This window comes from Panthera tigris, chromosome C1, assembly GCF_018350195.1.
Source record: "Panthera tigris isolate Pti1 chromosome C1, P.tigris_Pti1_mat1.1, whole genome shotgun sequence".
Lineage (NCBI taxonomy): Eukaryota > Metazoa > Chordata > Mammalia > Carnivora > Felidae > Panthera > Panthera tigris.
Genome location: NC_056667.1, coordinates 129,927,998 through 130,072,176, shown reverse-complemented (window position 1 = coordinate 130,072,176; position 144,179 = coordinate 129,927,998). Strand labels below are relative to the sequence as shown.

General features: G+C 35.5%; 1 protein-coding gene and 1 long non-coding RNA gene across 4 annotated transcripts; both read right to left on the bottom strand.

Moving 5' to 3' along the window:
• Positions 1–33,789: 33,789 nt before the first annotated feature.
• LOC102953804 (small integral membrane protein 15) lies at positions 33,790–34,232 on the bottom strand. Its single transcript, XM_007086401.2, has one exon. The coding sequence runs from the start codon at positions 34,068–34,070 to the stop codon at positions 33,846–33,848; it is 225 nt and encodes a 74-aa protein (XP_007086463.1). The 5' UTR covers positions 34,071–34,232; the 3' UTR covers positions 33,790–33,845.
• A 3,323-nt stretch (positions 34,233–37,555) lies between these two features.
• LOC122241322 lies at positions 37,556–107,615 on the bottom strand. Of its 3 annotated transcripts, none has more exons than XR_006221391.1 (4): positions 107,534–107,615; positions 101,956–102,018; positions 94,198–94,259; positions 37,556–37,779 (listed from the first exon to the last, which is right to left on the bottom strand). It is a non-coding gene; the product is annotated as an uncharacterized LOC122241322 (long non-coding RNA). The 3 variants fall into 3 exon arrangements; XR_006221392.1 differs by lacking the exon at positions 37,556–37,779 and adding an exon at positions 77,877–78,010; XR_006221393.1 differs by lacking the exon at positions 37,556–37,779 and adding an exon at positions 91,379–91,426.
• Between the last annotated feature and the right edge of the window lie 36,564 nt (positions 107,616–144,179).

Below are 144,179 nucleotides of genomic sequence, written 5' to 3'. Positions count from 1 at the left end.
AAATGGAGGGAAGGGATTCAGTCATTCAAGGAGTGCCATCAATTTATTAAATAACATTGTTGCCTTGATATACAGGCATTTTAAGTTTTTTAAAAACAGACTGTTTAACAAATTTTGTCAGAAGTTTGACATTCCTAAGACATTAATATTATACTTCTGTTTTTAGCTACTCTTCTTAGAACATTATTTTTGTGATTTTTCTGCAATTTTTAACTTGAAATTAATTTAGAAACCTAATTGTTGACTTTTATCAGATTAAGCAGATTAACTATTTTGGTTTGGTGTTTTTTTGTTTTTGTTTTTGTTTTTATTTATTCTCATTATTAGAGTGGGAACAACATTCTTTTGTGGTTTTCTGTGTCCTAAGGAGAAACAGAAGGCTTTCTGTGGTTGGCTGGGTGTACCTTGTACTTAGTGTGGTTCCTGGGAGGACAGAGGACTTTCCTCATGGTCCGTGCTCTACTGTTAGCTCTCAGAAGACCCTGCAGGCTTGTTCTTCAGATGGGGCTGCTTTGCACACACTTACCCCATCTCCAGAGGCAACCTACGGTTGCTGGTTCCCAGTTGTTCGGCTTGTGTGGGGTGGAGGGATTCTTGATTCTCCTTGTTCAGCCTGATTTTTAATACATTTATTTTAAGGTAATAGTAATTATTATTTATATATTTCTTTCTTATTGGAAAAGAATCCCACGTGTCTATGAATAAGAATACATGAACAGAAAAGCTTTTAGATTTCATACATGTATAAAATTTAAAAAGAAAATGATAAGTAAAAATCTTCCCCAAAAGTTAACTAAGCATGGAAAAGACACAAGAATATCTAATGAGAAGTCAAAATATAATTGGCGATATACATAGAAAGCTTAAAAATCTATCTGTGAAATAGAAAACTGTCAATTTTTAAAGATCATTTATTTTATGAGTTTAATTTTAAGAACTTTTGAAAATATATTTTCCATCAAAAACACATTTTATACTCAATTCAGTTAGAAATTAATTTGGGAATAAACCCATTTCAGATAAAATTTCAACAAGAAGGGTTGATGATTAATCATTCATCCTTTAATGTGAGTGAGTTAAACTATTTAATGAGATTAATTTATTCTGTTCTGGGTAGCTCCAATTCCATCATGAGAATGGGACCCTTGGTAGAGGTAGGTAGAAATGAGGACAGAATAAGCAGGGTGATTCTGATGCATAGCAATCTATGGGCCAGAACATCATTTTGCCTAGAGGGGGCCTGTGGGCTTTCTGCGGCTCAAGAGCAGAATGTGGGCATTTGGGTTTGGGGGTGTAGGGCCGCAGGCAGCAGAGAAAGTACAAAATATGGGACATGAAAGATAACTAGGATATGATCCACTAATTGAATACTTACACTGAGGCTGACCATGCCATGACATATTTCTCACACAATGGTTTACATATGTCTGTCTATAAAAGGAAAAACATTTAAATTGTGGTCTCCTCAGGTTGAAAAATATATGAGATGGAGGGAAGTGACTTAAAGAGAACTCAAAAATTTTTTGAAATACTGAAAACCAGAATTTGGGGTAAAAGTCAAATCAAATGCATTATTTAGCAAAGCAAAGTGCTCTTCATGGCTGCAAGTCTAGACAGTACAAAAATATCTTAATAAAACTTGATAAATCTGTCAACAAGTCAATATTTTTTTCAGTTTTATGTGACTTAAAAAAATCAAAATTACTCTTTTTTCCTTCTGAATGTAGCTTTAGATCCAAAGTCCTCAGAAGGCAAGGCTCAGATTTGTTAAAATACCTTGGGATACATTGTTCATGATTCTTCATTTAGGTTAAGTCTTGAGACTAACTTTTCTTGCTATTCTGATTATAATGCTTATATGGGTCTCAAAAAGACATGATTTCCAACTTCAAGAAAATCTATTATTTTAAAATGTTTGCCGTCATGACAGGAAGTTGCAGAAAAAAAGGCCTGTCTGCCTTTGGACAAATGCTATTCTGTTGATTTGTTAGGATTTGGACAAATGCTTTTCTACTGAGTTGTTAGAACAAAGCAAGTACCTGATACCTAGTTGTCTCTCAGTCATTTCTTTTTAAGCAAGAGAAATTCAGTTACCTGAATGCAAGGATAATGACGGGAACTTACTTGCTGTTTAGTAGTCGATAAAAATTCCCTTTCATACTTTTCTTTCCAGCTAAAAATGCATATAATGGAATTATACCATTTCCCAAAACAAAATTAGACGCATATTTATTTTTAGAATCTTTAAGAAACAACTCCATCTTTCTTCTCTGCAAGAGATCAAGTAAATCATAAAGCAAGCCTTAAAAACAGTTTTATCCAATGTGAACATGCACAATCAATATTTTTAATGTTCACTTAACTTTTATGCAAAGCGCCAGAGCAAACATCTGGTTGCTTTGTAAGGGATCCACATGTCTCCCTCCCCTTCATTCTTCCCCCTTCCTAACCCCAAACACACACAAAAAGTTTTCAGATTTCTTGAGGGCCACAGCTGGATACAAAATTATGCTGAATATTAAAATGATAAACCACATCTTTCCTTTTCATGATGGGTGCTTATGCTGAGTGGTAAATATTTTGTCATGATTAAGTATGTCATAAATGGATTCCCTTTGCAATGTGTTGACCAGCTTAACTTTTTCACCCCAGCTAAGTTCATCGAAGTTTTGTTTAATATCTGAATTTTCTTCATTGTCTTTTCTGATGTTAAAGCAGCAACATATGGTGCTTTGCAAGAAAAGATAATTAGAATTTTGCCTTGCCTGCCTTTAATGCTCTAGTTTGTAAAAAAAAAATAAATAAGAAAAAAGTTAATGGAATTTACAAATAATAGGTGCAGTAAAAATAAGAAAAATTATTAAGTAGATCATCAATTTAACACCATCATTTGTACATTTCAAGTTAATGAGAATAAATATAAATGTTCTGAGTATTTTTTTAGCAAATTAAAAATAAATCCAGATCTTTTCCTCCTACATCCAAAAAAAAATTACAAAAAAATCCTTTTCATATAGGGTGATTGGAAGCCACTTGATAATGTCAATATATCTGTCTTTTGCAAAGACTTTAAGGAAATATGTTAATGAAATCAGGGCACTTGAAAATTCTTGCTAAGAGATCTGGAGTTTTATTAATAATGTCAGTACTTGGACATTTCTGGGCCTCATATTTCTCGTTGTTGTTCTGAAAGGCCAAATATGACAACCCATGTTGGCAAAATGATAGTTTCATCATGAAATGTAACCTCCAATGAAAAGTTTAGTGCTTCGCAAATAATACAAAGTCCATAGTAACTGTTCAATGAATTAATAAACTAGGGTTTTTTTTCATAATGTTTCCTTTATTAATGTAACAAATAATTAGGCTTGAGAGGAGACTGGGTCTTAATTCTAGGAAAAAAAAACATGCTGTACCTCAGTCCTTCTTTCCCATCAGTCTTGATTTTTCTTGACTGCTTTCCCTCTTTCACTGTTATTTCTAAATCTTCTTGGTCATTCCTGACAAATTTTTACACAAAGTCTGTGTTTTGTATCTTTTCCTGTTTTTTCCATTCTTTCTTTTTGCTATGGAAGTGTCCGATCTTGTCCGTGACCTAGCATCTTGGCTTCTGCTTTAAGAAAGCATGATTCTGAAATTATGCCTCTGTTGTTCTAGATTTTCATTTGACAGTACTTGATTTCAAGTTTGCAGTTCCATTCTTATGGCACATCTACACTGCCATACCAACAAAATTAACCTCTACCAGTCAGATTTGAAATCTCCCTCATGGTGGAAGAGATAATTATAATCATCATATTAGTTTCACTTCATTTTTAATTTTCTACTTAATTTGAAAATGGAGGAGAAAGCATTAGGCCCCATTTCCCTAACCCTGCTCCCCATTATGTAATTTCCATTACACAACATCATGAGCCGACGAGAACCACATAATTTTTATTTATCCATTCCTCATAAATACATGTTTCTATCAGGATTGGGACGAGGTATTCTGGAGAGGATGTACCAAGAAGCTAATTAGGCCTGAAATTTGTGGCTCCTCACTTACATAGGTCTGGTATTGGCATAGAAGGAACCCTAGCAATCTTGATCTTGTGTTTTTGGCAAATCTCAATCAATTAAGTCCATGGCCTCTTGCTATTCAGTATCTCTGTAGTCACTTTTCTCTTTGTGTGCATTGATATTAGAATACTTGTGGACATTGTCAAGGATTAGCAATGGGGAAGCTAAAGAAAGATGAAAGTATTTGGGGGATATTAACATATATCATGTTTGGTAGTCACTTTTGTATTTATTTAAGGTTATTGTTATCATCCCCAGCATACAAATAACTTGGGAATATCCTTTCTGACAACTGTGTTGATTTACCTGAATTTGTGAAATGAAGGTTTAGATCAAGTGGTCTTCTACAAAACTAACTTGTCCAGTGTTATTTGCCAATGGAATTTTGTGGATAATGGAAGAGGTAAAACATTTAGAACATACAGAGGCAGAAACTAGTCTGTGGAAAATTCTTCCAATCATCATATATACATATATAGCAAATAGTAGGAAATATATACATATATATGTATATATTGATTATTTAAAACATATAAATTTATTTGTATTTATATTTATAGTTATAAGAAGAGAAGAATTTGATTTTTATTTCTACCTGGTCAAAAGAGGTTTATCCATATCAATTATATAATTGATAATGTAAAGTTATCATTCCATACATTTTCCACTTTTTTGATGAAAATCACACAAAACAGTTTTTTCAAATTTTCTATGAACATAGCCCACAGCCTTGTAGTAGTAATAACAAAGACAAATTCTCTGGGTTAGGTTGTGTCTTATAGATAGTCTAACATTCAATATAAAAATTAGTTAAGTGTGCTAGAAGAAAGAATAGATGATCTTTTTTTAATGTTTATTTATTTTTGAAAGAGAGACAGACACAGAGCATGAGTGGGGGAGACGCAGAGAGAGGTGAGACACAGAATCTGAAGCAGGCTCCAGGCTCCGAGACATCAGCCCAGAGCTGGACTTGGGGCTCAAACTGATAAATCGTGAAATCATGACGTGAGCCGAAGTCGGGCGCTCAACCAACTGAGCCACCCAGGCACCCAATAGTTTATCTTTCTATTCTATGTATAGATAATAACAAAATCATCATATGAAGAGACAATCAAAGAGTATGAGACAAAAAATGTAGGAATGAAGTATTATAAAGTTATGCCTGCCTATCCATTTAAAAATGTCATTTTTCCAAAATTTGTTTTACTTGTGATAATTGTCATATTAAAAAAATTTGTTATGATTTATTTTACAACCTGTATGAACAAATATCCTTTTCATACTTAATTTTATGTTGATAACTTTTTATTCATTTTCTTAAAGAAGCCTCCCAAAGTGGCTGAATAAAATCTGGATATATATTAACTAGGGGTTATTTTCAGTGTCTTCTTATTCTTCTAGCACTATCATTTTAAACAATCTAATTGGAAAAATTTTCCATAATTATAAATAATGATAACTAAGGGACAAATTAATAAATGCTATTTAAGTGGTACAATCAGTAAGTACATGTAGTTACAGAAGAGGGATTTACATTAACATACTAATGATCAAAAAAGAGGAAGCAATGTTCCACTGAAGAGAATCATTGGATATGTAGATAATTAATGGTAGATGTTAATAAAATTAGTAGTGTAGGTCAGTTTTCAAGTTTCTTCTCACTTGCATCCTCAGAATTGAAGCCTATATCCCCAGGTTCTAATCTACCACTATGTACATAATATTGAGACTAGAGCATTAAAGATAAATTAACAAATTCTCTTATGAACATTTTGGGATTGTCTGCACATACTCCCTTCCCCCACTTCCATTGTCTTACACCCATACTCATAAGAGAGTGGCCAACTCACAAAACACAACCCCAGGGTCAGGCTACAGTTAACTGATTTAAGGGTGAGTGAGTGTATGACTCAACAATGGCCAAGCTTAATGTCCCATCATTTGTAACTGCAACCGGAAAATTCCAGAATGATCTTGGCTAAACTAGGAATTTCAGAGGTATTGGTGAAATAAGTAGCAGAAAAACCTGAAGAGAGAGAGAAAAAAGTAACAAAAGGAAAGATGCCAAGATGACAGAAGAAAGTCTTCCTAGGTTCTCTCAATCTTTTCTTGCATCTTGGTTCCAACCTTTGCTAGGGTAAAGTAATACTATCATAGATTCCATGAATACATCTGTATTAATTAGTATCCTTCATGATAATCACCCTTTTATTATACATATCCATGGTCCTTACACCTGGTAGCACACTAGAATCACCTGGAGAATGTCTGGCCCTATCTGGGACAAATTAATTAAGGCTCTTAACTAATTTTCTCCTTACTATATAAAATCCCCAAGAATTACTTAAAAATAAAAGACAAACAATATTTGAGCTTCCACTTCTGAAATATCCCTCAGTGATAAGGCAAATAGAAGTCAGAATAATTTATATCACTTGACTAAGATTAACAAATGAATATGACCTATATTATAGATTACATTGTGTATGTGTGTGTATAAATAATATGTGTGTGTGTGTGTGTGTGTGTGTGTGTGTGTGTAATGGATGTTTAGAGATGTGATTATGGAGATTTATAGACATATAAATAGACATATATAGACATATATATGACCTATATTATAGATTACATTGTGTATGTGTGTGTATAAATAATATATATATGCGTGTGTCCGTGTGTGTGTGTGTGTGTATACACACACACACACACACACACACACACATATAATGGATGTTTAGAGATGTGATTATAGAGATTTGATTTTAAAACTAGTAAAACAGGGGCACCTGGGTGACTCAGTCAGTTGAGCATCCAACTTTGGTTCAGGTCATGATCTCATTGTTCGTGGGTTCAAGCCCCCTGCTGGCTCTGTGCTGACAGCTCAGAGCCTGGAGTCTGCTTCAGAATCTGTCTCCCTCCCTCTCTGCCCCTCTCCTGCTTGTGCTGTTTCTCAAAAACAAATAAACATTAAACAAATTAAAAAAAAAAACTATTAAAACACATAATGACATCAGCAAATGACAATTTTAAATGGTGATTATTGAATTTTAACCTATTTGTTAGGTTTTGAAATTTTAAGTGTGTGTTGCCAACAAGTATCACAAAATAGAGTACTACTGTGATGAAGTGGCTTGCAGTATAGTTTGAGGGACTTGACAAGCATGGAGAATTCATAGACAGCATGCTATTCTCAATGAGTTTAAATACATTTATGCCAAGATATTTTGGGGAAGCTTATTCACACAGAGGATACTTTCTGCTTCAGTAATATGTTCCCTAGTGCAAAAGCTCCCAATTCTGTTTGAATTCTCTGTGATATTCTGGCATGCACAGTAGTTTGGAGTGTGTGTGTGTGTGTGTGTATGTGTGTGTGTGTGTGTGTTTTCTTTCATTCTTTCCCTTTTTTGACAAAAACCACATAAATGGCAGTGCACAAATCCCAATTACCTTGAACTTGCTAAAAACTGTCCATGGTGTTAAGAAAACAAAACAAAACAAAACAGAAACCTCCCTATTCCCTAATCATCCAAATGAAGAGATTTGAATATCTCCTGTGTATTGCTGAGCCTTCCCATTCTTCAAGTTTTAACTGACTTTATTGTGTTTCTAGCAGGCAGAAATAAAAGGAAAGAAAGGGGAAAAGTAAGTACTAAAAATATGTGAGAATCCATTCTCAATTTTTTTTTCTTTTTTTACTATATTTTTGTAAAGGCATGAAAATTGAGCTCAGTTTGATTTTCAGTCCGTTGAAGCAAATTATTTTTCAAGGTGTTTGTTTGTTTGTTTGTTTGTTTCGGTTTCCACAAGTTATGTGCACATCTTTTTGGTCACAAAAGGGCATTAGGCAAAAACTCGATATATGATCGTGGACTAGACTCTGCTAGCATATGGGATTGTTGCTTGTTACCAGTGTGCAGGACTTGATATGTTAACTAGATGTAATGCACCTGAGGACGGTACTCAGTTTACTCCAAGTCACTTAGCAGAATTGTGATCATCTAACAAATGATTAATAACATGCGCTTGGTTAGTCTTATTGAAAGAGTGTGATTTTGGAAAGTTGTTTGGTAAGTACCAGCTCCTTCATCTGTAAATGGAATAAAAATAATACCCAAAGCAAAGGACAGTTGTGATTATTTAATGAAGGTTTACCTGTAAAATCAGTGAACCCAGTGCCTGATACTATATACACACTAATCTCCCCCTTTCTTTATCTCTCTCACAAATATAGATATCACATATAAACATATGGTATAATTTATAAATTCTAAAACACATTTCTTTGTATTTTTTTAAATTTCTGAAATATCAGTGTGTCTTGTAGAGTGCATCTTAGCACTGTGGCATGGCTATATTGGTATTATCCCTTTTTTCACTGTTATTATGTAAAATACTGGTGTATCTTACCAGAAATAGTGCCTTGCATTCAATTAAATGAATAAATTTTTTGATCTTGTAGATGAAGTCTCCAATGTGTTATAACTGTATATCTTTTTATACCCTATATATAGAAATAGTATTTATCTTATTTGTATAGCTATCAACAGAACTTTTTGCCTTTAGCTATTTTGTTTTTTGCCTTTTCAATGTATTATATTGTAGAAGATGAATCCAACCCAGGAATTTCAACTGCTGTGTTCCAAATGAACTGTGTCATGGATAAATAATATTTGCTAAATGAATCAGCAGAGTCAATAGAAATATAGAGTTATTTGCATTTTAATATATATTTTATTGCATTTGTTATGTATAAAACACCAACATACCTATTAAGAAACATGTGCTGAAGTAAAAAGAGCATGTGCTGGAAGATAGAAAGTCATGTTCTTAGCTCTGCTTGGAACTAAGGTTACTTGCATAAATCATTAACCTCTCTGAACAGTCATTTCCTCCATTTGTTAAATTAGAGTCTTAGACTGGTAATTGCTGATACTTATATGAGTCTATATTGTCCAAAATGGTGGATTGTCTCCCATGGACATCCTAGGTCAGACTATTCTAGTGGAGAAAATAGTTCAATGTCTTCATTGATGTGAAGATCTTGTTAAAAAAAAAAAAAAATCAGATAATAGACAGTTGTTTGGATGCTACCAAAATATTTAGAATTCTTTTAAAAAGTTGTACTCAGAGAAGTCAGTAGTCATAATATTATGTACTAGGATTATTCAAAGACTTAGTAGAGCTTCCATAACTTCTCACACCGTGGAAATACAAGTTGCCCTCTGGAATTAGAAATAGGGCAAGGCAATTTGTATTCATTTCTGTTCAATCAAGAAGGGTTCAGTAGAGGAGGCTCTATTTCACAAACCTTGTTATGAAAGAAGAAAGAATGTTAGTTTAATGCTCACTCCCATTAAGTGTTCAGTAAACCATACTGTCTAGTTCACAGATAAGTGAAGCTATTTTTGCTCTAGTGACAGCAAGAGCAATGATATAGTATTAAGAGAGGTGACATTAAATAAGTCTGCCACTAACTTACTGTGTGACATTGGGCAAGTCAGGTCTCCTCTGGAGATAATGGTGATCTGCATTTCTTTTTAATTTATCTTCTGGCTCCCAAGGAACATATTGTAGATACATATTGGACAATTTGATAATTGAGATTTACTTTACACATGGTCCAGTGAGAGTGAAAAATGATTACTAAAACTAATAGGATAGAGAAATGAGAAGACCCAGGTCAACTGTGGTCATAACTTATCAAGAAAGGCCTTTGGAAATAGATAATATTTGAAGTGATGAAACCAAATTGGTGATACAAACTCTTCTCTGTAAACATTTGTAGACAATGTCAAAATGATCAGATATATGGTGAATATTCCTAGTATTTTGGCAAAGAGCAATTTTTTCACTTTTTTCACATAAAATTTTCCATGAGAAATAATGAACATTGCCTCAATTTAATTTCTTGATTTAGCCGAAGCACCAAACTTAACTTAGTTGATGTATCAATTTCCAGTCTCTTCCCTTCATCCTTCTTCTCACCTACCATTTATTATCTCTAAAAGTTGGCAATATTAAAGAGAACATGTTTGTAAGAAGATTAAATTGACAGAAACTGATCATATAGAAAGGAAGCAGCTGCAAAACCAATAAATATTAGAGTAGGAATTAATAATGTTTGTTAATGCAGTCTTTACTATCTTACTTCTAACAGGAATCTATGCTACAAGTTATTTGTAACATTTAAATAGAAATTCAGGTTAATAGAACTAAAAACTTGGAGAGTATATAGTGTTACCACAGTTTAGATTTCTACTGTACTATTTATTGGTTCTGTGATTCTGGGACATTATTACCTGGTTCAAATATCTGAAATAATGATAATATTACCTTTTTCACAGAGTTGTAAAAACTGATGTTGTGAATAAGCCCTATGAAGTACCACGTAAATAGTGTGTGCTAATAAACAGTCGCTAAGAATTCAAACTTTGAGATAATTACAACTCATAAGCTGTGGATCTGAAGAGATTAAAAATAATCAAACCTTGCCTCCATGAAATGGCTATATGCATTTCTTAAGACTTTTAAACAGTTGAGCATATGGAACACAAACTCCCTAAACCTCCATAGGTTCCTTATCCAAAGGGAGTGATGTGTGCTATTGCAGACTGTGAACGGACATGTGCAAGGGTAGAGAAACCTCACTGACCATGCTCAGGGCACTGTGGCAGAACAGCAGCAGACAGCTGTTGTTTATTGCATTGAGTGACAGTGGGGTTTGAAGGGCATACCCACGAATCTGTTCCACTTGGACAATCCTTTAAGGAATACAAATGAAGCTACTTAGCAGAGACAAGTAGTGGACTCTCCCTGTGGTTGACTCTTCTGGCCACTCCACAGCATGAGGGATTGATATTTTAGGTAGCACTCCTATCATCTCTTGATGGCATAACAGTGCATCATACCTCATCAATTAGGAGTTCCTGGAAAAGATACTATATATAAAAGTATCTTTTACAGGGCCTAGCAGGTCTACTGTTTTTGAGTATTAATATTACATTAGTAGAACCACATACATATGAGTCTTTGAAAAGTTGTAGATAACGAACTTGGTCACTTGCTTAGAGAATAGCTATAACCTTCGTGCTCTTGAGCATTCATTTCCTAACATGTTACAGCTGTCAGCACTCAAGAAATATTTATGTAGTCTCCAACATTCATATTTGGGGCTTTTAAAGTACATCATGAAATTATGCACAAATGCTTTAAAGAATAAATAATTCATGTTTTTATAATTAAAAAGTTGTTGCCAATATCAATTGCCTTTTAATTACAGTCTACTTTTTTTTATATAATTGTGTAAATCAAAAGGACTTCCATACATGTTAGTGAAAATTTAAAATTAAGAAGACAAGTTAATTCATCAACAAGAAGACAATAATGAAGATTAAAGAGTGACAGTTGAGAGGCTACAAAATGACATGATTCCTTCTAATGGTATTTTTCTAGTTAGAAAAAAGACGTAGATTGCTAAAGGGATGTTTTAAAGTACTTATAGAAAATTGATACATATATGCTCGTCTAGACTTTACTCTTCATATAAAAATAGGGAATTTAAGATGTTTTTTATTTTGTGTTAGTAAGGCCCGTATTTCCATGGCTAACTATATTATTTTAAATCGTTAAAGATATAAAACTAGAAAAATAAATTCTTCCAAAACTATTTTTAACATTACATGTAAATACTTTTACACATTAGTCTATATTTACACAGAAAACCGGCCAATGTTGGCCAATTTTTCTCTAGATTTTCTTTGTATAAATAGCATTCTACCATGTTGATTCTACCTTTTGTTGAAGAGACAACAGTCCGAGCCTACTCAGTCACAGTAGTAACCAATCTTAGGCCTTGACAATGAATCCTTAAAGTCTGTCTATCCTGTAAGAAGAACAAGCATATGTTTATTTCAAGCTTATTATATGCCCAACATTTTGTTAGGTGCCTTGGAGAATACAAATTTTTGGATTCTGTATATTTTCAAGTAGTTTAAAGCTTAATTGAAGATGTAAGTGGTGTAGGTAAATCACATATGAAATATACATGAATATGCTTGATTGCATATAATTTAAAAAAATCATTTATAAAAGTTAGAGAGGGATGAGATAACTGGAGAAGATTGATTTTTATATAGTCAGTGACTAAAACAACCAGAAAAAATTCAAAGGTAATTTTTATTTTAAGAAATTATTTTTAAGTTTATATTACATAAAATTTTGTTAAAAACCGATACATTTAAAAACCAACTGTATGGTGCAATCTTTATAAAAGGTAAACTTGGCTTTATTCTGCTATTGAAAATGTTTAGACACCAGGGGCACCTGGGTGACTCAGTCGGTTAAGCATCTGACTTAGGCTCAGGTCATGATGTCACGGTTTGTGAGTTCAAGCCCCATGTAGGGTTCTGTGCTGTCAGTTCAGAGCCTGGAGCCTGCTTAGGATTCTGTGTCTCCCTCTCTCTCTGTCATTCCCCCACTCACACTCTGTCTCTCAAAAAATGAACAAATGTTTAAAAAAAAACAAAAGAAAATGTTAAGAAACCAATAATGGTTTGATATATTAAAATAACATTGTGAATTAATTTTGGAGGGAAATTCATTTCAATGACCATCTCATTCATTCTTCCTGACATAGGCAGGATCTGAAAATCTCATGGAATCTGTTTTTTCATTCGTTTTTAAATCTCAGTCGTTGGGTTTTGTTTTTTTCATGTGTACTTTGCTCCAAGTCCCTTGCTTTTCGATTTGTTCTTTGACAGTTGTAATTTAAAGGTAAGACTATAGGAAGAAATTTAAAGCAAATAAAAAGTGGAAAAATAAATCTCTTATTTTTAAAAATTAAAAAATGAAGAAACCACGTATCAGAATAAGAGCCACTGATAGTGTTTGAGATCTGGCTAATAAATATTTAAAATTATTTTGCTAAATACATTCAACTCAACACAGCATATTACATGCTGCTGAATCTTTCTAATCTTTCTAGAGTCATACTTGTCTTGATTTCCTTAACTGTTGTAAAAGATATTTTCTTAATGCATATATATATATATATATATATATATATATATATATATATATATATATCTGCTTCATACAACAATCTAGGGACCTGGACTCCTTCTAGCCTGTAGCTTTGTTCTCTTTTATATCCTTAAAGTTCTCTCTCCTCAGCTGATAGATAGGAAAAGAGAGAGTGAGCATGGAGAAAGGCCACCTGCTCTTATCCACCTCAGCCAGGAAATGCATGTGTCACTTCCACCCACATTCTACTGGGGAGAAGTGGTGTTATGACACAACTTGGATACACAGGGCAACAAGTGTAGTCCAGCTGCCAATCATATACATGAAAAATACACATTGGATGCCAGCAGTCTTTCTGCAGATCTAATCAAGATTCACTTGTTCAAATCCAGGAAACACTTTACGTACTTAAAATAATGTCAGTAAATTGAAAAGAAAACCTACTCCTCCAGGCAGGCAATGCATAGCTAAAGAGAGTTCGGTGGGAGAATCAGAAGAAATCATGCAGCAAAAAGGCTATCATTGACCCTAAATCAAAAGATTTGTTTTCTGGCACATAATTTAACATGTTAAAAGAAACATTAAAACAAATAAATTAGAGAGAAACCAATTTCCTTTATAGAAGAAAATTCTATATTTAACTCATAAAACAATCTTTCTTTCAATATCTGTGATCAAAAATGGGGAGGGGAGGTATAATCACATAACATCTGGGTACTACTCGGCAGCTTTCCTCAATCTTTGAAATTTTTACTCTCATTTATGAAAGAAAAATGATTCAAAAATTTATGAAAGAAAAATGATTCAAAAATAAGTATAAAGCAAACATCCTTAATTATATTCTAAAAATTCTTAATTAGCTTCTTCAAACTTCCTTCATCAACTGTAATTCTTAGAAGGATCCTTTAAAGCAAACTTAGTTGACTTCCAAGAGGGAAAACGAGGGAAAGGGGGATCAACTCTAAGTGACTGAAAGATTGAGCCTAAGTTCCCCTTTGTGTTAAGTATCGGTTTAAATAGTTTACGAGGGAAGAAAGAGCCATTGCTGCCGCCTGCCTAATGTTTCCACATCCATGTAAATGCAGGGAGTGTTTGTGTGTGAGCGCATGTGTACCTCTTCTAGGAGAACAGGGGAAATAGAAGGGAGAGAAGAACTAGGGAAAGAATATCGAAAGTGGCAACTTACCTTTAACTGAATTTAATATGTCATCCTCTATAGGTTTAAGCATTTCCACCTAAAAATTGATGCTTTAAAACTAATATATTTAAGAAATGAATAAAAATATTTTTTTCTAAACAACTATAATACTATTAAAAAGCGTAATATAACACTATTACTTTTAAATACACATAGTAATTTGAGTAACATTTCATATTGTTATCCAAGCCCGTGTGAGTGGAATAATAAATCTCATTTGTAATTAGTAGCATTGAGTTAATTTTCTAAAAAGTCACTTAGAAAAATCTTATAATTATGGTTAAACCTTTTCCTTACAATATTTTTTAAACTAATGATTTGACTTATACTTACTTTCTTTGTAAATTATGTAAAGCTAAAATATAACCTATCCAGGATTGATGTACCACAAACAAAGTTGCAGGTGCTTCAATACCCTGTATCTCCTCACTTCTGTACACTGTTTTCACCACCCCCTCCACATGGAAAGGCTGTGTCCGCTAAGGTCTAGTTAGTTGTGTTCCATGGCCTAAACCCAACAAGAAGAGCTTGGGTAAAAGGAATCTGGTGCACCAGCTTCTCCTTAGTGAAATCCTCACTGTTGACTTCCAGTTTCTGTTTGATGTAATTCAGTCTCAGAATAGCAATCACATCATGTCCATTGTAAAAACACATCCAAACCCTAATACATGTATTTGAATAGCTGCTCTTTTGTATTATCTACTGTTGTGAATTAATTATGCTATCCCTTTCTCTTTGTGATGATAGTTGAAAGAAGATATTAGTGTTATATTTAGTTGAATTTGTAATTGCATTACACTGAAGAAAGCATTACAATAAATTACTCTGTTTACTCTTTGTCTGATAGTTTTAATAGAACACTCAACTGCAGGGGAAAAACTTCATTTAAATTATCTGTACTGTTTAAATTCACTTGTTTCTGCTTTAAATTCATGAAATATCTTTAGTATAATGCTACTTAAATTATTTAAATAGTTTCCGTGCTTTAGTCCTGGATTTGTTTAAATCCGTAACTCAATATATTCAAAACAAAACACATCATCTTCTATCCCAAGCACCTTTCCCCATACTTCTCTATTTCTGTTTGTTAGGTAGCATGGTGCCCCATGTCAACTCTGACCAAAAATTCAAAGTTATGTTTAACTGTTTATCTTGACTTATTCTTTCAATCAATTGGCAAGACCTCTTGTTTTTTTCTGCTACAATGCCTTCCACCCTTATTTATTTTTTCTTCCCTAGTTCATTTCCTCAATACCTCTCAGTTACAATAGTGTCCTAGCCTTTTGTATTCTCTCTCATCTCTTCCTTCTTCTCATAAGATAATGTTCTCAGATTGGTCCTATAGGTATGTGATGTGGATCATGACACTGTTCAAAACTAGAAAAATAGACTCTTCAGCAAATTTAAAGCCTGTGCATTAACCTCACTGAATGCCTACATTGTCTTATATCATCTAACAAAATTGAGCAACATATCTTTAACTGATCTATTTCTAAATATTATTTTGTACCAGTATGACATTTATGAACTTCTTCCTATAAAATAACCCTTAACAACAAGCCTGACAATAGCATTAGGGAATTGTTCTAATAATGAAGACATTGACATACCTATATTAAGTTATGGAGAGGACATGCTAGCACAAACCTTTGTGATAAACTATTCCATTGCTTTTTATCTGACACAAAAATGTTGCTTTATTAGATTATTATATGTCATGTAATATGAGATTCGTAACTACTCATGTTTTTAAAAAAACATCATTATCATCATCATTTTTTTAATACTTGAGATGACTTTAATTTACATTGATTCTATGCAGACCAGTAATGACCAACATAACCTTCTTTCATGCTACCATAGCTCTAAGCTTTCCTCAATGTTGCACATTGTCTTATCCCAGAAGCAATCTCTGAGACAGTTTAACACTGGAGAAGTTTATTAGGGGGTTTGACTGAGATCCATACCTGTGGAGGAGAGAGGATGAAACCATGATTGAAAAGAAGGAGAAGTAAGTAGAGTTGTGATTTCGCCTGCAGAAAAACCTGCATTGATCTCCTGAGGAGTGCGGGAGCTAGATTGGCATTTCAAAGTTGGCCTGAGTTGAGCAAGGGGCCGAGCCTTTATTCCCCATGTTGATCAAGCATAAGATGTCACATGCCCCTTTAAGGACTTTGTACCTTGGGAGCAGTAGCTAGATGGTCATTGGGGAGGGCTTAGGGCAGTCTTCCTCCAGCTCTCCAGCAGTTGAGAACATAAATGCTTCATTTCCGGTAGGATATGTCGATGGCACACCACAGCATCCACCTCATGATAAACAGTAATGATTCTACATGTTAGGAGGCTTCTGCCATACCTAAGTTATAGTGCCCTATAAACACCATCTGGACTTGAGGGAGCCCTCTTCTGATGCCAACCATGAGACCATCCACCTGTGAAAATCACTGTCTTCTGAATCATTAACGTATGGGATGATGAAATCATGATCATTTAAATAAGAACTGCAAATAATCAGACTTTTGGAAATCACATCCTTAGCTTATTTTACCAAGATGCATGTATGGATTTATTAGATTAGCTTGTTGACATATTGAAAAGGCTGAGAGTTTGCTTTTAAAGGAAGAGAAAAAAATATAAATGTCAGTGGATGGTAGGTTATCATCAACATCATATTATGAAAGCAGCACGTTTGAACTAGAAAAGCAATGTTTTCTAAGCCAGTCCCATCATTTAAGGAAAAGGAAGCACCAGAATTCCACTGTCTGCCTGTGATAGTCAGGATAATAGCTCTCTAAAGATGTACAAGTCTTAACCCTCAGAATCTGTGACTATGTTACCATATGTAGCAAAAGGACTTTGCAGATAGGGTTAAGGTTACAGACCTTAGCTAGAGCATTCTAAATTATTTAGGTGAGCTCAATTTAATCATATAAACCCTTACACACAAAAAACAACCCCAGTTAGAGAGCTGTGAGCAAAGAAGAGGAAAGAGAGATTTAAAATGTCAGAGGGACTCTATCCTTTGTTGTTGATTTTGGAGATGAAGGAAGGGGGTGACAAGCCAAAGACTGCAGGTGCCTCTTGGAGCTGGGGCCAGCTGTGAGCTGATAGACAGCAAGGACGTGAGGACCTTAACTCTACAACTTCAAGGAATGGAATTCTGTCAACTATTCAAACAAGCAAGGAAATAGACAATAGACTCTTACCTGGAGCCTCCAGAAAGGACATGGCCCTGCTGGTGCCTTAGTTTTAGCCCAGTGAGACCCATATTAGACTTATGACCCACATTCTTACAACTGTAAAAAGGTAAGTTTGTTTCCTTTAGGCTGCTAAGTTTGCTGTAATTTGTTATGGCAGCAATAGAAGACTAATACAGATCCCCTGCGTTTCTTTAAAACTGGATCAGACAGCCCAGTGGGATGTGATAAATTAAAGGCAAGGGTGAAGAGGTGTGTTAAATGGATAAAAGCAAAGGAAGTGAGCACATAAAGGGAATGTTAAAATGAGAAGGTACTATTTAAATGTGTTGAATGGAGTCGCTAACAACAAATTGTGTATTCACTATTATTTTGCTTAGATATGTTTTTGTCTAGAAGCAATGATGCTAGTTACAGTTCCACTGTTTTACTTCTGGGGTGTTTTTGAGCAGGTATTTTAGATGAGTATTGCTTTTGAAACTGTAGAAAACCTGTAAATTTGTGAATAATACTAATAGTAACAGAACCAAAGAACTTCTGGAAGGCAGCTTATTGCTATGCTTAAAAGCTGTGTTGCCATTTCATTGTCTTCATTCAACAAGCAGGTATATAGGAAGGAAGGAAGCAATAATTTTCACATCATAGTTTTATCAGCATAACCAATCTGGGGTCTAAAGACATGCTAGAGTTTTTCTTTAAATAATATTAGAAACCTCAGGAAGCTAGAATTGTTACACTGACCTACCATGCAACTTACCAGTAACTGTCTAGTGACTCATTTATGGATTTGCCAAAGGATATAGTATATTCAGCTGAATAAATACAAAATGTACAGTTTTTGCTTTCTGTAACTCATCTAAACTTTCATCATCTGTCCCCACATCATATGGGAATTGGAAAACACTTATTTTATTCCAATTTGGTAAATTCAGTACTGTGCAGTTAAAAATAAACAGAAGCTCAACTTCTTTCTCTCTGCCTAAAAATGCTCCCTTAATGTTAGTTCTCTGCTGTGGCTGTTCCAACTCAGCATGTGACAGTGTGGCTGAGGCATCCGACGTGTGTCTCCTGCTAGAATCTCCTTTGGAAAAGGAGCACTGAATCTGGCTTCTTCTTCTGCCTCTCTAATAGAGTTCTCTATTCTAAGACATAATCCCACAGAAGAGAGGAAGAATATAGGAGTGTCACCACTTTTCTGCCTGCCTTCTCTATTCTTGCAAATCTTCCAGGATATATATATTTTTAATGTTTATTTATTTTTTGGAAGGGTGTGGGGGCAGAGACAGAGGGAGAGAGAGAATCCCAAGCAGGCTTTGCACAATCAGTGCAGAGCCCAATGTGGGACTCGATCTCACAAACCTTGAGATCGTGACCTGAGCCAAAATCAAGAAAGAGTCTGAGGCATAACGAGCTGAGCCAAGCAGGTGCCCCAAATCTTACATATTAGAGGCAAGCCATCCACTTTTTCTGTTTCTGTGTGGCTCAGATATCACAGGTCTTATTGTCCTTTCCCAAGGATGTTTCACTCATCTCCTTTCCTTCGTGACTGTAATTTCAGGAGAACAGACTGAGAACTGGATTTCTTAGGGACGACAGGAAAAACATACCAAGATGATATTTTCAAAATACTTTGACCATTACTCTTCCTCTGTAAGAAAACATTGTGTCCCAGCAAAGGGTGTTTATACTAGTTTGAGCTTCATCCACCTTTCTAAGATGACTGGATCCATCCTTCTAGCAGAATCTTTTTTTTTTTTTTTTCCCAATCAACTCGTCCTGCGGTATATATGGGCAAATACGGCTCCTGGGTGAAGTTTTGTCTTCTTATCACTGAGATGACTCTTTATGTTCCCAGGAAACTTACCTTCCTCCCAGTTCTGGTCTCTACCGCACCCATATTTACTCCTTTAAAAAAAAACAAAGTCAGGTGGATCTTGCACAAAAGTGGATAAGAAATTGCTCCTGTTTTAAGTTATTTGATGTGGCTGCTGCTCCCCACCTCTGATTTCCAAGCATCTTCTCTCCTCCCAGATTATTGCAACTGTCATTGACTATCTGGTTCAAGAGGGAAATGGGCCATAAACTTGTCTTGCTGTTCCCTTCTTCCCTTCTCTCACCAAACTGTATTTACCTTTCTCTCACAAGGTTGTAGCCCTGACCTTTCTTACTTAAATTGACAGTTGAGGGAAGAGTTAAAGTTACCATTTCCGGGATTTCTCACTGACTTAGTTTGGCGTGGTGTTATTTTGCTTTGGGCATGCGGTGTGGAAGGAACTGCATGCTGTGCAAGGTCTTTTCTATAACTTAAGGGAGAGCAACTTTAACAGCATTTATACACAATAGATTGAAGTAACCTGCTAACCCCCATAGAAACTGAGGCAGGGAATGGTAGAATTAGTCAAAATAGTAGAAATGACATCAATTTGTTTAATTCAGCGATTTAACTGATTTATGTAGTCTTCTGGAAAGTGGGAACCAGGATTCTAAAATTAAAGTCCTTAGCTATAAATTCTTGTTTGCCTCTTACTGATTTATGAACACGGACAGGATAGTTTCCTTCTATGTAAAACACCCTCTAAGAATATCCATGTGAAAGAGCTGTTGTGAAGGCTAAGGGAAGCATTACATGCAGAACGGTTGGCACTTGGCACATAATAGGTGATCATAATGCCAGCGTGTTGTTGCCTGTTGCATTGTTATTGAACCTTCCTGAGACTTTCTTCAATGATGTGGGTGGAGCACATTATTTCCAAAAGCAGCCTCATTTAATTTGAAGCCCTCCATTTTCTATAATGTTCTCATAACTATGTCATGTCCATTTATCTGTAGTTTCTAGGCCTGCCCTTGGGAAGCCCACAGACGAAACTGTCTCCTTTCCATGTACCTACTTTTCATATTGTTGAAGAGAACTGGGTAACTCCAGTAAGTGCCCTTTCCTCCAAGGGAAACATGCTCAGGTCTGTCAGTCCACACATGCTCGGTCTCTATGTGTGAGCTCTGTTTCTTTTGGTTTCTGTTATCCTTATGGTTATTCTTTATTGTAGTTGTTTGCTTTTGTGTTTATTTTTTTAACTGTTCCTCAAAATCTCTGGCTTACAGAATAGAATTCATATTTCAGACATTCCCTAAGAAGCACGGATGAGACTCTTGGGAGGTGCCATTGCTCGTCTGGTTCTATTTGTCCTGGTGAACCGCTGTTATTGCTTTTCTGTTATTATTGCTGTTGAATCACATTTCTGACTTGTACTGAATTGGCAGTCCTTTAAGATTATATATATTTTGTGCACATGTGATGCTTTTGATTAGCATCTCCCCGTTCTCTATCTCCATTTTGATTTAGTTGATCCAAAAAGCACTATCTACAGATATAATGAATGTAGTACATTCCATTTAAGAGTCTATGGCTTCACACTTGAAGAAAAATAAATGGCAGATGAGGGAAAAGAAGAATCATCCATTTGCATGTTGTTTTGTGGTTACTACTGTGCAGTTGGGTTCATTTTGCTGGATGGCCTCCCTTTCTGAGTGTCCTGGCTCCTTTCATCTCATAGCCAGTCAACATTGTGAGCATCTGCCTGTCTATTGGCCTGAGGACAATCCATCCCATGTTTAATCCAATGCTGTTGTTAATAAAGAGCAAACTTATTAGCTATCATGTGGTGCCATTCATTGTTTCACTCAAATGCATTCTTGAAATTTGATTTCCTTACATTTCTCAGAAGAGAGGCTCAGAAGTTGGCTAGTGTGACATTGGAGGGAGTGGAAATTTGGTTGGAACTAAATGCTTAGACCACGCTTGGTTTGATGTGGTATCCAGAAAAAGATTATAATTAAAGGGATCACTTATAAAGTGCACTGCAGAGAAATGTGGTAGAAAGTAGAGAAATGTGCTTAAAATTGCACTGACTTATAATTATTTCATTATAAGATCTTCTTGTCTTTTTCTGCTTAGAATTTATTAGAATACTATCCTCTGTGGTATCATTTAAATATTTGTTTGTATGATTCAGATTTTTCTAATAGTGCCAGAGGAAATTCAGGTGAAAAATTAATTCACTGTCCTTGGGAGACATTTAATCTGGTAATCTGCTTTTAGTACCTTTGCAAAGTTTAATAATCCCTGCTGTTGGAATTATAAGACTCTTACTCCAAATACTTTAGGAAATCTTTAAAAATTTGCTTACTCAAAACTCAAGTGTTCAACTTTAGAATTGCATTCTCCATTGCTATAATTTCAGATATTATTCCTTGAATATGTTTTGTTCACAAATTGTGATATGATATGTTATGTCAATACCATAACTTTTATTCTTTTTATGTAATTAAAAATTCTAGTAGGGTTGTGTTGATAGATTTTGGGTATATATCCTTCAACTTTCTTGCACATATATGCATGGTCCAATCCTATGCTACTTTGTGGTTATTATTAAGCTTTTTTCCCCCTGAATTATATTGAGGTGTATCATAGAATTTATTGTTCAAAGATGCTTTTCCAAGTAGACTGGGTCACTGTAAGTAATGATTCTGGGATAACCTGGAGCTCTTCTGGGGAATGTTGAATGTAAGATTGCCCTATTTATAACACATGTTCATTTCAGAAAAAAAAAAAAAAAGAAAATACAGAGAAATGTTTTAAAAATCAGTCACAGTCCCTTAACTTCTTTTTCCTTCTTTCTCTCTTCTGATAAGTATTCACATATATTGCTATGCATATATATGTATACATGCAGACATACATACTCATATACATATTTATACATACATATGCACATATTGTATGATTGGAATCATACCATTACAAGTTCAAAAATCATTTCAATGGCTCCATATTACTCTTGTTGTATGAATGTTTTCAAATCCTATTTAATTCCTCCATGTGGAATAGTTAGGTTGTTTTCAGCTTTTTATTATTCATACCACTGTGATGATATCCTTGCACATAGCTATTTGTTTCTGGCATTTCTTTTTTTATAACGGGGTACTAGAAGTAGAATCATTTAACCAAAGAGTGTTAATATTTTAATGTTTTTAAACACACCTTTTTACATCGATTTTATGAAATATGTATGAACTGGCACTATTGTCAGTCTATGAGAGCTATTTTACCACACTTTTACCATTACTAGGTCATATCATCATTTTTATCTTATCATTAGTGAAATTGTAATTACTTCTTGGAAAAGTGGCAAAAAAGTTTTAAATTCAGTTAAAACGTCAAACAGCACTTTTAAGGTTCTAATTTCCATGAAATTTGTTCCAGATGGCTCATAAGTTAGCTAGCGAAATGAAAAACAAACTATTTTAACCAACTTTAATCCACTCTTATGGTCCAATTGAATTCAATAGTTTACAACCAAGAACTTACAAACTGGAAAGAGAATCTGTTTTTCAGATATGACCTTTAAAGGAGCACAGTATCCCCATGTTTCTAAGGCAGACTACTCCCCCATTTCTGGTGTTTTCCTCCAAGATATGACAGATCAGAGATATATTGTTAATATTCCTTCTTGGAACATATTTTGATTGCCAGTTGCCACTATATCGGGTTTTGTTTGTTTGTTTGTTTGTTGAAGGCATTTCAGTTAAGAGACACTTATCTCAAAGAATCAAGTGAAAATGAAAGATACACATTGCAGCTTGTGTCTGTTCCCAAAGTCCCTTCACCATCTTGCAAGGAAGCAGTGCTTTGAAACATGTGCTCTAGAGTTAAATTACACATTTTTAAAAAAGCCCTTGCATTACTCCTAATTAACTGAGAGAATTTAGGCATCTTTTTAAAAAGTTTTTATTTAAATTCCAGTCAGTTAACATACAGTGTAATACTGCTTTTAGGAATACAATATAGTGATTCAACACTTCCACAGCTCCTGGTGCTCATCGCAAGTGCACTCCTTAATCTCCACCACCTATTTCACCCATCCTCCTACCCACCTCTCTTGTGGTAGTCATCAGTTTGTTCTCTATAGTTAAGAGTCTGTTAGAATCCTCTCTCTCTCTCTCTCTCCCCCTCAGCCCCCCCCACCACCACCCATCCCTCCCCCAACCCAGCTCCTCCACCCCGGCTCTGCTTGTTTGTTTTGTTTCTCAAATTCCACACATGAGTGAAATCTTTCTTACTTCTCTAAGCTTAAGTTTTTCTGTAAGGAAAAGAAAGCAAAGAATAATATAACAACCTCCTTTTATAAGGATTGTATGCAATGATTTCTCTTCCTGTTCCTGTTTCTTAGAAGCAAGCAAATCCTAATAATCTATAACAGATGTATGTGTGGGGAGAAAGGAGAGGTAACATTTTTGGCTTATAATTAAGTATGGACTTTATTATTCTTGGACCTGATGTACTATGTTACTTTTGAAAAGAAGGTCCAAGAGCACTATAAATGAAACCAACATGCGGTTAGATTATGATATTTAAAAAATACTGCCTAAGCATTGTACGTTCTTATCCAAAGAATAATCAACAGCAAAAATTAATCATATTAATTTAGTTTTTATGTTAAATTGTCATGAAAAGTAGTCTTTAGGAAATTTCTCCTACACACTAATACTGTTCTTTACTTATCTTTGTAAGTGTATTAATAACAAAAGAACTTTAAAAAATATATCTTATTTAAGAAGAGCATTGTTCGTTTGTCAGACATGGTTTCCCTAGGCGGTCTCTTTGTTAGTGATCATATCTGGAAAACATTATAGCAAAAGTAGATCCTGTCATAAAAGTATAGACTTGGGAAAATCTGGCTTTTTGTAGAAAAGAATTGTGATGTCAGGTCAAGTTGCTAAAGGAATATATAGAATCAGTTTATAAAATGATTCAATGTATTTTTTGAACGCAGATAATTCACTCATTGATAATTTTGTTTTTTGAAATTTTCTGGGAAAATTAGACTTTTTGGAAAACTACTTGCATGTATGAGTGGGTTAGGCCTAGAAGCATAAAACCTGTGAGACTCAGTTTCAGCCTGTGAAGAGAGTAGAGAAAGAAAGGGAGCATAATGTAACATTTTGAGTTTAGAGAAATGGGAATAATTAAAAAAGGTGAGCCAACTTCAGTAACTTTAGAAACCCTGATCCTGAGAAGAAACAAAAATATTAAAAGCCTGTGGAATTCAGCAATCGTAGAAAACACAGTGGGATCAGAGAAACTGCTAGGTCGGAGTCTAGTCTATACAGAAAAAGAATATAGACCTGAAAAAGCCTATTAAAACATTTTTTAAAAGATGGTAGAGAAATTAAAAATTATTTTATATTTTGAATTTATTGGTGGTTTGCATTTGACATTAAACCTGTACTTGATGAATATTAACTGTTGAAGAGTTTAGTTATAGAAATATCAAAAATTGACTGTTCAGTGGAAAAGAGCCTGGATGTTAAAACTTCCAGTAAATAAAACACAGACACAGAAGATTGTTTCTTCGGTGTTTTCTCTTATGACTGTTTTTTTTTTTCCTCCAGCTTCATTGAGATATAAATTGATGTATAACATTATATAAGGTTAAGGTATACAACGGATGGAATTGATACACTCAATGTATTGTTGAAATGATTACCACCATAGCCTTAGGTAATATTTCCATCACATCACATGATTACTACTTCCTTTTTGTGATAAGAACATTTAAGATCTACTCTCTCAGATCTACAATTATTGTTAACTGTAATCACCATGCTGACATTAGATTTCCAGAACCTACTAATCTTATAACTGGAAGTTTATATCTTTGACCAGTCAATATCTACCCATTTCCCCCACCCCCTAGACCCCTGGTAACCACCATTCTATTCTCTGCTTCTATGAATTCAGCTGTTTTAGATTCCACCTATATGTAATATCAGAGGGTATTTGTCTTTCTCTGTCTCACTTATTTCACTTAGCATAATGCCCACAGGATCCAGGCATCTTGTCACAGTGGGCAGGATTTCCTTCCTTGTTTTGGCTGAATGATATTCCAATGTATATGTATATCACATCTTTATCCATTTATCTCTTGAAGGACATATATATTGCTTCCATATCTTGGCTATTATGATCAATGCTACAATAAACATAGGAGTGTTCCATACCTTCTTGTATGGTATCTACCCTAGAAAAACAAGTGTTTGCATTTAGACCTTCCTTGGCAGCATACCTCTCCTTAGATTTCAAGGTAGGTGGTTACTCTTGGACTCTGTTATCAGGCCTTTAACTGTTCTCAAGGTACTGTGATTTTGTAGATTACAACTTTTTGTTGTTGTTGCTGATGTTGTAGTTGTTATAAGGGTACATGGGAGTGGTATTCTTTCTAGTTTTCTTCATCCTAAGTAGATGCTAACAACTTATAGAAGTTTGGGGGTTGGATTCTTACAATTTATTAATTTTTAAGTGTCTTTAATGTCCTTTTGGGTTTTACTTTCTTTTTGAACAATTTCCTGGTTGGAGTTATAATTTGTCCCTTAAAGACTTTTTATCCTGAGGCAGTAGATTTCAATCCAAATGAGGAAATTAACTCCTCTTGGTTAACTTAAGGAGATTTGTAACTAACTTTAAAGAGAAATCCCATATGAAACATGTTCAAATGTGGTAAGGGATTAACTTAGTTTGAATTTGTTTATTTGCTTTGGTATTTGCTGGATAACTGGGAGTTTATTTATTTTAAACTATTTCAAAGGGTTTTAATACTTTTATTTTTGTTGATGCTGTTTCCTGTTTCATGGGGGAAATGATGGAATTATGTTCCTGAAGAAAACATTTTGTATTAGCAGAGATAAGACCTACTTACAGGACTAAGGAATAAAAATGATCTTATAAACTGGATTTTATTTTATTTCACTGAATTTTATTTTCAAGTAAATACAGTAATAATGTTTGCTTCTTGTACTTACTCTCAAGGATAAGGCAGGAAAACCCCAAAGAGTCTTTGAGGAACCACAGAGTGAATTTATGAATTCATTCCTTCAACTAAGTTTGTGTTGAGTATATGCTCTGTACCTAGGACTTTAACACACACTTAGATACAATGGTGAGCAAAAGGAAGGTAGTGTCTTTGACCCTGTTTAAGCTCAGATTCCTTCTAATTAACCCTGAAGCTCAATTAAATATTGATTTTTTGCAGGAGAGCACTTCTTTAATCATATAATCACACAAAATATATCTCATTACAAATTGTGAGCATCCCTATGAACAAAAATTGTAGGTTTCCTTGAAATAGTATAGAAGAACACTGGACTGGGGCACCTGGGTGGCTCAGTTGGTTAAGCATCCAACTTCGGCTCAGGTCATGATCTTACAGTTTGTGGGTCCGAGCCTCATGTTGGGCTCTGTGCTGACAGCTTAGAGCCTGGAGCCTACTTCGGATACTATGTCTCCCTATATCTCTGCCCCTCTGCTATTCATGCCCTGTCTCTCAAAAATAATAAATTAAAGTTAAAAAAAGAAAAAAAAAAGGAACACTGGACTCAGATTTCCGGGGGTGGAGGGGATTGTTAAAAAACACAGCACTGAGAAAATTACATTTAAAGTGAGATACAGGGCAAGGTACCATATAGGCAGAAACTATCTAGAGAAAGTGCTCTAAAATATGTATAGAAGTGCCCTTGAGTCTTTGAAAACTAAACTGTGCGTGCAAAGGATAAGACTCAGCAAGGACAGGGAAACAAGCCATAAGGTAAACATTCCCCAAATCAAACACAAGGCTAAAGGACATTTAAGTTTTAAACAATAAGAATGAGAAAACCTTGTTGGATATCTGAGGCATTCAGCACAGCCCTGATTTAATCATCAGATGGAACTAACCCCCCAAAAAGGTGACTCCAGACATGCCCTAATAAAACCTGGAAACATACTTTGGAAAGAAAGCCTGGAAAAGCTCAAGCTAATGTATAGTAACCTACTTGTCTAGTTAAACATCATTATTTATGGGATGATACCAAAAAAGAGACACCCAATATAGAATATTCACAATATCCTAAAACTGAATAAAATAAAAATATGAAACAACAACTCATAACACATTAAACATTAGGCAATGAATGGTGATCCCTGAGATATGAGAACCAACTAGGTAGGCCCTTTATTTCACCAGCTCACCACCTAGAGAAGTTTTCCAGGTCACAGTGCAGGTAGAATACTCTGGCAGAGCCTCCTTGAATTGAGGAAATAGAGTTGGCAGTCCAGGGAAGATAGGGCAGCTAGAATTGCATGGCAGAGTAGCAAAGCAGAGAGACACAAGGACAAAGAACTCTGGGGGTATGCAGAAAGTGTTCAGTTGATTACCTATTAGTGCATGTATTTAAAGAAACCACCTGTCAGGCGCCTGGGTGGCTCAGTCAGTTAAGCATCTGACTTCGGCTTAGGTCATGATCTCACAGTTTGTTAGTTCAAGCCTCGCATCAGGCTCAGCATTGACAGTGCGAAGCCTGCTTTAGATCCTCTGTCTCCCACTCTCTCTGCCCCTCTCCAGCTCGCACTCTCTGTCTCTCTCAAAAATAACTAAACATTAAATTAAAAAAAAAAAATAAAATAAACCACCTGAGGCCAAGGAAAGACAGTCTGAAAGAAGTGAGGAAACTGTATGCAGTATTCAAAGGGTCCCAAGAATGTAACAGTTTCCAGCAGCCAGAATGGAAAGCTTCCTATTTCACCTAGAATTATTACAGAATTAGCATTGTTCTTGCCTTAGTAGTAGAAAAAAAAGTTATACCTAAAATAAATGCTTCTCTAACCCCACCTAGCAAAGCTAAAAAAGCAAGACCTGAAAGGGCCATAATATTCAATGTAGTACTATTGACATCTTAATAAATTACTAGATAAATTTCATTTTATTTTTGTTATTGCTTGGGGTCTGTCCTGAGTAATGTACAATGGTTAGCAGCATCTCTGTCCTCTACCATTAAAAGTCACTTGATCTACTCTCAATGTGACAATCAAAAATTTATCCAGCCTTTACCAAAGTCCCCTGACAGGATAAAATACCCCTGATTTAGAACCATTGGCCTAGAGAAAATATTGAGTGGTTAAGTAGAAACAAGTAAGATATTTAAGATACTCAAGTCAAACTTTTACAGTTGAAAAATATACTACCTAAGATGAAAAATACACTAGATGAGATTAGTGGCAACTTAGATATTACATAAGAAAAGATTAGTGGATTGAAGATAGACCAATATAAATTATCCAAGATCAGAGCCTTGGGGAAATAATAAAGCATAGGTGAACTATGAGAAAATTTCAAGTGACCATACATGCAATTCTTTAACCCAGAACCCTTTACCTAGTGATATCTTTCAAAAAGCAACATGAAATAAAAAAAAAAAAAAATTCAGGAACATAATAGTTGAAAAAATTTATCCCAGCAGACTTCCACTATAAAAATGTTAATGCAAGTTCATCAAATGGCAGCAAAATGCTCCATATGAAAATCTGGCCTCCGCAAGGGAATGAAGAGCACAGGATATGCTAACTGCATGAGGAAAAGGCTTTCTTTTCATTACATAAATTTCTTTAAAAGATAATTAATTGTGTTTGGAGAAAATAACAACATAATTGTGGGGTTTATAACATTACAAAGAAGTAAAAGGCTGACTATAATAGCACAAAGCCTGAGAAAGGAAAAATATAAAGTATATTGTTTTAAGGGCCTTATTTTATTCATGAAGTAATGTAATATAACTTGAAGGTATACTGTGACAACTTAGACATGTATACTTTTTATAGCATAAACTATAGTTTATAGTATATGTATACATATATATGTATATATACTATATATAGTATAGTTTATAGTATTATATAGTATTATATATAGTGTAGTAGGGTTTAAATAGTAGTATAAACCCTAAAATAACACAATAAAGTGTTACTGCTAATAAGCTTACAAGGAGATAAAAAGGGATCATTAAAAAAAAATACAGTCCAAGAGAAAGCAGAAATAGAGGAGAAAAGGAATAAAAAACATATGGGATAGACAGAAATTCAATAGAGAGATGGTAAATTTAAACCCAACCATATCATTAATGACATCAAATATAAATGGTTTAAACACTCCAATTAAAAGTCAGAGATTTTCATTTTAGATATAAAGCAAGATACAATCCTCTGCTGCTTGAAAGAAACCATTTGACATAGAAGGAACATAGATCACAAGTGAAAAGATAGAAAAAGACATGATGCTAACATTAGTAAAAATAAAGGAAGTTGAACAGGTTATATAAATATCAGATAAATAGATTCCAGAACAAAAATAAAGATACTTTCCTGTAAATAAAAAGGGGAAAGGCTCCTTATAACATATCTATACTACAAGAGATGTACAAGAAAGTCTTGGCTTGAAAACGATACCAGCTAGAAACTTGAATGTACACAATGGATTAAATTATGCTAGAATGGTATAATATGTAGGTGAATAAAAAAAATTAGGGCCACCTGGGTGGCTCAGTCAGTTAAGTGTCTGATTCTTGATCTCCTAGTTCATGGGATTGAGCCCCACCTCATGCTCTGTGCTGACAGCGGTGAGCCTGCTTGGGATTCTCTCTCTCCCTCTCTCTCTCTGCCCCTCTCCGCTCATACCCTTGCTCTCAAAAATACATAAACTTAAAAGAAATAAAATATAATAAATTTTCCCTTAATAATCTTCTAAAAAGAAAATTTTCCCTTAATAATCTTTTAAAAAGAATTATTTAAAGGGAAAACAAAGACAATGTGTTACAGGATTTATAAAATATATAGAAATAAAATGTGTTATAGAGATGTCGTAAATGATGATATGTAAAGTGGATAAATGCTCTTTGAAGCTGGATTTTTTTAAAAATTTTTTTATCTTTATTTATTTTTGAGAGAGAGACAGAGTGTGAGCAGGGGAGGAGCAGAGAGAGAGGGGGACACAGAATCTGAAGCAGGCTCCAGGCCCTGAGCTGTCAGCACAGAGCCCGACGCGGGGCTAGGACTCATGAACCTTGATATCATGACCTGAGCCGAAGTCAGACGCTCAACCGACTGAGTCACCCAGGTGCCCCGAAGCTAGACTTCTAAGTTAAAGATGCATATTGCAAGCTGCAGGGTAACGGCTAGTTAGTAAGAACTATAGTTAACACAACAACAGAGTGGACAAAGTGAAATAATAAAAAAATAAGTAATCGTAAAGAAAACAGACACTGAGAAAAAAATGGGATGTAAAGGAAGATCATAGACTTAACTAAACAACATATACAATCATTTTTAACCTAAGAAGAATAAACACTTCACTTAAAAGAGTTTGTCAGCTTGTATAAAAATGCAAGAGTCAACTATATGCTACTTACCAGACACTCACTCTAATACAAGTTAAAGGAAAAGGATGGCAAAAGTTAAACAACAAGTTTTAATGATAGGATGAAGAGTATATATTAGTAATAGACAAAGTAGTTTGGAGGACAAGGAATGTCTCCAGAAATAAAGTAAGATGTTTTGTAATAATAAAAGCTACAATTCATCAAGAAAGCGTAACAACCCTAAATGTGTAATGTACCCCATAAAAGAGCTTCAAGCTACATGAAGCAAACATTGATGGAACTGAAATTAGAACTGACACAATTCACAATTGTACATGGAGATTTGAACACGTCTCTCCCAGTAAGTGATAGGACAAGTAGACAGAAAATCAGGAGGCATATAGAAAACTTGAACAACACTGTAATGCAACCTGACCATTTACAGAACACTCTACCCAACAATGGTAGAATGCACATTCTCTCCAATTTCACATGAAACATTCAGTAAGGCAGACCATATGCTGGGCTATGCAAGTCTCAAATATTCACTTAACTTTCTTATGAAATGTATTTTGTGTTCATGTTTATTTCATAGATGAAGAAACTGAAAGAAAATTTAAATAAATCACTTCATTGTTAGGAGGCTGAGATGGTATTTGAATATGGTGCTATTTCAGAGCTCATGAGCATCACTTTAAGTTATTTAAAATATTGCCCCAGACCACCATCTTCACGTCCTGTGATATTGATGAAGTAGACATATTCATAGAGAATAACTACCGACTCTGATAAGGTGGGCTGGCTTATAAAACTCTCGGTAGGTTTGCCTAATATATTCTTGGGTTATGCCTCTTGTTCTACCCTAAGTATACTGGTTTGGAATGAAAGCACCGTGGTCTCAAATCCAATAGGCTTCTTCCCTTACTAAGTTAAAGACAGTCTTTTAGAAATCACTGTATTCTGGCTAGTCACATGAACAAAAAGTAATGAAGAATACTGAGCAAAGCCTGATCTGATGAGACTGACCTTGAGAAATTGTCATCCCACCTACGCGAGAGAAGGAGGAAGATGTTTGGCCTCCTTTCTTGATGAAAGGAATTCTGGACAGTTCTTTGAACTATTCTGAGAAAGAAAGAGAAAGCCAGAGAGGGGTGGTGGTGTTGGTGATGGAAATTAATTGATTAATTGAGAGAGAACATAGTTCTGTTCATTTGGATGAGTTTTTAAAGAGATCCAACCATTACCATTAACTCTGACCCTTTTCTAATGTAGCCCTTACTCTCTAGACAATAGAGATTAGAATAGAAACATCCCCTAATCTAGCTCTACATCCTGCTTCCATAGCACAGCTACCATCATCGACCTTTAGTTTTTTCCTTCTTTTATTTGTGAGTAGCTATCAATTACAGTAAGATACACATTGCAGTATAAGGCAGCAGCCTCCAGAATAAACACAACATGACAGGATGGTTGAACACCAGCAAAATGATCAGATTTGAATTTAACTTTTGGAAGATTAATGCTCTGGAAATTAAATTGCCTACTCTTAGAAGGGCATAAAAAAGTAAAAATTCCAAAGGTGCATTGGAACGAGAAAATGAAAACATTTAATATAAATAGTGAAACATTAAAACTCCACACCAATCTTTCTGGAGTACTAAATTGGTGCTGCCATGGAATACAGTGGTGTTGCTCTTAACACTTAAAGAGATAGTTTCACTTGAAGAAAACAGCCTTTAAGTTGAGTTAAGTTATATGCCTTGACATTGCCCTGTATAACAAAGCTTTTTTACATGATATTATTTTAAGTTCTTTATTTTTATTTTATTTTTTTATAAAAAAGTATCAAATTTATTTCAATATCTAGTTCCATTTTTAAACTAAAGCTGGTGGACAATTTTTTGTAATTTAAAATTCATTATCAGAGGGGAGGAAAACATTAACAAGCTATTATATACTGACAGCAAATAAAATTACTGGACTATGCATTTATAAAAGCCTGTTTAATAGTAAAAAGTTCCAGTTATCTACTTAACTAAAGGAAAGATCCTTTAGCTCTTTATTTCTAATTTTAACACATATCTCATTTTGACATAATTTACCTTTTTCATCTAATTACTGGTATGATGACCAAAATTTTTCCAAATGTTAAACCTTTCTTTACCACTTACGAATTACAACTTAACTATTACTTTTTAAGAATGGCTTAAAAGAAATTTGAAATTTTAATTTTCACCATGAACCTGTTTCATCAGAAAGTAGAATATCACTACTAGGTAAGTTAAAACAAAGAGTGGAAGAAAAACAAAAAATGGCATCTATATAATGAGCAAATTATCTGATAAGACATTTTAACTACTTCACATTTCCACTTAGTACAAGAAAGAGTAAACTGGTTCCAAGGTAACACAAGGTTTGGCATTTTTACTGCAAGCTTTAAATCATAGTGTTATTCTACTCAACAAGACATCTCTAAGAAAATGGCAGTGTTCATAAGTACAAAAACTGTTATATCTGGTAGGTGGTATTCTATATAGTCAATAAGAGAATTCTTTATAAAATTAGATTTTAAAAAATGCAGAATGTCTGATAATTATCTCCAGGGCTAAAATGAGAAAATGCAGAACACAAAAAGTCATTAGTTAATATGTGGCTTTGAGAAAGCCAGAAATGATTCTATTCCAAGAAATAAGCAATAATGATAAAAGATATAATATACTATATGCCTTTTAAGCCAAAGCACACTTTTCACCTCAGGACAGTTTTGATTTTTACATTCTTAACTCCTTTTGTCCAGAAAGGGCCCCATTCTAAGCCATCATTTGAAAAGAATTCATAATGTATAGTCATTTCTCTCCACAGGATGTTTTCGTTTCAGTACATAAGCTGCAAAATGGCAAATGACTAAATCAGTTATAAAGAATTTATAGAATAAATGCCAATTTACAATAACTGTCAACAGACTTCTACACCAAAGCCTAAAAGTTGCAGTAGTAGAGGTCACAACTAACATGATCCTTCCATGTGCTCAGACTTCAGTGACTACAAATTACTGTCATAAAAATCAGAAAAGAAACCTCAGTGGGTCCTTCCAAAGCTGCTTAATTTTCCAAGTGATTTTTCTCTGGTTATAGAGCCTGTTCATTCCTTCAATCCTTCTTTAGTCGTTTAGCTTTTGCAATATTTTCTTGACGTTTTTGTTTCTTCTTTTGTTCCTTTTCCCTGGCTTCAATCATCTTGGCCAATTTCCAGGACAGTACAGCACTTGCTAGAAACAATGGAGTAAGGGCCAAAATAACCGTTGTAAGGAAGCCGTACGGGTCCTTTGCAGCCCATTCCACAACATACTCAGCCCAAGCCTTTATATCAAACATCTTGATAGTGTCTTATGCTTGAGTAGTTATTTCCAACCTTGTTCTGCGATTATTAGTGAGCCAATTACAATTTCAGATGACCCTTGCTTGTCGTCTTCTTCTTTAGCTCTACCATATACTTGTGAGAGAAGATTTAAATTCTATATACTCCAGGCCGGAAGCCTTAAGTTCTTTAAAAGAAAAAAAATGTTGCATAAATAAACCTGTTATTTTGCCATCTAATAATATTTACATTTTGTAAAGATGACTATTTAAATATTTTTTACACACAGCATCAAACCCTAACAAACTTTTTAATTCAAAATATTTTTTTGGAGAATTAAAATATTTTAAAGACATTTCAATGAAGTTTAATTTTTCTACTGAAAGAACTTATATATAATTAGAAAAGTGATTATCGGGGTGCCTGGGTGACTTGGCGGATTGAGCATCTGACTTGATTTTGGCTCATGTCATGATCCCAGCTTCCTGAGATGGAGCACCATGTTGGGCTCCACACTGAGAGTGGAGCCTGCATAAGATTCTGTCTTCATCTGCCCCTTTCCCCTGCTCATTCTCTCTCTAAAAATAAAAAATAAAAAAAGAAATATGATTATCACAGCAAGACTTTTGTTGACAGCAGGAAACAGCTCTACATTTGAAGCACACAGAATTTTCTGATTGTTAAGCCTTATGGAAGTATTTTTGTTAACTTTCTATAGCTCTCTGATGATTAATTTGCAAATATTTCCAATATATATGAGATGAATGATAGAAAACATACAGAATTATAAATGCATTAAGTTTCTCTTTATTCTCCTTCCAGTTAAGAGGAAAGGATTTGTCCTCACCACACTTATTTCTTCTTGGTCTTCCATAATTTCTCAGTTGTTGTCAAGAAGTTTTTTTAACGTTAAGAATGTGCTCTTGATGAGAAAGACTTCTTTCAAAATTCAAATTATTTTTTTTATCTTTGTCTGTTGCATTAAGTTTCTCGAATCAGCTCTGTGGGAGCCTGGAATAGGTTCTGGGATGACTTTATACAGGTTACACATAAATAACTCCATTTACAACAGACTTAAAAAAATTTTGTACTATTATAACCGCCAACCATACAAACACTTAGAGATATACCATCATTCCTTTCTATAGGAAGTTTCATCCCGTGTTCAAGTTTAGAAGATCAAATTAGAATTCGGTATCTATAGGCTGGGGGCATCTCACAGATAAATTCCAGCTGCAAGCCATGATAGTGAGCCTAGATTTAATGTTTGTCTTTCTGGTTGACAGAGTGAGTAATCTAAGCCTGAGTTGACAGTAGTGACCCTCCACTAGAACAAATTGATATATTAGCAAATTCTTCTTGGAGTTAGTGTGGACTTCTCAGTACTTCTCAGGCAAGGAAAATAATCTACTTTTGAGGAGTATTAAATAAAAACCATCAGAATAAAATCTCTTCATGAATATTTATTTTTGCATAAGGCTTCCTTGACCCTTCAATAATAGAAATGACAGGCCTGAAATATAGTACAATCCATCCTGTTATTAAAATCATAAATGGGTGGTAGATTGAGAGAAAGGTGGTAAGAGGTAGAATTTAAGTAATTAATAGATCGTTGTAAATTCATTGTCATGAATCCTTGCTGGTTTGAGAACAAACATGTAATAATATGTTAGGTGTGGTGATAATCACAAAAATAAAAATTGACAGATTGGGGTTCCATGCTAATTCTTAGAATAATATCCATATCTATAGTTCCTGGCATGGATGTCAAAGGTTTTGTTTTTCTAATTTCCAGAGTAACAAACTCCATCCGGGATACAAACTCAAGCTGTGTTTCTTTGCACCTCTTACTTTGATAATAGTCTTTATAATCCTTCTCTCAGAATGTATATAGTCATTTGGCTTAGTATTTTTGCAAATTTTTAAAAAGTTTACTTATTTATTTTGAGAGAGAGAGAGTGAGCAGGGGAGGGGCAGAGGGAGAGAGGGAGAGAGAGAATCCCAAGCAGGCTTCGCACTGTCAGTACACAGCCCAATGCAGGGCTCGAACCCATGAACTGTGAGATCATGACCTGAGTCAAAATCAAGAGTTGAACACTCAACCCACTGAGCCACCCAGGTGTCCTGCATTTATACCATTTGAGTGAGGTCTTAAGTGTAAAATAGGAACGTATAAATATAAACATATATATTTTATTTGAAAGCTCAAATCTAAGGACAATGTGCCTTTCACGAGTAGGAATCGTATCTTTGTATGTTCACATTAAAAAATGAAAGTTCACTCATATGCTCTTTATTTGTCATGATATATGTCTTCCATTTTAATACTCTTTCATATGTTTGTAACATAAAAACCAAGGAATACATTGGTTAACTAAAAAATTATTATGAATTATAATATGGAAATGGAGAGGGTTTTTTTTCCCCAAAAAGTCTTTCACAAAAACAAACGAATATTAATAATGTGATTTTTTAACAATTAGTATGGAAAATAATACACATTTTATTGTTATATATATAAACAGATACTTATAAATACAGTGTTGGTTTATTGTTATATCATTATTATTATTATTTACTACAAGTCGACTGAGAAATTTAAGAAAGTAATCTAAGTCCACTGTTTTATTCTAAAAAGCTTTCCAGTGGATGATTTAGGATGAGTGCCTATGCATCCTTCCTTTCCCTTTTTATATCTAAACTACTATATAGGGGCGTCTGGGTGGCTCAGTTGCTTAAGCCTCTGACTTCAGCTCAGGTCATGATCTCACTGTTCGCGAGTTAGAGCCCTGAGCCCCTCATTGGGCTCTGCGCTGTCAGCACAGAGCCTGGAGCTTGCTTCAGATTCTGTGTCTCCCTCTCTCTCTACCCCTACCCAGCTCACAGTCTCTCTCTCTCTATCAAAAATTAACATTAAAAAAAAATTAAACTACTACATAGTGACAATCTATTTTCAATACAGTGGCTGAATAATTGCATGAAAGCCATCAAAAGAAGACAGCTAAGTTTACTCTGCTGTATTCATAAAGGCAGAAAAGCGAACCGATACATTGTAAAAGATTTTCAAGAAGAGGGGTCTGAACTGAAAGGACTTTCTGCTTTTATTTTCATACTGCTAGATTGGTATCTTTTCTAAGAACCCACACAAAACAACAAAGGATGCAACTCAGATTAAAACAAAATAGTGAACTTTTTTTTTTTTTTTTATGTTTCATGATTGTGGGATTCTTTACTTTTATAGTAACACCATTGTTCAACAAATAGCACTCTGGTACATGACCTTTCCATTGACTGGTTAGGTTTAATTTCCATGAGGTTTCTCTGTAACGGATTTCTGCAATATTTTAAAACTGGGTCATAAGCCTTATTAAATTAGATGTTCTAAAATATTTATTAGTTACTTATTGCCACATAACAAAATTGCCCACAAACTTAGTGGTTTCCAACATCACATTTATTATTTTATACTTTGTGTGGATCAGAAATCTAAGTATGGCTTAACTGAGTCCTCAGTTTAAGGGTCTCCTAAAAAGCTGCTCAGTAAGGTGTTACCTAGGGCCATATTCTCAGAAAAAAAAGCTTGAGTAGGGAAAAATCTGCTTCCAAACTCACTTGAAGTAGTTGGTAGGATTCCGTTCCTTAAAGGCATTTGGCCTGAGAATTTCTTTTCCTGCTGCCGGTTGGCCAGAGGCCACCCTCAATTCCTTGTCATATGTACCTCTTCAACTTGATTCATCAGAGCAAGCACACGGGAAGAACAAGAGAGAGAGAGAGTGCCATTAAAATAGAAGCTACAGTCTTTTATAACCTAATCTAAGCAGTTACGTTTTTGCAGTATTCTAATCATTAGAAGCAATCACTAGGTCCTGCTCATGCAATGGTGTGGATACATAGATACCAAAAGGCAGGGATATTTGGGAGACATTTTGGAAGGATACCTGTTACCCTGTAAAAGCATTTTGTATATTACTGTAAATTATACTACTATGCCATGCTTAAAATAAGTTTTTCAGAATAAAAACTACTTTGCTTATTTAAAAAAATGATAGGGGCACCTGGGTGGTTCGGTCAGTTAAGGGTCTGACTCGTGATGTTGGCTCAGGTTTGTGAGATAGAGCTCTGTGCTGATGGTGCAGAGCCTACTGGAGATTCTCTCTCTCCCTTTCTCTATGCCCCTCCCCTGCTCAAATACACACACACTCTCTCTCTCACAATGAATAAGTAAACTTAAAAAAAAATTAAATGATATAAATGTGAATAGGTTTAACAAAACAATTAATTGGATGGTTGCTAGTACAGTGTTTTTCTTGTAAGAAATAAATATGGACATATTCTAATAATATGGGAGGTAGGTGATTATGCATGTTTTTCTCCTGAATGATGTATGTGTTATCTACCATACAAGTAGAAAATTGCTGATATCACCACCATTTGCTCAGTAATCATTTGCTCAGAATGACAACATAATTTTTCAAGATTTCAGAGTTTCTAAGAGCTTTCCAATTTTGTTATATTCTAGAATTTCATTCTTGCATTTTAGAACATTAAAGGGTGCCTGGGTGGCTTAGTCAGTTAAGCGTCCAACTTCAGCTCAGGTCATGATCTCACGGTTCATGGATTCAAGCCCAACATCGGGCTCTGTGCTGACAGCTCAGAGCCTGGAGCCTGTTTCAGATTCTGTCTCCTTCTCTCTCTCTGCCCCTCCCCCGCTCTCACTGTGTCTCTCTCAAAAATAAATAAAACATTAAAAAAAAGAGAATTTTAGGACATTCAACTGCTTTTTTAAACTAAAAATGATAATATTTATCCTTATTTCCAACATTTCAATTTATTTTCCCAGCATCCATTCATTGACGTGAATGAACCGCCCCCACCCCCACCACTTTGCCACTTACATACTCTGGACTGAATGTGCCATGTGTTAAGAAATTTTTTTCAGACTATTTTATTATATGTAACTATCTAATTAAAGCACATCCCAAATTATTACTTATGGCTGTAATTGGCTTTGATTCCTCTTCAGGGCTTGCCCAGGGCAGCCAGCTAAGCAGAGGAATATAAACTTTTAGATTTGCATCTTATTTCTTGCTTCATTAATTTCATTAACTTCCAAACTGATGAATTCTTAGAATTAAAATGTCATTTACATTTAATATCCAAAATCACTTTCTTTGCATTTAAACCTTTTAATTGTATTTTTGGGTTCTAGTTCTAAATTGTGTTTGTCAAAGTCTTAATTAGATTTATGTCATAGGATACAGAAGTTAACTGAACAGTAACAAGCTCGAATGAGAAGGTTTTCTTTAGAAGGACTTGGAAAGTGGCTTAAAATATTTGTTATGCAACATAGATTTTCTATACTCTGTAACTAAAGTTGTGTGTCTAAGACGGGTGAATGGTGTACATGGGTAACTATTGATTTATATGGAAAGATCAAATCTGGACACCTGAAGAAGAGACCTTTCTTTTTTCCAACAAGTACAGACTGTGTGGGATTTGTATGGAGTCTCATTTAGTAAGAGAAGATTTTATTTCGCTGTTTACTTACAACAGTGACAAATGGTGGCCAGAAGGAAAAGCAAAGTATGTAATCAATCTTAACACCTTTGTTGTTTTCTTGAGAGAAAAATAACCAAAAAAAATTTTAAAAAGCCAATTAAAGAAAAAAAATCTGTTTATATTATTGATGACGATGGTGATGGTGATAATGACATCAGTGATAATAAAAACAATGAAGGCTATCATTGCTACTCTTTAAAAGGACACTAAAAAGTAGGTATTAGCATCACGGTCTCATAGATGAGGATATGTGAGGTTTACAGAGGACAAAGATTTTGCCTAAATTGACACGTCTAAAAAATGTCAGAATAATATTCAAATCCATTTCAGTTTCTTTAAAGTCTGGAAACTTCTCAGACTTTATGCTGCTCATCCTGAAGACACTCAATGCCGGTGGTAGTCACATGGAGGTCAATTGTTTATTCTCTGTACCTGCAATTATATAGAAAGTCCAGTTCCTAAGATCCTCCCTGAAAAGTGCTTGGAACTTATATCCTCACTCTTTTAAAAGAAATAATTTGATGTTTTAAAGCACAAATATAACTACTAGCAGACACTATAAGTCTACATAGTGTGGACATGTTTAAAAAAAGGATAAACATACTGTGAACATTCAAAGAGTAGCAAATTTTTTCTTATTAAAAAAAAGATAAACTATGTAGTGAATCATAGACTGCAGCTCCTGTCACCTGACTTAAATTCCAGGTCTCAACAAAATTCATCAAAGTATGAGTACACTCATTCAGACCACACATCCCCGGATGGACACTTACTGGCATTATTATGATTTTAACATGTGCTGACTTGGTTCTTGCCAAGAGAAGACATTAAGAGCATGAGATTCGGAATCACATAAACATGGGACAAATCCCAGCTTTGCCAATGGCCATGTGACTTTATATTTAACTTCTTTATATTCTTTTTTTTTTTTTTTTTTTTACATAGAGGGGTTAACTAGAATGGACCTCATTGTGTTATTGTGCACAGTAAATGAATAATGTGCTGTATAAATGGGCATTATCTTACTATTATCTTCCTTGATATTGATGTCAGAAGACTACCAACTTTGGTTTAGAATACGACCAGATGAGATTACTTTTTGGTGGCTCTCATTTATTTACTGAACTTTATTTATTTGCGATCAGTCCTTTGCCTTGTTCTTTGCTAGGCACTGATATGGAAGGGGAATAAAATACCCACTCTCTCCCTCCAGCCACATTCCTTTGTCATCCTTACTCCCAAAGGCCTACTGGCTTGACATTTGAGTGGGGTTTAACAAGAAGCCAGAATATCAAAAGACTGTTGAAGATTAAGACTGTTTCTTTTTTCTTCTCCTTCTTACAATCTAAAAACTTTGAAATGGGGATGGACGTGATCCTCTTTAGAAATCATTCTGGCTGCTGTAAATGAGATGTGGGGCAGAGTGCCCATGGACACATACATCAGTAAAGATTCTAAGGCAGGAGTCCAAGGAAGAGATTACAGTAGGCTTGGCAATGTCAGTGACAGTGGAGATGGAGAGGTGATAAACCTGACATAGAGAAGCAAGGCAAATTGGCAGATCTTCTAATAGATTAGATATGTGAGCACAAGTAGAGGGAAGAAAATAAGGATGAATTAATGCTGACTTGGGGAAGAGGGACTAAGGTTAAATTAGCTTTGCATGGGAAAACCAAGAGATCAGCTTAGGACATGCCGAATTTGCGATGTTTATAGTATATATCCAAGCACAGATGTCAGTGAGGTGTTGGCTAGAAGAAAATGGAATTCCTAAGAGGAGTTTGCACTGACGTATAAATTTTGGAATTTTTATTAGGGTGATTAGTTAAAAGTCCATGGAAACAATAAAGAGGCATTGTACCAAGCCTTCAGAAAACTCAGCATTATCAAGGTCAGATAAAGAAGAGGGCAACGTTTGAGAGGTATCTAGCAGAGTGTCTAGTAAATATTTAAATGTAAATAAAAGGTCTTTAATAGTAATAATTTAGAATTATATTTGTGCTCACCTCAGATATCCATACAAGATGAATACTATGCTAAAAAGTAAAGCAGATAAATGTATCTCAAATATTTTAAACATTTGTAGTTACCCCCACTGAGTTATAGTTGTGTTTGTAGATTACATTAATGATTCCATTGATCTGCTAATTGAGTTTTGACTTATGTTAATTTTCCCATCTTTTATTTCCTAGAGATTGGTTACTTGTACTTTGTGCTACTTTTAGTACCTACACCACAGTAGAGTTTTCTGAGCCAAATACCTCTTTTTGTGATTTAGCTGGGCAAGAAAGAGAACATTACAGTGATGATAAGAAATATATGGGGTGACCTTCTCTTTCTTTCTTCCCCCTGCCTTCTGATTTCCAGCTCTCTGAATGCTTTCATTTGGAATGTAAATCTGCTTTTCAACAAAGGCGCCTTTGATTAAGTTCTATAAGTTCTTGGGTGAAATTTCAACCAACTCTCAAGGTCTTTGGTAAATTTTTACATTATTCAGTTTTTCAGCTGTCTTCAACCTTACTAAAGGCGAAATCCTTATGAATCCTACATTTTTCTGTTTGGGATACTCTGTCACTTGCTCTTCATTTTTGTACCTATATTTTAAGTCTAGGTGCTTCCCCCTACCCTCTATTTTTTTTTTTTTTTAAGATCTAGAATATTTTGAAGAAGAGTATTTATTTTGGTAAGTCTATGAATGAAGAAACGTAATTAGTGTTCAGAATTGTATTCTTGCCCATAATTTCTAGATCTATTCATTAATGTCCTATTTGAAGATATTTCTGTCATATTTTAAACTGCATGACTGACAGAGAAACTTGGATATAACAGAGTTTTCCGACGCTGAATATAGATGACATGGAGCATTTGCTTAGAGGTCTTAGAACACAGATGTCTCAGCTGTCATCTTGGGCCAGATCCTCACTTGTTTTGCCAAATGCACATATCAATTAAATGGAGTCAGAACTTTCTGCAATATTACATTCACATTCTGGCTTACTGAATACATTGACATTAACATTTTTGGGTTGGTTTGTGTTTTTCCCTTTGAATTATCTAGGCATCCTGTCAGTCATTGTTTTTTGTTTGTTTGTTTGTTTTGATTGACTTTATCCATCTTTTAAAACTAACACAACTTTTTCATACATCCTAGAGTTTATTTTAGTCCACCATTAAGTTATACTGATACAAGATTAGTTTTAGAGAAAATAAGGAATGCTAGAAAGAATATCATTACCCAAGCCACACTGAACTGGTTTTGTGCTTTTTCTTTGCACCATCAGGTTGGTGAACTTGGGCAAGTTTTTAAAAATTTATTTTTATTATTTTGTTTTAGTTACTAGTCTAGTCTATCTGTAATAAAAAGAAAATATTAAACTCTACAGAAAAATTAGTTGGAAATATTAAAATAAATGAAAAGATACAAACTTGCCTTACCTGACACGGAGTAGATGCTTAATAAATGATAGTTTTTATTGTTATGGAATTTTGGACATTTTGGAGACTGGGGCAGATTTTCTAGGTTGATTGACCAAATCTTCATTCCAGCCTCTTTCTCTAATGAACTATGGTTCCTAGACTCCCTTGTAGCTAGGATTCTTAAAATGAATATGTTCTACTGGGCAGACGTATACACATGAGACATAGGAAGTGAACAGCATGAGTCTGGGGAGACCAAGGCTTCTGGAAAACATGTCACCAAACAGGCTTGGTTATTCTAAATCTAGAAGTGATGACATTAGTTTCTTGATGTAGCAGCTTTCTAATCACAGTAAGATGTGTGGTCTAAAGCATGGGTTAGTAGCATATCTCTTAGCAGATATATTAATAATATGTATTATATATATGTATATGTGTGTATATATACATACACACACATATACATATATATAATATTCCTTAATGAATGCTTTCTAACTCTGTTGCCAGAATAGATTCTCTTTCCATAACAACTAACCATACCATAATAACTTATATATGATGAAAAAATAAAATCCCTGATTTATTTAAGCCATTGTTTTTTTGTTTGTTGTGAGGGTGGGTTCTGTTACTTCAGTTAAACTTTATAATTAGATAAAAGTCATGCTCAAGGGATAGAACTTGCCACATGGAATTGATTCAAGGAGCACATGGTGAAGAGGATATTAAGTGCCAGACATTGCAGAATAGAAAGCTAGTACACTTGTTACAGGGTTGGTAAAATATTTGGTACCTTGTCACCTACTATACCTTTGAAAACAAACTACATTACCAAGGGGGACTAAAAAAAAAAAAAAAGAAAAGAAAAGAAAGAATCAAAATGTTGAGTTAATTGGCTTCTGTCTGTCAATATCTTCAGTACTATAGACACCATCATACTTTCAAATTCTTATTTTCTTTTTCAATACAAATATTCAATTGACCCAGCATCATTTATTAAGTGTCACCATTTCCCCTATCACACTGCAGTGTCACCTTGTGTTACCTCAAGGGACAGACTATGTGTGGGTTTGCTAGGTATTTCCTTTGTGTTCCATTGTTTTATAAGTACATTTTATTGCTAACACTACAGTCTTAATTTTGGTGCTTTGTAAGTCTTTTTATGTAGTAGTGTTTACTCTCCTTTAAGATTGGTATATTATATTGAGCCTATTCATTTCATATAAACCTTAGATTTAGATTCTTAATTTCCAGAATCAATTAATTAATTAATTTTTGAGGGAAAAATGTTGTCTGAGATTGCCATGAATCTATAGTTAAGTTTGAACCATAAGAACTGACGTTTTTAAAATACTGATTGTTCTAAACTGAGCAATAGAATTCCCATTTACTGAAATAAAAAAAATATATATCACAACAATGTTTTGTAGCTTTTTCTATATAGGTCTTACCCATCTTTTATTATATTCATTCCTAGGTATTTGATGATTTCCTTGATGGAAATCATGTCATTTCTCAGATTTCATATTCTAATTGTTTCTAGCACATAGAAATACAATTCACTTTTATATATTGATCTTGTATCTAATGGCTGTTAATTTTCTAATTCTAATAGTTTTTCCTAAGATGCTTTTGCATTTTCTAAGCTTACAGTCATATCTCCTGTATCAAATATTCATATCAAATTAACAGCTATATTTCTTTGTTTTTATACCTAATAATTTATATATCTTTTTGTTACTTTATTGCTGTCAAGCGGTAAAATGTTGAAAGGTGCATCGATAGTGAATATTTTTGGTCATTTCTTATCTTGAGGGGAAATCATTTACTGTTTCAATTAATTCTGAATTTTATAGAAGGCTTTTTTCTAGACACTTTAACAGAATAAGGAATTGTTCTTCCATTTCTACTTTTCTAAGATTTTAAAAAATCATACATACATAAGTCTACAATTTTTATTACAATTCTGCAGTAAGATGATCATACATTTTTTCTTCTTTATTCCATTAACATAATGCAGTAGGCAGAACGGTGGTGCCCCCAGAAAGTACAAATATGCTGTTACATGGCTAAAGAGACATTGCAGATATAATTAAGGTTATATACCTTAAAATAGAGAGATTATCCAAATGATCTCTATCTGACACATGGACACTTAAATGCAGAGAACATTCCCTAGCTGGGGAAGTAAGAACGACTCAGCCTGTCATTTTCTGATGGTGGCCACACAGAAAGCATGATGAGGCACACCAGCAGCCTCTAGGACTAGGCCCTGGTTGACAGCAAGGAAACAGGAGCTTAAGTTCCACAACTGCAAAGAACTAAATGTAACCAAGAGCTTGAATGAATTTGAAAGTGGATTTATCTCCAGACCGTCTGGAAAAGAACAATGCCCAACATTGTGATTTTAGCTCATGCCAAGCAGAGGACCCAGATGGACTATACTGTGCCTGCTCCTCTGACATATAGAACTATGAGTGATAAATCAGTATTGTTTTCTGCCACTGATTTTGTCATAATTATTATGAAAACAAACAATATTATGAAAGCTTTCACATGTAGTAAAATAAATGGACTTTTTTTAAAATATTAAACCAATGTGCATTTCTGAAATAAGTCCAAATTATTTGTGATGTATTATCCTTTGTATGTATTGCTGGATTTAATTTGCTATTACTTTGTGATTTTGGTGTCTATAGTCATGCTATAGATAATGGCTCGATCTCCATAATTTTCCTTTTTTGGTTAACATTTTTATCAAATTTGGATACCAAGGTTATTCTGCTCCCATAAAATGAGCTGAGGAGTTTGAAAATGTTCCCACCTTTTTTATTCTCTACGGGTTTGTATCATATTGGTATTTTTTTCTTTCTTATTTGTTTAGAGGAATTCATAAATGAAGCCATTGTGCTGTGGAGAGTTTCTTTGTAGAAAGAGTTTTAATAACAAATTCAATTTCTTTAATTGATATAGAATATCCAATTGTTTTATTTCTTTTGTGTCTATTTCAGTTAAGGTTTATTTTTATTATTATTATTTTTTAGAGAGAGAGAGAGAGTGCACACAAGTGGGAAGAGGGACAGAGGGAGGGAGGGAGAGAGAGAGAGAGAGAAAGAGAGAAAGAGAGAGAATTAGAGAGAATCCAAAGCAGGCTCCACGCTCAGCACAGAGCTCGATGTGGGGCTTGATTCCACGACTCTGGGACCAACACCTGAGCTGAAATCAAAAGTCAGATGCTAAACCAACTGAACCACCCAGGTGCCCGAGGTTTTTGTTTGTGTTTTTGTTTTTAATTGTCAATTTCATCTAAATTTTAAAGTAGAATTACATTAAGTTGAATATTTAAATTTTAAATTTTGGGAGGATCTCCCATTTCCCATTCCTGAAATGGACTAATTTTTGTTTGTCTCTTTTCTCTTTTATTTGTTTTCCTAAGGACTAATCCATCTTATTACTAATTTTGAAGAACAAACTTTCACCCTTGTTAATTTTTTCCTATTGTGTGTTCTACTTAATTAATTTCCTCTTTTATCTGCATCATTTCTTTCTACTTCCTCTTGCTTTGATGTTCTTTTCTAATTTGAGATAGAAACTTAACTCATTGATTATTACCCTTTTTTTATGTCTAACATTAATTTAAAGCTAAAAGTTGACTTTAAATATGGCTTTCCTTTTTGCATCTCACACATTTTAATTTGTATGTTATATAGGAAGGGACATTCCTGGATTCCCTGCAATAAATAGTGGTGACTTTATGCAGGACTGTGTCACTCCCCTGGAACAAAAATGTAGTGGCCTGAGTGCCCAGGTACTAGACTCATAGCCGTATGTCAACAATTCAAAAAGATAGACTGTGATTGCATGTTCCCATTAGAGTAAATACTACAATGTGCTGGGGACCAGAGAGACTAGAAAAGGGACTTGCAAACATCTGTTCAATGGAACTGAGATGCAGAAAGGGAACTTAGAAAGCCATAAGGCAGATTCCTGACAGATGTGGTCCTTGTAGGTCATCATGTTTACCAATCCTGGCCTTGGGAAATCCAAGCAAGGCTGCGGTCCAGGGTAGAGACTGGACATAATTTGCACCCAGTGCCTTATGTGACAAAATTGTAGCCATCTCCTAGTTCATGTCTGCATGTCTCAGAGTTTGAGTGTTATACACCCAGAAAGATGCTTTGGTACTTGGTTTGTTTGTGACAAATAAGTATCCATTGGCTGCTTTTCTTCACAATCTCTTTTTTCTCCCTGTATGTTTGCATGTTGAGATAGGGGATGAATTGGTTTTTGGACAGGAAAGGAATTCAATGCTAGGGCTAATGTACAGACATGAATTTATCATGAATTTACTAAAAACCTAAGGGATTTCAGTTAAGGGAGAGTTCAGGCAATATATTCACATGGCCAGTTTTTTTGAAATTATAAAAAGAAGATATTTTAACTGTAATCAGTTTTAGAAACTTATAAATACCACTATCATAAGAGATAATATTTATTAACTTCCTAACTTACCCGTAATTTTTTTAATCCTTTTGACTTCATACTCTAGATTTATCCCCGCTAACATGTTTGATTGTCTAGAAGCTATGATTTCTCCATCTAAAAAAGTTTTGTGCTAAGATCCAAGCAAAATTTCAAACACTTCATTAAGAGAGGATAATGCAGTTTTAGTTAAATTATGAGTAATACCTTTGAATATACAGTGTCGTTAGACAGGACCCTGCCAAGATTAGCAAGAGGTGACACAGATTGACATTTATTAACATGTTCACATTCCTTGCTATTTTCTTTCCCCACCCCCACCCTCAAGGAGTTTTGCCTACACAACAGCTACCCCATCCCCCCAAAAAACTCTGAAAATAATCCCTAAATTGAATAAATTAAGGTATTTCAGGATTGTCCCCTTGATGTTGTCTCTATTGCTGTTCTTTTTATAGTTCTCCACTGACACTTGTTCATACAGTAAACCAGGATGACTTTCGCCTGGGGAAATCACATGACGCTTTATTGAATTTCAGAACTAACACAATGGAAGATTCACAATGTCTGAACCTCTCACTTTTGTCCTCAAGTGTGAGGGGGTGGCTAAATATTTATTACAGGCTTATGTTCTATGTGACTTTGTCTTTATATGTGATCATATACAGAGCACTCCTTTCTTTTATCTTTCCAAGTCACAGCCAGATAATGGATAATATGTCAGATACCTGGTTACCATATACCTTTCCCAAGTCCATTCTCTTCCTATACCTTCTCAATGGAAGAATGGTATGATTGTAGGAAAAAAACACACAGGGGATTTCAGATTTTGTGAAGGTAAGCAAGTACATATTAACACATATAGTCTTTGATAAGTATGCAAGTTAAATGTGTGCTGTTACATGTAATCTTAATATCTATGGAAAATCATCCAGATCTGATTTGCCAGTCCTAGCAAAAGATATTTAGTCTATTTCTAAAAAACAAAAACAAAAAAACAAAAAAAAAAAGAAAAAAAGGAAAAGAAAAAAAAAGGCAGGAGAGAAGAAATATGTGAATATAAGACATGCAAGCTGGGAGTTGTGGATAGAGATTTTTACAGAGAAGCTTTTGAAGTGAGAAATGAGAGAGGTATTGGGGTATGGGAGGTCTGTCAAAAGTAGAGGAAAATGAAAAGAAATTTAAAAACCATCGCTCTGGGCTATTTGTCACCTTCGTGATGTTTTAAGAAGTACAAGTCATATAAAGGGCTTGAATTATTATGAATTTGTTCTGTTTTCATGGGCTGTGTCATTTTAACTGCAACACTGCCCTGGGTTTGAACTGTGTGGGTCAGGGCTACAGAAGTATTTGTATGCATTAAATTTATAACTTCCCTATGTATCAGGGAAATTTTGCCCTGTGATGTACTATTAGGTTTTCACAGGGTACTCCTTTTAGCCACTTTTCTTAGTAGTGTACTTATTAACTTCTACACATGTTTCCAATTTTCCCATGAGCCCTCCTATGCACACATTTAATAAAATTAGCCCTTACATACTCAGGTTTTATCTTTAGAATTTTTTGCAAGAATACACAGTAGGCAGGTTATTATTGTTCTGGAACTTACATTCTAATGTTATTTATAACGTTTCTAAAGTGGAGATTTTAATTAATTGGCTACTCCAGCAACTGAGGAAGTCAGGCTTCTCTCATAGCTACTGGTTACTGAGAGAGTCTAATTCATTTTTACCACTATCCAATGGAATCATGCAGATTTATTTCTAAAAAACATAATAAAGTGGAAAAAAAAATCCAATCTTCGTTATTTCATGAGAAACTGTTGGAGGAAAAGAAAAGATCCCATAAGCAAGGGGATAATATATAGCCTAAGCTATCTTTCCAAATAATTGATCCTCAGCCAACAGCCTAATATGAAAGCCACTGCTGGACCAGTACTACCCAGCACCTCTCTTATCTCAAAGAGAAATCAACAGAGATCAAATTGTTTTAGTTTGGTTCCTCCAAAAAGCAGGCCTGGAATCAAGGATATGGATACATGTATTTCATTTGGATGTGATTCAAAGAAGACATGGAGTGGTGGAATAAAGATGAGCTCAAACTCTCTGGACACTTTTCTCTTTCACTAGCTTTATGATTGTTTAATGTGGGCTGGGGAATGACTGCTTTGACCAAAGAGTAGAGCAGGAATGTATGATAGAAGTGATGCCGCATAATTACTCAGACTAAATACAAGAATCTTTGCTGCTTTTGTCCCACTATTTTGGAACAGTACCTCTGGGGACCCCAGGTCAGCAAATAAGAAGTCAAAAGTACACAGGGACTGCTATGGTGGAGAGGCCCCATGTTAATTCTGTAGCACATATTTCCTGCTGTATGTTCATGACCCTACATATAGCCAGAGAATGCTCTTAGGCAAGTTGGGGAAGCCACTAGGATGAAGGGGGAACTATTCGTAGGTGACCTTTATAGTAAGATTAGAGAATACGACCAATCATGTGGATTTCAGTTCCCAAATGTTTTGCTGAAAGATCTCTTTGAGTGACTTTCCTTAACATAGTTTCTGGCTCTGTGTATAGGGTTTTAAAGCTTATTATTATCCTGAACTTCATGCTGGGTCAGAACCGGAAGAGAAACTATTATTGGCTACATATGAATTTGAGCTTCATCACAAATCAACAAAAGAAAAATAAAAGCCATGGAAGTCATATGTAAAATACACATATGACCTGTTGTTGCATCTTGGACAGACAAGATATAGGGATATACCAAAATAGTAAGATTACAGAGACTTCTTTCAGGTAAGTAGAAAAAAGGAGCTAGGGTCAATCTGTCTCAGATACTTGACTTTCTTGTGTCTGTCAAACTTTATGCTTAAAGCTGATTTTTTTCCCCATCAATAAGGACCAAGTTCTTTCTGTAAGAGAGGGTAATATATGCTGGGGGAGTGTACAGGAGATTTCTAAGGACATTGCTGATGGATGGAACTATCCCAGAATTATCACAGGGGTTTATCAAGGATTGCCAAAAAGGTTAAAAACCTCCTGCTGGTCTTATGTTCTTTTTCTTTTAATTTTTAAGTGCACTAGTATAACCTAGTGAAAACAATACAAATCACTGTATTGCTGTCTCCCATGATCAGAAAAATGAGAAACCATGTCCCCAGCCAGTCCTCTGGCAGTCCCCTGCGGTCTCTAAGGTCTAGAGGTAGTCAGCACACACTAATTTTTAAGAGAATATCTTCAACAGCTTATGGGTCCCAGAAAGACTGGGTAATTCTTCTGAATGTGGAGATAGAGGCAGCATTTCCATTGCAGGGGCTCAGTGAGCACAACAGTGATGATATGCTCAAGAGTACCCTCATTGTGCCAAGATCCTACTAAGATCAAAATCCAGTAATTTTCCTTTGGTACAGTTGAATGGAGCTAAAGTTCTGATTCATTGACTCTACTTATGCTCAGATGTTTGATTTTACACTTTATTCCAGCAAGTAAAACTGCTAATTCAACATTGAAACCAACACTTACATCATATTAGAAAATGGTTAACCTTCTAAGAATGCACTTGACGGGCTGGTGACTATCTGTGGGGTTTTTCACAATATGACACATGAAAAAAACTAAGAAAATGATGTCAAGAAAGATTTTCCTGGGAATTCTTCTAACTTAAGTATAATATTTTACAAACCTAATGGTAATACTGTCTTTTAATATAGATACCTGAAATGTTACAGTGCCTTGTACACACTAAAACAGTTAAGAAATACAGCAATGGCTTCTTTGTGACTATTTCTAGTCACCAGGTATTTCTTACCTTGGTATTACCTCTTTTCTGGTTTGTGCTTCAAAGAATTCAGCTCACCCTGCCATTTAACAACTTTTCTATTGCATAGTATAGATACAATGTAGGTGTCTTAAAACAAATTAATTGGTTGATCTTACCTTTTTAAGTTAACTTTAGTCGATGATGTTGAATCATGTACTTGTTACTGCTTTTGTTGTCTTGATAAATCCTGAAGATTAACTTGTTTCTTTCATTTTCTTCTCAATAGACCATTTGCTTCTTTCTGTTATCCCTTTGTTTTGTCTGATTTAATGACTATTTTGTTGATCACTTGTCTGCAGTTTCTATTGCTCCCACTGTTCTTTTCAATTAATTATTTGAGTGATTACACCATTTTCTCTTAAAATAGAGATTCATTTATAAAGTCCTGTCAATTACTGTCTCACACCTTTAAGGATGTTTGTTATAACAAGTAGCAAGATTTATTTCAGATTTCAGTCTTTCTCTCTCTCTCTCTCTCTCTCTCATTCTCTCTCTCTCTCCTGATAAAAGTCTATGAGAATGAGTACTGAAACAATAGTGGATTGAAAAATATCATTTTGAAAAATTGCGGCCCTATTTTTGTTGCTAATAACTGTAAAAACTCAACTAAGAATCAATCACAAAATCCAGGACTTAGTTAATATGCAAAGATATGGATGATGAAATGAGGCAAAAATACAGAATATAGAGGCTAAATTGAAATATTCTAAACCCAAATTTTTTAAATACACACAAAAATATGTGATTGCAGCATTCCTAATTTATTTGAAATATGTATCTAATAAAACTCAGACTTGTAAATTCTCAGATAAGTATGTAGTACTGAGATTCTTTATATAGGCATAAATACATGAAGAGCTTTATGAGTAAAAAGTCCTTTGATTTGAAAAGCTTCCATGCCATTTCTAATCACTGAAAAGCAAGAAGTTATGGGTAGTGTATTAGGGAGATTCAGCCTCTGTCTAGTTCATAAATATTATATGTCTACAACTTTGGGGTTGGTAGAAACATAGAAATATCATGTCTCACAATTGAAATTCCTGGTGGAGTATATCTATTCCAAGCCACCAATCTACTCTACATATTGCTTCTATATGGTAGAGGCAACTCTACCATTGTTTGAAGCAGGTGCTGGAAAACTATTCAGCCAAGCAAATGTTTTTTCGGGCCTCTTGTATCCAAGCTGAGACATGATTAACTCTGTCTTATAAAATGTGAGCAAAAATATGAGTATCACTTCTTCAATAGGAGAGTTATGTTCTATGTGTCTTTCTCATGCTTTTCCCTCACATCATGGTAAACTTATTGGCCCCATGTGGAAGAGCTCAGCATTATAAAATGCACGGGGTCAGAATGGCTAACATTAACAACTCAGGAAACAACAGATGTTGGAAAGGAGGTAGAGAAAGGGGAACCATCTTGCACAGCTGCTGGGAATGCAAACTGTTGCAGCCACTCTGGAAAAAACTAAAAGTAGAACTACCCTATGACTAAGAAATTGCACTACTAGAAATTTAGCCAAAGGATACAAAAATGCTGATTCGAAGGGGCACATGGACCCCAATGTTTATAGCAGCACTGTCAACAATAGCCAAATTATGGAAAGAGCCCAAATGTCCCATCAACTGATGAATGGATAAAGAAGTTGCAGTGTGTACATATATATAATGGTATATGTATGGTGTGTGTGTGTGTGTGTGTGTGTGTGTGTGTGTGTGTGTATACATGTAGTGGAATACTAATTGGAAATGAAAAAAGAATGAAATCTTGCCATTTGCAACAATGTGAATGGAACTGGGAGGTATCAGGCCAAGCAAAATAAGTCAGTCAGAGAAAGACAGATATCATGATTTCAGTCACATGTGGAATTTGAGAAACTTAACAGACGAACGTAAGGGAAGGGAAGGAAAAATAAGTTACGAACAGAGAGAGAGGCAAACCATAAGAGACTCTTAAATACAGGGAACAAAATGAGGGTTGATGGAGGATGCGGGGGTGTTAGTTAAATGGGTGATGGACATTAAGGAGGGCACTTTTGGGGATGAGCACTGGGTGTCATGGGTAAGAGAAGAATCAGTGGGTTCTGTTCCTGAAGCCATATACGTATGTATGTATACTGTATGTTAATTAACTCGAGAATAAAAAAAAAAATGCAAGTGTTCTGAATTGTTGAGTCTGGTTGGAGGAAAGCTAATAAGGTACATCAGTTCAGGTTGGTACAGTTTTTCTGTAAAAGGACCATTTTGTAAATATTTTAGGGTTTGTGGACCACATATCTGTCACTCCTCTTTCTTTCTCTCCTCCTCTTCCTTCTTCCTTTTCTTGTTCTCCTTCTGAGACCTTTACAGATGTAAAAATCAGTCTTAGCTTGTGAGTCATTTACAGTCTGTGGGACAGATAAGCCCATGGTTCTAATTTGCTAATCCCTATATTAAACCACTGAAATTCAGAGGTTTTGTAATAGCTATGAGCATATTCAGATCAGTGCACTCTATAAGAGGGGTTGGCAAACTTCATCCCCAGGCTAACTGTGGCCTGTGGCCTGTTTGAATGCATGACATTTTATTTTGACACAGCTAGAACCGTTCACTTCCATAATCTCTACAGCTGCTTTTGCACTACAAAGGCAGAGGAGTAGTTGCAGCAGAGGCCACGGTGCCCACAAAGACTATAATGTTTGCTCTCTGTACCTTCATGGACAAAGCTTGCTGACCCCTTTGCTAGTAACTTTGATAATAGTTTCCTCCTATCTAAAAGTATGTCTTCATTAATATGGCAGTTACAACTCTCAGGGCAGTTTGTTTTTCAACTTAATAGAAATTTCTCTCTCACGTTAAGACAAAATCTCTTTTCCTTTAATATCTACTATTGTAACCTCACAGCATAAGATGTTCCTCTTCTACAGAGAAGCCTCTCAAACATCGAGGTACTTCTGAGAAGAGGAAAATGAAGTACAGTAAAATGAAGTATCATTTGTTTACCACAGAGAGGTGTAGTTTACCGTCTTTTCCTTATAATTCCCCAAAATATTTGTTAGAATCTGAAAACGAAACAACCAGTTCAGACTTTCCTCAATTTGAGTGAGTTCTTCATGTATAAATCTCAAATTTTGAAAAAAAAAAGGAAATATTTTCAGTTTTATGTTTCTACTCTGAGAGATGTTGCATATATTCCTTGTTGCAGACATTTAGGATGAGATTGTGTCATGATTAGCATTCAGTAGTGAGCCTTTGGGGTCAGACTGACCTTAAGTCTAAATATGACTTCATCGCTGATAAACAGTGTGACTAAGTTTAAGTCGCTTATGGTTCACTTCCCTTATCTGTCAAATGGAAGAATTATTACTTAGAAACACTATCATAGAAATAGGTGTGTTTTGAAGATTAAAAGACAAAATGTGTGTGTCATGTTCTGCATCATTCCTCACACGTCACAAATAGTAAGAAAATTGTATTTATTATGGTGCTAATGTATACTTTCATTTCTTTTGAAGATAGACATTAGAAATAGTCTTGTATTGCCATGTTGTCTGCACATACTATCACTAAGGAGCACAGTGTACGGGTTTCAAAATTTGTATTGAATTCAGTTAAAAACCAAGCTAACTGTCTTGCACAATTCTTTAGTTTTGTATTTATAAGTTCTACAATACGATTGTACATTTGTTTGTACATATGCATTCTTAAACATATTTAGTGTGGCTATTGTAAAGTTTTAAGCTGTTTTGAGAGCACATACAGTCCTGCAGACCATCTCCCATTTGTTGCCTTCATTATTCGTCAGACTAAAAGGAGAGCCATAGATTCTTAGAGTGAATGAGAACTTAATCTAATGATACTCCATCTAAGGCATAATAGCTTTAACAACATTTATTGTATTCAACAAATATTCACTGAGTGTCTGCTCTATACCTCAAAACAGTTCTCAAATGCATTCTCTTGGAACATTCATTCTAATAGGAGAAATACAATCAACAAGTTAACAATAAATAAACAAGGGCAACATGGTAATGAGATCAGGGTTACTTTTCTGAGAAAAAAGAAGCCTCTTACCACTATGGCTCAGCTCAAACACTACCTCCTCAGAAAGAAGATAAATGCAAGAGCACTCCAAGCTAAGAGAACTGAAACTAAAAACTCCTTCTTGAGTCAGAAATGATACATAGGGGAAAATAGCATCAAGTGCTAAGATGTCATCTTGGCATAGCTTAAAATTACTTGTTCCAACTGGCCTGATCAATAGAAAATCCTTTGTCAGAAAATATGTCTTCCTTTACCACCTTCCAGTTGTTTCTAGTTTAGTGTTTTAGAATTGTGCAATAATATAAGTCTAACCCTTCTAATATTTGTCTTATTTTTTTAATTTGTTTTAAATTTTAAGTTTATTTTTGAAAGCGAGAGAAAGCAAGCATGGGAGGGGCAGAGAGGGGGGAGAGAGAGAATCACAAGCAGGCTCTGCACTGTCAGCACAGAGTCCGATGGGGGTCTGGAGCCCACAACCTGTGAGATCATGACCTGAGCCTGAAGTCGGAGTCAGATGCTTAACTGACCTAGCCACCCAGGTGCCCCAATGTTTGTCTTTTTAATACCAAACTTCCTCATTTGTTTTCAATATTGCAAGGTAGTATAATAGGAAGTGTTCTGGCTTGCTTTGTTGTTAGATAAACACCACCTCTGATGTATATTAGTTTGGTACTCTTAGGAGAATTACACACTCTTTCTTAGCTACAATTTTCTCTTTGGTAAAATAAGGAAAATCGTCCCCAGCTTCCAGGAATATTGTGAGGATTAAATGAAAGTACAAAGATAGCACCAGAAACACAACATGTGTTAAATGAAAGATGGTTATAATGATAACAGTCATTACATTCTTTTACCCTTGTTTTATGGCAGCTCTCCTGTTTGCCAAGGTTCCTTTGAAAGCACAGGTCCCAGAATTTAATATAGAACTCCAGGTAGGGTTTGTTGAGGTCATCAATTAAAACTATTGCATTCTTTGTCCTTTATACTTCACTTTTATTTTTTTTTAATTTTTTTAATGTTTATTTTTATTTTTGAGACAGAGAGAGACAGAGCATAAACAGGGGAGGGTCAGAGAGAGAGGGAGACACAGAATCTGAAGCAGGCTCCAGGCTCTGAGCTGTTGGCACATAGCCCAACATGGGGCTCGAACCCACAGACCATGAGATCATGACCTGAGCTGAAGTTGGAGGCTCAACTGACTGAGCCACCCAGGCGCCCCTATACTTCACTTTTATAATTGAAGTCTACAGTGCTTTAAATGTTTTTGGCAAGTACAGTAAAACCTTGGTTTGAGAGCATAATTTACTCTGGAAACACGTTTGTAATCCAAAGCGCTTGTATATCAAAGCGTATTACCAGAACATTGGCTCAGTTGTGATCATGTGACGTTTGGTATCACATACTGCTCGTGTTGCAAGACATCACTCATTTATCAAGCTAAAATTTATTAGACATGTTTGCTCATCTTGTGGAATATTCACAGAGCAAGTTACTTGTAATCCAAGGTTTTACTATATAGGATACTTATATTGCCCTCACTCGAAATAGATATTTTGATCTTGTTTGCATATGTTTGCCTTTTTTCTCCTTTTATGAACTGGAAGTTAGATTTCTTTTCTTTTTTGATTATTATTATTATTATTATTATTATTTGAGAGAGAGAGCACACATGAGTGGGGAGGAAGAGCAGAGAGAAAGAGAAAAAATGTTAAGAAGCCTCCGTACTCAGTGTGGAGCCTGACACAGGGCTCAATCCCACGACCCTGGGATCATGACCTGAGATGAAATCAAGAGTTGGATGCTCAACTGACTGAGCCACCCAAGCACCCCTAGAGAGTTAGATTTCTTAAACTTAGATGGGAGCAATGTAAGACAGAGGATAAAATACTGGCCTTGTGGCTACATCTGGCTTCCAATGCTGGCTTTGTACCTGTCCAAACTAGAGCAAGTTGCTAAAGAATTCTGAGCATTTTCCTCATTTGTTGAACATTGATATTAATAATTACTCTGCAGGATTTTGGAAAGATTAAACAGGATAATATATTTAAAATGTTAACATAAAGTGTAGGATATAATAATAGATCGATAAATGGTAGCTATCATTAACATTCTATTAAACTGTAATTTGTTAGTTTAATTGCTACTCTAAATAAGTATCTCTTTTTTTTTAGATCCTTATTCTATAATCTCTATATATGTTTTCTACCATTTTTGAGTCAGGCATATCTACCATTTTACTATGTTTATGAGTACATGATTAATATGACTTTGAAGAGATCAAGGCTAAGTGTAATGCCCTGGGATAATCCACAAAATTTTTCTCTATATGTGAACTAATCCACAAGTGAGTATGGACAGTCAGCCATTGCCAAAGGATACCTTTATTCTTTCAAGATGCATAAAGTGTTGATTTGTATATAGTCCAGCTTTCCTTGAATTGATATGTGATTATACAACAGATGGGTTGAGTAGATGTTATTGTATAAATTAACTTTATTATCCTTAATTGGTGAAAAATGTTAACAAATTGCTATTTTTAATGACTGCTTTTTATTATTATTATTTATTTGCACAAATCACACTCTCATTTATTTGAAGTAAATAGCAATACATATGAATGGTCATTTTCTTGAAATCCCTGTGGCCTTGCCATTTGCAAAAGTTTCTGTTTATTCTTGACTATGGTCAAAGCCGTTCTTTATTACAACAAATTGTAGTAAAAGGACATATTCAATAAAACCTTTCTCATTCTGCCATGTAAAATTGCATGGGCATATTTTTATGCATTTTCATTTGCTAAATCCCCTATCAGAAGGTGTCAAGCCATACTATTAGATTTTGATGTAATTTATGTCAGTACTTACAATTTCAGTAATGACTCTATTGACAAGTAGTACACTCTGGCACTTTGGGATTTGGTAAATGAGATGGGAGACCCATTCCAATTGTACCATAAAAGATAATCATAACTTTTACAAATGTATAAAAGAATAAATTGAAGTGAAGTTAAAGGAGTCTAATTTAAATTCTGTAAATGTTATTAAGCAATAATAATTCCAGATTTACCCCATCCTACTACCTTATCAAGATGACAGCATGCAAAATTCTGTTCTAAGGGGAAAAGATCAGAAAAATAAAAATTTTGAGAGGGAATATAGTATATTCTTGGTTTCCAAATAAAAAAGATGATCACATTGATTCTTTTGTTCATAATTTTTCTTCCTTGTAGAGACTCTTAGGAGACAGTAAAAGTAAATTTATGTTGAAATTAATTTTGCAGACATTTTTCAGTAATTATATATATTTTTATTTCAATTTTAAATGCAATTCAGTTTTTCAATTTTGAAATACAGGATGTCATACGTATTGGTAATTAGGTCTTAAAGGGGAAAATTGCTTTGAAGATGTTAATTTTAAAATCTACATGGTTTGCTTTTGGATCTTGTTTTTATCTTGTCATTTGCAATCATTTCATCAAATCCTTATTTTCTACTTTAAAATAAAATGTTAAAAAAATGAACAGTACTGAAGGTTTAAATTTGAGACCTGATTGGTTTTTATATATTAACTTACTAATCATCTTTTTCCTTTTAAATTAAAATTAGTTTGAAAGTGATTTAATAGTTTATAATTATGTCTTAAGATGTTCATAGCATTGCTGGGCAAGCAAATCCATTGTTAAGGCTTATTGGTATTGATATTGGTATTCTGATTTAATGAGACAATGTATGGTATGTGTGGTTTAGGGAGAGATGAATCTTCTTTTTCTTTAAGAAGAGGCTACAGTTTTCTATCAAGGCTAATTTTGGTTTAGATATATCTCAACTGAATGATTTTTAACAAAATGTGCTAGAGAACATGAAATCACACACTGTATTTAAAAGGAAGCCAAAAAGAATTAATATAAGCTTTATTGATTTGAAATTCTATTAGCTTCGTTTTTTTAAATCATTTACTTATTTGAATTAAATAGATTTCAGTTTTGACTTTCGTTCATTGAGCACCTTAAAATTTATTAAAAAGAACTGTTGGAAGGCTGCAGCTTATAGGTAAAATATGGGATATAATAATATTGGATAGTTACAGTAAATGGGCTCCCTTGAATTTGTAAGGTGAAGAAGTGAGTCACGTTCACTGTTGCAAACCTGTTCACCCAAAGAACTGGGCATATCTAGGTGTACCACAACGATTTTCTGAACATATCAATGAATGAATGAATAATGCTAACAAATACATTCAGCAAAATATTTCCAGTAAAGGTAGCCTTAAATTTTCTGAGTGTGTGTGTGTGTGTGTGTACACATGTACACATTTTTAGAAGTAGAAGATGAAGAATCACTTTCATGATTTTCCAAGATGGTGATGTAAGATGTAAGATGCTCCTGGACTCACTTTTCTCTAATGGACACAACAAATCCATACAGCTACATGCAAAGCAATTCCTCTGAAAGAAATCTAGAAATGAGGTGAACAACACCTACACATAGGTGATTGAGAAGATACCCACATAAGTGGGTAGGAAAAGCTGAGACACACTCCCAGCATACACCCGACCCCCTGGCACAGTGACATACTACTGGGTAAAAAACTCACAACTCTCAGCTTCTCCCTGAGGCATGAAGGGTTTGAACCCAACATCTAGCACCCCGACTTTTATGACTTTTACCTGATTGTTGAGCCCCCGAAACACCTAGCTTTGAAAGTCGACAGGGCTCACACACAGGAGACCCACAAGACTGTAGTAAAGAAGGAAAGAATACTTATCAGGCTTCTGAGGACTTGCTGTGGTTCTCCCCACAGGGCTCAGCCTAGAGGGAGCATATAGAAATGCCCTTCTTGTAGTCTTTCCTTGAAAGAGCCCTATTTGCATACTTTAAAAGCTGCTACCGGAGGGTTGGGCTTCTAACTTAGCACACATTTAGGAATCTGGCTGCAGTTCTCTCTAGAAATCAAGGAGGAGGATGTGTGCTATCTCCACATTTTCCTTTTACCTCACTCGTGACTCCTGGGAAGGAGCTTATGCACATGTCTGATGTCCTCTCTTTTGAAGCTGCTGCCCTGTGGATGCACTCCTTGATTGCCTGGCTTTGGCCCAGTGGGGCTTGTGTTTGAAGGTCCCACAGCTGCTCTATAGCAGCAACAAAAAATAGTTCTTAAGCACTTACCCTCCCAAGGCACACTACAGAGGGAACAGATAGAAAGGTCCATTGCCCAGTATTTTCTTGAAAAGATTAATTGAATACTTTAAAAGCTACTGCCTGAAGGTCCAGCTTCCAAACAGCCTGCATCTATGTGCTGACTAAGACCTTCCCCTTTGGGATGACTCTTGGCACACTCTCAACTACTGAAAATTATTAAAAATAAAATAGGCTGCTTGGACAACCACAAAGGTGTGAGAGACAACTAAGAGCTAGGGAAGGGTTGAATGATAAGGTTCATCTCTTACACAAGACCACTCCATCAAGACTTGGCAATGTGGCTGTTTTATCTAATATGCAGACACCAATACAGAGAGCCAAGGAAATTGAAGAAACAGAATATATTCAAAACAAAAAACCAGATGATTCTGATAAAGAGTTCAAAATAATGGTTGTAAAGATGTTCACTGAGGTCGGGAGAACAATGCATAAACAAGATGAGAATTTCAACAAAGACAGAAAAAAAATACAAAAGTACCAAACAGAAATCACAGACTAAGGAATATAAGAATTGCACTAAAAAATTCAATAGGAGGGGCAAACAGCATACTAAAAGAAGTATAAGGAACAGCAAACTCAGTAGAATTCATCCAATCAGAGGAGCAAAAAGAATGAAGAATTTAAAAAGTGCAAAAGTATCTTAAGGGATTTATGGGTCACCATCTATAGGAACAAAATTCATGTTATAGGGGTCTCAGAGGAGAAAAGAGAGAAAAGGGAGCAGAAATTTTATTCAAACAAATAAATTGCATCAATTATAAATACCTATGAGTACATTTCACCAACGAGGTGAAATATCTGTACACTGAGAACTATAAGACATTGATGAAAGAAATTGAAGACAAAAAATAGAAAGGTCTTCCATGTTCATGGATTGGAAGAATTAATATTGTTAAGAAGTCCATACTGCCTGAAGAAATCTACAAATTCAATGCAATTCCTATCAAAATTCCAATGACATTTTTCACAAAAATAGAAAAAAAATTCCTAAAATTTGCATAGAACCAAAAACAACCTTGAGTAGCTAAAGCAATCTTGGGAAAGAAGAACAAAACCAGAGACATCACACTTACTGTTTTCAAACTATATTACAAGGCTCTAGTAATCAAAGCGATGTGGTATTGGCATAAAAACACACACATAGATCAATGGAACAGAATAGAGAGCCCAGAGATAAACTCAGGCATATTTGGTGAATTAATTTATGACAAAGAAACTAAGAAAGTACAATGGGGAAAGGATAGTTTCTTCAATAAATAGTGTTGAGAAATTGGACAGCCACATGCAAAGGAATGAAGCTGGACCACTTACTTACACCATTGAGAAAAAAATCTACTCAAATGGGTCAAAGACTTGAACACAGACCTAACATCATAAAATTCCTAAAAGAAAACATAGGTGTAAGCTCCCTGACATCAGTCTTGTCAATGACTTTTTTGTATCTGACATCAAAATCAAAAGGAACAAAAGCAAAAAAAATAAACAAGTGGGACCACTCCAAACTAAAAGAGTCTGGACAGCGAAGGAAATTATCAACAAAATGAAAAGGCAACCTATTGAATGGAAGAAAATATTTGCATATCGTATATCTGATAAGTAGTAAATACCCAAAATACATAAAGAACTCCTACAACTCAATAGCAAAAAAACACAAAAATAACTCAATTAAAAAATGGCAGAGAAACTGAATAGACATTTTTTCCCTCTCAGAATAAATACAAATGGTCAACAGGGACACAACATTATGCATCATCAGGGGAATGAAAATCAAAATCAAAATATTGCCTCATACCAATCAGAATGTCTATCTTCAAAAAGACAAGGGGTAACAAAGTGCTTGCAAACGTGGAGGAAAGGCAACACTTATGCACTGTTGATGGGAATATACACAAGTGCAGCCACAATGGAAAACAGTACGGAGGTTTCTCAAAAAATTAAAAATAGAAATACAGTATGATCCATCCATTTCCCTTCTGGGTATTTATCAGAAATGAACAAAATCACTATCTCAAAGTGGTCTGCACACCCATGTTCATCGCAGCATTATTTCAATAGCTAAGGCATGGAAACAACCTAAGTATCCATTGAAAGATGAATAGATAAATAAAATGATATTGTGTATATAATATTTATATATTATAATAATATATATGCATATATATATATATATATATATGCATATATATTCAGCCATACAAAAGAATCAAATCATGCCATCTGTGACAACATGGATGGACACTGAGGGCATTATATCAAGTGAAATAATTCTGACAAAGAAGGACAAATACTGTATGATCTCTCTTACATGTGGAATTTTATAAAATTGAGCTCATAGAAACAGAGAACAGATTCATGGTTGCCAAAGTTGGGAGTTGGGGGTTGAGGGGAATGGATGGAAGTGATCAAAAGGTACAAACTTCCAGTTATAAGATAAATAAGTTCTTGTGACATTAAGTATAGCATAGTGACTATAGTTAACAGTACTGTCTTGTATATTTGAAAGTTTCTATGAGAGTAAATCTTAAAAGTTCTTATCGCCGGAAGAAAAAATTGTAAGTATTTGAGGTGATGGATATTTACTAAACTTATTGTGGTAATCATTTCACAATATATCCATATATCAAATCATTGTATTGTACACTTTAATACAATGCTATTGTGAATTATATGTCAATAAAAATGGGAAAAAATCAGTTTTGTTTCTGATTTTTATTGACACAAAATCTCAAAAAAGTTAAATGATTGAGGATGAAGGGAAGAGATGGGTGAGAATATAACAAATTCAGACTTAATATTAACTCACAAGCATTTACACCATGACATACTGTACGCGTGTCCATTTCTCTAAGCTTCCTTATAGCGAGTGCGATGAGAGAAACTGTTAACCTGATTCTCAGTCTGTAGAGAAAACTGTCCGTTCAGGGGAAGCTGAAGTTTTCCTGAAACTTAGACCCAAGCGGAATTTCTCCCATGGGTCATTAAATAGAATTCTCTGACCTGAAACATGCTCTATTCAGATAGAATAAGATATTTTGTGGTGTTGTTTCTCATGGTAAACATAAAATAGGCAGCACAACAAGCGTAATTTACTGAATTTTGGTCTAGACGCACTATGAATTATATTTTTATTTTTGATTAATTAAATGTCCGGAGCAGGGGTTTTCCCATATGTTCTGCAGATTCCAAGAGATCCGCATAATTGTTTTAGAAGCTTCCTTCAGAGCTATGAGGCATGGAGCCAATAGACGTGGAAGCAATACAGGCAAGAAACACTTGGGTTCTGTGTAAAATTTAAGAAGTTCTTCTACTTTCATTAAAAAAAAAATGGAAAATCACTGGAATATAGAAACGTTAGACTTTTGGAGAATCATTCTGAAATTTTTGCAAAACTCAATTCCATTTTTTTTTAATATAAAACGAGGAGTTGAACGTTTAAAGCTTTGTCTACATGATCAGACAGGTTGCAGTGCTAATTAAAACAGAGCTTTGTGTTTGTCAGTTTGATTGTAGACAAAGTGATTATCCTCTTAGAAAATGAATGCCCCTAACTGAAATACATTCCAGATTGGTAGGGTGACATTTTTTATAACTCATCTGCTGAGACCAAAAAAAGCATTCATAAAAAGAACCTATAAATTTTAAAAAAGGGAAACCAGTGACCAATTATTTATTAATATTTGATAAGCAAAAGCCACTTTGTAGACTGAGAAATCGAGAGAACAATGGTATACTTTTGAAGCATTTGTTAATGCAGTGTTCTTTTGAGCTGAAACTGCACATAAAAATGTCTGTGTGAAAGACAAAAGAATATATAGGTAATGGGAGTGCCTGGCTGGCTCAGCCCATACAGCATATGACTCTTGAGCTTGGGTTATGAGTCCAAGCCCCACGTTGGGTGTAGATTTTAATTTTAAAAAAGTAATCAATATACCAAAGTGGCGTATTTAAAAATAAAATAATATATAGGAAACAACAGAGGAGTTTGATGCTTAAATAGTAAAGGTTTATAAAATATAAACGTGTTTGTATACATGTAAACATGCATGCATATGCATAGCCACATACATAAAATGTATTTTATATGTAGTATATATTCATTCCCAAATTTTGAAAAGATAAAGAAGGTAATAAAAATAATCCACAGGTAACCACCAATGAGAAGTATTATCTCTTACATGCACTGTTACAATCCTGATTTTCTATGTATATATCTATTTTATAGAGTTGAGATTTTCTTTTTAACACTATTTTTTAAAACATAAAGGTTTTCTTTCATATTAAACATTTATGAACATAATTTTAATGTCTATGTAGCATACTATTCCATGGCTATAATTTACTGAATAATTCCCTTGTTTTGTGGCATTGAGCTTTTACGATTTTTAAATGTTCATAAAAACGCCATTTAAGGATTTTTTTTAGTATTTGTAGGCATTTTTGTGTTCCTGTTGTTTTCATGCAGTGCTTTCTGAAAGCAAAAATACTGGAATATAAATCAAAAGTATTTATTAGTCATTCATAGATACCATTCAGTTAATTTCTGGGAAACTGTAATCCTTTATAACACACCTGCTATGCATCAGGATACCCATTTCACTGCATGCTCATCAGCATTGGATGTTGCCCATGTTAGTTTGCACATTAAAAAAGGGGGTGAGTAATTTGTCTTTATACTTACAAGTAAGGTAAAATATACTTTCAAATTATATCATTCAGTTCTAGCTTTTCTGAACTGCATGCTAATTTACCCATTTATGTATTTGAGTCTTAATGTTTATCTGCTCATGAGTTTCTAGTTGTTTTAAATAGTAATTTTGAAATTAATGGAAAATATATGTTTAAAAGAATTGGGAAATATTTTAAAGATGCCACTTTGAGTTAGGTTTAAAAGAAATATAATAATAAAGTTTCCATTACATCAAGATAGTAGTGTAACTTTTACAACTTCTACATTTTTATGATCTAACATGTGGATAAATGAATGTCTTGAGCTGTTCCTCTGTCATCTTCCAATTTCAATAGCAAAATTCTAAAAGATAAAGAGTAATAAATACTTTTAACATGATCACAATTTTTGTAGAATGTACTAAACTGCATAATATTTGCATTCAAAGTTTTCAAAATCTGTTAGTGCTGACTTTCTGTACTTGTCTCTCCTCACTTCAAGAAATACTCTTGAAATAAAATGCATCACAAATTGTGGCTTTCCCTAGATGAGGTCCAATTTTTTTCATTTATAGTAATTGGCTCAATAGAATAAAACAGAAGCATAATTAAGGCATTGGCTACACCAGAACGTCTGTATCTGTAGAATAAAATATTTGAGCTGTTACCCATTAAGTTGGCATGAATACCCAAATGCTTCTTTTTTTCCAAGATACAGTCAGTGATTACAAATACGTATCTTCAAACAAATCAATTCCATGAGGAATAAGTGGGGATGTGGTGGATGAAAAAGTGTATATGGTTAGATAAACAGCCAATTCTTTGCATCTTTGAAAATCCAATTCAATGTGTTATTTGAAAAATTATTAAAGAAGTAGTACAATGTAGTGACTAAGATTATGGTTCAAAGTCAGGTTCCTTCAAGAAGTAACTGTAGAAGCTTAGACAAATTATGTAATATCTTTTGGCCTCAGTTCCACAGGGTCAATAATCTACTCAGAGTTGTTTTATATCTCCATGCAGGAATTATGCATGCAGATGAGTTTATTCTTTACAAATGTGGTCATAGTAAAAAGCAAACAGATTTTTAATGTTCCATAAATAAAAGAATATTGAAATGTGCTGGAAAATGCATCATCAGAATAAGCAAGTTCTTGGGGCACCTGGTTAGCTCATTCGATTGAGCATCGGACTCTTGATTTTGGCTCAGATCATGATCTCACGGTTTGAGGACTGAGCCCCAGCCCCATGTCTGGCCATGCTAACAGAGCGGAGCCTGCTTGGGATTCTCTCTCTCCTTTCTCTTTCTGCCCCTCCTCCCACCTCCCGCCCATGTACTCTCTTTCTAAATAAATAAATAAATAAATAAATAAATAAATAAATAAAATAAAAAAGAATAAGCAAGTTCTTTGGAAGAGGGTATTCATGTTAAGTCATATATAAATTTAATTTTTCCAAGATGAAAATAGATTCGCTATCTTTGCTAGAATTTCATACTTTATTTTGTTTCATATATGAAATATAATTGTGAGTGTGTCAATATATATGTACACACTTTCAGCTGGATGGAGGTGGGAGATATTTTGCCTTTTATTTCTTAGTTTATTATAATCCCATGTATGTTATATACTCCTTGAGGCCAGAATTTTTTTTTGTTTTTTTCCAGACCAGAACAGGATTCTCTAGCATGTCCATTAAACCTAGCTGAGGAACGCAGAGTTACGAATGGGCTCATATTGATTAATGAAGAAAACTGTAGCCATAAATGAAAAGTCTTAGCTGTCAGCAGCATTTCCTAAGCTGGAGGTAGTGAGTTCTATCAATTCTCTATCATCAGTTATAGTACTTCATAAAACATGGTAGTTGGGTGAAGAAAGTGGGTCATATCACTTTATATTCTCTGAGGACTTGCAAGTTTTAGAGCATCTTTCTAGAACTAGTACTATCTATAGCATTACTTTGAAGCTTCAACTTAACGCTGATCTTGTCCAACCCACCCTAATTTGTTTCAAATAAAACGGAGCCTTTGAAAGAATAGCTTGTGAGACAGAAAAGGATTAATTATACCAGCAATTCAAAATGTGCTACCTTCTAAATCAGTGAATCTCTTTGTCTTGATTATTTTAACAAGGCTTTCTTCATTTACATAACTTTCTTCTTCCTGCTGTCAGTCCAATTACCTTATTTTCTTGTTTTATGACTCTGCTAATAGGTACATCATTTATAATTTATGAAACGAGCTCCCCTATTCAATTTTATTTGTTTTTGTATTCATCTCCCTTTTCCTTAAATGCCATTTGGAAATCAGGTATTTCTAATGAAATTGTCGCTTTCCTATCAATATGACTCATTCGAATTCTCACTCAGTAAAAGCTGAGGCCACTGAGACCTTTGTGTTAGTGCCCCCATTTTAAAAAATGATTTAATTTTGACTTGTTTTAAAAATTAATAGCAGCACTGAATTTCAGGCTGTAGTCTTGTAATTTCATGTTTACCTGAAAAAAAAAAAAAGCTGAAAAGTGAATGGCCTGATGAATACTATGTTGGCAAAAGAAAAGATATTCTAATTTTCAAGACCAGACTAGCTCTGTGTGGCGTAGGTAAACCAGCTTTTCACTTTGAGATCTGTCACACTCTGGGCTGCCTGAGACTGATTGAGAAAATAATTTAATAAATGAGTCGCCAAAGTCAGGGGCGCTGGGTGACTCAGTCAGTTAAGCCATCCAGCTTCAGCTCAGGTGCTGACAGCTCAGAGCCTGTAGCCTCCTTCAGATTCTGTGTTTCTCTCTCTCTCTCTCTGCCCCTCTCCCATTCATGCTCTGTCTCTCTCTGTCTCTCAAAAATAAATAAAAACATTAAAATAAATAAATAAATAAATGAGTCACAAAAGCAAGTTCAATGAACTTTAAATGAAAGGACGTGAGAATTGATTTCCTAGGGCAAGTCTGTCCCATGTCACCAGGACAAGGGCTGTCTGTCCCCAGGAGTGGATCTATAAAGTGTCTTTCTAGGAGAGGCTGTGCACGTGTGCTTGAGAATGGAACTCCATGATTAACCACACACAGTGCCACGCCCACTGGCCCTTCCTCCTGCATTTGAAGAAATCACTCTCAATTTGATGACTACCCATAGCAAATACTCACAAATGTATTCAGATGAATTCAATAAATGTATTTAATTTGGATCCTAACATTCTCCAAAGTCAAAACTATTGGTTTTCTTTCCCATTTTTTAACACTTGGTTTGGCGTGATGCACCCTAAGGAAAGTATATTACTGAGTTAAGACACTGGAGACAAGTGTAATAAAAATGTTTTTCCTTTTCAAATTCTGTCTTACTGAATGAAAAGGGGTGGGGGGAATTAATAAAACATGCATAAATCATATTTTCACAAAGGAACCTCCCAATTAAAGTGATGGTAAGGCATAACAAAATGCAGAATTGTGAAAGAGACCAGGGGCTGAAAAATTCTGGTCTTCTCAATAGATTTTCTCAAAAAGCTTTTGTGATAAGTCTATCTGTCAATCAGAATGAAAATAAAAAAATAAGGACTGTATGGAGTTTAATCACTTATATAGCAATTAAGTTAATCAGATACTAACAGTATATTATAAAAATATTTTCTTGTTATAAGTTTTTTGAAAAAAATATATTTCTCTGACCCTTGAGAAAAAAAGAATATTGTTAAAACAGCATTCAAATATTTTAAATATTTTTCAAGTAGACAGAAAAATACTTTTGTCCTTATAACGGCTTGCAATTCCTCATCAATTTCCAAATTTAAATAATTCTAAAAAATTAAAGTAGGCTTTTATTTGGATCTTTCTTTTCTCAACTGTTGTAAGCAGACTGTACCGGGGGTAGGGGAAGACAGAAAGGGCATTTTCTGTAAAGTAAAAGTTCTAATGACAAGGACATCTGCTGTTTGCTCCCAGGTATGCATGAGTCTAGAGTGTTCCAGTACTGCTTCTTTCATTATATTTCCTCCTCTCAGATTACATGTTTCAATCGTTTCTAAAACTTTTTCCTCTAACAGAGTTGTGGAAGAATGCGAATGTATACAGGGAGGGTTTGCTGTCTGTATGGGTGTAGCTCATCTGACTGTGGGAATCATATTATGCTATAATGAAATGTAAATATGTGTCTGATGATACATTTATAGTTAGGACAAATAATATTTTACTATTCCACGTTTAGTTTTGAGAAAGTGTATGAAGTTTTGTCAAGAATATCTTTGCTTTTGGGGTACCTGGGTGGCTCAGTTGGTTAAGCCTCTGACTCTTAATGTCTGCTCAGGTCATGATCTCACAGTTCATGAGCTCCAGCCTCCAGTTGGGCTCCTTGCTGATGGTTAGGAGCTTGCTTGGGATTCTCTCTCCTCTCTCTCCCTCTCTCTCTCTCTCTCTGCTGCTCCTCTGCTTGTTCTCTCTCTCTGTCTCTCTCTCTCTCTCTCTCTCAAAAATAAATAAATAAGCTTTAAAAAAAGACTATCTTTGCTCTTCTTCACATACAAACATGGTTTTGATTTCAACTCTGACGCTTATTTGCTGGGTGAATTGCTTGAGCAATCATTTAAGATCTCTGAGCTTTAGTTTCTCCATCTGTAAAATGGGGATAATAATACCCATCTTGAATGATGCCTTGAGGACTATCGAACATCTATATTTAGCATAACGCATAGTGTCAAGGAAATCCTTTACAAATGAAGTTTTCATTATTTTTTGTGGTGGTGTTTCTTTAAGGTTTTTTTTTTAAGGTTTTTTTTTTTTTTAATTTATTTTGAGAGAGAGAGAGAGAAAGAGCATGAGTGGAGGAGGGGCAGAGAGACAGGGAGAGAGAGTCCTAAGCAGGCTTCACACGGTCAACACAGAACCCACTGCAAGGCTGAATCTCACAAACCATGAGATCATGACCTGAGCCAAACTCAAGAGTCTAACACCTGACTGAGCCACCCAGTTACCCCATAAATGTTTATTTTTGAGAGACAGAGAGAGAGGGAATGGCAGAGAGAGAGGGTGACAGAAGATCTGAAGCAGGCTCTGTGCTGACAACAGAGAGCCCGATGTGGGGCTCGAACCCACGAGCTATGAGATCATGACCGGAGCTGAAGATGGACACTTAACGGACTGAGCCACCTAGGTGCCCCTGTTGTGGTATTTTTAAATGAAAATCTTTAACATATTAAAGATATCAACTAGCTGGACTACTTTTCCCACTTGAAGTTTTCTCCACCTGTTAGCAGTCAGCATAGTGATTAAGCATGCACACCCTGACTTACACAGTTTGTGTTCAAATTCTGGTTCTAACATCTATTGTGTGCTCTTGAAGAAATTCTTAAGCAGTTTTGTGCTTCAACTATAAAATGAGAATGCCTTAGTTCTTATTACCTTATTTGATGGTTGTAGTGATTAATGAGATAAAACAAATTAATAATCAATAAAAGTACTTCCTAAAAAATACATCCTTGCTAGAATGTAGGCCATAGGAGAACAGAGGTCTTATTTGTCTCGGTTACCACCACATCTCTGCCATCTGAATGACGCCAGCACATTCAGTGAATGACAATTTGATGAATGAAGAGACAGTGCCAGTCACACAAAACAGTCATTGTCTGAATTAGCATTCTTCACATGTTCTTTCCTCCAGATCTGTGTGTTCTCTTCACCACCATCTTTATACTCAATTCCCAGCTTTCTGCTCTTGCCTATGAGGAGCCCCTCCACTGAAATGATCTCTCTTTCTCTCCACCCCAGCATAACCAGTTCTTTGAGTTCCATATGAAGTAGAGCCTTCTTAAAGAAGCCAACCTTCTAGTTTGTCTCTGAGGTTTTGAATTCTGATTGTGTTCACTTGGTATTTTATGTATTTTTGTTAACTTCCTTTGCCTAAAGTATGGTGTTGGGAGATGGAGGAGAACTTTGTCAACTTTGTACCAATGACTTGGTTCATGTATTAGTTTTCTATTGCTGTTGTACCAAATTAACACAAAGCTGGTACCTTTAAACAAAATGAAGTATTTATGTTATAGTTTAAGAGTTCAGAAATCTGAAATGGATCTCACTGAGCTAAAATCAAGCAGTCAGTAAGGCTATGTTCCTTTCTGAAGGCTCCAGGAAAAAATTAATTTTCTTTCTTTTTCCAGCTTCTAGAGGCTTCCCTCATTCCTTGGCTCCTGGCCCCCTTCCATCTTCAAACCTAGAAATGGGCAGTTGAGTCTTTCTTACATCACATCACTCTGATATGGACTCTCATGTATCACTCTTGCATATTTTAGGACACTTGTGATTACTTTGAGCTCACCTGGAATAATCTAGGATAGTTTCTGTAATATAAGGTCATCTAATTAGCAATCTTCATTCCATCTGCTACCATAAATTTAACGTCTCTTTCATGTAACTGAATGCATTTACAGGTTCTTAGAATTAGGGCATGGGCATTTTTGATAGATCATCATTCTGCCTACTGTAGTTCCTTATCCTTAAGATTCTCCTTTATAGTTACCTAGGATTACCTGACTGAAAGCTCAGTTCTGCCATCTCTGGCACTAGTTTGTTCATTAGTTAGGAATGATTTGGGCTCCCGAATTCTAGCATTTAAACAACTCAAACATCTGACTCTTGAGATCTTATTCTGTTTCTTTGATGAAGGCCTCATCTGGCAGCCAATTTCCCACACTGGTGGCACTATTTCAATTCACCTAGTCTGTGTTTGTGCCTAATATCTTTAAGACTAACCACTCCCTTGTTCTAGAGTTTTCCTCCCCAGATTGAGTTCTACCTTTACTCTCTCCACTGTGATTGGGACTCCAAATCATGTGACTTCTGTATATAACTGTTTTCAAACTCCTAGTTACTTTGTTCCTAAGTATCTGTCAGGACATGTGCCTGTGTGGTTTTCTGAAGTGAACCACCTGCTTTGATTAGTATCTCCTCTATTACTGTGTGTCAAATTCTAGCTTCAGGTGGCTACAGACATTTTGGATTATGGTACCTGAAACTTTCTGATTGGTGAGTTCATCCAGACTTAAGAAATTCCTCACCCCCCAGATGAGTCATTGCTAGTTTTTTGTTTGTTTGTTTGTTTGTTTTTTGTTGCTGTTGTTGGTTTGGTTTTGTTTCTGTTTTTGTTTTTGGTAGAGGGGAACATCTTTAAAATTCTCACTATAAGGAAAATCTTTATTTTTTGGCCATGTGTATATCTCTCTCTTCCAACTTAAAGTTTCTTCCTTTGATTCTGCTTTATCAACAGATTTCCACCCACTCTCTATCCCCAGGTTCAGGAGTACTAGTAAAGCAAGAGAGGAATCTGGTACGCAAAATTTAAGGACAAATCACTGACAGGATCATGGAATTGCGAGGTCAGCCTTTTCACTTACTGAGAGTAAGTGTCTCCTTAAATTTTGCATTTAAGCTCTCTCTTGCCTCACACTAGTCTAGGCTATTGCTTCAACCTTCAAATTTAATTACATTTATTATTAAATCTTTACTCTCTCTACTCACTGCCTCATTTGTCATCATAGGGGGAGAAAAAGAAAAGTTACACTGTACCCCACAAAGGAGTGATCCCTCAGAGCATGCTTCCAATGGGAGCATGATTTGTCAACCCTGACCTCTCACCATGACTTGTCAACCCCATCTTCTTCTACCATAAATTATCACCATCAACTTCGCACACCACAACCCATCATTCCTGACTTCTCCAACATGATCTCCAGCCCCAACTTCTCCTACTATGACCTTTCACACCTGACTTCTCCTACTATGACTTCCATGTTTTTCTATTAAAACATTTTCTGCATTTTCTTTAGGGATGTTCCTTGTCAACACTGAAATTATATTGTGATACTTCTTTTAGATTTTTGGTTTTTAATTTTTTTGACTGAATTTGAGATTTCATGGGTAAGAGAAATAAGAGAAACCACCATCAATTTTAATTCCCCCAGAACTTGGAAAGTCAGGATAGAAGGCAGTTCTTTCTATACCTTCCTTCATCTAGGTGACTTCCTCCATTCTGTGCTATAATAAATCTCCCTGTTAAGGGCCCCTGCTGTACTAAACTTCTACAGTTCCCTCCATTTTTCTGTCACTTTTTATTCTTCTCCTGACATTAATTTGCTCTAATGAAACTCTTTGGGCTTTGTGCTTATAGAATTATTTACACAGGACAGAGACCCAATATGCTGCCTGTCTGTGAGATTTTCTCCAGGGTCATGATGTCCTAAATTTTACATTAGTACTGTGATAAAAGTAGATACTCTTATTTAGGTCAATTGATAGTGTAAGGATAGTAGCCTTTTTTTTTTTTTTTTTTTTTTTAATTTTAGGACCATTTTAATGATTCTTATCATGATGGACATATTTCAATTATGGACCATTTATATCTAATTTAAATCCTTCAAATTTGCCTTCTCTCAGGAATCTATAATTGATTTATTGGGTGGGGGTCACCTGGGTGTCTCAGTGGGTTAAGCGTCTGACTTTGGCTCAGGTCATGATCTCAACATTCGTGGGTTTGAGCCCTGCATCAGTCTCTGTACTGACAGCTCAGAGCCTAGAGTCTGCTTTGGATTCTGTGTCTCCCTTTGTCTATTTGCCCCTTCCCTGCTCATGTTCTTTTCTTTCTGTCTCTCAAAAATAAACATGAAAATTTTTTTAATTGATTTTTATTCTAACATTAAATGTTGTAAGTTAACCCCATAGTGACCTATAAAAATGGTGAGGTATCTTCATCAGTAAAAGCAGAATTACTTATTAATATATCCCAAACTCTTTTTTTTTTTATTTCTCTTGTTTGCATAATTTGAATGTCAAGCCTATGGTCATGAACTGACATGACCTGATTTCATAGATTCTTAATTTTCTGGTCATGTCAGTTCTTAAGTAACATCAAAGCAACATAATTTTCCTAAAATTTCTAGGGAGAAAAAAAGGGCATGCAGCATGCTCTTACTTCAAAATTCCTTCCTTAGATATTTTTACAGTTGCAAAAAAAAAAAAAAATGGGGAGGGAGGAAGAAAAAAGAAATAGCAATGCTCTTGTTGGGAGAAAAGATCTTGCATATTCAGAGATGCTTCTAAAAATGCTCAGAACACAGAAAATTATATTTGATAGTTACCTTTTTAAAGGTTTTCTCTTTTTGATGCTATTTCAAGTGTTTTGGGAGAAACTCTCAATTAAATGTTAGTTGATATGGAACACTTTTGCATCTGAGTTCAGTCAGAGAAGCATGGCTATTGAGTATGAAGGGACTAAATGACTTGGAATAAGATACTGCATAAGATGGGAGAAACGGAAATCTGGTGGTGTATTTAAAGAATAATAGGAAGGTCATTAGCCCATCCTCCTGAAAACCAGTTCAGGTGAATGACTCTACACTTTCAGCAAAATCCAAAGAGCCAAGTACACCCAGGGGCCAAAGAGGATGACAAAAGTGGAGCTCAAGCAGAGGTCTTTGGAACTTGGCCTCTGTTGGTGTTATTTGTGTGTGTCCACAGCCGAGCATGTGGGGTGAGCCAGGGCCCCTGCTGGCCAGCAGAAGGGAGAAGCACAGATGGGACATACAAGAAAAGAGCATTTGTCTGTCATTGCATCTGACTGCAAACACCCTCTGAGAACAATGTAGCTGCATGCACACCTCTCAGATCTTGTGCACATTGCTTTTGGCCAACTCTGACCTAGATGCACAAGGGAAAGAGGGTCCTGGCAAATGTGGTCTGAGAACCTGGTTAAAGGGCGCCATCTAGCATGCTCTTCCCTATCTCTTGCTAGTCCTTGTTGTCTCGAGAGTGCACCCGTGGGCAGTGACAGCAGACACTGCCAAGTGCACTGGCAGAAGCTGTGTTGTGGGTTGACCCGAAGGACACCAGGAGAGGTCGAACCTGTGATTTCTTTTAGAGACAAATGCAAATTGAACCCAAATACCTTGAATTTATGTGTAATTTCATGAACAGATTTAGTCATTTTTGCCACTTACTTCCTGTGTGACATGGAGTTAATCTGTAAACTCTCTGTATCTTGGTTTTGCTTTTTTAATATGGACTTAATATTACAACTATCTGTCTTAATATAGGTTCCCTGGGAGGAGATATGGAGGTGAGTTTTTGCATAAGAGTAATTTATTAGGAAGTATTCCCAGGAAAAGCTGGCAAGGGAATGAAGCGGGGGGGGGGGGGCGATGTGGGGGGAGGAAAGAAAGGGGAAGAATAAGTTATCAGTACAGCATAGAAGAGGGGCTGCTTCAGGCCCAGAGGGGGTCTCTGATGACAATAGCTTCACCTTAGAGTTGACAAGGGGACAGAGAACGGGAGAATTTAGCCTTTTCACCGTTAGTCATGGGTTAAGACTATCCTGGGGGAATCTGTGTAGAACTTGCTTCTCCCTGTGAACAGGCAAAACAGTCTGGCAGCATGAAGGCAGGTCTGTCACAAAGAGATACAGATAGTGGCTGTTGATAGTGACCACAGGGAAGCCAGTGTGCAAGAAAATGGTAAGAGGATTTGAGAAAATATGCTTAGAGTGCTTGATATCTGCTATAATACTTGAAAAGATTTTTGCACAGCCTTAATAAAAAAAACTATAAATATTTAAAATACATAGTTAGCTAACACAGAGTAAACACTCAATAATGTGTAACCAGAGGTAAGAGCAGCAGAGGTAGAGGCATCGTTGAATGGAAGTTATCCCAAACAAGCCACCTCATATCATCATATAAGAAGAGGAAATTATCATTGACAAGACTAGCATTGTCAAAAATAGGAGTGATGTTGGTAAAGATATGCATGCTCAATGAAAATGTGACTCTGGGGGGGGGGGGGGCAAAGTTGATTCTGACTCGGCAAGTTACCAAAATATGCTGTAAAGCTATTGTAATTTAAACACTTTAGTGTTGCCATGGGAATTGACAAATAGATAAATGGAACACAATACACTGCAAAGCAGACCGGAAAATATATAGCCATAAATCCCATGTTAAAGGAAGAACATTAAAATGGTAAAGAGAGGATGGTATTCCATAAATGGTGTTGGAATTATTGGGAATCCATTTGCAACTAAAAATTTAATTTCAATTTTTATTTCACACAATGTATGGAAATAAATCTTAAATGCAATTGTGATAAAGATATTTAAGCATTAAAACAAAATAGAAGAATCTTGTGATGAGATCTTCCAGAATATAACAAAATCCAGACGTCATCATAAAAATTCATGGCAGATTTTACAACTATTTGTTTTTAAACAAAGTACAAAATAACATTCTGGTATAAAATATTTGAAACATATGTAGCAGAAAGAGGATTAGTATCAAAATGTATCATAGGTGTGCCTGGGTGGCACAGTTCGTTAAGCATCTGACTCTTGGTTTCAGCTCAGGTCACGATCTCACAGTTTGTGGGTTCGAGTCCCATGTTTGGCTCTGTGCTGACAGTGCGGAGACTGCTTGTGATTCTCTCTCTCTCTCTCTCTCTCTCTCTCTCTCTCTCTGCCCCTACTCTCTCTCTCTATCCTTCTCTCTCTTAAAGTAAACCTTTTTTTAAATGTATAATAAATTCTGGGTAAGAACATGAGAAGAAAATTAATAGATGAGAAATATGGATTGTAATATACCTAAAAACAAATACAAACCATTAATCAATATATGCAAAACTCAAATTCTATTGTAGCAATGACAAAATATGAGATACAATTTTTTCATCCATCAGATGAACAAAATAACAAAGTTTGTGGAAAGCGATGACACCAAAGTGGTAAAATAGGTAGTCTCTTACTTTGCTTCCTTCACAAGAAGAACAAGTAACAATTATTCAAGAACATACACCCCTGGGAGAATGCTAGAGCATGGGGTGAGGCTAAAGCACCCCTATACCTCAGGGACCAAGACAGACTGCATTAGAGAGTAAGAGGCTATAGGCTGACCATATTGACCCTCCCCCAGCACAGTCAGCACCATGGGGAGAGAACTCTTATGAGCCTCTGGTTGCTCCTCTGGGAGAAGAACCCGGGAGGGACTACCAGCCCACTCCAGCATTGGGGTTGCTTTATGGGAGCCCCTACTCAGATCTTGCACAATGGGGATTGCAGAGGAATCTGCAGGGCCCAGCAACTGGGAATCTGACTGTAATAGAGAAGGCGAGAAGGGCTTGAAACAACCAGCCCATGAATCTTGGCAGACCAAGCTTGTACCTGCAATGCTCGAGCAGTAATCCGAACCAGCAGTTTTGCTCATCTGCAGAACCAAGTCATGGGCACACTCTGACCAGGAAACTCAACGGGGTGTAGATCTGCCAGATTCAGATCCTCAAACTAGGAATTTTGCCAGCTCTAAAGTCTGGTTTGATGATGCTCAGAGTAGAGTCACAACCCTACCCACTCTGTAGAATGTCTTCCAGCCCCATCTGACCAGAAGGGCTGGTGACAATTCCTAGAATCTGCTGTCCAGTGATGCTCCATCTGAAAGGTGGGTGGGCAGAACTGACAGCCCCCAGAGCAAAGCCAGTACCAAGCATGGAGTGTTCCTGTACTACTCACAAGCAAGGGAATTAATTCATAGCTGATGTTGAGGATAGAGCCAGGCCCCTCCAAACCAGAGCGCCTATTTGGGAAATTGAGAGTAGTCTAGAGCAACCCTTCCCCACAAACTCCTGCTGCCTTACCACCACCCAGGCAAGGGAGCTGAGATGTAGCCCCATCCATATGGAGAGTGTCTTCCGGCCTCATCTGACCAGAAGGGATGGAGACAGCTCTGTGCAGCTGACTGGTGTGGAAGCCTAGAGGAAGGCAGATAGAGCCAATAATCTGCAAAGAAAACCAGTGGCCCTGATCAGTCTGGGAACTTGGAGTGTGGGTTGGTTTGAGTTAAGACAACAAAGCTTTGTTGGCTTTAGAGCTGCTTCTCCTGGTGCACCCAGGCAGGGAATCTAATTTATAGTCCTACTAATTGCTAAATACAGTCTTCTGCCTGTCTGACCAAGGAACCTAACCAGAGCACCCAGAAGGCTACAGAACCCATTCAACACAGCCCTATGTATGTGTGGCTCTAGAGCAGAGAGCACAGCCTGTGGTTTCCCCAGTCTGCAGAGCAAACTGGTGGATTCACCTACCAGGGAATTTAGTACACATTCTGGCCTGATTTGAGTTCCCAAGCAAAGAGCTGTATAAGCCCTGGGTCCCATCCTGCTTCCCCACCAGAGTAGAGAAGACTCATTCATAATCCCGTCTATTACTGAATATAGTACCTAGTCCTGACCATCTGGTAAACTTCACCTAAGAGTCCAGGTAACTGTAGTACCCGTCCTACATCATTTGGGTAAAAACCAATCTAGGCATCCTATCTAGCTATTCTCACTGAAAGGACCACCCCCTGCCTTCCCCGTCTTCAGAGCTAGAACAGTTCCCCCACCTGAAATAGACCATAAAAGCAGGTCCCACCTGCCAAATCACATTACGGGACCAAGAAACCCAAACTTAGATCTAGTGAAGAGCAGTATCAGCTGTTTGCTTTAACCTACAAAGTCTGGAAGAGGACCTGGACCATCCAAATGCACATATAGAGATATTTTATTGCAACATTGCTTTTAGTAATGAGATTTAGAAATAATCTAAATACCCGTTAATCTTTTAATGAAGGAATAGAATGCACTCGCCAGTGTAACAAACCTACTTCATGCATTTACAAAATGATCTCCAAAACATAGTAAGTGTAAAAAAAAAACAACCCTTAAATATGTTAACTACAAGGTTATTTATTTATGAAAATACAAATGAATTTGTTGATCTGCATATGTGTAGAAACATATGCTATCTGCTTGAAGCACTCACCACACTGTAACTGTTTAGAGAAAGAGACAGCTTAGGATCTCAATAATTTTGATGATTTGAAGCTTATGATAAAATTTGATAAATGATGGCTGCTGGTTCAAATTGTCGGCCAAATAATGTTTGGCTACCACAATGCTCTGTTTGGTTAGTTTTTAAATTGAGCAGCCGTTAAATGAAACATCATGAGAGTCACATAAGAAATCATGATTGTCAACCTATTTTAAAACTCAAATTTGGCAACAAAAGGCAGGAATTTGGCAAGACGTGTCAAATTTTCAAGCCAACCACAATTCTTATTAGCCTCTTTACTCCATTTTTATTAAAGTGTATTTATTTATTTTGAGAGAGAGAGGTAGAGAGTGAGTGGGAGAGGAGCAGAGAGAGAGGGAGAGAGAGAATCCCAAACAGTCTCTGTGCTGTCAGCACAGAGCCCAATACAGGGCTTGAACCCACAAACTGCGAGATCATGACTTGAGCCAAGACCAAGAGGTGGATGCTTAACCGACTGAACCACCCACGTGCCCCTTTACTCACTTCTGTTATCTGCCTAGCACCTGTAGGTTTGGGGGCATAGTTTCTTTTATTACTTTCACTATCATCACTATATTTAATATCTAAAATCCTCAACAACACACTTTCTTGGATTCTAATGTTCTGCTAGAACTGATGTCACATCTGCAAAATGATTAAATCACCTGCCCTAGTAATTTCTTTTCTTGGTGGGTGCTTTTCTTTTATACATAGTAGTAACACCAGTGTCCATTATAGTGTGCGAGTCACATCATGCAGCTTCAGGGAAAGAATTAATGAATGAAAGGAATAAGTGAAATCAGTGGCTGTGGAAGGGAATAAAGGCAACTAGCTAGTTCTTTAGTCTCATGAGCTAAATGTTATCACTAAGCTAAACAACTGTAGTTATAGTAGAAAACTCTAGAACAGTTGGAGTTTTAGGAGGAAACCTAATGTAATTAAGATTCCTTAGGTCTCTGTGTAGCGAGAGTCTTTTTTGTCTAGCTACTTAGAGAATTGTGAGTTACTTGGTTCCTGACATAGGTTGGAACCAATTTGTAAGAACAACTATAAAGTGAAAGCCACTACTTAGATAGTCCTGTGGTAAGCCTAAATGATTAGGTCAGAATCCAAGCCCATAATTTCTGTTTTCAAAGATGAAATGAAGAGGTTGTCTTATCTTCTATTATTCTGGGAATCTTGGGATTTAACTTGAAAAGTAGATGAATTTGAAATAATTCTATTATTCCACTAACATTCCACAGTCTCAACTGATTCTACAAATACCTTGACAATGGGGTGTTTCCTTTCAATTAGAACTAATTGAAAACCCATATGTCTTCTAATTTGCCTGAGACGTTTCCTATATGTATAGTTGACTTGGGAAATGAATATACAGAAACTCAAGATCCTTTCACTAAAATTTCAACTTTTATCTGAGCATTTCTGAATCCAGAGAAAGCAACTTAAAGCATGTGATGTATATTTTAACATTTTCTTTTGATCTGTCACTTGATCTTTTTCTTTTAAGCTAAATGGCCCAAGCATACACACAGGGAGACTTTCGAGAAAGTGAAGTCTTACTTTTTAATTAGAGCAAATGTGTTAAATGAATATAAAGTAATTTGAATACTGCAGAGACCTCTTAAATCTCTATCAATAAATCTGGGACTGCAGCCGGCCTATCTGTGCACCATAGATTTAGTTAAGGTTGGGCTTGAAATACGACAGTGAAATGAATTTGTTACTAATGCAATCAAGTGTTTCAGTAATTCATGAGAAAGTAATTCCTCAATGTACATGACTCACTTAATAATTTAAGAGTTTTCAGACTTGATAATAGAACCAATGAGCTCTTCATGGATTAAAAAATAAAGAAATTCACTACCTGCCCCAAGTATTGTGTTCCTTAAGTTTACTTTAATTATCACACTATTTATTCTGTGGAATAAAAGTTTGTTTAGGTAATGGTCTGTTCCTCTGTGCTTTTTCTATAGACTCCACACAAAAAGTCTTATTTCCTATATAATTAATAATCAATTTGGTTCTGAGTATATATATTCTGCATTTGAAAAAAATATTCAATCACCCAACTAGTTGGATTCTCATCATTTTTAACACAGATTCATAGCATGTGGGGATGTGTTTTGAAGACCAATGATCCATGCAAAAGAGATATATGATCAGGGTTTTAAAAATATCCATTTAAACTTTATGTATTTTGTAGGCAATATTTTTTCTAGAAAAAATTATTTGAAAGTGCTGGATAATCTATATTACCTATGCTATTACCTTGGAGAAATCATTTGATAAAATATAAAACAGTAACAGTGTGGTTTTTTTGTTGTTGTTGTTAAATAAAGTAAAGAAAGATCAGTAAAATCCACATGTGTTTTCTTTTTTTTTATACTTCTCACCCATCACTATGCTTCTTTTTCTCTCCTTAATCCAGTGTTCTGTATGTTATTAGAGTTCCATACAATGCTATAAATATATTGTATCTGCTAAAAAGCCTAATAGTTTTCTTCTCACCGAAATAGTGTTGGCCTTTATTCTACAGGTTTTGTTATTTCAGTTACATGAAACATGCTGAATTTGGCAACATGCTTGGAGGGAGAAGAGAAAGTTGTGTTAATTTAATCCAAGCTAAATTTTAACTTCAGAGCACTCTGAAACAATAAGTGAATTACAGAAGGTTTAAAAAAAAGGCGGGGGGGGGGGGCAAGCAGTTATCCAGGAGATCCCGTTAACAGTTTTAAAATGAGCCGCCTGGGTGGCTTAGTCAGTTGAACATCCAACTTCGGCTCAGGTCATGATCTTGTGGTTCGTGAGTTTAAGCCCCGTGTCAGTCTCTATGTTGACAGCTCAGAGTCAGGAGCCTGCTTTAGATTCTGTGTCTCTCTCTCTGTCCCTCCTCCATTTACACTCTCTGTCCCTGTCTGAAAATAGATAAATAAAACATTAAAAAATAAAATAAAACCTTTCTTTTAAAAAGTAAATAAAATAAAACCATTAGTGTTATACTTTTTTTTTTCACCTTTTCTTAATCAAGTCTCAATTTGAGATTGACAGTAGTTTCCACATAATAGTACAAAAGCCAGATCAGTCCTCTGTATGCCCTTCCTGTATTCCTGGCATCTTCTCATCTTGTGGTCTGGGCTCACCTGTATTAGACAGCAGTGCTTGTTTAAAATGCTGGTTCCCAGATATCCCTCAAGACCTAATCAATCACTCATCCATGTCCAAGAACAGATCTGGGAACTTGGATTTTAATAAGTTCTTAGGTTCTTAGACACACCAGATTTTAGAAGCACTTCAGACAAACTTCTCTGATAGCTGAAATCCTTTCAGCAAATGTTAAAGCTTTGAGTCAGGATGAGATCCAGAGGCATCAGAGATAATAAATACTCGGATATGTCAAGACTCTTTAATTTTGTGTTTTTGTGGGAGTAATGAGGAATTGATGATATCAACATTACTGAAAAGTTTGAATAATGCTCTACCCCCTGAAGAATGACAATACTATACAAATTCTGCGAGTTTGTGTTCGAGTAAAAAAGTGTCTGTAATAAATGCGAAGGTGCTTAAGTTTATGATTATATCTTCAGGTTCACAATGTCCTAGTATTCAAGAGACCTGTTGTATTACTTATACTTTTAAATTACTGATGTGTTAATTTCCAGGTTAAAAATTAAGTCAATGTGTTTTCTTTACATCTAGATATTTATTTTGCTTTCTGTACTTTATCATTAATTGGGAAATACAAGAATTTTGTGTTTTCTATTAGAATAAATTTAAGTAGCAGAATAGGGCAGAACAAAAATTCTTACCCTCTGCAAAATTAAATCCATAAAGTAGTATTCTGGTACACAAGCTGTATAGGAATGAGTCATCAGAATATCATTTTTAGAATCTTTCTTTTTTTTTTCTTAATTTTTTTTTTTCTCATTCTATTCTTTCTGGAAGTCAGTGGGCTCTGGTTGGCTTGGCTGGGGCTGGGAACTGAGGGAGACAGATCAGTTAATCTTTACTGTCACTACTTCATTCCTGGAAGCTGTCTCGTTGTAGTCGAGGTCTACCAAAAGAAAAAAACCTCTCATTCTCCTCCACAGTCAGTCTGGTTGCCTTTAAACTTCTGAAACCCAGAACGGCACAACCCAGTCCTAAATGTCTAGAGCCCATGAGGACATAGAGGGAAAGTTGTTGAGAAGTTCTATCTAGGTTTTTAATTGACTCATCTATGTTAGTACTGGTGGATTTGTGAATAAGCCAGACAAGAGCATTGCTTTCAGGAAACTTAACAAATAAATGAGATTTGACTTCATACAATTTATAGCTATTTGGAGAATGTATTTTACCATTAATGCCTCAAAGCCATGAAACAGCATAGAGTGTGTTTGACTAACACATAGTTAAATGTGTCAGATTACTCTGTGTTTGCAGTGCAGTGTCTTTAAAATTCAGAAACAGCTCATCAGATATGAAATCCCTGTGCCACAACTTATTAGTTATATGACTTTAATAAAGTATTGAAGGGGACCAATATATGCTTCTTTGGCATAAGGACTGTTTTCAGCTGAAGGCAATTGAGGAGCAGCAGATAAAGGAAATCTCTAAGAGAGCATAAGTGTCCCTTTTGTAAAAGAAATGAACATTTATAAAGGAAATTTCCACTTGCAAAAAAAAAATGTCTTCTTCTCTCAGACCAGGCAGGAGGAGGTCTCTTAACTCATCAGTGGAGGAGCTGCCCATTTAAATCTCCTTAAGAAACCTTACTAAACAATCCTCATTCACCACACATTTTCTAGTCTCCTTCCCATAATTTACCTCCTCCTTTCCCAGAAGTCCCAAATCTTTTTTTTTTCCTTTGTTTAGCCTAAGATGGTATATATATCCCATAAATTCTATTTTCCTGAGTCATTTTTCTTTGTGAATTCCCATACGTATGCATGTGCTTAAACTTATTTTTTATTTCTTTGTTTGTTTGTTGTTGCTTTTCCTCTTGTTATGTAATCTTGTTTTCAGTTTTTCAGTTCAGGCAGGCCCTCACCATTGAACCAAGGAAGGTAGTTTACTTATTTTTTCTCCCTGACAGTATCTTAACATTTCTAAAACTTAACTTTTTTGTTAGAATATGATTTTTATCTACTTCATAGGGCATGTGTAAAAATTAAAATTGTAATGCGTATAGAACATTTAACATAATATATAATAAATCAGAACTCAATATGAAGTATGTATCATCATCATCATCATCATCATCATCATCATCATACTACTGTAGTGGGAATAGTTTGCTCTCTGCTTATCCCCAAAATCAGATTGGTTCATTCATTAGTTTTACTATTTTAGCTGTCTAAAGAATTACAACACCAAGTGTTAAAAAGACATTGGACTTTATATTTTCCTTATACATTAGAATTTGTTAAGCTAAGACATACTTATCATAGGTAGAATGTTAATTTAAAAGTTTATCTTATTTATATTTTAATTAAAAGAAACAAGAGAGACACTTGGCTGGCTCAGTCAGTGAAGCATGTGACTTTTGATCTTCCAAGTTGTAGGTTTGAGTCCCAAGTTGGATATAGAGATTACTTAAAAATAAAATCTTAAAAAGAAAAAAAAAAGCAAGAAATGATATTAGAATTATGGAGCATTTTCTCAGAGTGTGTTAATATTTCTAGTTCATCAATTTGTCATTCCATTTTCTTTGGAATCCCCTTGATATGGAGCATAGTTAAATACTTGCAGAAAGCAAGTCAAGCAGATTCTCATGAAAGTAAGTAATTGGCCTAACGTTTTGTAAAATTGTGCCTTTGAATAGCCAAAAGGGACTCTTAGAAATCCATTAATATGATCATTCCTTGGTCAAATTTGGGAAAATAACATTTCTAAGATAATCAAAACAACACATATTAGCAAATTTAAGATGGTAATATCTTATTGTAATGAATTGTCTTCAACTTTACTTGCCCAATATTTTCCACGTTTAACTATACAACTCCATACATCTCCTTTTATTAACTTATGTTTTTCATTTTTTTTATTTTTTTAAAAATACGTAATAACCTCTTAAAGAACAGATTAGTCTTGGGTAACAATGTCCTTTATAGAAAAGAAACTGAGAACATTAAGAAAATTACACAAGGGCCAAGTAGTCAATGAATCTGAGAGTGTGTATGTTTGTGTATGTTGGGGGGGAGTGTTATTTTTAAAATAATTACATGGTAGGTTCTCCTATTTCTTATTCACCCAAAGCTCTGAAAATGTGAGTCATACAAAGATCAGCAATTTATTATTTTTTTTTTTCCTGGAAGTTTCTTATTTGAACACAATCCACTCACAAGCTATAGTAACAAGTTGTAATGAGCATAATTACAACCTGTAGGGGAAGAAAAACTTTTCCATTATCCTTTTAGTTTCAGTGGCTAAGGGAGCTGGAGGGGGCAGTATGGATTAAATTTAAAGCAGACAGATTAACAGGAAAAAAGGCATACAAATTTATTGTGTGTGTGTGTGTGTGTGTGTGTGTGTGTGTGTGTGTGTGTTTTAATTTTGTGTTCATGGGTCATCCTAGAAAGAGGTAAATAACCAAATAAGTGGTGAGATTTGAGAGCTTATGTACCATTTTACCAGAGGAAGGGGAGGGGAAGGGGACAATTCTGTGAGAATACAGGAGTTCTTAAAAGGGTGGAGGAAGGCCATTTATGGAAACATAAATGACTTTTTTGAGATTTAAATGGGCCCTTGGGGAAATAGATGGGATCTATGATAGTTTTGTGACAATGTCTGTTTGGGTAGAAGGCTGGCATCTTGTCTCCAAGAAGATAATTCTTGGGGATGGGATTATGACAGTTGTGCTCTTTGGGGAAATTTTGCTTGTAGGCCAATAAAGGATTTCAGGAATTCAGATGTCATTGGCTCAAAATAATTCTTATGCCAAAGTGGCATATTTTGGGATGTCATATCCCTAGACCCCTTCAGATTTCATAGTAGATTAATAATGAATTGACATATTTGTGACAACATGGATGGACCTTGAGGGCATCATGCTAAGTGAAATAAATTTGGGAAAAACAAATACTCTATGATCTCACTTTTATGTGAAATCCTAAAAAACAAACAAAACCGAGGCACCTGGGTGGCTCAGTCGGTTAAGCCTGACTGACTTCAGTCAGTCTGAAGTCTGACTTCAGCTCAGGTCATGATCTCATGGTCCATGAGTTCAAGCCCCGCGTCAGGCTCTGTACTGACAGCTCACAGCCTGGAGCCTGTTTCGGATTCTGTGTCTCCCTCTCTGTCTCTCTCTCTGCCCTCCCCTGCTCATGCTCTGTCTCTTTGTCTCTGAGAAATGAATAAACCTTCAAACAAACAAACAGACAGACAAAAAACCCTCATAGATACAGAGAATAAATTGGCGGTTGTCAGAGTCAGGAAGGTGGGCAAAATGAAAGGAAGGGGTCAAAAGACACAAACTTCCACTCATAAACTAAGTAAATAAACACACTATAGAATGTACATCATTGTGACCATAATTAATAAAAGCATATTGCAGATTTGAACATTGCTGAGAGAGTAAATCTTAAAAGTCCTCATCACAAGAAAAAAAATTTGCAACTCTGTATGGTAACATGTTAACTGGACTTATTGTAATGACCATTTTTCCATTTTGCAATCTACACAAATATCAGATCATTACGTTGTACACTTGAAACTAACATAACATTATATGTCACTTAGACCTCAATACAATAATAAATTTATATAATATTAATAACAAATTAATTAATGTTAATAAATATTTGTCGATGACAATTCATTTTGGAATAGTCTGATAGACATTGCTAAGGAGACCTTCAAGGCTTTAGTCCTAGGAACACTAAAGAACTGTTACTTTAACTGCATCACACTTTCCTCTCTTGAGGAAAAAGAATGCATTAAATTGATGTAGTCAGCTGTACATCACATTCATATCCTTGACCTGGGTTTCAAGTAGTCTGTTTTGCAGGTGGAGAGCAGGTGCTCCTGGCCTTTGTAGATGTGTATATGCATGCTGTTTACCTTTACATTTATTGCTGAATTTGGTACCAAAAGAATGTTGTTCAATTTTAGTCCATGCTTTGAGTTTACTCCTGTAAATTACACTTGACAAAGTAGGGGTTGTTTGAAAACGAACTGTATGAGTTTTCAAAACCTTTTTTATCTGGCAACATGGTATAGAAAATCAAACCCCGTGTGGCCATCAGTAGAGTATATTAAACTACAGAATATGTTTGCAAGGGGGCTTTGTTTGTAACTACTTTGAGTCTGCAGATCTAGTATCATATTTTGTCAAATACCTGATTTTGTAAAAACCTAGAGGACACCAAATGGTCCCATAAATTTTCTGTGAATTTTTAAAAAATATTCTTCACTAGGGTCATCTTTGTGAATTAACTAGGCATGTAAACCTCAGTGGGAGCCGGGCAGAATTATAGTATACCACAGTAGAGAAGGAATTATTATTTCCTAAGTTATTATGTACAATGGGCAAGGATGGCCTAGGTATAGAAGATCATATGCAGGACCTCTGATCTAGTTTGTTGGAGTTTATATTTGTCCAGATGCAAAATGTCATTAGTATAAATGAAGAAAAGGGACAGTCTGTTCTGTTCAACAAGGTCATGTAGTTTTAATCAGCTGCTAAATCTGCCTAGAGAACAAGGGCTACATCTGGCAATATATTACTTTGAATAGAAAAAAATACTTTAAAATATTTTTAATAATGATGATAAGAATTAAAATACAATGAAAACACATTTCAAGGGCTCCTGGCTGGCTCAGTTGGTAGAGCATGCTTTTGATCTCAGGGTCATGAATTCAAGCTCCACATTGGGTGTAGAGCCTACTAGAAAGGAAGGAAGGAAGGAAGGAAGGAAGGAAGGAAGGAAGGAAGGAAGGAAGGAAGGAAGGAGAGGGAAGAAGGAAGGGAGGGAGTAAGGAACATTTCAAGAAAACATTTTGTGTGAAAAATCTGCTTGGTCGACAGATCACATGGACTGCTTTCCTCTATGTCAGAAAACACCATGACCAGGTGGGGCAGAAATGTTTCTATAACTTTCTATTCTCAAGAAAATATGCCTGTAGCCATTACTATTGCCTCACACCCAATTAAAAATAAAAGGAAAGAGTGATCCAAGAGGTTTTTACTTCTGTGACTGATTCTGTAAATACCATGTAAAAAAAGGAAATATTTATGCTAAGTACAGTTTCCTCTAGCATAAATTTCACCTGGGTTAGTTTTCCAAGTTTTATTATCCATGGGCTCCCCCAAGCACTTTTGGCTTGCTTGTCTTCTTGCACTTATTGGTCTTTTTTCTTTTTAATTCTTCATTAATTTTGCTGTTGTTGTTTTGTTTTTTGTTTGTTTGAGAGAGAGGGAGACAGAGACAGAAACAGAGAGAAAGAGAGACAGAGCACAAGAAGGGGAGGGCCCTAGAGAGAGGGAGACACAGAATCTGAAGCAGGCTCTAGCCTCTGAGCTGTCAGCACAGAGCCCAGTGCTCTGTTCAAACCCACGAACTGCAAGATCATGACCTGAGCCCAAGTTGGATGCTTAACTGACTAAGCCACCCAGGCGCCCCTGCAGTTAGTTGTCTTTCTGCTGCTGTCTTCCACAATCACCTGCCTAACTGAAGTGAAGTTAGCTTCTCCCCCCCAGGTCAGCCATAAGACTTAGAAAGAACTGAAGATTTGCCTCATGGTCAAGTGGAGACTTTACATAGATAAGGGCTAAAAGGGCCAGTAGATAAAGATATTCTAAGTTAATATATACATATATACATACATATATGTATATATATCTGCTATTGGCACTAAAATTGTTTATGGAACAAAGTGTTATATATGAATAATGCCTGAATCAAGATTTTCTTTGGCTGTCTTTGACATGACATTTTTCTCCATGGTTGAACCATATTCTCATCAAGAATTTTTACCTCAGGTCAAGTTTACCAGGGCAAGTTTCTAACCAGGTAGGTGAATGCTTGGCTCATAATTTTGGTAAGCATTAAGGAATTAGAATATATTAAAACAGGATGATGTGAAACAGTGTTTATCAGTGGGTTGTCCTCATTCCATCTATACCAGAATAATCTGAGATCCTTGAGATGAGGCTCAGAAATATGCTTTTTATAAAGCATCAACTGCTTTGCCCACTAATCTCTATGACCAGCCTGTACAAAGAGCCTATTATGGGCTTTAGGAAAATATAGACCTCAGTTAAATCCTGGTTTTGTCATTTACTACTTGTAGAATCTTGGAAATCATGTAACTTAACTGACTCTTGTGATTTGTTATTTGTAACATAAGAATACTTCCAAAATTTCAAGACTGATTGAAAGAATAAAATGAGACATATGTAAAATGGCCAACTATGTGCGTAAAATATTGTGTAAACTCAGAGACAGACTCAAAATAAAATGCACTTGTATATACCCCTTTCAGGATTCTGGAATGGGCCCTAGAACTATCCTCACACAGTCAATGTGATGGCAAACTTTGCAATATTGAGATACTTCCGTTGCAATCAGTTAGGTCCACTGCTCCTTCAGCTGTAACTTCAACAGTGCTGCTCTCCCCCTTGTATGTATTGGTGTGATTTGGCTGTAGGCATTTTTAAGACTCAACTAAGGGATGTTGAATTGAGAATACTTTTAGTTGGGTTGAGTGAAATATATTTATGTAGTTTGCAGCTATCCAAAAGTAGATTTGGCTTCCAGGAATATGCCTGGAAGACCTCTACCCCACCCAGCATCAACATCCAAAAGTGCAGGGCTGGTAAGTCATTTTGCAGTAAGACTATGTTTAACAATAGTAGACATCACTGGGAATAGGTGAGCAGTGGAAATGAAATAAGATAAAATGTATGGAAGGAACCATACTATGCGGACAATTTTTCTTATCATCAAATGCATAAAATTGTAAGCAAAGGATATGGTTCTTAAAGATGTCAACTAAAAGCATAAGTTCTGTCAGGAATATAGACACATGTCATTTTAAATGCACAATGCATTTTTATTTTTGGTAGGAAATCACACACAGTAAAACTTATCACAATTCATGAGTTTGTGAGCCAGAATCTATAGTAGTACTATAATCACAAATTATAGTTGATGCATCCCAACTATCAATAATAATAATGATATTAATAATAAAACTCAATCAAGCACTCTAGAGAAAGACTTAACTATATTTATATTCTCTTTAGAAAAAAGGCATTGTAAGATAATTGTCCTATCAAAAGGCAACTAAGGATTTATAGTAAAAAATGCTGAAAAAATGAATTTTAGAAGTACATTAGACACAATAAAAATTATTATTTTCTATATTTTATGATACATTCAGTAAATCACAATTCTTTTTAAATTTGTTTTTTATTATATTTCCTCTTTTTCTCTAAATAACACTCATGCTTACATTTAATTTTTATTTATAATTTCTCTTTTTTTTAATTTTAAATGGGCCCTATACTTATTTAAGCTTCACATCCCAGAAATATGGACCTATTTCTCTAAGTATCCAATGCACATAGTGATGGAGACTATATTTGTTGTTAATAGACATCATACACAAACTTTAAGAACCAATTCACAATAATGATTTATATCATCCATTATGAACATCTAGCTAAGCTAAGCTATCCAAATACATGGTGAGAATCAAGACATCTCTTGTTTTATTTCAGCCAGAAAATTAATAGAGAGTGATGATTTTAAGATAGAATTGGGTGACACTTAACCTATCTTTGATGTTATAACTATAGGGTCATAGCAAAGATGACACAATAATAATTCACTTCAGATTTACTAGTTACAGGTCAGTGATTCACACACACAAGTGGATGCAGACGATAAAACATAATACTGGGAGGGGGTATGACTAAAATAACAGGGGGACCTGGAAGGTTGACAACAATTCTTATCTCCCATTTTAACATTTCCATACATTACTACAGTTATATCTACATGAAAACCAGGATTTTCAGAATAAACCTCACCAAGTTTTATTTGTTTTTGTGTGTGTGGTTGTTTGTTTATTTATTTTCCATTGATTTCTTTTTAAGTATCTTTCCCATTGTTCTAAGTGGTTAAACAAAACTGAGAAATATTCTATTTTTTTCACAAGTGGGCTTAGAAGTCATTAGATCTTGTGGGAATAATGTGAGTTTTTAAAAACAAGTAAGTTGAAAGACAAGGAAATGTTATTGAAAGCTGGCATCAAAGAGCAAAATTGCCTCAGAGATATAATTCAGATCATTGCAAAACCATTAGAAACAATTACCGGAGACTCACTGTGACTCTTCTGAGGAGTTAATTTTGAGGAAGGTACTGAATCTGGAAGTAACTGGAGTGGGTAACAACATGTAATAGGAAATGAAAGTATGAGCTTCTAACTATCTACGATTAACTGAATTCTAAGACAATAATGCAAATTGTACGTTATTAAAAGTGAATAAGAGTGAGTACAGTTAAAACTACTTATTCCTCATTTATGGTTTTCATTCATTTCTAAAGGACTGATAGATAAGGTTCTTAACACTAACATTACTTTTACTCTATTACTTGAGCTGAATTTTAAAACTGTCTTAACATTTGAGCCTTAAAAAATGTACTTTTAATTTTACTTGATTGTAGTACAGCTTTTTCTGAATATTTAGTGGTGGTAATAGTTTTCTGCCATTTCTAAGGGGTTGTAATAGGTTTCTAGTAGATACAAACAGAAGAAAGTTTGAAACCACATGCACTGCTTTTCCTAAATCTCAGAATGTGTTGGCAAAACTTTAAAGTTTCTAGATGTGGGGACACCTGGGTAGCTCAGTTGGTTAAGCATCCAACTCTTAATATTGGCTCAGGTCATGATCTCAGCATTACCATGTCAAAATTGTGAGATCTAGCCTTGTGTTGGGCTCCATGCTACGTACAGACTGCTTGTTCACTCTCTCCCTCTCTCTCTGCCCCTCCCCTGCTCATGCTCTCTCTCTCTCTCCAAATAAATAAATAAATATTAAAAAAAGTTTCTAGACATAAAAATTTCATGTACAATAGAAACAGTGGCACCCTACAGGGAAAAATTCATTGTACCCTCTATACTTTTTTCCTATGCCTAAAATGTGAGAGTAAAAATAACACATTGGAGAAATCTAAATATATTCAGATGAGTATGTTAATGGACAGCAGGCATTTCAATTATGAATAATTAGATTTCTAATTGCATTAAAATTCTAGTGATTATTATGGTGAAAAAACCCATAATTATCATGCCATCCATCACTAGGATTGGGCCTCTATCCCTTTTGTTTAATCATATTAAAGCTGAGATTTGTTTACCTGTTTCATTAGGATTTACAGAAAACCAGTAATATGCAAAATTTTGTCCTTAGAAACTATGATGAAGATGTGAACTATTAGGTACAGTTATAGGCCACAAAGTTTTCCATTTGTTTGAAAATATGAAGCAATCAATTTAAGTTTTACATAGACAATTAGGAAATAACACAAAAGTGAGAAGTAGGTGTAAGATGAAAAAGAATAGTCAGAATTACTAAATTGCAGGGAAAACTTCTAAAATTGAAAAATTGCCTTTTACCCTGGAGTTTATGTAAAGGAAACTTCCCTCGTAGAATCAAGGCTTCAACAACAACAATAAAAACTTTAATACATAAGGAAATTAGTAAGGATATTTCAGCACCCCTCAATCTCAAGTACCCACACACCTTCTCAGGGTCAGCCCAGCATCCAGTCTTTTTTATCTGGGGAATTCTATGACTGTTGTTTGCTTTTCTCTTGCTCAGATGGTAGGAATGTCTTCAGAAACCTTAGCCCTTTTTATCCTTAGCTTCTTTCAAAGATGGTGGTAAGTGCTTAGACTTTAATAGTTGTCCCCAACAACCTCAGACACTCTCTCTTTAGTTACAGTACCACTCTTTAGAGCTCCAAAGTTTCTGGCTTTCCTGAGGCTCAGTGAGAATTAGCTGGTACCACTGTACCTATGTGTTTATTGTATGTGAAGCATGTGGAGTCTTTTCCACTTAGCCCTTCAGAGAAATTAAAGCAATGCTAGGAATTTTATTCTTTCTTCTTATTCAAGAATGGTTAATAATTTTCCAAGCACAATACCCAAATGTGTGACATTTGATTACAAAAATTAGGGAAAGCTTAGACATGTGTATGTCTATTTGTATTATATTACATAGTTCATACATATGTATTTATAAAAGTGGAATCACACCATACATGGGTTTGTAAACTACTTTTCCACTCAATAATATATTTTTATGAATCTCTACTTCATTATTTTTAAGAGAATCATACATTCTATTGTTTAAATAAGGCAGTATTTACTATCCACCCTGCCATTTATTTATTTGTTTATTTATTTATTTTTAAAAATATATTTATTTATTTTTGAGACAGAGACAGAACATGAGCAGGGGAGGGACAGAGAGAGAGGGAGACACAGAATCTGAAGTAGGCCCCAGGCTCTGAGCTGTCAGCACAGAGCCCAACACAGGGCTCAAACTCACAAACCATGAGATCATGACCTGAGCCGAAGTTGGTCGCTCAACCGACTGAGCCACCCAGGCGCCCCCCACCCTGCCTTTTAGATGCATATAGATTTTATTCAACAAGCATGTACTGTATGCCTGACTGTATTCTAAGCACTTTATAAATATTAATATATTTGGTCATCATCAAAATTGTATGATCTAGGGTCTCTAATTTTTGGCAACAACAAGCTTTCAAGTGGTGCCTTTAGACTTGTATCTTTATATAGTCTTCAGGAAAGATTCTTAGGTGTGGAATTTCTGGATCAAATAGATAGGAATCATAACACTGATAGATACTGCTGAAAGCCCTTTGAAAACTGTCAGATTTAATTACATGAGAAGCATATAAAAGTGTACATTTCCCCACTCTTGCCATAATGTGCATTCTTTCTCTTTGAGTTTACTAAAAATTTGGCAAGTATTAGCTAGGTCCTTCTGAATAGGCAGTAAGCTCTGTGAAAGACCATGAACATAGAGGAGAAGTTAAAGACTGTAAATATAACAACGTGATAACAATAATAACAATGTTGGAGGCTGCTCTACACAAATAGAAGGTCTAGATAGTTACCACAGTTGAAATGTATAACTCCGGTTTTTTAGGGCTCCTTCTTAGCACAAGGACAAATTATCCTGTTGAAGAGAATTTAGAATACAAGTTAGTCACTTATTTATTAAGCATTAAATGTCTTACTGATGTTCTTCATCTTGATTTGCACCTCAGTTCCAGGAGCTGGTGTCCTAATTTGTCTTCTTCCCTGAAGATACTCTAAGAATCCTAGTATTAGTAACCTGTCCCTCTGAGTTCAGGACCATACCTTGGACATGTTGACCTTCCCAGACCCTCTTCAGAAACCCACATCCAAGAAATGAGTCCTACTAACTCCTACCTGCTGACTAGCATCCAAGCTTAATTAACTGCCTGCTGCCAATCTCTCATTGTCATATCTTATCATCCTGCCAGCCATCTACTTGAACCCCTGACTGAGAAGTTCTATCTGCATGTACAGTTGTATGTTGTCTGTTATGATGTCTTCCTTTCTGCCTGTCTTACAGCTTGTCTGCCTATCTGTCTGTAACCCATCAATGGTGCGCATCAATGGAAATAGGGATGGTAATGATTGCCCAACAATGTGAATGTGAATGTGAATCCCCAGTACCTGGGCAGAACACCTGCCCACCTTGTGTGGATTTTCTCTATTTGGTGCCTCGCTATGGCTGATTTGACTCACTGTTACTGACAGGCAAAGACTACTTAAAATGTCGTTACAAAATAAAGTGCTGAATTGTATTCTATGGGCTTTAAGTTTAGTGCTGTAATTGGAGGATCCATCCTATGGCAGAGTCAAACATCTGGAATAGCATCTGCAGGTAAAGAGTAAACAGCTGGTGTAAAATTGTACCCTAAACTCAGAGACCTTGAAAAATATGAACCTTATGTATCTTCTTTTAATGTTTATTTGAGAGAGAGAGAGAGGGAAGGGGAGAGAAGAGGGGAGGGACAGAAGGCGAGGGAAACAAAGAATCCAAAGCAGGCGCCAGGCTCTGAGCTGTCAGCACAGAGCCCGATGCGGGGCTCCATCCCATGAATTGTGAGATCATGACCTGAGCTGAAGTCAGACACTTAAACAACTGAGCCACCCAGTCACTCCCTTATTTATCTTCTAATACTGCTCCCCAGACTGGTAGGCTGGGATAATGTGCAATGTCAGCTCCATGCTATCCTGATTATTGCAGCATTTTTTTAGTGAAACCCCTGATTGATGAGTTACACTGGGGACATGTGACTTGATGTAACTTCTCATGTGGATGTGTACTCAGCATTAAAGTGGTCCTTACCTTTCCCAAACTCATGTTTTATATCTAATTGTGTCCTCTGCAGTGGAATGTGTCCTCTGTATGGAAGATACATTAAGATTTGAGATGTCTCTTTCAGCTGTTGTTTGTCTGAATATTATTTCCTGCATCGTATTCTTTAAATCTAAATGAACAGATGGGGACCTATCAGGTACTGGGGATTCACATTCACATTCACATTGCTGGGCAATCATCACCACCCTTTATTTCCAGAAAAACTGATCATCACAAACTGAGACTCTGTATCCATAAACTGCAACTCCTCACTTCTCCCTCCTATCAGTCCCTTGGTAACCACCATTTGACTTTCTATCTCTATGAATTGTCTACCCTAGATACCTCATGTAAGTGGAATCATATAACATTTATCATTTTCTGTCAGGTACATTTCACTTAGGATAATGTTTTCAAAGTTCATCCATTTTGTAGCATGTATCGGTATTTTATTCCTTTATATGGCTGTATACTCCATCATATGGAATTGTACATTTTATTTACCCATTAATCTGTTGATAGATATTTGGATTGTTTCTACCTTTTGGCTATTATGGACAATGCTCCTATGAAAATTGCTATGCAAATATCTATTCAAGTCCTTGCTTTCAATTTTGTTTTGTATATACCCAGAAGTAGAATTGCTAGGTCATAAGGTAATTACAAGTTTGATTTTTTGAGGAACTGTTGTAATGTTTTCCACAGCAGCTATACCATTTTATGTTTCCACTAGCAATCCATATGGGTGAAATTTCTACACATCCTCATGAACACTTGGGATTTTCTTTCCTTCTTTCATTCTTTCTTTCCTCCTTCCTTTCTTTCTTGCTTTTTCTTTCATGCCATTGTAATGGGTATGAACAAATATCTCACTGCGATTTTTTTTCAATATATGAAATTTATTGTCAAATTGGTTTCCATACAACACCCAGTGCTCATTCCAAAAGGTGCCCTCCTCAATACCCATCACCCACCTTCCCCTCCCTCCACCCTCTATCAACCCTCAGTTTGTTCTCAGTTTTTAAGAGTCTCTTATGCTTTCGCTCTCTCCCACTCTAACCTCTTTTTTTTTTTCTTCCCCTCCCTCGTGGGTTTCTGTTAAGTTTCTCAGGATCCACATAAGAGTGGTATCTGTCTTTCTCTGTATGGCTTATTTCACTTAGCATAACACTCTCCAGTTCCATCCATGTTGCTACAAAGGGCCATATTTCATTCTGTCTCATTGCCACATAGTACTCCATTGTGTATATAAACCACAATTTCTTTATCCATTCATCAGTTGATGGACATTTAGGCTCTTTCCGTAATTTGGCTATTGTTGAGAGTGCTGCTATAAACATTGGGGTACAAGTGCCCCTATGCATCAGTACTCCTGTATCCCTTGGGTAAATTCCTAGCAGTGCTACTGCTGGGTCATAGGGTAGGTCTATTTTTAATTTTTTGAGGAACCTCCACACTGTTTTCCAGAGTGGCTGCACCAGTTTGCATTCCCACCAAGAGTGCAAGAGGGTTCCCGTTTCTCCACATCTTCTCCAGCATCTATAGTCTCCTGATTTGTTTATTTTGGCCACTCTGACTGGCGTGAGGTGATATCTGAGTGTGGTTTTGATTTGTATTTCCCTGATGAGGAGCGACGTTGAGCATCTTTTCATGTGCCTGTTGGCCATCCGGATGTCTTCTTTAGAGAAGTATATATTCATGTTTTCTGCCCATTTCTTCACTGGATTATTTGTTTTTCGGGTGTGGAGTTTGGTGAGCTCTTTATAGATTTTGGATACTAGCCCTTTGTCCGATATGTCATTTGCAAATATCTTTTCCCATTCTGTTGGTTGCCTTTTAGTTTTGTTGGTTGTTTCCTCTGCTGTGCAGAAGCTTTTTATCTTCATGAGGTCCCAGTAGTTCATTTTTGCTTTTAATTCCCTTGCCTTTGGGGATGTGTCAAGTAAGAAATTGCTATGGGTGAGGTCAGAGAGGTCTTTTCCTGCTTTCTCCTCTAGGGTTTTGATGGTTTCCTGTCTCACATTCAGGTCCTGTATCCATTTTGAGTTTATTTTTGTGAATGGTGTGAGAAAGTGGTCTACTTTCAACCTTCTGCATGTTGCTGTCCAGTTCTCCCAGCACCATTTGTTAAAGAGACTGTCTTTTTTCCACTGGATGTTCTTTCCTGCTTTGTCAAAGATTAGTTGGCCATATGTTTGTGGGTCTAGTTCTGGAGTTTCTATTCTATTCCATTGGTCTATGTGTCTGTTTTTGTGCCAATACCATGCTGTCTTGATGATTACAGCTTTGTAGTAGAGGCTAAAGTCTGGGATTGTGATGCCTCCTGCTTTGGTCTTCTTCTTCAAAATTACTTTGGCTATTTGGGGCCTTTTGTGGTTCCATATGAATTTTAGGATTGCTTGTTTTAGCTTCGAGAAGAATGCTGGTGCAATTTTGATTGGGATTGCATTGAATGTGTAGATAGCTTTGGGTAGTATTGACATTTTGACAATATTTATTCTTCCAATCCATGAGCATGGAATGTCTTTTCCATTTCTTTATATCTTCTTCAATTTCCTTCATAAGCTTTCTATAGTTTTCAGCATACAGATCTTTTACATCTTTGGTTAGATTTATCCCTAGTCTCACTGCGATTTTTATTTGAACATTCCTAGTGATTAGTAATTAGTAATATTGAATTTTCATGTGCTTATTAACACTTTGTGTATTTTCTTTGGAGAAATGTCTATTCATTTCCTTTGCAATTTTTTTTTCAACTGAGTTGTTTTTTTCTTGTTGTTGATGATATGTAGGAGTACTTTATAATTTTAGATATTAATTTCTTATCAGACATATATTTTGCCAATATGTTTCCCCCATTCTGTGGATTTCCTTTTTACTCTCTTGAAAGTGTTGCTTATACACAAAAGTTTTTTTTTTCAATTTTGATGAAGTCTAATTTTTCTTATTTTGTTGTTGTCTGTACTTTTTGTATCATATTCAAGAAATCATTGCCAAATCCAATGTCATGAAATGTGTCTCCTATGTTTTCTACTAAGCATTTTAGCTCTGATTTTGATGCCTTTGATCTGTTTTGAATTAATTTTGGTATATAGTGTAAGGTAATGGTTCCAATTTAAATCTTTTGCATGAGGATATCCATATTTCTCAACACCACTTGTTGAAAAAAATGTCCTTTTTGCAGCAAATAATCTTGCACCCTTACCAAAAGTCATTTGACCGTATATGCAAGGATTTATTTCTGGACTCTCTATTCTATTCTGTTGGTCTGTGCATCTGTCTTTATGTCGATGCCGTATTATTCTGATTACTGTAGCATTAATACTAAGTTTTGAAAAGGAAGTGTGAGTCCTTACAATTTGTTATTTTCCAAGATTATTTTGTCTATTCACATTCTCTTGAAATTCCATGTGAATTTTAGTTTGGATTTTTATATCTCTGTGAACATTGACATGGGAATTTTGATAAGGATTGTATTCAATCTGTAGGTTGCTTTTGGGTAGTATTGTCATCTTAATATTGTCATGCAATCCATAAGCACAGATTGTCTTGTCTGACTTTGATATCAGGGTAATGCTGACCTCATAGAACAAGTTAGAAAGTTTTTCTTTCTCTTCAATTATTTGGAAGGTTTAAAGAGGATTGGTGCTAATTCTTTAAACACTTGGTATAATTTACCACTGAAGCCATCTGGTCCAGGGTTTTTTGTCGGAAAGTTTTTGATTACTGATCCAACTTCCTTACTAGTTATAATTTATTCTGATTACCTATTTCTTTATGATTTAGTCTTAATAGGTTTTGTGTTTCTAGAAATCTGGGTATATCATCGAGGTCTAAGTCTTCATTGGCCTACAGTTGTTCATAGTACTCTTTTACAATCCATTTTATTTTTGTTAAATAATAATCATCTCCTCACTTTCATTTCTGGTTTTAGTTGTTTGAGAATTCTCTCATTTTTTTCTTAGTCGTCTTAGGAATCCTGTTAATTTTTTTGATATTTTTGAAGAATCAACTTTTAATTTTATTGATTTCCCTATTGTTTTTATATTCACTATCTACCTGCTAACCTCTGTTTCCTTTCTTCTGCTAGTTTTGTGTTTAGTTTGCGCTTCTCTTTCTAGTTTCTTAAAGTATTAGGTTGTTGATATGAGGCCTTTCTCCTTTTTTTTAAATCTAAGTGTTTACAGATATAAATTTCCTTCTCAGCCCTACTTTTGCTGCATCCCATAACATTGGGTAGGTTCCACTACCTTTGCTTTGAGAGGAAAATTTGCAATGGGCTTGATGACTCCAGGTAAAAAATGTGCTGTGCCAAGAAAGGGGCAGAAAAAAGGCAAGTGAAAATGCCATGACATCTCCACCTATTGAAGATGTCTTTTTTTTTTAATTGGGTATTTCCTTGGCTGATTATTTTTTCATGGTCCTATAAAGTTAGTTCAATAAATTTCTGGTAGTTTTTGACATTTTCATGTGGAATGAAGGCCTGGAGGTTCCTCGACTTCCATTTTGCTACATCACTCCAAGATATTATTTTTAAATAAAGAATTTGGGGGACACCAGGGTGGCTCAGTTGACCGTCTGAATCTTGATTTCTGTTCAGGTCATGATCTTACGGTTTGTGGGTTTGAGCCCCTGTGTGGGTGCAGAGCCTGCTTGGGATTCTCTCTCCCTTTTTCTCTGCCCCTCCCCTATTCTCTCTCTCTCTCTCTCTCTCTTTCTCTCTCTGTCAAAATAAATAAATAAAAATATAAGAATTCGTTTGGAAACAAAATTGGCTTTCATGATTGGGTCACTGTGTAAGTATACAGTATAAACGTGGATTTAAAGTATAGAATTAATACCTATGATGGAGCTGATATAGGGAACACAGATCTAGGTCTACGCAACTTAGGTTCATATTACAGATCCCCCCAATCATTATCTCTTTGTCTTGGGAAATTCTTTAGACTTTTTCATGTCTCAGTTTCTTTATCTGAAAAATCAAGATAATAATAACAGATACTTGAGGTTCAAATGTGTTAATAGATATAAGCCCTTAGAATAGTGCTAGTCACATGTTTGGCTACCAACATATGATTAAACATTATAAATATATACAATTTGGTGCATACCAGTACTATAAAGAATATTTCTTAGGGTGCCTGGGTGGCTCAGTTGGTTGAGCTCAGTCAGTTGAGACTCAGGTCATGATTTCGTGGTTCATTAGTTTGAGCCCCATGTCGGTCTCTCTGCTGATAGCTCAGAGCCTGGGGCCTGCTTCAGATTCTGTGTCTCCCTCTCTTTCTCCCCTTCCCCTGCTCACAGTCTGTCTCTCTCTCTCTCAAAAATGAACATTAAAAAAAAGAGAATATTTCTTTGAGGGATGCCTGGGTGGCTCAATAGGTTCAGCATCTGGCTGTTGATTTCAGCTCAGGTCATAATCTCATAGTTGGGAATTTGAACCCCGTGTCAGACTCCAGGCTCGGCATACAGCCTACTTAAGATTCTGTCTTTCCCTCTCTTTCTGCCCCTGTGTACTCTCTCTCTCTCTCTCTTTCTCAAAAAATTAAAATTAAAATTAAAAAAAAGAATATTTGTTTATATAATCAATCTCCTAAACAGTTTTAAATTATTGGTAAAATTTAATTATGGTGACTTTTCTGTCTGCATATACTAATGAATCATGAACATGTTGCTTAAATATTTAGATACTACTTTTTTCAATATTCTGTTACTTCAGAATCTCACAAAATAAAATTTATAATTAATTTTAATTGAAAATTACCCCAAAATGTTCAGTTATATTTTATGTTTATCCATTCTTTCCAAAAAGCACTCTGATAGACTGTCAACAGAAATAAGAATCTTTACTCTTAACTGAGTCTATTTATGTACCAGATATCATTCTAGTACTTGATTTACAAGTATTTTTCTCACAGATACCATATGAAGTATGCATAATTATCATCTTCTCCTTACATTTAAGAAACTCTAATTAAAAAATAATTTTATCAGACTCATATCTCTATCAGCGAAAGATTATTTTATAGACATATGAGTTGGCAAAGCTAACACTATTGCTGTAATACTGTACAACTCATTTTGTAAAAGCAAGATTAATGACAGAGGATTTTTATTTTACCATTTTATTTCCTGCCAATTTTGCTGTATTTGTTTAGCCTATAAATCAGAGCATAACTCAATCTATAAAATATTATTACAAATGGGAGTTGCTCAAAAATATGTAACAACATATAAGAGAGTCATTGTGTCTTATCATTATAATTTTTACTAAGTCTGTGGCTGTAGCGTTCTAAGAAGAAGAAAGGTCACTCTTTTCATATGAATAAAGCTTCACTTTGTCACATTGTAAGGGATTTCTAAGATTTAGTCCTTAGCAAAATATCTTATCGCTTTTTTTTTTTTTTTAATGGCAACAGACACGTCTGCCTCCCGCCTTATGAAATTGGCAAACAGGTACACGCTGACAAGGAGGTACCTTATCTTCATTGTTCCAATGATGTAGAACTCACAGGCAATGTTTTGGATGCCAATGACAAATCTAAGGATAGGGATAGAAATAGCGATGATGATAATGATTTCCTGAAGGGTAAGAAAACCACCTGGGAAAACTCTACTTCAATCTTTCATTATAAAATTCATTTTTGCAGAAATACCGCCTTAGAGTGAAACCTGGTTCTGTCCTTCACTTTACCTTTAGTGTAAAGAATCAAGTGAGCAGAAACCAACTAACATCAGGGGATTTTATTTCTTTGTTTTTGGAAAGCAAGTGCCTGCCTCTTTCTAGGATAAGTGCTCATTTACTCCTGCTTCCTGACTAATATCTCTAGCATAGTATAAATATTGCACTTAACAGTGAAAAATCAAGTTAGATTTAAGTCATCAAGTAAAATTTAAGTAATATTGCATGTTCTTTGTTAAATATGACAGAAAAATGTATATTTACAAAAAGGTCTATAGCAACTGTTTTAAGATGTTAGAGAAACATATATATTTTAAAAGAAAAATTTAAGCAAATTGTTTAAAGTGTTAAACTCTCTTCAAAATTCACCTATCTAGAAAGAACTACTTTCTTAGTACTGTCACCTTTGCAAGAATTGGCAAACATTTTCGGAAAAAAGGGCCAGAGAAAATATATTTTTGGATTTCCCAGCCATTCGGTCTCTGTTGCAACTATTCAGCTTTGCTGTTTTAGCATGAAAGCAGCCATGGAAAATACATAAAGGAGTGGGTATGGTTGTGTTCCAATCCAATTTTGTTTACAACAAGTGGAGTACCAGATTTGTTCCACAGGCTACAGTTTGCCACCCTGTTCTGTAACATAGTTACCAAAGCTTTGGTATATCTTGGGGATTGAAACATATTTAAGTTCAATGTCAGTGAGGAGTCTGGAAAATTTTCATTAAGGAGAGAATCTTGAAAGAGTGGTATACATTTCAGTGCACTGAATTTTATTTATTAATGCCAGCAATCTGAAAGAATCTCTAAAGTATCCCTTATGTATCTAATCCTTATTCTAGGTCGATGTTGCTTAAATTACAATCAGACATTAATTTAGGAGCTCTGCCTTTGCCACAGTGAGTCACTGCTCCCCTAGATCATCACAAAGCCTTTAAAGGGGATCTAATAGAAAGTGGTGCGACTTCCCCTTTGAAGAATGTCATGGGAAGAATGATAAATTCATTACTCGCAGTCGAAGTTCAAGATCGGTGGATAGCTCTGTTCGCAGCTCTCTCAATTTGATTAAAAACCAATGGGCTCATATCTAATAAACATACCCTTTCAATTCCCGCATGTAATTTAGAGAGAGCAGCATGAAAATACCCATCAATGTGCTGCTGCACAGTCTGGGGGGATGTAAAGACCTCGCGATGTAATCCACGGCTTCCTTGACTAATGTCTCCAACATGACTTGTTCATCTCCGCAATGATCAAGTGGCTATTAAAGATAAAACTGTGCTAACCTTTTCAAAAATTAGAAGAGCATGACTACAAGTGAAGCAACAATGGCTTCCCGGAGAGGCTGCCGTAGAAGGGAAAGATCACCCTATCCAGGCAAGAGTAATGTATGCATTATTTATACAGTGTGTCTGGGGTCTGCATGAAAGATGAAATCCCTGTCTGGGAAGTGCCTTTCTCAGCAGGACTATTTTAGTTAAAGTGCACAGTGGAGTCTGCTGCATTTCCATCAGCCGAGTAGAAATGGAGAAAATGGGTGTAATTTTTTCTCTTTTGGCTGGAGTCTGTGTAAAAACAAGACTAATGAATAACATAGTTGAAAATACATGGGATGTTCTAGTGTGACATTTGAAAATTATTATAAAGGAGTAACAAACAAGTACTTATGTTATTAGCTTCTTTCTCTAAACCTTCTTTTAGAGTTACCTTTTTTAGCACATACTGTTCTACTCCTAAAGAAAAGAAACTTCTTTCTTCTCAAACCTGGCAACTTCTGCTTTCTACTCTGCCAGAAACCTTCTTGGAGGCAATAAAGCACTAAGTTGAATACCTGATTGAATGACTGAAAAGCAAAGAGACAATGGGGCACCTGGGTGACTCAGTTGGTTGAGCATCTGACTTCGGCTCAGGTCATGATCTCAAGGCTCATGAGTTTGAGTTCGAGCCCCACATCGGGCTCTGTGCTGACTGCATGGAACCTGGACCCTGCCTCAGATTCTGTGTCTCCCTCTCTCTCTGCCCCTCCCCCGCTCGCACTCTGTTTCTGCCTCTCAAAAATAAATGTTAAAAAAAAAAACTTTAAAAAAGAAAAGCAAAAAAAAAAAATACTTTTACAAATTAACATTAGAAATATTTTGCTCCAGTACTTTGGCCAGTATCTCAAGACCTTGTACCTTAAATTAATCTTTTCAATATTGTCTAACCAAATTAAAATTCTCACATTTCTTTGAGTTCAACTAATTGTTTCATGATTGTATGCCTTTGAAAATGCTGTCCTCACTGCTTAGAATGAATTTTGCCCTTTCCTACTTGATCATTCTGGACCTTCCAGTAAAGTTACATGTGCTTCGTAGGGTATACCTATGTATGGGTGTAAAGTGACCCTGTCAGCATACTCTGATTCATACTTAAAGAATTAGTTCATTGTTCTTCTATGAAGGCATCTCTACCTTCAAGGTTGGTAATTGCCTTTCCTGTATATCTGCAGCCTTTTATGTACATCTCATCCTATTTTAAATTTATCACTTTAAATTATAACAATTTTTGTGTCTATATCCTTGCGATAGAAACAGAAAATATAATCCTAATCATATCACCAAGTCTACCTTAGATAGAAAATATAACTGCAGTAGAAGATAAAAGCCTTAGTTAACAGTTCTTAATAAGAATCTTGAGGGAGACAGTTTGCAGTAAATTAAATTTAAAAATAAATAAATTTTTAACAATGAGTACAAATTCTTTGTTACTTTGCCCATTGAGAGGAGTTGCCTCCCCAACTCCCCCCCCCCACCCTCTTGAAGTGGCTGATTTTGTAACTAGATTACATATCAGCCATATATATATGTATGTAACATATGTTACTTTCTGGGACTTTTGAGGCAAGATCACAAGAAGCCTTGGAGTTTCTGTCTGGTTATCCTGAAACACTTGCTTCTCAAGACACTCTCCTTGGAATGTTCATACTTAGAACTCTGTTACCACATTGTGAGGAATCTCAGGCAACTTCCAGAGAGACCCACGTGGTGAAGAATCAAAGCCTCCAAATGACAATCTGAACTTATTTCCTAGTCAACAACTAGCACCAATTTGTCCTCATATGAGGACCAGTCTTGAAGTTGGATCATCCAGCCTCAGTCAAGTTGTCCTAGCTGCTGCCACACAGAAGAAAAATAAGCTCTGCCCAACTTGATTATTGTTGTTCTAAGCCTCTAATGTTGGGATATTTTATAATGCAGCAATAGATAACTAGAATAATGATGACACGTCGAAGAGCAAGGCTGTGCTTAGTCATATTCTTACAGAGATGAGGGAAACGTTAGTAAATACTTAGATGATCCTTATACCAAACATCTTTGATTGAGTTTCCTCTAAATAGACCTTACTCTTCTGATACACACCACACCAAAATAATGCTTTTAGAGAGAAAAAAAAAAAAAAATATATATATATATATAATAGTTAAAGAAAAAATATATAGCATCATTAAATGGTGAAACTTAGGGAGGTACCTGAGATCGTCTGCCACTTAATAGGAAAAAAAAAAGTTCACATAATTAGGTGACTTATTCTAAGTCACATAGATAGCGACAGAAATGGTCAAGATTTGCACTTTATTCTAGGTCTGAGTTATTGAAACTTAAATATGAGTAAAAGAATAAAGAAGAAGAGGAGGAGGAAAGATACATAACATGTAATCAGAGTTTCAGTTTCCCAAAACTCTCAAGTATAAATAAAGCATCAGTTAAAGGACCTTTAAACATACAAGTCCTCCTGTATTAGCATTAGCCTATTATTATTGCAGGACTGTGTTCAGTGACAGATGGTTGGGTCACTCAGTTACTGGGGAGATATAAATATTTCAAGACTGATTATATATGGATCTTCAAATGAGAAGATAAAAATATTTTTATAACCTAGCTTTTCTTGCATTAAGAAACTCCCCTTATACACCCACAAACAAATGTGTTCATATAGAACATCTAGGACTATTTATCATGAAGAGTCTCACAAAATGAAAACAAAACCACAATAACTCACTTTAATTGATGATATTTTCAGGAGTGTTCCTAGAATAAGACCCTCATTTCTTGGCACATTACAGGTGCCTAGTACTCTATTCTTATTTTACAAAACCTTAAAGAAAACTGGTTGAGAAAATTGAGTACAATTAGGATGTGAGAATTGATGGCAAAGGACTGGAGATTAAAGCTTCTTTTTTCATTATGGGAGCTACAACATAGTCTCTTGGACTTTGAGGTAACCTGTCAGTGAGTGGCTGTGCAGATACTTGTGAAGGGAATGGTAATATTGAGAGGCTACTTCTTGCATGCTTAAATTTGTATACCAAGAACTATACCAAAAAAACACGTGTTTAGAAATACCTCTGATCTCAATTCTCAAAGCCCATTTTCCAATCTTATTTGCACAAACACAGAGTTTCACCTCTTGCTTTTTTTTTTTTTTTTTTTTTTTTTTTTTAACCATACATAGGATTCCACCTCTTTCCTGGCTCTTCTCCTCAGGGCCAACATAAGGCTATCTACTCTCATATTGGTTACCCTCTTGATAGTGTTCTCTTCTTTTTAGTATGAAACCACAATTAAGCCATTAACCATAGACAAAAAGAGCTATCATTTTAGATACAATTGTGCTTTTAGTCCTGAAACAAACATTCCTTAGGGATGGACTAAAGAATCTTGCTTAAAGTGGCAGAAAAGGAAAATAGAGGAACAAATATTTCAAACTACTTTTTCATATAAATGACCCTACTAGTCTTGGGTATAAGTTAAGGAAAATAGAAGGCTCAACCCTGTCTGGGTTTTAAGTCTGATTGAATGGCTGGGCCTCTCCTAGGATGAGGAGAAGTGGCTATGAACCAGATTTGGCACGAAAGATCAGTTTCATTTTGTACATGTTCAAATTGAGATGGTGCATATCTGAAGGGAGATGCCAAGTTGGCAGCTGGATAATTGTGCCTAGAGCTCTGAAGAGAACTTGGGGTAGAGTAAAATATATGGGAGAGTTGTATGATGGTGAAGGAGATGCCAAGGAAAGTGATGGGAGTAGGTGAGATTGTGCAGAGAGGTGGTATACAGTCAAGACTGATTTAAAGGCTGTATAGTGGAGGGAGCCATGATTAAAATAATTGAAAATAAGAGTTCAGAGAGATAGAAGGAAAATGAGAATGGTATGATACTAGAGAAGCTAAGGGGGGTGGTGTTTCAAGGAGAAAATAGTCACCAGCATCAGATATTCTTCACAAGTCAAGTAAGGTGACAACTTCAATCTCATTTTAACCACACCTGCTACTCTCCATTCATACAAATTTTTAGTTTCCTAAACATACCATGATCTCCCTCACTTCTGAGGTTCCATACCTGTGACTCAATCTGCCTGGAGTAAATTTACTCTCCTTATTATTGAGTTAGTCATTGTTGATTCTTTAAGGCTTCAACTTACAAGTTATGTCCTATGGAAAACCTTTCTGATCTTTCTCAAGGTAGGTCATAAACTCATCCTATGAGCTCACAATGCAACTTGTACTTTATTTTTACAACTTTCTAAAAAACTTTTGTTCCTTCCTGTTGAACTTAAACTTTCATGGTAATTGAGATCACACTTATTTTGTGTACCACTTTATTCCCAGGAGAACTGGCACATAGTAAATACTTATTTAATATATGGTGAATTAGTAAGTAAGTGGAAGAGAAGGTTTTTATTTAAAAATTGTCCATCTTGGCTTTTTTTTCCCCCAAGGCTTCCCTGATCTCTGGATGTTCCTCTTTCTCTTTTGAGCCACCTATAATTCTGTCCTTAAACGTTGGTATTCCCAGGTTTCAGTGCTTGCCCATTTTCTTGTATTAATCCACTCCTTTGCACACATTGTTTTTTTTTTTTTTGCTATATCCTGATCAATACCATATATTGATCTTTGACCCCAATTCTCTCCAATGATTCTATTTTTCCATTTTTTAATTAAATCTTCCTAGTTCAATATTTCACCAGCCCTTTGGTTCACTACAACCAATAATATAAGAATAAACTCTCTCTTATCTGTTCCTCCACCCATATCCACTAACTTCAAACATTGTCATCAACGTTCTCCTGTTTACCTACAAATACTATCTGGGATTTATCATAGACTACTGTGCTCTATGCCCATGATAACCAATCAGCCACAAATTTTCTTAATACTTTGGAAATATTTGTTCTATTTTTCATTTTTTAAAATCAAATACTTGTTGTTTTTCAAATAGTTTTCTGGAGTCTCCTTACCTGATTCCTTCCCTTCCCTTCCCTTCCCTTCCCTTCCCTTCCCTTCCCTTCCCTTCCCTTCCCTTCCCTTCCCCTTGCCCCTGCCTCATCTGACTCTGTGGCTAGGACTTCCAGTACCATATTAAATAAAAGGGGTAAGAGTGGACATCCATGCCTTGTACCTGATATTAGAGGAAAAACTCTATTCATATATCTATATGAATATATCATATTCATCTAGTATGATATTAGCTGTGGGGTTTTCATATATGGCCTTTATTATGTTGAGGTATGTTCCTTCTAAACCTACTTTGTTGAGACTCTTTGTCATGAATGGATGATATACTTTGCCAAAAACCTTTTTCTGAATTGATTGAGATGATCATATGGTTTTTACCATTCTTATTAATGTGAGGCATCACATTGATTGATTTATGAATATTGAATCACCTTACATCCCTGGAATAAATCTCACTTGATCATGGTGAAAGATTTTTTTTTTATTGTTGGATTCAGTTTGCTAATATTTTGTTGAAAAAAAATTTTTTTTGTAGAATTGCTTCTCTTTATGTATTTATTGGATATATAATTGTTATGAATTTTGTTTATTTTTTATTTTTTTAATTTTTTTATTTTATTCTTTTTAAATTTACATCCAAATTAGTTAGCATACAGTGCAACAATGATTTCAGGAGTAGTTTCCTTAGTTCCCCTTACCTATTTAGCCCATCCCCTTTCCCACAACCCCTCCTGTAACCCTCAGTTTGTTCTCCATATTTGAGTATCTTCTGTTTTGTCCCCCTCCCTGTTTTTATATTATTATTGTTTCCCTTCCCTTATGTTCATCTGTTTTGTCTCTTAAAGTCCTCATATGAGTGAAGTCATATGATTTTTGTCTTTCTCTGACTGACTAATTTCACTTAGCATAATACCCTCCAGTTCCATCTGTGTAGTTGCAGATGGCAAGATTTCATTCTTTTTGATTGCTGAGTAATACTCCATTGTGTGTGTGTGTGTGTGTGTGTGTGTGTGTGTGTGTGTGTGTATGCCACATCCTCTTTATCCATTCATCCATCGATAGACATTTGGGCTCTTTCCATCTTTGGCTATTGTTGATATTGCTTCTATAAACATGGGGGTGCACGTGTCCCTTTGAAACAGCACACCTGTATCCCTTGGATAAATGCCTAGTAGTGCAATTGCTGGGTCGTAGGGTAGTTCTATTTTTAGTTTTTTGAGGAACCTCCATACTGTTTTCCAGAGTGGCTGTTCAAGCTTGCATTCCCACCAACAGTGCAAAAGAGGTTCTCTTTCTCAGTATCCTTGCCAACATCTGTTGTTGCCTGAGTTGTTAATGTTAGCCATTCTGACACGTGTGAGGTGGTATCTCATTGTGGTTTTGATTTGTATTTCCCTGATGATGAGTGATGTGGAGCATTTTTTTCATGTGTCTGTTAGCCATATGAATGTCTTCTTTGGAGGATTTTGTTGAAAATTTTTGCATCTATGTTCATCAGAGATACTGACCTATAGTTTTCTTTTTTTGTAGTGTCATTATCTGCTTTTGGTATTAGGGTAATGCTGGACTTTGAGAATGAATTTGGAAGCGTTTATTCCTCTTCTAGTTTTTTGGAATAGTTTGAAAAGAATAGGTATTAACTCTTTAAATGTTTGGTATAATTCACCTGTGAAGCCATCTGATCCTAGACTTGTTTGCTGGGAGGTTTTGTTTGTGTGTTTATTTGATTGATTGTTTTTCTGATTCAATTTTATTGTTAGTAATCAGTCTGTTCAAATTTTCTGATTCAGTTTTGGAAGGTCATGTGTTTCTAGGAATTTATCCATTTCTTCTAGGTTGTCCAATTTGACGTGTAATTTTTCATAATCTCTGATAATGCTTTGTATTTCTTTGGTGTCTTACTTCACCTTCTTTATTTCTTATGTTATTTATTTGATTTCCCCCTCTCCTTTATGAATCTGGCTAAAGGTTTATCAAGTTTTTTGATCTTGTCAAAGAACCACGCCTAATTCCATTGATCTGTTACATTTTGGTTTTTTTAAACTCTGTTATTTATTTCTGCTCCAATTTTTATTATTTTCTTCCTTCTACTGGCTTTGGGTTTTGTTTGTTCTTTTTCTAGCTCCTTTAGTGTAAAGTTAGGTTGTTTATTTGAGATTTTTCCTGCTTCTTGAGTAGACCTTTATTGCTATAATCTTCCCTCTTAGAACAGCTATGCTGCATCCCAAATATTTTAGATAGTTGTGTTTTCATTTTCATTTGTCTCCATGTATTTTTTGTATTTCCTCTTTGATTTCTTGGTTGACCCATTTTTTAGTAGCATGCTATTTAACTCCATGTATTTCTGTTCGTTCCAGATTTTTTTCTTGTGATTGATTTCTATTTTCATACTGTTCCGGTCAAAAAAGATGCATAACATGATTTCAATCATTTTGAGCTTGTTGAGACTTGTTTTGTGGTTTAACATGTGATCTATTGTAGAGTATGTTCCATGTGCACTTAAAGAGAATGTGTGTTTTGTTGGTTGTGGATGGAATGTTCTGAATATATGTTAGATCCATCTGGTCCAATGTGTCATTGAAAGCCACTGTTTCTCTGCTGATTTTCTGTCTCGATGATGTATCCATTGATGTAAAGTGGGCTTACCTGATTTCTTTATCCACAGGCTCACTGCCCTTCAGTTTATCTGCATATTTTTGAGTTACCGTTTTAACTGGCCTGCTTCAAATTCACCCGCTTTAGATTCTTTTTTTTATGTCTATTTATTTATTTTGAGAGAGAGAGAGAGAGAGAGAGAGAGAAAGCAGGGGAAGAACAGAGAAAGAGGGAGCAAGAATCCCAAGCAGGCTCTGCACCATCAGTGCAGAGCCGAATGTGAGGCTTGATCCCACAAACCACAAGATCATAACCTGAGCCGAAGTCAAGAATTGGACCCTTAACCGACTGAGTGATGCAAGCGCCCCACCTGTTTCAAATTCTTTAGTGAAATCTTTTTTTCATCCATCTCCTAAGCAAGGCAGAAAAGGCCCTTCTTGACCAATTCCTGGCCCCCTCTTGATATATCTTATTGTCCCCTCCCTCATTACAAAATTGCAGTTCCTTGAACATGAAAGTTCTTTTTATACTTTATGACTATGTACACCTTTTTCCTCTCCTTGGAAGAGTTCTTGCTGTGATCCTTATCAAACAAAACAAAAGAAAACAAAAAACAGACACAAAGTAGGGGTGCCTGGCTGGCTTAGTCAGTAAAGCATGCAACTCTTGATCTCAGGGTTGTTAATTTGAGACCCACAATGAGTATAGCATTTACAAAAATAAATAAATAAGTGAATAAACTATTCTAAAAAGTTAAAAAAAATTCTGAACACATGATTAACTATCAATCTTTTTGTGAGGTATGCCACTCCCATGCCCAGACAATAATCCATTTCTGAGATATCCTTCTACTATACACATAGATTTGTTGCTACATTTTATCACTGAATTTTCACGGTTTCTTTGCCTTTGTCTTTTACCTACTACATTGTAATCTTTTTGATTCACCATACTAGAACTAACTTTGTATTTTCAAGTCCTTGCAAATGTACATGTTCAGTAAATGTTTTATGAATTGAAATGAAACAGCTTCTTGAAACAGAATTGTTATGAATTTAAAAACTGGTTCTCATCCTGTTAGTATTCAGTTCTTTCAGTCTTGTCCCTAGAGCAACCAAACTACTATAACACCACATTCAAAATTAATCAATATTAAATTTAGATTAATTAATGTCATTGTTTCTAATAAGATATTGGCATATAATTAGGAAGTACTTTTGTCGATGGTTTTGGTGTTTCTAGCTGAATTGATTATCTTGTTAGGGAAATATTAGAGGCATTATGTTTCTGCTAAACTGAATAAAAATTTAGTAGCATACAACTTTTTATATGCAAAATGTTGGAAAATAAGAGAATGATACTAAAACTATCAACTAGAAAATTACCTTAGTACTGTAGCATATTGTTTCTTCATGCATAAACTATAAAGTCAAGTATGAAAAAAAATTCTATAAATCCCTGTGGCAAAAGAGAATGGATTTAAAATCCAGTAAAATTAAATTCTAGAAGGTTAATGTTGCCTGTTATATTTGATAACAATAATAAACATAATACAAGTTTGTTAACTTATTGTTTTAAAATGCCAGTTGATAACTAACAATGGTACCATTTTAGCACAGGTAACTAACTACTTTGTGTTTGAATGTCCCAACAGGTAACCTGCATTACAGTAATAAAGTGATGCTTAACTCATTGATTTTTTAATAATGTCTTAAATAAAATTGAAATTTCTTTAGAGCCCCTTCGGTATTCAGTGATTACATGAAGGATCTGTTGTTTATTTCTTTACCTATATACTTATCTACCTCTTTATTTTTATTCTTCAATTAAATATCATTTTCTACTGAGGTATTAAGAATGTGTGCATCAGTGCTCAAATACACTTTAAGATCTCTTATATATAGGAGATGCTTTTGAAACTATATTTAGTTCACAAATATTGCTCACCAAAAGGGAGCCCCCACTAATTTTAGCGAAAAGTTGTCCTTTGTCCCCTTGAAATCGGATAAATTCATCTGTTATTAAGTTTACAATTGCAAAAGTCTGATGTATTAATAAGCTAACACTTTTCTCAGATCCTTAGAGTATTAGTTTCCAAGAACATGGTCCTTGCATCTACATCAGCATCCCCTTGGAAACTTAGAAATGCACACTCATGGGCTAATCTTTAGAACTACTATATCAGAAATTGAGGCATAGGACTCAGAAATCTGTGTTTTAATAAGGCCTCTCAATGGTTCTTATACTAAAATTGGGGGACCTCTGCCTTAAAGTAGGTTCATGGAATTTTCGAGTCTAATGGAAAGTGAGAAAGTAGCCAGTGTTCTTATTTTCTAGATGATGTATATAATGATAAAATGACTTGCTCAAGGCAGCTCCATAGCTAACTAAATTTTTAAACTCCTGGTCTCCTGGTCATATAGGGCACCTGGGTGGCTCAGTCAGTTAAGCATTTGACTTTGGCTGAGGTCATGATCTCACAGTTCATGAGTTCCAGCCCTCTGACAGCTCAGAGCCTGGAGCTTGCTTCGGATTCTGTGTCTCCCTCTCTCTGCCCCTCCCCTGCTCTCTCTCTCTCTCCAAAATAAATAAACATTAAAAAAAATAATAAACTCCTGGTCATAAAAAAGCTTCTAATCCAAGCATAGAAGTGCACTTAAAATTGAGCACACATGTGCATGCATAAAGTAATTTTAGTATTTTCTTCTTAAAGGAGTTTCTGAAAGTTTTATTGACCTCTCAAGTGAATTAGACTTTATTACTTTATGAGCAATAGTCAATGCCACTTCGTATTTTAAGAGGTATACTTAATAAGGCTTAATACTCCAAGCCATGGATATGCCATAAATCCACAAAAAGCTTGGTCAATATCAGTCAAATGTATTAAATAATTTATAGGTGGGAAACATTTAAGGCAGAGATAGCAAGAAGTCCCTACGGTCATAAATCATTCTCAAAAGATGTTTTAAAATAAAAATTTTACATTCCAACCCATATATATTTGATTAAACTTACCTAATTTAAAACAGAAACAGGTTAAAAATTTGATTCTTTTTAAAGTCTTTATGTAATTGCAGTAGTTATTTTAATATTTGGATATAATAACTTTTTCTTAGTGCAATCAGATATAAAAGTACTTTTCTAATTTGTGTATCTGCATGAATAGACATGCTATTCTTCAGAAATTAAAATGTTCACAATGCAAAAGCTGTTTCCCTAAAGAAAAGGTAGAAGAAATGAATGGAGACAGATCCCCTATAAAGAGTTGAAGTTGTGCCAAAAGGAAATTGCATTTTCCAAAGCAGGTCGCGTTGTTGGGGAAAACACAAGACACCAGCTAAATAAATCAAAGTCCCATTTCAATGAGCCCGTCTGAACAAAACCGCATGCACTAGATTCATTACCTTGGAAGATGAGTCAAATCCATGGGGTTTCCCAAGGAGTTCAAATTTGATTTTCAGTTTTATCCTATTATTAATATGTTTGGTCGAAGAGGGGGTCAAAATATCTGCTTGAAAAGGAGCCACAAATGCATATGCTATAGTTACCCAAGCCCATCACCACCTCCTCACCACCACCCCCTGCCAAAAATGTGTCCCAAATCAACATGAGAAAAATACACTGTTTTTGCCTAATTTATACATTTCATATCAAATCATGTATAGGCAGATTGTCACATAGAATGAGCAAAATAGTTCCATAAAATTGGGTTAAATACTGCTGGAACTCTCTGTAGTAAAATAATAATGCAACTTCTCAGGGGCCTAATGTGCTTTTAAAGATTAGGTTACCAACTGAAAATCTGACTGTGAGAATGTTTCTCCTTAAGCCCAGTTAGGATCTGTCATAATATTCTAAGATCCTATGGCTTCCCTGTAGTAAACCAAGATAGGAAAACTGTCTAAAAGTTTTCAGCAAATTGGAACCAGCATTTCTACATCTAGCAATGCACAGCATTATAGGTTTCATAATGATTTGAATTTAAGTATGCAAGTTGAAAGTCAATTATGTCCCACTTCTAGATCAAATCCTTATAATAATATATTGGTTTAACATAGGATTAGAACTTGTTATTCTTGAGATTTATGGAATGTGTAATATTATAGCCTCTCATGTAGTAGAGAACAACCCATCTTTGAGGTAGTTCTATCTCAAAAATAGATTCTGGCTAGTACCTCACAGGACTGCAGATGTTTGAGCAATAAAATAGTATTTGCTAACTATTTACAACTGAACCCTTGGAATTTATATCATGTATTAGATAGGAAACATGTGGGAAAAAATCCCAGAGATAGCTCCCTCTTCAGAAAGCATGTAGTAATTTAAACTTTCTGCCTGTATATGGTCCCATAAAATTTATACAGGGAGAAATTAAATGTATAAAATGATTTATAGGAGGATTAAAAAAGCTTGCAAGTTTGGGATTTCATACATCTTCATGAAAACTGTTATAAATCTCTGTAACCTAAATTGCTTATCCTAGTTCTACAGAAGGAGCATAAACAGAGCAAGCAATTATTTGTAATAAACTTTTTCTTTAATATTGTGGCAATCCCATTTTCTTAACACACTTGTCATGATACATCTTGTGTCCTCAGAGTCAAAAACTGCATTCTAGTTGCTCATGCTTTCTGTAGTTGAACAGACTCTGTCGTTAATGTGGGTAAATCAACATGGCCAGGATGTTGAGAGCAAATTATTAAGAATGAGATCTTAGCTATGCCTTTTGAGGGCTTACACATTTTTCATAAGCCGAACCTTAAAGTTTTTACTACCTATAGGGAAAGTTTTAAAATAACATATTCTATTTACAGTCTTAAGAGCACTTGCTAAATAAGTTCCAAATTCTGTAAAGCATTACATGCAATTTGAGATATCAGTTGAACAGTGTCTTAATCATGAACCACTGCTGTAAATGTTCAGTTTGTGTCACTAAGAATAATAATTCATAATTTATTTTTTTCAATTTAGATTTAAACACATTCAAATCATTAAAATAACATGAACTTTAATGCTGATATTCCAGCATTGTTGACTATCGTGCCACAAAAGTTAGAAAGAAGAGGAGTAAGCTAACCATATACATTTCTTTCAAGGAGAATTTTAGTGATTTTTAAGATAATGTAAGGACAGGGCATCTGGGTGGCTCAGTCATTTAAGCATCCCACTTCAGCTCAGGTCATGATCTCGTGGTTTGTGAGTTCAAGCCCTGTGTCAGGTTCTCTGCCGACAACTCAGAGACCACTTCTGATCCTCTGTATCCCTCTCTCTGCCTCTCCCCCCTACTCATGCTCATTCTCTCTCAAAAACAAATAAACCAAAAAAAAAAAAAAAAAAGGAGAAGAAGAAGAAAAAGAAAATGTGAGGACATATACATGTCACCTCTACAAAATAATTTATGTGTACCTGTTCTTTGCAATTCCCTTTATTTAAAAATAAATGCTAGTACTGTATGCAGATCTATGTAAAGATCATTGTATTAGTTTCCTGGGAAGAGGGAGGAAGCAGATGAGATTTAGATCTTGGAAAATACCTTGAAAATGGATAGAATGAAATAGGATCATACTTCTTATTGAGATGTTGATTTCATGTCTTTGAAATTAAAAAAAAAAATAATACACTGGTCTTAATGATTTTTCCTATTACCACATCTTTTTCTTTTGAGTCAAGGAGCACTTCTCCATTATATAAAGTTACAAACTCAGGTGATTACTATGACCAAGGGCCAGGCCATTGAGGGAAAGTAGCAAATAGGAGAATAAAGGAATTGTCCACAGGAGATAGCTGCTTTTCTTTTTTTTTTTTTTAATTTTTTTAATGCTTATTTATTTCTGACAGAGAGAGAGAGACAGAGAATGAGCAGGGGAGGGGCAGAGAGAGAGGGAGACACAGAATCTGAAGCAGGCTGCAGGCTCTGAGATATCAGCACAGAGCCTGATGCAGGGCTCGAACCCACAGACCGCGAGATCATGACCTGAGCCTAAGTCGGACGCTCAACCGACTGAGCCACCCAGGCACCCCGATAGCTGCTTTTCAAGACCTACTAGCTAATGCCATTTGGTAATGGAGGGCCATGTTTTCCAATATTCTGGACAACCAAAAAGTCCAGATTTAAGCTGTATCTCATTGTTCTAAATGTTGTCTCAGTTAAACCACAACAAAAGTCTGTTGGCCTAACATATTTTTTAACTTGTATTTTTTAGTTTCTCAGTTGATGTCAACCTATTCAGGGCATAAAAGTGAAGTTTTCATGGCATCATGCATCATCATTATATTCTGATGAAATTTCTTTAGGTTGATAGCTGTGAGTATATTCGCACTCCTATGGAGTTGGCCCTGAATCTGAATGTTCTCTAACAACAAGCACTCACTGTGTATAGTGCATGGTTCTTAGCATTATAAATAGAATAAAGAAAGAGAAGACTTAGTGTCTGATATTCAGGTTGAGAAGTTTAAAACAAATGTGAGCCACAAATCAAATAATTTATATACTCGGTGATTATAAATTATACACTATATGTACAAGTACACAAAATGACTTCGAGATGTCTTTTTTCCCTTGTCCCTCTAAAGGGTTATTCATTCGTCATTGATATATTACTTTGGCTAATCAAAACATAAATATTCCGTAACCACCCAATAATATTTACTAAGTATCTGCTTTATGTGCTAGAGCAGTATATCTATATTTAACAAAACATTTAAGCTTCTGCAATTCACAGAATGATGCAGAATAAAAGCACAAAGTTTGGAGTAAATGACGTGTGTTACTGTCTCAGATTGCTGTGTGATCTCGGGCAAATCTATTAATCTCTGAGCCATGGTAATCTAAGCTATTAAGTAAAGATCATAATCATTCTTTCCTAATACGTGATAGTAGAGACGGATATTCTTTGTCAAATGTATAGAAGTATGAAAACATCCATTATTCTCTTTAATCAATCACAAAACTGTAGAGAAAACAAACAAAAACATGAAGTACATGTGGCCATAGACTTTAAAAAGATCTCAGTCTAGTTGAAGAAGTACCTATAAATATTTGTGTCCAGTGTTTGATTCTTAAGTATAATTAGTTTTCTAATCTGTCACATACCATCATTTCGAGCAGCTTTCTTTTAAAAAAATCTATCCATAATTCTGTTTTTTAATGTTTATTTGTTTATTGAGAGAGAGAGAGCAGGGAAGGGGCGGAGTGAGAGGGAGAGAGAGCATCCCAAGCAGGCTCCATGCTGTCAGCACAAAGCCTGATGTGCAATTCAATCCTACAAATCACGAGACTGTGACCTGAGCAAAAAACCAAGAGTGAGACGCTTAACCGACTGAACCACCCAGGTGCCCCTATCCATAATTCTTAAAATGACTCCCTCAATATTGACTAAACAATTCTGTGGGCCTTCACATTATCTAAGCTATTATCTAAATGTATTTATTGTAAATGACCATTTTTTACACTGGAGAGAAAAAAAAAATAACCGAGTTTAATATAGGACATGATCCTCGGGCTTTTCCCTAATAGCTTTGTGTGACAAAGTTAATCAAGTGCTTAAAACACTGCTTTTATAGAACCATTTTTATCCATTTGTTCGGTGTATGGGTTCAGATGTATGAAACCTGTTTTTAAAAGTGACAATATACATAGTGCTACAACTCATTCAGATTCAGCAAGACGTCAACTCAAAACCATAACAATTCATACATCATTGGAGACAGTGTTACTGATTCCATATGGAGCTTAATAGGCCTACACTCTTAGCCCTGGAATCAACCAACATCCATCTTCTTGTGTTTACAGCTAAAAAGAAAAAAAAATAAATTAAATAAAGGTGTTTAGAAGCATTTTTCTTTCACCAAAAAGTAGAACAGAATAGAAATCGTGCATGACAAGTTTTGGTTCAACAAGAATTAAAATTGATATGTGATAAATCACTGCCGAATGGAACCTTCAATAGAAAGCAGTGAAGGATTAACTACCAGCTCTTGGCTTTGTATGTATAATTAGAGGAGGAACCCACCCAAAGAGTGGAGCTGGTAGTTGTCAAAGTCAGTAGCTACATGACACAAGACTATCTGTAGATGATGGATTGTGATTGCGTTTTTTAGTTTTAATTCAGATATTTTGGCATCAGTCGGAGAGCAACAAAAAACGTTTTGAAAATACATCAAGTTCTTCAGGCTAGGATTTCCTGGGTGACTCAAATCAATATTAGCAAATTGTTCAACCTAGATGCCTCTCTGCTAAGTGAATGAAATTACTAGGTGAAATCATTTGGTAGATTTTAGCTACTCCCATCTGAAGAAAGCAGCCTGGCATGATTGAAAAGGAATAGCCTCTAAAATCACACACTCCTGGTTTGGGTTCCCAAAGCTGACATTTACCAGTGATAAAAGTGGGGATAAATAATCTCTCTGATCCTAAATTTCTTCAGCTCTGAAAGGAGGAAAATATATACTTCAGTAAGCTGTTTAGGATTTAAAAATTACATTTGGAAAAAAGAAGTATCATTTTTATAGTACTGGCTATGTGGCAGGTGTTGTTTCTATTAATATTAGTATTAGTAGTAGTAGTAGTAGTATTCCCAAATGGAGGCCATAATTAGAACTAGTTTCAAAATGCTCTGCATCCCAATGTACCACAATTATCACGAGAAGCTCAGGCTTTTCAGGTCACTCTTATCTTTATGGCTCTGCCTATGTATCTCTTAAATTGACTCAAACTGCCACCAATCAGACCCTGGCAGTAAAAGTTCCACTGTGCCCTGTGGAACCCATGGTCTGTCGTTAGCAAAATCCCCTATATCCTTAGTGTAATCAAAGTCTAATTTCCTTGTTAGTGTTTCACCGCTGAAAGGTCTGACACCCCCGCCTTCCCCTTTTGCACCATATCTGACAAAATACTAGGAAAGCCTGGGCACTCCCGTTGGCACCAGCATGGAAGCTCAAACTATGCAAATCTAAGCCCAGACTTGGGAACTGTCACCTATGCCGACCCCTTTCACAGGATATACAAATGCCATCACTTCTCTCTTCACTTAGGCTGTTAAGGATCTGGGTGCCTATTCTGCTGTCTCCAGAAAGTTCCCATTGTATGAGCTATAAACTTTCATAACCTCTTGGTTCATGTGTGGTATAATTAGTCTTGGCATTCAAACAAATTTTAGGAGTGTGGGGGGGGTATAGGGGGAGTTGCTCCTGTCTGCCCTGGAGGGGACCTCCACAGAATATTCAGTCTCTTCTTTTATCATTCCTTCATGTTTTTCCTCTAATTGAAACCTGCAACCGAGAACCCTGATCCTATACCTCTCAAGTGATGGCTGTTGTTTACCTCACGTGGGTCTTAGCAGAGGCGGAGTTTTGTCTCATATGCTTCTCATTGCCTCTTCCACACTGTCGTTCTTTATCTTTCCCCACTCTCTCCCCCAAAATGCTCCAGATCCTGTTGGACCAATGACTTCACACTAATTCTGCTGTCTTTTCTTAGAGAAGGTACAAATTATGACTCCAGTCACTGTTACTTATCTGGCAAAGATTATATCGACTTGCTGATTTATTTTCCCTACCACTATTTGTATCAACATTTTTTATTATTCTGACAATTCAAGAGATTATTACACCCCTCTCTTTCAATAGCACCTAGACTCACTCAGTTGCTCAGGTTAATAATTTTGGCATTATCTTGATTTCCTCTGAAACTCTCCATCAAACATCTATATCCAATCGACCAACAAATCTCCTCCACATTCCAAAGATAATTTACCAGGGATATGCCCCCACCTCCTCCACTTTATTCTCACCTAAGCAACCTACATTTGACTTGGACTTCTGCAATAGCTTTTAAAGAATTGTATTTTGGTATTCTGAATAATAGTGCCAAAGATATCCGTGTCCTAATTCCTAGAACATGTGAATGCTGCCTTATGTACCAAAAGAGGCTTTGCAGATATTATTGAATTAAGGATCTTAAGATGGGGAGAGTACCTTGAGATTTGGGTCTCTTACAAGAAATTTTCTTTACAAGAAATTTTCTTACAAGAGGGAAGCAAGAAAGTCAAAGAAAGAAGTAGAAGACAGTGGAAGCAACAGTTGGGAACTGATGGGAGTAAAGATACCACAGGCCAAAGAATGCTGGTAGCCCCATGATATCAGCCCCGTGAAACTGATTTTGAACTTCTGGTCTCTAGAACTGTGAGAGAATTAACTTTGTTCTTTTCAGATGCCAAGCTTGGGCAATTTTTACAGTGGCAATAGAAAACTAATATATTTACCTTCTTCTGCTCTTGTGCCCTTACAATCTGTTGATGATATGGTATGCAGTGTGTTTCTTTCAAAATGCAGATGAAGTCATTTCATTTCCCTTCTCAAGATGCTTCAGTGACTTCCTATTTCAGAATGAAATCCAATGTCTATACCATGACCTATAAAACCTCGATGGTTTGGTGCTGACCACCTCTCTTTTATTAATTCATCCCCTTTTATGCCAAGTTACCCATGCTGGACTCCATGCTATTCTTAGGACACATAAAATGTGCTCCTGCCTCAGTCATTTTACCCTCATTTTATTCATATCTCAGCTCAAATGTCTTTTCTTTAGAGGGCACTTCCCTGACCACTGCATCCAACTCTCTAACCTTGGACTGGCTTTTTTTTTTTTTTTTAACTCCCTCTTATATTTTTAGCTTTAGTTGCCATTTTATCACCTATTAATTTGTTTTCTTCCTTTTCTTCTAGAATCTAAACTCTAGGATGAAGTCAGGGACTCTTTTTTTCTTTTTAACACATCTGAAGAAGTGCAGATATTCAGAAGAATATCTACATTAGAATGGATAATACATATTCATTATACAAATTACTTAAGCCCTTATAGTAACAATACTACTGTCTGTATTTTTATGTTACTAGCCCCTTGTGGTATTCTTAGCACTGTTTAAATACCTTGCAAATTGAAGCACATGCAATCCTCATATCAACCCTATAAGGTAGGTACTATTTACTATTAAGTAAATATTATAGATGAGGAAACTGAGAAACAGACAGGTTAAGTAAATTTCTCCAAATCATAAAGCTTGTAAGTGATCTTCCTCAAGAATCCATTTGTGTAAACAGTGGGCTATGCTGTGTCTTTAGCAGTTGTACCAAGCAAACTTACTAGCAAATCTTTTCTTTCTAGACATAATGCATTTTTTCTATTTAAATATTTATTTCAAATGCCTTTTGATTTTTATTGTTTATATCTCTTTTATTTGAGTAATTTTAGATTCACAGGAAGTTGTAAAGAGAGTACAAAAGAGCCCCATACAAAAACAAACAAAAACAAAAACAAAAAAACTGACTTTCCTCCAGTGGTTACATATTACATAATTATAATGCACGAAAGTGACATTGGTACTACATGTGTATAAAGTTCTATGTCATGTGATCACCTGTAGATTATCCTGTAATCCACAAAACAATCAAGGTGCAAAATCAATCATCACTATCACTATGAAGATCCCTGTGCTAAGGCTTTATAATAACACCCCTCTTCCCACCATGCCTAATCCCTGGACACTACTAATCCATTTTCCATCTCCTAATTTTGCTGTTTCAATATTATAATATAAATGATATTACGCATTATGTGACCTTTTGAGTTTGGCTTTAGCTCCCTGAGTCTAATGCCCTTGAGATCCATCCAAGCTGCTGTGTATCAATGGTTCATTCCTTTTTATTGCTCAATTGTATTCCATATTTCAATGTAATTTATGATTATCTTTTTCTCAATATGAAGTAATAAAAGTCTAAGAATGAAACACATGATTAAATGCATATTTTAAAAGGTATAAGCAGATTTTTCTGCTAGGAAAAAAAATCTGTTCTTGTAACAGAGTCAAAATTCATAAAATTGTTACAAGCATTGTGGAGATAGAGTAACTTCAAAATATATGACAGGTATAATTATTTTAAATAATTTTAGATTAATTTCAGATAAAACAAGTAAATTAATTTTCAGAAATGCATACATATTTAAAAATAAAATCATGATCTGTCACCTGTTATGAGACTATAAATTTGCATTTGTGGTTTTTACATGATCACTGGGTGCTTGCTAGAGTGAGCACATGAAAACTGCCCAGCTGAACCTAGATACGTTATATGGCAGAAAAGAGCAAGTCATCTGCATATATGACAGATGGTCTCATGTCAGATACCTGTTTTTTGTTTGTTTTTCTTTGTTGTTTGGTGTTTTTGTTTTTGTTTGTTTTTCTGTTTGTTTTGTTTTGTTTTGATGTTTAAGAAGCCTAAGCCATGTAGGCAAGGCAGGAAGCTTTAAAGTGTTGGGTGCTGGAGGTGGATATAAGTTGGAGAGGCAGTATGTTCAGAATAGTTTGATATAGTTTGTTTCTAGATTGGTCTTTGTGTCTGTGTCAATTCCTATGTTCAGAGAAGTCAGTATTGGGTATGGTCAATCTCTCCAGTCTGTTGTTTTGCTCAGTAGTTTGCATGCCCTGTTTTAATATATTTGGAGTGGGATGGTGTCTAGGCCATGAGTTATCAGCTGCATGACATTGTTGTGAACTTGGATGAAGACTTGCTTCTCCTTCTGGGACTTGGCTGGATAGTGGCCGCTAGCCAGGCTCCCACTGCCCCACTTCTGTCCCTTGAGCCTGGCTCTAAAAGTTTTCAAGATTCACCTCCAGTCTCAGAACCTTTTTTTCCTTGTAGCTGCCAAAGCTGTGGAATTGAAGAGCCCCTGCCACTAGAAGCTTAACAGATACAATTATTAATAAGACCAAGTCTCCCTTTCCTCATTTGTAAAAAGAGGTCAGATATTTTACCTACTAGTTGGTGTGTTGTCCACATTAAATGATCTTGAACATGTGAAACAGATAATCCTTTGGCATGCCAAATGCGTGCAAAACAGTGTTACTCTAAGACATTTTATATACCCTAAATATAGAATGCTTGAGTGTCCCTAAGATGCAGCTGGGAATATTTTTCACATGATCTTTAAAAACTTGCATTTTTATCAGCATAATGATCACATGAAAATCATACAAAGAGGCACCGTGGACAAACGGAAGGAAAACCACTCAGCCCAACTTTGGGGAATACATACTTAACCAGAGTCTTTGTATATATGGAGATTATTATATTGTTGTTGTTGTTAGTTATGGCATAATATATTAAGAATGTAGAAGATTTTTTCCATGGAGTTCTAGATCTCATTTAGATTCTTACTATCATTCTAGATTAGTCATTTTAAACTATAAATTTGAACATAATTCTTTTTTTTTAATGTTTTATTTATTCTTGAGAGAGACAGAACTTGAGTAGGGGAGGAGCAGAGCAAGAGAGGGCCAGAGAATTCGAAGCAGGCTCCTGGCTCCAAGCTGTCAACACAAAGCCCGACGTGGGGCTCGAACCCACAAGCCATGAGATCGTTACCTGAGCTGAAGTTGGATGCTCAACCAAGTGAGCCACCCAGGTGCCCCTGAACATAATTCTTAAGATACAATAGCAGATGGGAAGAGAACAAACAAAATAAAGCCATAGCAGCAGCAAAAAGAACAAGAGAGGCCCATGAATGTATTTCAACACTTAAAAAGGCAAAAAGTTGATGGAAGCCTGGTAATATATTAAAAAATAGAATAAGATTAATGATATGCCTCCTAGAATCATGTGGTAGGGGGCTCCAATGAATGAGCTGTAGAAAGACTTCAGTCTTGGTGTCCACGGTGCAGGATGATGGAGTGAAAAAAGGACTGGAAAAGAGGAAGGTTCATTGGAAAGCTGCCTATGAAACAGCTGCTTCAGGGCCTTCCTCTCCTATCCTTCACCATCCCTCCCCCTCCCCCTGATAGTTCCAGTAAGAGCTACCAGCATCCTGGTGTTTACTCCTAAGCAAAATCCAGAGACGTGACACTAAGCATATATAGATAACCATGGAGAACTGGGGTTCCCACTGTGGCATAGACATCGAAGAAAAAAACTCTCTTTATCTAGAATTTTGGAAGAAGGTAGTGCAATGAGTGACTAGTTCTCCATCTGCTGAACTCATGCTAGTCATCAAATGCTGCCCATGTATATGGCATTTCCCCCACCTTCTTAATAAAGAGATATATTTATCAAGAGTACAGATCCAGGTACCCCACATTAGGGCTGTGTGGGACGATTCCAGCGTTAATAACATGATCCGTATTCATATATATGAATGGATATCAAAGCATCAACAGCAGAGTAAGTGAGAAAGATCTATATAAACTATATAACACTTGACTCGGAAGGAAGGAAAGATTTTATAGTAAATAGAACACAACTAAAAGCTAAAATCCGAATTACTACCAACAAATGGAAGAATGCTAAGAAAACAGAAAACAACTCCATGCAGATGGTCAAACAAATCCAAAAGCTAGTTTTTATAAATACTGATAAGCTAGACAAACTCTAAAAAGTTTGATCGAAAGAAACATAGACATGGCAAAAAAAATTAAATATACATACACTTTGAAAATGAAAAAGAACAGGTCTATCTCAATAAAAACTAGCAAATGAAAGGAAGCGAGGAAATGAAACGGTGCTAATATTTTCAGCTTACGTAGTAGGAAGCTAATATGATAACACTGAAAGTAAATGGAACATGAGGTAGAGGTTTGATTATATAAGACCATAGACTAAATGAGCACGAGGAAGGAGAAAAATGTAGGTGGGATTATGTAGCAGGGGTTTTTATTCAAGTTGGGTAACAGTAGTATAAGCGAACACTTAGTTTTTTTTTTTTTAATTTTTATTTATTTTGTTAACGTTTATTTGTTTTTGAGAGACAGAGCACAAGCGGAGCAGAGAAGGGGCAGAGAGAGAGAGGGAGACACAGAAACCAAAGAAGGGCCCAGGCTCTGAGCTGTCAGCACAGAGCCTGATGCAGGGCCCGGACCCACAAACCAAGATCATGACCTGAGCCGAAGTCAGAAGTTTAATCAACTAAGCTGCCCAGGCGCCCCAGCAAACACTTTAAAATTATTGCAATAACCATCAAAGATTAAAACAGAATGCAGGGTGGGAAAAGTAAGTGAGAGAACGGTATTCATATAAGTCTTTTGGTACTATTTTTTTTTTCACCCTGTGCCTTTAAATAATTTTGGAACTAAGGTAAAAATGCTGTCTAACCAAATAGAGTAAAAATAAGTCAAACTGGTTAGATTTAACATGGCTTGACAAAGTGCCTACTAATTTGACATTTATCTGACTGAGTTTGCCATTAAAGAGGCAAAATAATCACATTCATAGACTGTGTAGCCATAGCTCAAAGCTATGTCTTTATTGTACATTGTGTAGTCTAATGAATATTTCCTGGTGTTTAGATAATACTTTTTCTTACATTTCATTTAAAACATGTTATTAAAAAATAAATAGTCATTTATTGTAGAGACTAAAAACAAAGAAAACAATAATAAAAGTCACTTTTAATCCAAAGGCTGGTCCTTTTAAATGAATATTTTGCTTTAATATAACTACTTTCCTGAGAAAAAATTCTCAAGAGGGAATTTGACATTTTATAATATTCTGTGCATAAGCTCACATGCTATTTAAAGTAAAATTTGTAACATAGATGTAAGTTATTCCATATCCAAGTTTTCAGTTACTAAAGAACTTAATTTTGTGGGGGGTATGCAGTTTCAGAAGAGAGATTTTAACTACTGTAAGGGTTATAGGAAACCAAATGAGAAAAGAAGGGAAATATATATATATATATATATATATATATATATATATATATATATATTTAATTAAATGCAAGTTATTTCTGTTTCAGACATACATGGTTTTATCTATTTATTTTTAAGTACAATTTCCTTTTTACTTCAAATATGCAAAATAAAGATTATGAAAGAATTGAAATTTAATCTAATTTTTGGAGTTCTTATTAGTTCATATGCAAGTTTAAAGTGCCTGTGAACAATTACCTATATCATTGGAAATGAAAACAAAATAATCATTAGTATTATGACATAATTTTGCTAACAATGTTGGTTGAGTTAGTATTTGCAATAGACCTCTTTGTCATTATAATCCCACCTTTATGATAATTTGCTATTTTTGACCATATCGCTTCTAGATCATCTAGATTTTTGTAATGCATAAAATTCTACAAATTATCAATTACATGACAAGCACACTGCTGAATGCTAAAGATACAAATGTACATAAACATGGTGGGGTTTTTTACATGGTATGTTTTACAAAATCAATAACATAAAAATCTGTTGTATCTCTTTACACTAATAGTGAACTACCAGAAAGATAATTTTAAAAAACAATGTCACTTACAATAGATCCAAAGAATAAGATACCTAAGGATAAATTAAACCAGGAGGTGAAAGACCTATACTCTGAAAACTCTAAGACATTGATGAAAGAAACTGAAGAACACACAAATAAGTGGAAAGATATTCCATGCTCATGGAATTAATATTGTTAAAATGTCCATACAATATGAAGCAATAAACAGATTCAAAGCTATTACTATCAAAATTTCAATGGTATTTTTCACAACAATTAGAATGAACAATCCTGGAGCGCCCATGTGGCTCAGTTGGTTAAGCATCCAACTTTGGCCCAGGTCATGATCTCACAGTTTGTGAATTCGAGCCCTGCATATGTCTGTGTGCTGACAGCTCAGAACTTGGTGCCTGCTTCTGATTCTGTGTCTCCCTCTCTTTCTGCCCCTCCCTTGTTCATGCTCTGTCTGTCTCTCTCAAAAATTAATTTAAAATAAAATAATAAAAATAAATAAAAATAAGCATTAGAAAATTTTTAAAGAAAAAAATAAATAATCCTAAAATTTAAATGGAACCACAAAAGATCCCAAATACCAAAAGCAATCTTGTGAAAGAACAATGTTACATCCTGATTTCAAACTATATTACAAAACTATAATAATTAAAACAGGATGGTATTGTCATAAACACATAGGTCAATGGAATAGAATAGGAAGCCCAGAAATAAACCTACACCTATATGGTCAATTAATATATGATAAAGGGGAACGGACAGTCTTTTCAATAAATAGTATTGGAAAAATTGGACAGCCATATGCAAAAGAATGAAAGTGGACCACATATGATGGATGGTGTACCATACACAAAAATTAACTAACAATGGATTAAAGATTTGAATGTGAGAACTAAACCTGTAAAACTTCTAGAAGAAAACATAGACAGTAAGCTCCTTGACATAGGCCTTGGTGATAGTTTTTTTTTTTTAATATGTCACCAAAAGCAAAAGTAGCAAAAGCAAAAATAAATAAGTGGGACTACATCAAACTAAGGACTTCTGCACAGCAAAGGAAACCACCAACAAAATGAAAAGGCAGCCTACTGAATGGGAGAAAATAGTTGCAAATAATATGTTTGCTAAGGGGTTAATATCCCCAAAATATAAAAAACTTATATATTGGGGCACCTGGGTAGCTCAGTTGGTTAAGTGTCCGGCTCTTGATTTCAGCTCAGGTCATGATCTCATGGTTTGTGAGTTCAAGTCCCACATCGGGCTCTGTGCTGACAGCGTGGAGCCTGCTTGGGATTCTCTGTCTCTCCTGTTCTCTCTGCTTTTCCCTCACTTGCACATACTTACTCTCTCTGTCTCAAAATAAATAAATAATCTTTAAAAAAAAAGGACAACTTAATCACAAAAAAACCCAATCTGATCTAAAAAATGGGTAAAAGATTTTAAGAAAACATTTTCCCAAGACATACAGAGGGCCAATAGGTACATGAAAAGATGTTCAACATCATTAATCATCGGGGAAATGCAAATCAAAGCACAATGAGATGTCACCTAACATCTGTTAGAATGGCTCTTATCAAAAAGCTAAGAAATAACAAGTGTTGGTAAGGATGCAAACAAAAAGTGGTGCAGCCAGTATGGAAAACAGTATGGGGCATACACAAAAAAATAAAAATTGAACTACCATTCCACTTCTGGGTATTTATCCAAAGAAAATAAAAACATTCACTCAATAAGATACATGCACCCCCATGTTCATTGCAGTATTATTTATAATAGCCAAGTTAGGTAAATAATCTAAGTGTCCATCAATGGATGAATGAATATATCACAATGGAATATTACTCATTTATGAAAAAGAATTAAATATTGCCATTTGTGCCATGTCCAACATGGATGGACCTTGAAGGCATCAAAGGCATTATGCTAAGTGAATTAAGTCAGAGAAAGATAAGTACCATATGACTTCTCTTATGTGCAGAACCTAAAACAAACAAAACCAAAACCAAAAAACAACAAGCTCATAAATACAGAAAACAGACTGATGGTTGTAAATAGGTGAATGGTGAAGGGTGGCAGAAGTGGGTAAATTGTTTTGTTTTGGTTTTGTTTATATAAATTGAATAATTATTTGAATTCCAAAGAAAAGGGGATGAGGGAGAAAAAGAAGGATGTTTGGCAGTAAGTTATTTTGTTTGTTTCATTTTTTTGCTTTGGGAAAAGAAAAAATGTAAGAGAGTGTACACTTGAGGATAAAATGGAAAACGAGTTTGATTTGAATTAAGATCATTGCACCATAATGAGAAATCAAACAATGCAAATTAGAAATAGGACATTGCATTTCAAGAAAACATTTCCTCCCAGCTATTATAGCTGAATGTATAGTCTAATCTTACCTCTTCTCTGAAAGGAAAGACAACAGATGAGGAATGGGGAGAAAGAAAGAAATTAACTAGGAATGAAAAAGAAATCACAGTGGTGAGACTTATTTATCAGGGTCATATATTATTCGACTCAATTACTTGATTTATATTTAAAAATAGCCTTTAATATGTTGTGTGTGTTCTGTATATTCTCTTTGGAGTTTCATATTGGTCAGTGTTCTGAAGGGAACAGATTACACTTTAGAGAATTTTGTTTTAAGATTTTTTTTAAGTTATCTCTACATTCAACGTTGAACTTCCACTCACAACCCCAAGATCAGGAGTCATGTGCTGACTCCACTTTAGATAATTTGAATAAAAGGGTGCCCCTCCACTTTAGATAATTTGAATAAAAGGATTTATTACAGCATGTCAGATGGCTTATAGACTTAAGATGATTGAATAAAAATCTGTAGGATGAGCTTCCAGAATCTACTCTCAAATCTATACTACAGAACCAGGCTGTCAAAGGAGCTGCTTCTGAGAGGGAAGCTGGTTCTCAGATCAGGGGACATCCCTTGTTATGTATATAGATACAGGATGGCCTTAGTCTGAGTGCTAAATTAGATGCAGTAACTAGTTCCAGAACAGAATCACTGTGCTCCATTCAGGAAACCTCATGTGCAGAATTGGGGATGCTGCCACTATAGCTTCAGGGTCCCAAATCATGCCACATTTTCTACTATCAAGGAGCCATTTTTATAAATCAGCAAGCCTCAGAGACAGTGTTTGGCTCCAGAACCATACCATATTTACTATAATCCAAATTGATAAAACACATGCTCAATACCTGTTACCTGAATTGAAATGTCAAATCTCAACGATTGTATCTGATATGGGACCTGAACCAAACTTGGATCACCAGCCAAAAATGAATTGGAAACATTTTGGTTTTAGCCTTTTGCTCCCCATAGAAAAGGGAAGTTACACAGAAGAAAATCAGAATAGATAATCTGGCCCAATCCCCACATTTGCATGAGATTTCCCTCTTACTTCCCTGCTCCACATTCATGTTTGAAAACTTCAAACTTTTTGTTTGTTTGTTACAGGGATAATTACATGTTTGGCTCATCTTTGAGCACAGTCCCAAAATCTAGAATGTTTCTACTGTAAATGAGTACTTACAACAAATAAATAAAACCAAGATAAGCATACTGCTGAATGCTGAAGATATACATGTACATAAACACTATATTTTTTTAAAAAAGCATGAATAGAAATTAATGTAGAAGTATCAAATGAAAATTTATATAGATTCCTAAGAAAGAGGATTTCCTGAAATCTAGTGCTCAAGGAAAGCTTATACAAGATGTTGGGATCTGGAGCCAAAAGTGGGATTTAGGAGGGCATGCTAGGAAGAGAGACAGGTAAGTGAAACAAGGAGAACGCAGATGTCACTTATTCATATTTGAACTAAAAATAATTTCGGGACTGTGCCTCTTGGATTTTTATGGAAATGTGAATCACGTGGGCGTGCAGTTTATCTGCAGGGTATTTTTCTCCCCATATCTGCAGGTTTGAATCAGTCAGTCTGGGGTGTGATCTGAGATTTTGCCTGGGGAACAAACTCCCATGTGAGGCTGATACTGCTGTTCCAAGAACCACAACTGTTTTAGGCAAGGCTGATTCCACAGAGATTCAAAGCAAAGGCTTTGAGCTGTGTGCACATTTACCGAAGCAATGGAAAAGGTGCTGTGTAGGAAAATGATTCAGACGGAAGGCTGTGTTTACTCCCGGGTTCTCCAGCTTCCTGGTTGTTTGCATTAAACTTCCGTAACACCCAGGGAGCAGGTCCCACTTAAGTCCTAATTCTCCTTATTACTTACGCCCATGCTTTCCTTGGCCGTACCCCTCACTTTTCAAAACACGATTATCCCGGTCTATGGGAAGCTGTGGATAGTTTACATTATAAACATTTATTTTCCCTGCACTTACTAAAATAGGCATCACTCTCCTCAACTTCCAATGTTGTTGTTATTTTACCTGAGCAGGACACTTTGCCTTGTTGATTCAGACAGCTTTTACTCCAGATATCTGATATTTTCAACCAATTTGTATGTTGCCCATAATCCAGAACTGAAAATACACAATCCAATATAGATGGTCACTTAGTTACATGTTCAACATCTTTGGTGGTGGATATTGCTCAATATGGAGATCTACCCACTGACTTCAGCAGTTCTGTCTTTGTTCCTAACAGAATGATTAGTAAATAATATTATCTAAATGTTAGTAAATATTGTAAAATATTTTACATGTAGATTTCATTGTTCTGTATTCAAAAATTTATATTCAGTACCTCTGGTGTTAGAATGAAGAAATTTTTAATTTTTAATTAGCACCTGGGTCAATATGACTTCATGTAAACCTCAACCTGGGAGTTACCTTTCCCTTGTGATATTAGGACATCCACACAGTTGAGGAGCATGAATGGAAACATCTGACAAACCCTCTACAGGTGGTGATTCTTGCAAATGAGATGTTATCAATGTGAACCAATTGGAAGAACTATAATTAAGATTCAAATCAATGATTCGACCATAAACTGGATGAGTTATCTTGTTATTAACAAATAAAGCAAGAAATTGACCTTCAAATTGGGTTCATTTTGGACTGTAAGGTAGAATGTCATTCAACTAAATGCCTGATCTTTTAGATGAAAGATAACTTTTCCCCAAAAGATATGAAAAAAATGTTATGTTAATTTCACATGTTCAGCAAGGGATAATGCCAATATGTCAAAATGTCTCTGGAATAGGAAAGTAACTAATATGTGCACTAGAAATATTGCGAATAAGAGATGATTGCTACTGGGAATTTGCAGGAAACTGAATCTTGAATAGTTCTTCCCTGTGCTAATGCTGCTCTCTAAAAAAAAAAAAAATTAAGAACAGAAGACAGGTCCTCCATGAGGTATTATGCTAAATTAAACTAATTAATCATTAATTTTAGAAACACAGATCCAAGATAAATCTCTTATTAGAGCAGTATTGGACATGGCAACTTTATATGACTGTGTATCAATCACCAATTCCTCTGTAAATGGCCATTACCCAGCTTAATGACCATTTACTTGATTTAAAATTATAATTAAGAATTTTCAAATATAGTTAATCTACAAATACATTTTATACATTATTACATCCAGTGATAAATTTCAAGTTTAAAAAAATATCAACATTTCATAAATGAGAAATAAATTAATGTCCTTATTCTGAGTATAGTGAAGAACTACATAAATAACTAATATAAGGTTTAAATAAAAAATAACATTTTTCTCCTTCTAAGTCTGCTTCATAGATATGCTTTTCTTGTGTTGATTCCTACAGATCAATAATGTACAAATTCTAAAGTGATTATGAAATGTGTTTCATATTCCAGTTAGCCAAAAGTTGAGAAATTTAATGATGGGTGTTTGTTCATTTATTTATTTGCTGAATTTTAGAAAGAAATTATTTTAAAAATAATTTTAAAAATTCTTACTATGAAGAATATGAAATGAAGGATATACAGATGACATTTAATCACTTTTTTATATTGAGAATGCTTAATAACTACAAAAGTCAAAATCCCCTGTTTGAATTTAAACACAATTATCAGAATATTCTATTTATTCATAATGTAGACTTGAGAAAATTACTGTCATTCTGAGGTAATGGGGCTTTGCAGAAAGGTGATCACCAGGGAAAGAATGGCTTGGTGTGTTTCAAGGGTAGCAAGTCAGGACAGCAGGACAGCAAAACAATTAGAAATAAGAATAATACTACTACTAGCTAAATGCATTGCCATTATTATGCCTACCATATGGCAGAATTCTCAGTAAGATCTGGAGAATGATCTGTTCTCTGTAAATAATTCTTCAGCGGATTTCCCAACAACTCTATTATTATCTCATTTTGCAGACAGGAAAACTAGAGCTTAAAGACATAACTTTGTTTTCAATTTAACTGTTAATCTGTGACAGAACCAAGTGTCAGTCAGCTCCAGATCTATCTGATACGGAAAGTTCGTGCTCTTAATTACTATGAAGAAATAGAGGGAATTTGTGCATTTCAATTACTCTTGGTTATCCCTTAAATTTTTCATAACAACCTAACACATTGGGCATCAGAATACCATTCTTCATTACTTATGGCCAGCAAGTTTTTCCTGTGGGGTTAGACCATTGTTTCTTGTGGGGGGTTCTTATTGGTCTTTATCTCGGATAGATTAGATGGTAGGTGGATAAATACATATTTGAAAAGCAGAATCTGGACAGCAGGATGTTCACTTTCTGGAAGGCAAGCGCAAACTGAGGCAAACCCCAGAATCACAAATGTGGATCTTCCATCTCATGCTTACTCTGGGACTAAATGCTCATTAGATGCTTAATTAGAACTCCTCAGCACTACGTAAACAGTTTCTTTCTCTTTCCTATACTCCCCAAGTTCATTTGTTCTACTGGCATACATTTTATGCACATATGAAGCACTTCTGCTGAGTGCTTTATTGGAAGCACAATATAAAGCACTAGGAATAAGAGCATGGGAGAATTTCCTGCTGAGGCCCAAATCTAATTTGCCCAGTATTTGTTTGTAAAAAGTTCCATGAGACAATAATCACTTTCTGTATTCTAAGCAGTGTCCTACGTACTGGTGATGTAGTCAGATGGTCCCTACTTTAAGGGAAACTTAGTTCAAGTGATACCCAGATAGAAAGATAACTTCACATTCAGTGTAGTAAAGACCACAATAGGAATCTATGCAGGGTTCTAAGCATAAAAAATAATCTCCTAATCCAGACGGGGGGAAAAGTATAACCTCCTAGAGTTGAGTCTCAACATGAAAAGTTACAATTCAGAAGATAAAGGATGAGATGCATGCACTTTCTGTTAGGACAAAGATGTTCCTGAAGTTCGGGTACTTGGAGGTTATACTGACTGCCCCTTAGAAAGGTACGTAGATTGAAACCAAAGATAGTATGGATATATGGAAGATAGTGATAGATTCTGATTGAAAAAGTGATTTAAAATATTGCTAAGCTAGACATAAAGTATATAATAATATTTTTTAAAGTGCTACATTTATCTTCTGAGGCTTCTGGGTTGGTGAGCACATTGAAGCCCTGGGAGAATGATGTACCCAGAGAGAGCTTGGAAGTCCTATGCCTCTCCCCGCACCCCCCCATACTTATCCTATATATCTCTTCCATTTGGCTGTTCTTAAATAGTGTCCCTTATAATAAACCAGTAAAAGTAATTGTTTAAAAAGAATCTCCCTATGTTATAATCATGTGAAAGTGCTGCTTATTGAATTTATCAGGATAGTCTCAATCTACATGCAGAAGCAGCAATAATCCTGTTTGTTGGCTTTTATTCCTGCATTTATTTGACCACATGTGTCATTGCCTGACTCATAGCAAAGGTATTGTGATGCTTGGGAATGACTTAGAGTTTTATCTATTTCCGAAGAGATCATCTCTCCAAACACCACAAAGAATGCTTTATCTTAATAAAATTCCCCCATTAGAGGGTTCAGGTTCATTGGGATGATAAAGTGGCAACAAGGATTAGCATTTCAAGGAGAAGCATTACATTTTCATGACAACCATGCTCCCATGTGTTTCAAAAGAATGGAAGGTGGTCCCCAAACAAGGAACTGTTAGACAGGAGCCAGGCTTTCAATTTGACTGATTGGATATGGTAATTTTCTGCCTATTTTTGGATGAGATATTTTAAAGTAAAGTTCTATGATTGTAACAGCAAACTTCCTTTTATATATTATTCTATTGGTCTTCTGCTCCATGAGTACTTTTTGTTGTATTGTGTGGGTGGTAAACTCTCTCCCAGGACATTAACTCTTATACTGAGACGATTCACTGCTGAATAACTTATTCTCAAGGAGTATAATTCTAGCCCTGGCAAATAGGGGAAAAAAGAAAAACATAGCGACAGAAAGCCTTCTATTATTAAGGTATCAATGGGAGGAAAGTCTTGGCAAAGAAAAGCAACATTTCCGAAAAAATGTGCTACAAAAACACAAGACTAGCTTATGCTAAATCACAAAATTGCCTCAGTGGGTCCTGACCAGGAAAACAAATGGAAATATAGATTGCTTCTTGGCAGGAAGTACATAATTTATCAAGTTACTTAGCTGTCTTTGTTCTACTTAAGTGGTACCAAACTAGGCAACTGTTTGTTTATTTGTTTGTTTGTTTAATGATGAAGTTCTATCAATGTTTTGGCCTTCCTTCTCTTGTCTTCTCTTCTTCCTCTACTCTGTCCAACCCTATTTTCCCTGTAGCTGAAATGGCACTAGTTTTCTGCCATAAATTTAGCCAGTGGGCACCACTGTGGACTTAAGAAGGCTTCTAATTCCAATTAAGAATGCAGTCAGTCAGTAAGCAGTTTCGTTCCTCCCGGAAGTGCCAGCTTCCGTCTCCACTGAGGCCAAAGATCTTACAGATAGAATAGTCTCTTCTCTCAGTGCCTTTATAGACTCATGAGGCAGCCCTTCTTTATCTAGACCAGTGCTAGCAGATGGAAATACAGTGCAGGTCACATAGAAAATTTAAAATTTTCTAGTTTCATATGACAAAGCAAAAAGGCAAAGGTGGATTTAAATTTAATAATACATTTTATTTAACCCACTCAATCCAAAATATCATTTCAACAGGTGATCATTATGCAAATTACTAATGAGATGCTTTGCAATTTTTTTTTCCTTTTAGCTAACTCTTGCAACACATCTCGATTCAGACTAGCCACATTTTAAGTGCTCAAAGGCACATGTGGCTAAAGCTACTGTACTAAGTAAAAGAGGTTCAGAGGATTGTAGTATTCTTGGAGAAGTGTTCACATGAATTTAACAAATGCACAAAATCCCATGTCTTAGAATTATCTTCCACAAAAGTATAGAATTTGAGAAAACAGCATATGTATCAGATATATTTGCAAACTTGTATGTATAGAAGTATGTATCAAAAGGTGGTGGTGTCATTTACTTCAGTAAGAGAAAGGAAACACAACAAAGCAAAACAAAACAAACAAACAAAAAACAAACAATAAGTCAAACAAAAAACTATATCCAAAATGTCATTTATTTAAAGAATATTTCTTATAAAGCAACAAATGGAAGTGAATGATATTATGAGGATTTGACTTTTTCTCTCAGAATATGTTAATTACTGATGAATTATAAATAACACATTTTTAGGTTAATGATTACAAGGCCATGTGTGCTATTAAAAAAATAATAATAATCCTTCCTAACCTTAAATCTTTATTCTCAACCTCTCTGGATTCTTAACTCTTCTGCCACCAGTACTTGTATTATTTCTATTTTTTCTCAAGCAGCAGTGTGGGCCCAGAAGATAAGGAAGACAAATTTGTAATTAAATCTTCTGTGAAATGGATAGCTACATCTGTGACAGAGAGAGAGAGAATGGGAGAGGGAGAAATATTTGCGCAGAGTTGTTCATGGTAGTCAAAATAGATATTTTGTTTGCATTAGAATTCTCTGGTAATTACTTTTTAAATGCTTGTAATTGTTTTAAAGCTGTTCTGCCACTCATTCATGGAGAGAGCCTTTAATAACTGCACAGGATGCAAGAAGCATTAGAGAACACCCAGAACTAGCTTACGACATGTTTTTTTAACATAAATTCGAAGGCCATTTCTATAAGACTCTGAAACAACTAATCTGTCACTCCCACTGACCAGCCAAGTCAGCGGAGGGGGAAAAGTCAGTTAAATTGATTGTTTGACTGAATGGAGTGAACATTCATGGGCCTAATTATGGCTTCAGCTGGAATGTGACTGACAGTATTCATAGGACAGAGGCGATAAGTAAAGTGGCAAAAAGAATCAATTAGATGGATAGTTCAGATGCGTAAATGCTTTTATCCGAACTATTTGGATAACTGGGTTAGTGTTCTCACTCAGTTTTGTGTATGAAGACCCAGCCTCCTGTTAGAAGTCAGGGAGAAGGTAGCCAGGGACCCATGAACCTCAGTGGAATAGGAGCCAAAAGTCAACAAAAGAGCAGAAATGAAAACACACCAGCACAGAGAATAAACAGCAAGCAGAATAGACCAGAATAGCTTAAAATTGAAGAAAAGGTCGATGGGATTGAGGTTATTGGTAGAAAAATAACATCCCTTTTCTTGCAAATTTTCTCTGCCTCCTGGCTCTTGCTCATGTTATTTCCTTTTTTTATCTAGACTGTCCATAAGGATGTACAAGGCAAACAATTCAGATATAACCTTCAAACCAACAATTTATACTAGCATGATTAACGTTTGCCAAGGTTTTAGTTTTATTTTAACAAGCTCTGTTAAAAACAATCCTAGAGAGTAATTTAATCAATGTTAACATGTAGATATTCTTCTGCCTACCTACCGTTCTCCTCAATGTATATGTCGTATGATAAAGCAACCACTTCAGAGATGCTTTATTTAAGAGAAGAGAAGGGAAGTCCACTTTAAATAAATTGACTCTCAGTTTGGGTTGTTTTTTCAAAATATTCCTTTTAGGAACCATGCGCCTGACACCACCCCTCAAACCCTAATTTCCCTCATGCAGTTAATTATATGGTTTAATTATAATTCAATTAATATATGGTTTAAATATAACCAAACATAGTTTATTGTTAATTTTAGGATCGTAACAGATGAATGTAGGTTGCAGATCTCATTCTGCCACTAACTAGTTGTGTGACCTTGGGTAGATTTTTTTTCAATCTTTGTATACTTCAGTTTCTTTATTTGCAAAATGGAGGAAATATCCACAATATAAAGCTGATATGAAGACCAAATAATATTCAAAAAGGACAACTTCAATTACGTGGCTTTTTACTACTTATCAGTGCTCGCGTGGACTTCATTACACTCTCTCCAGAGCTACGACTGATTATTTATTATGTGTCCCATATTCCCTGCAAATAAGCTTTCTTAAGGCAGAGACTACCTCTCAATGGTCTGTACTGTGTGCATTGTACCTAGTACAATTCCATGGCATAGATGTTCCCTTTGCTTGGAATTGCTTTCCTTTGCTTTGCTTGTTAAAAAACCCTTTTCCTCATTCAAAAATCCCCTTTAGCTCCTTTTCTATGAAAGCCTTATGATTCCCTCAGCAACTGATGCACTCCTTGCACTATTCCTCTCTTGCACCTTGTCTATACATCCTTGGCATCCACCAACCCATGTGTTTTATAGGCCCACTTGTCCCACGGAGCATGCACTAAGCCTTTTAAAGCTGTTTCAAAATATTTTAGTGTAATTACTAGCTAACAGTTACATAGTGCTTCTAAGTACCAAGTCTTCTTCTAACTTCTTAATATACATTAAATTATTTACTCCTAATACAACTCTGGCATATAAGTACTATTACCATCCCCATTATAGAAATGACAGAACTGAAGATCAGAAAGTTTAAGCAACCTGCCCAAGACCACACTGAATTTATGAAGCTCATGTCCATAGTTTGGGTCAGGAGGTGTTGCTTCTCATCTCCTCAATATAATGTGTTCTATTTTTTAATTTCTTTTTATAATAGATTATGGTCAAAACAATTAATTAAAACAAGGAGATATGGGGGCACCAGTGTGGCTCAGTCAGTTAAGTGTCCGACTTTGGCTCAGGTCACGATCTCGCGGTTCGTGGGTTCGAGCCCCACTTCAGGTTCTGTGCTGACAACTCAGAGCCTGGAGCTTGGTTCAGATTCTGTGTCTGCCTCTCCCTGCTCCTTTCCAACTCAAGCTCTGTCTCTCCCCCCCCACCCCAAAAAAGTAAATAAACATTAAAACAATTAAAAAAAAACGAGGAGTTATGAGTTCACAGGCACAACCAGCTGAAGAAAACACTGCCGTGATGTGAGAAAGAGAAAGTCCAATAAAATATGCTCATGGTGTGGCTGAAGAAGGATTTAAAATATTCTCAACATGTGGTTGAGGCAGGAGTTAAAGACTAAACAGTTTTCATTGTTCCTTGCCAAACTTGAGGTGGCCTATACAAGAGGCCATCATTATTTCTTTGTTGCTTACCAAGATTAGATCTGACAAATGGAGTAGCTCAAGAATGTCAAGTTAAGGGAAGCCAGCAGGCAACAGTGATAGACACAGAGGAAATCTGACTTGTTTTATATATTGGATCTGAATCTCCAATGATTTCTGTTGTGTGTATGTGTGCATGTGTGCATATGTTTTGATATACAGAAGTTCTTCTCTTCTGCCTGGAGATCTAAAAGAAGAATCATTTTGCAAGGACTATTAATTAATGTGTGTTTTTGCCCTAAAGAATTTTACAGTATAACTAGGGACAGAAGATGAAATCATATGAATCAGTTGGAAAACAAACCAAACCTATAGCTAACTTGTAAAGTCTGATTGCAAACACAAAAGATCAGGGGACCCTGGGTGGCTGTTGTTTGAGCGTCTGACTTTAGCTCAGGTCATGATCTCATGGTTCCAGAGTTCGAGCCCCACATCAGGCTCTGTGCTGACAGCTCAGAGCCTGGAGCTTGCTTCGGATTCCGTGTCTCCCTTTCTTGCTGCTCCTCTCCGACTCAAGCGCTCTCTCTCTCTCTCTCTCTCTCTCTCTCTCTCTCTCTCAAAAATAAATAAACATTTCAAAAGATTAAAAAATGTACAAACACAAAAGATCAGAAATGAGAAGAGTCTTCACGGAGGAGAGAGTCTTAAAGTGTTCCTTAAGGTTCTGTCATGTTGGGTCAGGGAGAGAGGACAGGAAGAAGAAAATAAGTGGCAAGCTTGCTTGACATGTTTCAGAAAGGAAGGAAAAAACACTCAGGAAGGCAGAATTCTGTATTTGAGGGCTACAGGTATTTGAGTCTGTGTTTGACAGTTAGTCAGTAGCCAGGCTGTTTCCAGGACATATTTCACAAATGTTTCTCAGAGAGAGTTGCAAAAAGGTTGTCTATCACCATTGACACTAATTATAATAACAATTCTTCGTAAGGCCAGTATTTTGAACATAGTCACTCCATACGTATTTTACTTCCATCATTTTGAAACACTACCATATTTTCTTTCTCTTCAGCTAGGATTTTTTAAAACAGATATTAAATAAGCACAGATGGTGCAGGCAGGTTCTTTAGTGCTTGTTAACTACATGGCAATTTCTAAATCTTCTCACAATCCAGGCGGAAAAGGAAGAGGAGGAAATAGTTGATCAATAGTGACATACCTTTACAGAGAGCTAAACAAGGGAAAAATGGGCTTAAATTGTACTAAGACATTTGTGCTAGACATACAAAGGGATTTCTTCATGGCCAGGAAAATTAGACACTAAAATAGGTTATCAGTACAGCTAGTGGAATCTCTATTCTGGAAAAATCAACACACATTGAATAGACCACATGCTCCAAGAAGTTGGTTCACTGACTTGCCTGGCTCAGATAGCAGACCTCTTAGAATCCAAGCTTCTGTGGAATGACTACATTCTGCACTTTGGGTGAGAGAATGTGTACCCTTATACTTATTATAGGTTCTCAAACATTCTGATTTTAAGTGGCAAGATCCATGGTTGATTGTTTCTTTCTGAAAAAAGCTAATTCTCTTATAAACATATTGGTAGATATAGATATATTGATATTTTAAATGCACAAATTGAATATAACATAATAAATATGAAGTCATTTAAATCACTTATCATAAGTGTAATTTCTGAGACTTTGACCTTTGATTTATGTTTGAATTGATTGAACAAGTATTTAACACCTACGAAGCTCTCAGGCTGGGGAAAGACTAGTTGATAAACAAAATAGGACACATATCCTCTTTAAAAAATATTTTAGATAAATCCACATAGTGCCTGACATATGTGCAGATCAAAATGCTTAAATGTAAATAATTATCAGTTGATTCAACCGAACACAACACAACAGAGGGGAAATAAGATAAACACACCCAGAACAGTTAAATCATGATAGAAGAGAGCACGTGAGTAAGTGTTGTGTTTAGTATTAGAGACAAGAGTGCTCAGAAGTTCAGAGAAGAAAAAGATCAATGTAGCCTGCAGTAGTCTAGGTAATAAATGCTTATCGATCTGACTCAATGTTTGACTCAATTTGACTCAAATTGTTTGGCCAGTTCTGTTGAGACAAATCTCTCTTTCCTCTTTGGGGCCTATCTCTCCCTGCTCAAATGTCATCTAGATACCAAAGTGAGTAATAACATGGCACTTGATTCAGTGAATCCTTCAACAAAATATTTCATAGCAGACACTTGTGCTAAAAACCTGGAGGAATATGCAAACCAGGTCTGGTCTCTGCCCTTGAAGAGCTTACAATTCTGTTGATTAAATGAGACTGAACACATAGAACGAAGTAAAGCAGCAAGTAAATACAATTGAGCAGTGTGATTCAGAGAGTGACTCTAGAGTTTAGTGAGGAGAGAAATCACTGGGAACTAATGTGATCACGGAAGGCTTCCCAGAAGTCTGTCCTTGGAGAATGGACATACTGTTAATTGATAAAGCATGGGCAGCTCTGCACTTGATAACTGCACGACCACAAATGTGACCATAAACCTCTTCTTGAAATCAGTTGCACTTTTTCAAACTCTATTTCTGAAAAAGGTTGGTGTAGTTGTGCTATTTTTTCCCTATGCAAATTTCCATTCAATATTCATTGATCCAGCTGTGCTGCAATAAAATTCAGTCTAAGTTCAGTCACACTTTTTAGTGAACTTAATTTTTTACAGTACTCTGTGACCATAAAAGTTCAGGTTCCAGAGAATTAGTCTTTGATGGTATTTTAAGAAGCAATTGTATAGGATTCTGAATAAAGGTTTGTAGTCAGTAATGAAGGAGAAGTACATTAAGAATTATCAAAAACCAGTTATGAAGCTGCAAAGGAAAATTTGAAACTGATTAGATCAGGGGTCATGCATCCACTGGTACATATTCAGGGCTCCAGGTTGATACTAAGGACCTGGATAAATTGTTAGCAACTGCTATTTCAAAAGGATTCCATAATTACCTATGTCTCACTGAGGTTACTCAGGACTCCACTGAAACTTAAATATTCTATTACATGATGGAACAGAACCCCATTTTTAAAAAAAAGCTATCAAATCAAGAAGAAATTCAAAGATCAGAAAGTTGGTGGGAGGTAAGACATCTTCTCTAGTCAGAAATCCTATTCAGTGCAGGTCATGTTGCCCAAGAGAGTGCCAGCTTCCCAAGGGACTTCCATTTACCTTGGTTTCAAGCACAGTTCTTTAATTCAGTTACATTCCAATTAGTAAGCTTGTATATCTTGATTACTTTCAATTTTATTTTTTCAGTTTGCCTCTTCTTCTCTACCATCTCCATGTTCTTTCCAAATATGCAAATGTCTTTGTAAACACATGTTATTCTCAAGCTACTTAGGAACTATTATTAGGACAAGGGCCCAAATAATGAATTTATATTTGCATCTAAATCATGGAAATAATCTTTCTTTTCTAAATCATAGTATGAAACAGTCACGCCGAGGTGTATGCATATTGTTTATTAGATATTCTTGCATATTTTAAGTTAGTGCACGGCTTCATTAATGTTTCTAAGACAAGATAAAGTTAGCTTCCCGTTCATTACAAAGTAGATACAATTTAAAAATACAGAATTTTGGGGCGCCTAGGCGACTCAGTGGGTTAAGCTTCTGGCTCTTGATTTCGGCTCAGGTCATGATCTCACGACAGTTCACGAGTTCAAGCCCTGCATTGGGCTCTGTGCTGACAAGCTCGGAGCCTACTTGGAATTTTCCCTCTCCCTCTCTCTCTGACCCTCCCTGATATCTCTCTCACTCTTTCTCTCTTTCAAAAATAAATAAACATCTAATAAATAAATAAATAAATAAATAAATAAATAAGGGACGTCTGGGTGGCTCAGTCGGTTGAGTATCCGACTTCAGCTTGGGTCATGATCTCGTAGTCTGTGAGTTTGAGCCCTGCATCAGGCTCTGTGCTGACAGCTCAGAGCCTGGAGCCTGTTTCAGATTCTGTGTCTCCCTCTCTCTCTGACCCTCCGCTGCTCATGCTCTGTCTCTCTCTGTGTCAAAAATAAATAAATGTTACAAAAATTTTTTTTAATTAAATAAAAATACGGAACTTTATTAAAGAGGAAGACTATGAAGATTATTCCAATTTTTAAGGTAAAAGAAAAAAATGCATTCTAAAAATGGTGTAGGTCCAACATCATTAATATATCCCCAAGTATATACTTAAAGGGCCTCAGCAGTAGATGTAAAAGCACAGACTCGCAGCCAGCCTGCCCAAAGTTGTATCCAGGTGCTTACTAGCTGTGCCTTGTGCCTGTTATTTCACGTCTATGAAGTTTTGTCTTTTTATCCATAAAATGGGCTTAGCGACTGTATGACCTATTTTATATAGTGATTACCTTTTGATTTTGAGATAGTTGGCTTTCAATGAATAAAGAAGATGGGTGTTACAATACAGTTTTTATCTAACAGCGTCCCTTGGAACCGAGCCTATG

Bases quoted from the DNA above. Each gene is read 5' to 3' on its own strand.
- LOC102953804 (XM_007086401.2), bottom strand. From the start codon at position 34,070: ATGTTTGATATAAAGGCTTGGGCTGAGTATGTTGTGGAATGGGCTGCA.